This window comes from Paramacrobiotus metropolitanus, unplaced genomic scaffold (genome assembly GCF_019649055.1).
Source record: "Paramacrobiotus metropolitanus isolate TYO unplaced genomic scaffold, Prichtersi_v1.0 Parri_scaffold0000188, whole genome shotgun sequence".
Lineage (NCBI taxonomy): Eukaryota > Metazoa > Tardigrada > Eutardigrada > Parachela > Macrobiotidae > Paramacrobiotus > Paramacrobiotus metropolitanus.
The window spans coordinates 62,072-170,255 of NW_026570408.1; the positions used below are offsets into that span (position 1 = coordinate 62,072).

The 108,184-nt window shown below is 44.4% G+C and overlaps 17 protein-coding genes across 20 annotated transcripts; 9 read left to right on the plus strand and 8 right to left on the minus strand.

Annotated features, from left to right (window-relative positions):
- The first annotated feature begins 2,770 nt into the window (after positions 1 to 2,770).
- Positions 2,771 to 4,371, plus strand: LOC129600648 (uncharacterized). The gene is made up of 3 exons (XM_055499188.1): positions 2,771 to 3,065; positions 3,553 to 3,817; positions 3,884 to 4,371. Exons 1-3 carry the CDS (start codon positions 2,889 to 2,891, stop codon positions 4,258 to 4,260), a joined length of 819 nt encoding a protein of 272 aa, XP_055355163.1. The 5' UTR covers positions 2,771 to 2,888; the 3' UTR covers positions 4,261 to 4,371.
- A 740-nt stretch (positions 4,372 to 5,111) lies between these two features.
- Positions 5,112 to 6,751, minus strand: LOC129600662 (uncharacterized). The gene is made up of 3 exons (XM_055499203.1): positions 6,650 to 6,751; positions 6,431 to 6,545; positions 5,112 to 6,128 (listed from the first exon to the last, which is right to left on the minus strand). Exons 2-3 carry the CDS (start codon positions 6,489 to 6,491, stop codon positions 5,419 to 5,421), a joined length of 771 nt encoding a protein of 256 aa, XP_055355178.1. The 5' UTR covers positions 6,492 to 6,545; positions 6,650 to 6,751; the 3' UTR covers positions 5,112 to 5,418.
- A 770-nt stretch (positions 6,752 to 7,521) lies between these two features.
- On the plus strand, positions 7,522 to 9,324 carry LOC129600653 (uncharacterized). Of its 2 annotated transcripts, none has more exons than XM_055499192.1 (2): positions 7,522 to 8,804; positions 8,911 to 9,324. In XM_055499192.1, the coding sequence occupies exons 1-2, from the start codon at positions 7,566 to 7,568 to the stop codon at positions 9,076 to 9,078; spliced, it is 1,407 nt and encodes a 468-aa protein (XP_055355167.1). In that variant the 5' UTR covers positions 7,522 to 7,565; the 3' UTR covers positions 9,079 to 9,324. The 2 variants fall into 2 exon arrangements, with proteins under 2 accessions (XP_055355167.1, XP_055355169.1); XM_055499194.1 differs by having other exon boundaries at positions 7,522 to 8,790.
- Positions 9,325 to 10,180: 856 nt separating this feature from the next.
- Positions 10,181 to 12,035, plus strand: LOC129600655 (uncharacterized). Its single transcript, XM_055499196.1, has 3 exons — positions 10,181 to 10,346; positions 10,820 to 11,108; positions 11,546 to 12,035. Exons 1-3 carry the CDS (start codon positions 10,236 to 10,238, stop codon positions 11,893 to 11,895), a joined length of 750 nt encoding a protein of 249 aa, XP_055355171.1. The 5' UTR covers positions 10,181 to 10,235; the 3' UTR covers positions 11,896 to 12,035.
- Positions 12,036 to 12,549: 514 nt separating this feature from the next.
- On the plus strand, positions 12,550 to 14,774 carry LOC129600654 (uncharacterized). Its single transcript, XM_055499195.1, has 3 exons — positions 12,550 to 12,747; positions 13,585 to 13,864; positions 14,237 to 14,774. The coding sequence occupies exons 1-3, from the start codon at positions 12,625 to 12,627 to the stop codon at positions 14,575 to 14,577; spliced, it is 744 nt and encodes a 247-aa protein (XP_055355170.1). The 5' UTR covers positions 12,550 to 12,624; the 3' UTR covers positions 14,578 to 14,774.
- Positions 14,775 to 16,529: 1,755 nt separating this feature from the next.
- On the plus strand, positions 16,530 to 17,492 carry LOC129600671 (5-hydroxytryptamine receptor 1D-like). The gene has a single exon (XM_055499213.1). It carries the CDS (start codon positions 16,530 to 16,532, stop codon positions 17,490 to 17,492), a length of 963 nt encoding a protein of 320 aa, XP_055355188.1.
- Positions 17,493 to 19,826: 2,334 nt separating this feature from the next.
- Positions 19,827 to 21,036, minus strand: LOC129600672 (allatostatin-A receptor-like). The gene is made up of 2 exons (XM_055499214.1): positions 20,584 to 21,036; positions 19,827 to 20,291 (listed from the first exon to the last, which is right to left on the minus strand). The coding sequence occupies exons 1-2, from the start codon at positions 21,034 to 21,036 to the stop codon at positions 19,827 to 19,829; spliced, it is 918 nt and encodes a 305-aa protein (XP_055355189.1).
- A 1,533-nt stretch (positions 21,037 to 22,569) lies between these two features.
- LOC129600660 (uncharacterized) lies at positions 22,570 to 24,146 on the minus strand. The gene is made up of 2 exons (XM_055499202.1): positions 23,691 to 24,146; positions 22,570 to 23,183 (listed from the first exon to the last, which is right to left on the minus strand). The coding sequence occupies exons 1-2, from the start codon at positions 24,084 to 24,086 to the stop codon at positions 22,752 to 22,754; spliced, it is 828 nt and encodes a 275-aa protein (XP_055355177.1). The 5' UTR covers positions 24,087 to 24,146; the 3' UTR covers positions 22,570 to 22,751.
- A 1,199-nt stretch (positions 24,147 to 25,345) lies between these two features.
- On the minus strand, positions 25,346 to 28,314 carry LOC129600657 (uncharacterized). Of its 2 annotated transcripts, none has more exons than XM_055499200.1 (2): positions 27,467 to 28,314; positions 25,346 to 25,709 (listed from the first exon to the last, which is right to left on the minus strand). In XM_055499200.1, exons 1-2 carry the CDS (start codon positions 27,725 to 27,727, stop codon positions 25,530 to 25,532), a joined length of 441 nt encoding a protein of 146 aa, XP_055355175.1. In that variant the 5' UTR covers positions 27,728 to 28,314; the 3' UTR covers positions 25,346 to 25,529. The 2 variants fall into 2 exon arrangements, 1 of the variants encoding a protein (XP_055355175.1); XR_008692111.1 differs by lacking the exon at positions 25,346 to 25,709 and adding an exon at positions 26,136 to 27,185.
- Positions 28,315 to 33,426: 5,112 nt separating this feature from the next.
- Positions 33,427 to 35,558, plus strand: LOC129600646 (splicing factor 45-like). Its single transcript, XM_055499186.1, has 2 exons — positions 33,427 to 34,225; positions 35,006 to 35,558. The coding sequence occupies exons 1-2, from the start codon at positions 33,596 to 33,598 to the stop codon at positions 35,420 to 35,422; spliced, it is 1,047 nt and encodes a 348-aa protein (XP_055355161.1). The 5' UTR covers positions 33,427 to 33,595; the 3' UTR covers positions 35,423 to 35,558.
- Positions 35,559 to 35,989: 431 nt separating this feature from the next.
- LOC129600644 (elongation factor Ts, mitochondrial-like) lies at positions 35,990 to 38,077 on the minus strand. Its single transcript, XM_055499184.1, has 3 exons — positions 37,478 to 38,077; positions 37,206 to 37,355; positions 35,990 to 36,748 (listed from the first exon to the last, which is right to left on the minus strand). The coding sequence occupies exons 1-3, from the start codon at positions 37,904 to 37,906 to the stop codon at positions 36,200 to 36,202; spliced, it is 1,128 nt and encodes a 375-aa protein (XP_055355159.1). The 5' UTR covers positions 37,907 to 38,077; the 3' UTR covers positions 35,990 to 36,199.
- Positions 38,078 to 38,549: 472 nt separating this feature from the next.
- Positions 38,550 to 39,830, minus strand: LOC129600647 (syntaxin-6-like). Its single transcript, XM_055499187.1, has one exon. It carries the CDS (start codon positions 39,379 to 39,381, stop codon positions 38,944 to 38,946), a length of 438 nt encoding a protein of 145 aa, XP_055355162.1. The 5' UTR covers positions 39,382 to 39,830; the 3' UTR covers positions 38,550 to 38,943.
- A 1,399-nt stretch (positions 39,831 to 41,229) lies between these two features.
- On the minus strand, positions 41,230 to 42,349 carry LOC129600663 (uncharacterized). Of its 2 annotated transcripts, XM_055499206.1 has the most exons (5): positions 42,216 to 42,349; positions 41,913 to 42,138; positions 41,793 to 41,851; positions 41,461 to 41,730; positions 41,274 to 41,369 (listed from the first exon to the last, which is right to left on the minus strand). In XM_055499206.1, the coding sequence occupies exons 1-4, from the start codon at positions 42,273 to 42,275 to the stop codon at positions 41,482 to 41,484; spliced, it is 594 nt and encodes a 197-aa protein (XP_055355181.1). In that variant the 5' UTR covers positions 42,276 to 42,349; the 3' UTR covers positions 41,274 to 41,369; positions 41,461 to 41,481. The 2 variants fall into 2 exon arrangements, with proteins under 2 accessions (XP_055355180.1, XP_055355181.1); XM_055499205.1 differs by having other exon boundaries at positions 41,230 to 41,730.
- Positions 42,350 to 44,271: 1,922 nt separating this feature from the next.
- Positions 44,272 to 46,407, plus strand: LOC129600651 (uncharacterized). Its single transcript, XM_055499190.1, has 4 exons — positions 44,272 to 44,623; positions 44,758 to 44,831; positions 45,248 to 45,439; positions 46,087 to 46,407. The coding sequence occupies exons 1-4, from the start codon at positions 44,347 to 44,349 to the stop codon at positions 46,192 to 46,194; spliced, it is 651 nt and encodes a 216-aa protein (XP_055355165.1). The 5' UTR covers positions 44,272 to 44,346; the 3' UTR covers positions 46,195 to 46,407.
- A 2,245-nt stretch (positions 46,408 to 48,652) lies between these two features.
- On the plus strand, positions 48,653 to 51,159 carry LOC129600652 (uncharacterized). The gene is made up of 7 exons (XM_055499191.1): positions 48,653 to 48,714; positions 48,796 to 48,881; positions 49,485 to 49,669; positions 49,956 to 50,022; positions 50,105 to 50,181; positions 50,354 to 50,533; positions 50,848 to 51,159. The coding sequence occupies exons 3-7, from the start codon at positions 49,487 to 49,489 to the stop codon at positions 50,908 to 50,910; spliced, it is 570 nt and encodes a 189-aa protein (XP_055355166.1). The 5' UTR covers positions 48,653 to 48,714; positions 48,796 to 48,881; positions 49,485 to 49,486; the 3' UTR covers positions 50,911 to 51,159.
- Positions 51,160 to 52,714: 1,555 nt separating this feature from the next.
- On the plus strand, positions 52,715 to 58,839 carry LOC129600643 (uncharacterized). Its single transcript, XM_055499183.1, has 13 exons — positions 52,715 to 53,228; positions 53,323 to 53,393; positions 53,454 to 53,642; positions 53,886 to 53,979; positions 54,225 to 54,301; positions 54,690 to 54,881; positions 55,336 to 55,405; positions 55,488 to 55,561; positions 55,970 to 56,200; positions 57,064 to 57,130; positions 57,598 to 57,680; positions 58,019 to 58,228; positions 58,292 to 58,839. The coding sequence occupies exons 1-13, from the start codon at positions 52,868 to 52,870 to the stop codon at positions 58,385 to 58,387; spliced, it is 1,815 nt and encodes a 604-aa protein (XP_055355158.1). The 5' UTR covers positions 52,715 to 52,867; the 3' UTR covers positions 58,388 to 58,839.
- A 24,169-nt stretch (positions 58,840 to 83,008) lies between these two features.
- Positions 83,009 to 84,933, minus strand: LOC129600673 (uncharacterized). The gene is made up of 5 exons (XM_055499216.1): positions 84,579 to 84,933; positions 84,308 to 84,436; positions 83,952 to 84,146; positions 83,670 to 83,861; positions 83,009 to 83,184 (listed from the first exon to the last, which is right to left on the minus strand). Exons 1-5 carry the CDS (start codon positions 84,931 to 84,933, stop codon positions 83,009 to 83,011), a joined length of 1,047 nt encoding a protein of 348 aa, XP_055355191.1.
- Between the last annotated feature and the right edge of the window lie 23,251 nt (positions 84,934 to 108,184).

A 108,184-nucleotide genomic window follows, 5' to 3' on the forward strand; every position in this document is an offset into this window, starting at 1 on the left:
GGAGCTTCTGCAGGCAGCCTGTTGAGTGGTGACTCTTCAAGACCCTGTTGACCTCTCAAGGATTTCACACCACTGAAACACGTTCTAAGGTGACCGGCTCCAGTTTATGTGTCATCCAGTGTTTATGTGCTTACGATTTAAATAACTGGGTCTGTGACCGGCATGGTATTTTCTGGGAAGGTCGCAAAAGCATCTGAACGATCAGCAACGCTGTGCCTGAGAGCTTCTAGTCAATCAATGCGCTTAATTTGTCCTCCTGCTTTATTTTACTGAGTCCATTACGCAAACAACCGTTTTCCCACCTATTCATAAGCAATCAAGTTGCACAGGGACTTCTACAAGTGTCTGTAGTGGGGTGTAAGCCTATAACCGCAGATTAAAATTCAAAGCGTTGCACAGCAAAAAACATGGCCGCATAGAACTTGAATAAATAGTTGTTAGAACTGAGAAAACACTAATTTTGTGATTTCTTACACGGGCATGAAAACCGTTTGTGCGCGCAACATCCGGTTCGGGATTTATGGTTGTTAGAAAATTCCAAAAAGTTGGAATTCATTCAGGTGTGCCAAAAGTCTCATTATTAGCTGATCTCTTTTGTATTTTGCAAATGCACATAAGTGACATAACCACGAAAACCGTTTTTTTAGCATGTTCTTTAAATTTTAAAATGAATTTCAAAAATTTTAAAATTCATTTTAAAATTCGAAAAAATTCATGGAAGTCTGGATTCATGTAAGAACGATCTTCATGGTTATGTGAATTTACGTGCAAAATTTGAAAGGGATCGGTCCATAATGAGACTTTTGGTACACCTGAATGCATTTAAACTTTTTGGGATTTCTTTACCCTCCTAAATCCGCATCCAGATGTTACGCGCGAAAACGGAATTCACGCCTATGTATACAAATCATTTTGAAACACGGTGTCAAAAAGCAACTCTTAAAAGTGCAACTGCGCGAAAGCGAAGATTCCCGTCAATGTACACGAATTTAGTGCTATGTACCTAGCCAAAATCCCTTAGTACAGAGTACTTCTTTTTTGTATTCTGTATTAAAGAAATCAGAGCTCAAACTATTCAGCCGGAAACGTCTCAGAAGAATGCTGGGTTATGCTAAATGTCATAGTGATGTCGGTGGAGCCGCTTTATTTTTGGTACCCTGTTGCCGCTCAGATCGAAATAATGCGGATATTTGTGAGCATGCGAAACTATCACCAAAGTTCTGCTTCACCTTCCAATGTACAACTGTTCACCGTAGTAACAGCTTATTGGTGGAAAACTTTGTCGATGTTTGTACGCCCAGGTTCGCATGGGGAAATATGTGCCGATTCTCAACATGATTATCACCAGTATGTTTCTTTTTTCTGGATTTCTGGCGGAGCTGGAGGACGGCCGAAGTTATTTGCGTGCGCATAAAAGAATTTTTTTACCACTGATGATCATGGAAACGATGAATTTTATCATTGGTTGGTTCGGCCAACGGGAGGTGTAGCACCTGGAATACGTAATACTGGAAATGTGGCGTCAACAAAGGAAAAAGAATTTCGTAACACGCACTGATCCGCAATGACAGAACCAGTACGGACAGCTCAAACGGACTCTTTACTTTTGTAATTCGATGTTTTTCGCGTTCGAAGCACTTTTTCCATATAATTTTACCTATAGAACACGACTGCATTAATATCCCGTATAGTGGGCTTTTGCAGGAGGCTTAACGTTTAGTACAACCGGTGTGTGGCTTTAACATCCGACTCAGTAACGACCCCAGAATTAGTTTGGGGTCAAAGTTACCTGTCAAACCATCATCTCATACAACTCTTTGCCCAACTACGATACATCGTTAATGTGCGGTTTCAGTTTTAAAGAACAATGAAAGAGTGACTAGTGTAAGTCGAACAACTTACCGGCACCCTAGGTTACTGATCTTTATAATGTGACGATACACACACTCCGGTCACAACATTTTTGCCGGTCGCGATCAACACTCACACATAAAGGAAGCGAAAAACTAATTTGACTGAATACATTTATCACATAAATCATACAAGAACAGTGGAAGAATGGTTTTCTTTACACGAGGCTGAAAAAGAGGCACAATAAATGTACACGGTATTGGATGGGTACATGACATTGACAGTCGTAACAGTTTTTTCGAGGCTGGACTTGACCTGAAGTATTGCAATTAATTTAATTCAGAAGAATATTGGTTTGGGCTCGTTGATTTCTGTAAAAGATGAGATTCCAGTGAACGTGTTGGATTCTTTAGTATAAGCGTTTCCTTGATTATTGCGCAAGTACACCACACTCGACCTGCTGCTGTTGTAGCAGGCGAGAGAATTTACAGTGATGCAGCCTGTTTTCGACTGTCGGGGGAGGGCATCACAGTTATTATCAATTCTGTACTGGTCCAACTGGAATCCTTAGCGGAGCCTTGCAGCTGTGTATGCTTAACAAGCCATTCGCATACAGACGGTTTTCTACCGTTATGCTGTTGTGCAATTCAGCGACGTTCTTTTTCGACGCATCTCACGGTTGTCATAATAAAAGTTATTATTACAACCTTGAGCTGTTTCCGGAAAAACAAACAGCGGCTAAACAGCAAAACAGCTTACGGCTGAAAATTGTCTGTGTTTGAATGGCTTGTTTAGCGTATACAGCTGTGCGGCTCTGTTAAGGATTCCCGGTATAGATGGTGGCGAACCATTAAGGCCCCTGGATGGTTATCCGAGTCTTGCCAACCCTGAGGGTGACGAGTTTTGGAATAAAACATGTTGTCCGACCAGACTTTGCTTTATAAGTTTGCAACTACAGATACTCCCAACGTAATTTTCACAACCAGCGCTCAAACTAGCCACCATAGAGTGCGGTTCTAGTTTCGTGTTACTGACCTATGATGTTGGTACTTGCCTTCGTGTTTATTGCATCGGTTGGATTTGTTGCCGGCGGCACGCGCCACAGTAAGCCACCCGTAAAGGCGATCCAGCACGCGGTCACTGAACCGAGCGACGTCCAACTGCCCAAATGCGTCCCCGGTATCCCGACAGGTTATGCCTTTGATACTCCAGCTGTAAGTGACAAATATCTACCAGTGATTTTGGGTAACCAGCCCTTAATGTACAAGTCTTCAATTGCTTTAATTAACCAGTACGTGATAAAAGTCGCAGTGTTCGTATTTTAACGGCTATAGTACAATGTTTGATGAAAGAAAGGAAAATAATATTGCGTATAATTCTAACCTTTGATAAAGAGATAGGCTGGTTTGCCCAAAGCAAATATGTACTGCGTATATAAGAGATACACTTTGTATGGACGGAAATTGAGGCTCCAGGGTTACATAACTAATATTATTCTGCTATTATTTAATCAATCATTCCAGCAATGTATGTGAGCTTTTACAGCGGCTAATAAGTGCTGAGTCCTGTTGCAATAATTGTGCTAATGAATTATAGTGTAAGCATTAACCGCTCGGACCGTTTCTGAGCTTGTGCACTCAGGAGTTCCAAATCGTGGACGCTTAAGTAATGTAATAAATAATCAATCAATGTCTGTTACAGCAAAATGGCGTTTGGTACCAGTACATGTACGGTCCCGCCGGTCCCGAACTGCATGACTTCGTTAACTGTATGGAACTAGACCGCGGGATTGGCTGGGTGAAAGGTTCAAAAAACGGCGCCTACATGCAGGCTACAACGGCCGTTTGTCGTTTTGACGCGGCACCTCACAACTGCTGGGGCGGTTATGTTATGCAGAACACGACGAGCAGCGGATTCTGCTACGGATCAACACGGCTGAGTCCCAACCTGGGCGCCGGAGATGCAGGTACGCAGCTTAAATCACACTACCGATCTGAAAGAAAGAATTTGGGTTTTATGCTTTATTTTATAGTGCAAGAGCATTGGTTCTACAAACTATATCTGGAGCCCGAATTATTCTATCTACGCGCCGGGTGTTTTGACCCGGACAACTTCCTCGGAAGCGTCTGCAAGCAGCCGGGTATGTCGGTGTGGACCCGCAAGAAGCCTAAGGATATCACGCCGTTGGAGGATGCCATAATCCGTGACGCCATCGATGACCGGTTTCAGTTCATGTGTGTATCATCCAAAGATATGATTTACAATACCTGGCTCTATGACCTCCCGGATTGCGATTTCCCCGGAAGGTCGAAGAAGTACCTGGAGGATCAGCGCTACGCCGAAGAGAATCTCGTCCATAAATGCGTCGTTAAACAGGGCTCCTCGTGTCCTCACCCTTCAGTTCTCTGATTTTTTTCGGATTGCGATATTGTCTTCATGGCACATGTACTACGTTCCACAGGACTGGTTTACAGTAATACCACGCATACAAAATCAGTATAATAAAATGGAATTCTAGTGCCTCGGTTGAGCGTCGATTGATAAACACCGATGATTCAGTTAAACAGGCAATTAAACTACCAGGAAACCAACCAAATGTATACGAATCGAATGTAATAAGGACAATGGTATCACCAAAATCGAAAATTTAATTTCAAGTAGGGTAAGCATGACGAACCCAACATGCGGTACTCCATTCTGGATCCATGCCCTTATGCAAGGATCTCCGACAGTCACAAAATGCTATAATAGAATAACCTCAACAACTCGCAGTCAGGGGATTTGTGGTTTAGAATGTCACCTGCACCAACAGAATGGCTTGTATCATACAACGTGGAAGGCGAGCATCGTCACCGACGTGGCAAAAACCAAGAAACAAACACGCTGGGCATCCTGCGCGAAAGCAATACGTATCCTGCGCGAATGTAGTCTTACTCTCGCACTCCTAACTTCTAAGTAACGTATCGCACAATATTCTAAATGCAATCACTTTGTACAGCTTTGCTCATCACGGAGAACATTGGTATTCATACGGATCCTTGCTGTATTTATCCTTCCATTTTTTTTAAAATTTAGGCTTTCTGAAGGAATTCATGTGAAATCTGTAAACGATACAGCAGAAATAATTACGACAGTGACACTGGAACGCTGCGGTACAGAGCCACAGGATTAAACGATATATTCAGATCTATAAAGGGTAGAGATACTTTGTCAGTTACCCACATTTCTTGGTCGAGATTAAACATCGCAAGCGGAAAATGGCAGTTATACGTACTTTAATATTGCCGCAGTAGAGAAAACAAAACTACGTAGATGACTTGCGTCTTGCAGTGATCTGACATCGAACAGCAAATCAAAACTCTAAAACTAATCTGCACGCTAATTAAAAGTTGATACTTGCAAAAACTCAGGTCGTCTGTATGATTATGTACCGCTAATAACCGAGCACATCGCGAACAGAACCGCCTCTGCTCACTTGCACTTCTGACCAAATCGAGGACCATTAGCAACGCCCCGATTTTTTACAAGGTTTCTGCCGACTTTCGTGGTCGATCCAATGGGAATAGGCTAGCAGCTCTCCCGCATAATGTTGTAACACCGGGTTCCGCAAGCAGCCTCGCCCATCCCACACACGATACTGTTGGTGCATGTTTCACGAATTACGTTGTAACAATTCGTTCCACAGGCAGCCTCGCCCATTCCACACACGACCCCGTTAGTGCAGGTCTCGCGAATTCTATGATAGCAACGATCTCCACAGGCCGCTTCGCCCATTCCACACACTGTTCCGTTGGTACAGGTTTCACGAAACTTATGGTAGCATCTACTGCCACAAGGTTCCTCACTGAATCCACACTTCACAGGGGCCAGAGATTGCCGAGCCCTATAATTCTCACACGATCCGCCCATCTCACATATTCTCCCATTAGTGCAGGTTTCGCGAATGACGTTGTAACATTGTGTCCCGCAAGCGGCTTCGCCCATAGCACAAACCGTACCATTGGTACAGGTCTCACGAAGGCGATGATAACACCGCGTTTCACATGCCGCTTCGCCCATTCCGCATACTGTACCGTTGGTGCACGTTTCACGAAACTTATGGTAGCATTTACTGCCACAGCGTTCCTCACTGAATCCGCATTTGGGTGGCGGCAGAATCCTGCCATTTTCACAGGCTTCACCATCCTGTGGACGGTAGCAGTCCCTGTGGCCGCATCGCTGGGATCCGTGCTGGCATACGACGCCGTCGGTACTTGCGCGTTTGGCGTTCACATCAGCTGAAAACCGTAACACAATTATGAAGATTCAGCAGTCTTAGCCGACTGCGCCGTTACCGCCCACCAGCATAATACGGTAGCCTAGAAGCATCTTATGTAAACTAAACTTTTTTTCTCGTAATCTTTGTATTCTGCTGGCTTTGGGCCAGGAAAATAAAGAACTGCGGGAAAATACAGAAGTTTTACTCCGGTTTGCCGAAAATTCGGGAAAAGAACCAGTTTTTTTAATGTTCAATAATTTTACTTATATGCAGAGAAATACTGTAACGGCCCAGCATAATTCATGTCAGGGTACTGCTTACCAGCGAAATGCAGTGCTGTTGCTAGCACAATTAGCATCAGTGTATAGGCGGAAAAGCGCATGATAGCAGTTTGCAGCTCGATTTAAAATACAGTAGGTCAGTATTCCCTCCACGGCTAACCCAAAGTAAACTTTATTAAACTGACTTAAACGACTATCGGGTAGGTTTATATGCATAATTTGAACGAACACTTTAATACCAGCCACCGAGTTATCAAACCTGCCATCAAAAGAAAGCGCTTATGCTTTCGCGATTGCAGACACAGATTTCAGTAAGTACAGTATTTGTTATCCGTATGCATCCAGGTGAAAAACAGAAAAGTTACACTGCTGGTATATTTCTGAAATCGTTTACTAGCCGAAAGCAACTATATCGGTCAAGAATATCGGGGCATCCCTGGTGGCGATTACGGCATCTGTTAGTCACGACATTCTGACTCTGAAATCTCGTGCAACCAAATCCACATCATATGCCCACGACTTTAACCTTAATTAAAATGATTAAAAATTAAATTTACAATATAAATGTTCGTGGGCGCTTCGTATGTTCGGGGCGCACCGTATGTTCGTGGGCGCTTCGAGAATTAAAAAAATAGTGTAAAGCATAAAGTTCTGAAGATAAAATTTCTGGAAATACTTCCGTTGTCACCACAAACCCCGGTTTCTGCCGAGATAAAATTTCGTGTTCTGTAGATTTGTTGAAAATGCCGACACGAACTGCCCTTGTAAATAACTTAACAGACTATTGTACGCACGGAGGATTTTGGACTGATATAAGTACTACATACATAAGTGCGCTTTCTGAAGTACTTACTAGTAGTATTCATTGCCTACAGCTCTCGTGAAAACCCCACTTCTTTTGATTTTCCATGCTTTCGACCCGCGAAAGATGCTTTGTCTATCTGCATTAAGTAGCTATGTATTGCCTATTAACCAGTTTTCGCAGAGGAAAGGTGTTATCATTCTAAAGGTAATCTGAAGGCCTTGCAACAACCAGATTGTTTTCGTCTTTTGATAGCTTATCTAGACTTAAACCATAGTTAGCAGCGACGCAGCGTAGACTGTATTCTTACAATTCGTATAACAGTGCGCAGTATATCGCATTTCGCAAAACCGGAATCTACTAATTTTTTGCCATGTTTGCCAGAAAAGTCTACCATCGGAACTCTGTGAACGTCGAGCGTGATGGCACAGTCCAGCGTGGCTTGATTGTGGATAAAACCGATCAGGGATGGCTGATCGATTTCGACGTTTACAAGAAAGACCCAGAGCTGTTTCCGTATTCCGGCCAGAACATATTTCTCGACGACGATGCTAAGCCGCATACCATCCGCTGCGCCACCCAATGCTGGCATGAAGAATACGATCTGGCGGATAAAATGTACGTGCTATTGAAATTATCCCTGAATACACCATGGACATGGTACAAATGCATAATGTTAGGGGATAAATGTATGCAGCGTCACTACGGTATTGCCGAAGTGCTCGTCGACGGCGAGCGAAGCGCCCACATTGTGCACGAGCATCGTGTGCGTGCATTATACGGGGATCAACCATTTGGGCGTTCGTTAAAGGAGAGCGATTTATCAGCAGAAAGGTTTCCATTTCTCCCTGGCATGGTTCCTGGATCAAACATTGACAGGAATAACGCTGTTTCAGCAACCGATCTTACGCTTTACAGACTTCCGGTGGAAATCCTTACCACGATATTTTTTTCTTTAAACGGACTCCAGCAATTCGCTATCAGACTTGTCTGCGTTACATGGGACTCTATTATCCTGTCAAAAGAGTGCACACGCTCCGTCATTATCGACCTGACCTACAGCGGCCGGTTCTACATTCTAGCGTCCTGGTTCTTTCATTGCATTACGCCCAAGACGAAATACCTGATTTTTACCGCTGGTAACAAGTTACGCAGTTTTGGTACCGATCTAGACGTACTGTGGCGTATCAGCAGCGTTAAGCCGCTCAACATTGACACCTTTATTTTGTCCGGAATGAAGTTCATGCAGGGCTACGATGATGAATATTGGTCGGAACTGGTGTCATTAAAAAACCTACTGAATCATATTGCTCCGCAAAATCGCGGCCGAATAATTTTTAGGAAAGTCAGCTATCAGTACCTCTTCCTGAGCTTGTACTGCAACCGACCCAGATCCGAGGAGAAACGTGTTGATCCGTTTCAGCCATATCAGGACTTAGTGATTGAGTACGATGCTGTTGAGATCGCTGGAGACACTAATTTTCCACTGAATGTATTTGAGACATCCGCTGTAAAATTCAGCGACCCACATCATGCCGGTGTTCTGCAGGATTTGATGCAATGGATACGGTCTCCTGGTTTGGATAGAAACAGCCAAGGTGATATTGTTCATGTACGTACTGTACTGGAGAATTTTTGACCTGTACTTGCTTCGTAGGTTGTATTAGAACTTTGAAGTGTATTTTACGGTCATTCAGGATGTCCTTCGTAAATTGCAGGTACTGAACAAATGGCAAGGTTATGGGAATCCTTTTGGATCATGGAACTGGCGTGATATTATGATGGCTGTAGATACCGGACAGTTAGTACTATGCAATCGAACGTTGTGCGCTCTCGTTGGCATCTGGAGAAAGCGGTCATCTATGAGGAATAAAGTGTTATGGTGAAAAGTATTGCCGGTAAAGGATATGGTTATTCCGTTGTTTTTTGTTTCGATGTATCAGTCAAGCAGACTTTACAATACAGTAATAAGACACACCGGTTTACCGTTTATATAAGTGTCTGTCTCGTCTTTGGTGGTTATTTCATAACAGCTAACTTCGTGTTGGAAACGCTGTACTAAAGTATTAACATAATTATACATTTGTACTGTATATCACCAAATTTGTGAGATATTTTTGATGACTGTTGATTCTGGACATTTACACATGTATGTACTATGTAGTACTATGCGATTGCATTCTCGTTTAACGTAAGCGTCTGCAGATCGCGTTTAAACGCTTGCCATAATCGGCACAAAAACCACATATCCGACAGCCGACAGAAAATTTAACCGACAGAAATAATTAGCCGACAGCTAATTTAGCCGACAGAAAATTTAACAGGATAACGTAACGCATCTACAGTGTGGCGCTGCGGGCCGTGGTATGGAGCTTAAGGTTACCAACGAATCCTGTTTTTCGCTCCGCTTATTCACCGGGCTTGCATGTACAGCTTGTACAGGAAGAAAATAAATTATAGAGTATTAACCGAAGATCTTGGAAGTGAATCAAAGGAAGAATACTATCTGCAGCTGTTCGGAAAGTATGCATTAATGTTTTCTTAGCCGTTAAAAGGATATTCGGGTAGGTATTTTCCTGTCTATCGTTTTTTTTCTTTTTCTAATATTATTATTAATTTTATTATGGAGGCTGCGTCAATAGTTAAATAAAGGAGCAACCGGTATCTTATCTACAAACAGAACGCCATGCTGGCCGTACGTTATACTCGTTTAATTACAATCATAATGCGCTCTCGCCCAGGTACGAGTGTTCACATTCCACAGACACTAAACCGGTATAAATTCTACGAGTCACTGCCACAATACATGGCGCCAACATATCGTAGTCTGGACTGCGTAAAAATGACCAAACTTATGGGGAAAATGCGCTGCGTGGGCGGTTTTACGGGTTTGTTATTTCGTAGATGGCATGCGGCATCAGGGTCTGGGAGATGTCCTGTCATTCCCGCGTCAAGTGCTTCCGGTGGTATATAACGCATTCCGAGACTGTAGCAAGCATGTTTGGCCATACGCTGCTAATACACGCGACAGACTACCGCTACCATGGCCCGTATTGGATGCATGCTGTTGGGTGCCGTTCTGATTGGCACGGTGGCTGGACAGTGTCCTACTGTGCCGATTAACTTCCCGGCGAAGCCCCTGGATACCCAACGGGTACATTAGAATTTATTCAGATTGCTTTAAATTTTTTTTATGAATATTTCATAATTATGACAATACTTTAAGTTTTATCATTTTCTACATGGGAGTGTAAAGATAGCTTCATTACCCTTCACCGGCTCCCTGTGTAATGTGTTGTTATTTTTATAAAAATCTTTGATGTTGCATAATATGTTTTACGCTGATTAATTCGTTCACTTTACATTAGCCTTTTTTAATCCATTTTTTAATCCTGTGTTTTCTGAATCCAATATTTTCTGAATTCATCGTTTGCTTAGAAATGTCATTACCCGGGTGATTAGTGTATCACTGTATAAGAGCGCGAACACTGAAACTTTGAGTGACCGAAATAATTTTTAAAAAATGTGAAAGGCTTGCTTTAGGTGGAACAGAGCGAAAAGTTACAGTTATTACAAAGAAACTTCACCAGGGTGAATTAAATTTCAATTGAGGCTTGGGTGTTTTAGGCAGTTGGACTGTGGTATGAATACCATCATCAAGACAATTACCCGTATACACCTTACAATGCGGCCAACGATCCCACCGATTACAATCTGAGCCTGAATGCCACCATTATTGGAGCGTTTCCGTCGCCATCCGGGGGCCCAATTTCCTACTATTCCACCTGGCTGTATAGCAGCCTGGATGCCACGACATCGGCATGCAACGGCATGTGGCAACAGGGGAATTTCACATCCGACGGCCGACGACAGGTTATGTTCCAGTTCGCCACCACTCCTGGCATGGATGCAATCAGTAAGTTCATCTGTCTGATTTACGCGCATCGTTTCAGGCGATAATCGGTTGTCGGTCGGCCAACCGCAACAGGAGAATTTTAAAAAATGTTACGGTAAAAAAGCAAAATTTAATTACCTGTATTATTTTGTTGGTTCCAGTTATTTTATTTGATTCTCATATGTTTAAGATATTTATTTTTCTTATTTTTTCTCACTTTTTGAAGTTTTTTCTCGTATTACGACACTGCAGTTGTAGCTAACAGAATGTCAAAGCAGCGGAAATTGCAGCATCATAAATATGACAAAGTCATTTAATACTGGAACTGGGTTTTCATGAGGATTACTCGCTTCGCTCGGATTTAAATGTGCAGCAGTTAAGTCCCACAACCGCGTATAGAAAGATATAATAATACTTAATTATTAAGCACCGTTCTGTTCACGATTGTGTCCTTGCAGCCAATGTCACCTACGTGAACCTCTTCACCGACTACAACCTCGTCCAGGTTCTGTACCGGTGCAATAAGCCCAACGCCGACGGGAAGAAGTGCGACGAGCCCTACACTTGGGTACACACCCGCGTTAAACCCCCGTTGCTGACTACTTTTCAAAAGCAGTACATTGAAGCCGTCGCCAACTATTACATCACACCCATCGCCTGCGGGCAGTACAAATTCGCCGACATGATGCCGAGCAAATGGGACCTCACCAAGACCACGCCCTGCAACGCCGCACTGGACCAACCGCCCATGTCCGCAGCGTTCAAGGCGCTGTTCCCTAAGGGGCAGACGTTTTTCCCCAGCAGCTAGAGAAAAATGGGATAACAGCCAATCTGTTCGGCTTTGTTAACTGACATGCACAGATGATGAGAAACATAACTGGAAACCAAAATTGGCTAAAATAAAACATCAGGCCACAGTATCGCTTTGTGATACTACGGTACATTCTATGTTTCTGGTCTTTTTTTGCAGTGATTAATTCCACAAATTTGCGGCTCTTCTAAACGTATGAAATTGATAATTTGTGTGGGGTTCATTATTAAAAAAAAATTAATTCAAGAAAAATGAACCACATTTACTTTAATAAAGAGTAAACAATTATTTTATCAATTATGTTTACGGTTACAATTTTTACACGGTTTTTTAATACCTTAATAGCGCGTCAGTGTGTTTTTCTTTCAAATTTCATAGGATAATGTACGATAACACTTTGCTCACGTAATTCAAATACCAGGCATGCAGTAACACTACAAAAACTGCTATCTGCAAAGAAATTTTGGTTCAGCTTGACGTCAATGCAGAATTCTCGGTCCACGTGAAATCTTGTGTTTTATGTTTGTGTCACCGGAAACTTGTGCTTTGGACAGCGGTTTGTACGCAAAAATGGGGAGTGTTCTCAAGTGGCGGTGTCTGCAGCAAAGACAGGCACGCAAATTTTATTCAAAGCACCGGCAAACGGCCTGCTTATTTTTCTATATAACTACTAAAGAATTCCGTTGTGGACAACGCGGATAGAGTGAGCTCATTCTGTCGGCAAACATGGCTGTTTTGTGGACTTCCGCTGTGCTGTTTTTGGGAATTCAGACGGTTGTAGGACAATGTCCCGCTGGTACTAAAGTACCGATTGTCGTTGCTGGACAGCCATTAGTAGACTTGGAACGGGTATGTCATTTCTGTATAGATAACTACCTAGTTTCAAAAAACACCCGTTTATTTTACTGGCTTTTAGTAAATAATTTCTTCAGTTCTAACAAAATGCGCACATACCGTAATATTGTGTACGTACAACGATTTTGGTTATTCTCACTAGTATTGATTTGCTGTTTTAGTGGTTGGTAACTTAGTATAATTGACTATACTCCTGCAATTACAACTTACAAGTGCTTTTTTATGTTGCAACTTTGTAAACGTGGTGCTGCTGATAGCATTTTTGCACTGCTTTTAGGCTTTTTAGTAAGTCCGCGAGAAATTTCTCATAGATTAAAAACGTTATAAAGTAATCCCGCTGCTGCTTGTTCGGCCTTCCAAAGACCGTTAAGATGCAACGCTCTAAAATTTCGAAGCTTTAAATTTCTATGCCAACATTACCAAAGCTGATTTACTTATTTTCAGTTAACTGAATGCTTTACATATTGACAATGGCCACCGAATTAAAAACAACCGCAAAGCTGGTATCTGTACATGCATAGACGACACTGTTACTTGAGTTAATTGTAGCATAGAAGTATAGAGTAGGTAATATAGGGAGAAAAATCAGTCTAGCCGAACCATTCCCCTGTACTGCTGCCGTCAGCCGGCTGGAGTTTTACGTTGTGGCTAAACTTGGTGCTTAACTGCTTATGTACCGCGCCTGATTTAGCCGCATATGTACTGCCGTAACGTCACACTCCAGCCGGGTGACGGCAGCAGTGCCGTGAATTGGTTCGACTGACATGGTTTTTCCCCCTGTATACTTATTCATACCATCAGAGTACAGAACGAATAATATCAATTTCATAGGCCGTGGGATTATGGCATGAGTACTATCATCTGGATGGCGGGACTGCCGCGGATGCTTCCGCATACAATCTGGTAATGAATTCCACCGTTTTGGGTGCGTATCCGCAGCCCGGCCCCACGAAATCCTACTTTACATCGTGGAATTACAACGGCTACTGGCCGCAAGATTTTCCGGCCACCACCAATCTCAAGTGCAGCATCATCAGCCAGTACGGCAACCTGACGTCTGACGGCAAGCGCAAGGTCATCGCTAACTTTGGACAAGATCCCAATGAGCTGTGTAAGGTTACCTAACAGTTTCTTACTGAATTTACTTCTTCAATCAACGCAGAATAACAACCGATTTACTTGTTCATTTTTAACATTTCCGGAAATGCTAATCATTGCTTAAAACTTGGTTCTGGTTGAAGTAAAAAAGTACTATAAAATTAAGTAAAAGGTTTACTATAAGTACTACAAAAATAAATAAAAGGTTAACCATAAAACTTTGACCCTTTTTGGACCGTAGCGTTTTTTGTAATCAGAGTTTATCTCGAAGACTATCTTCGGTAATTAATGAAAGATATTATTTAGATATACGTATACTGAAAGGAAAGTTTTAATTTGTGATAAAATTTCAAAATTTTCAGGCTGGCATTTTTTTGCTTTACAGTGAGCTACACTTATACCAACCTCTTCACCGACTACAAACTTTTCCAAGTGCTCTACCGCTGCAACACCCCCAACGCCGACGGGAAGAACTGCGACGACGTCATGGCTTGGGTGCACACGAAGGTTCCGCCGCCACAACTCACCACCACACAGAAGTCCTACATCGAGAAGGCATCCGACTGGTACCTGGCGCAGATCTGCAAGAAATTCTCCGATCTAATACCCAGCCGTTGGGATATGAGTTTGCCCGTGGGACTGAATCCGGCTTGTAATATGGCCTTGGGCACCGGACCCGCCCTGCCGGCTAAACTGGCGGCAGCTATACCGATAAAAGGATTCTAAACTTTTTTTCCACCATCATTGTATCTGCCATTATAAAGAATACTTGTGCTACATAAAGAATACGTATGCTACTTGAACGGAAATTGTGATTTGAAATGCGCTTTCATTCCGAGTACTTTGCGTAAAAATTCACTGAAGAGTAGATGCACAATTTTATTACGCAACGTGTTTAATTAATAAATACTTTTTACATTTGACCGGAAGCCACATTTTTTGCATTAAAAAACAATGTATTTTTTGATCAACGCAACAGTTTTGCGGGAAAACTTTCAAATGCCGCTTGCCGTCACGTGCACGTGAAACCTCGCGGGATCTGTCTGTGCGCATATTACATATTGGTTTATATTAATTACAATTGTACAAACATGGAGGCTGTGTAACTCGTAACAAAACTGTATGACGTATTGCACATGAGCACAACGTACACGTAAAAATTAATAGAGACCATGATAAAAATATAGAATACTTACTTAAATAAACATGGTGAGACACAAAAATCCAAATAAATAAGGGCAGTATTTAATATTAACAATGCAAATAAACATTTTTATCATAAAGTGGACAACAATTCTTGCACTCGCGCAGGGACATACTTGTACGTACTATACATCAATGGATACCGGTGGACCGTAGATCGGCATCAGAATTCCAGCGATTGTGTTGTCTATAGCTTGCAGTTAGTTACTGTTACGCGTACATTATGAAAGCGGTGGCGAAAAGATAAAGCCTTTCCTGAAATATAGATACAGTAAGTAAATAATCATATTAAGCTGTTTGTTTGTTTGCCTTTTTTAATCATGTTAAACTGTTTGCGACTGGCGAGTGGCTTACAATGGTAAAGCTTTAACAAACATGTCTGTTTAGTGCAATACGACGGCTGATAAAGTCACGATAGGATCCTAAATTCTATTGTCATGCCCGCCGCTGAGCCGCTCGGTGTTGAGCCGCACATAAAAGGCATCCCGTTTTCGTATCTACACCGTCATTCAATCGTTCATTGTGACTATAATTCCACAAAGTAAACTCACGTGTCCGGTTTGTGGGATATACGAGTGCAAAACAGTGTTATTGTTCCGGCAAAAATCAATACCACTGCGGTTATTTTGGCGATGATTTACGGAACACTCTGTTCACCTGCAGTCACGCACCGTTCCGGTTGCGATCGTGCATGCTTATTGTTGTTGTCGTGGAAGAAAAGCGCGACCTTCATATACAGTACAACCCATCAAGATAATTAAGTGCGATCCGTCATCCTGTCGCAGTCAAGCGCAATAAAATCACGACGATTTGGCGGCGAGAACCGAGTGTATCTTTGCTCCTATACACCGTTCCAGCTTACGCCTTCAGCGTTAATGGACTGATACATACTTCATTCCGGCAATTAATTTATACGACCTTGTTTACCCGGGAAACCGCTACCGTATAAAAACTGAATGTTTAAATTATTGGCTGTAACATGATCTCCTCGTATTTGTCTGTTCTGTGGGATGTAAAATTAACCCTGTTAATAATGCATAGGTTGTGTTGCCATTTCGTTAATAAATGTGTTATATACGCTGCCTGTGTACCGGCATTTTTCTTCCCTAATGTTGTTTTTGTACGGCGTTGTGGAGTGTGGTTAAACGGCGTTTAAGGTAATAAGGACCCAGGTGTGCAAGATCTCTCATCATGAATGCCGAGCTGTAGCTGTTTTTCTTCCATGTGATGCACGTCCGGGAGGTAGCCTGTTAGTCGATGCTTGAAACACGATAATTGCGCCATCCGCCGACCATTAAACTAGGACACTACGCGCGCGCGCATGCAGGATGTTTATAATGCCGGCGTTTGCGCCATGACACTGCACTCTGTTCCACAACAATAATGATACTTGCGCATTTTCGCCGCACTTAATGTTTGTGTTGTATATTAGGCACGAACACAGACTTTGAAGTGCTGCCTTGAAATTCTGAATAATGTCGAACATCAGCAACACATCGGTTACAATCAGCGTAACCTGGGGTTTCACCCCCATCAGCGAGCTGGTCTTGATGCCTTTCTCCCTGCTCTTCAATGGGCTGGTTCTTCTGGCGTTTCTCCTCAATCCGCAGCTCCACATTCCCTTCAACTTCTACCTCGCCAATCTGGTGCTGACGAATTTCGTGTACACTCTCATCGAAATCCCGCTGGACATCGTCAACGGCCTGTATTCCGTGTGGTGGATGGGGCCAGCGGTGTGCGACCTTTATCAGTATCTCAACTACGTCTTCAGCGGGACGATTGTCAACACGCACATGCTCATCACCGTCAACCGCATCTGGGCGCTGACCTTTCCGCACTCCTATACGCACATGCATACGAAACGCACCGCGCTGGTTGGCTGCGCCATGGTCTGGGTGTACGTGCACGCCGCCTGCCTCCCGGGTTTGATTCTTAACACTAGAGTTCGTCTACCACTGGACAGCAGTGGTTGCCAATTGAATTATGAACACCTCTTTGCGTGGAACGTTTTTGTGGAGTTTGTGGTGTTTGTCCTCCCGCAGTGTCTGATTACGGTGGCGTATCCGCATCTGCTGTGTCAGCGTCGCCAGCAGCGTCTGGTACGCTCGGCCATGGACGGTCCGACGCTGCAGGAGATCACGACGGGGCCGATGACCAAGAACGGCGGCCGGCAGCGGGATAACAAGAAAGCGTTCGGCGTGCTGACGGTTAGTACGCTGAGTGTGACGCTGACGTGGACGCCCGGGAGTGTGTATTATGGGATGAGCTGTTTCATGGATGTCAGTTATATGCCGGTGTACTTTCTTATCTCGTCGTTTTTGTTTCTGGTACAGACGGTCATGGATCCGATTCTGTTTATGATGGTGTTGGGGGATTTGCGCGTGGCGGTCTGGCAAATTGTGAAGAAAGTACATTTTTGGTGTTTGAGAATGAGCTGAATGTTTAATGCGGTGGAATTTTTTATTATGTTGTTTCCTTGTTATGAAACCGTTTACGTGTTGTATGATGAACGTTAAGCTTAAATCCTGTTCCTTATAAATTATAGAGAAGTTTTGCTGAATGCTTAAACTGTGAGACTCTTGTTTTGTGGAGGATCGTTCGGGGTTTCAAGAAATCCTAAGGAATCAGGTTTCTGGTTAATCGTTACGAAGCATAGCTATAGACTAATCTTATTAAATTACTCCAAGATCCTGGATTACCAGAGCGACTTATTCCGCTCCTAGCCGGCAACCGCTTCTTATCCCGACGATACAGTCACGAATTAAGATATTAGTTTCAAGAACCAGAACAGGAATTAATATCGGTAACAATCCAGTTTGACGAGCAACATTAATCTGTGCTTTAGACTTTCAAGTACAGTTTAAATCCTTACTTTAGATTTATACGCGAGAGAGGTTTTACGGGAACCAGCTGGAAGCACCACGTTGATTAAAAGGCATTCAAGAGACATTAATCGAGACACTGTAAAATCAATAAAGGTGACACTTTAAATGAGCCATTAATTACACTGTAAAGCACTGATCGTACGAATATAAGAATACATCGTAATGGGAAATGTGCAATTTTTATTTCGGCGATATCGGTACACGCACAAAAGCATACACCAAAGCGAGTAGCTCTGAGTTTAATTACAGATACATATTGTATAAATGCAAAAGAGCATCCAAAATGAAAGACCAGAGATGCGATCTTTGCGAATGCATTCTTTCGACGATCTGTTATTCAAGAACTGTTTTGGTTTAGTTTTTGAGCACATTGATAACTGCCATCGAATAGTCATTCGAACATACCCGTTTATGGGTTTGCAAAGCTCTGAAAAACGTAACTACAGCCTAGAAGATGGAAAAAATTCGGTATGGGATGCGCCCGCCTAGCAGTTCCTTAACATAGCTAACAAAAACCTGCTCACGTCGGTATAGCTTGTAACCGTCAAAAAGCACGCAATCCACATCTTCGGGTGTACATGCGATTTATGAAAGGTAAAGGTCACCGCTGGCTGGCGGGTATTTGTCGTTGATGGTGCACATGGACCGGTTGTTCGCGTGCTTTCCGCCCCGTGTGCGGATAAGCAAAATTTTAGCAACCATAGTCATCGGCAGCATGGTTGATAACTGGTAATCTGGAAATACAGAGTGCAGCGGGTAATGCTTAAATTAACCTTTGTTTGGGTACAGTTGAGTTCACCTATTCTCTTATTGACTGCGTGCGCTCTGCGCTACTGTTACAGCTAATTGGTAGTAAAGCAGAACATACACAGTTCAAACGACAATCGTTGGACACCCAGGGCTTTGTTAACATTTAGCTGCGAAGTCGTAATCATTTAGAATCATGATTTAGGCACTGGAATTCCATTGTTTGAAAATTCAGCGCTGGTACCATTTTCAAATGGCCGAGTGCCAGGTTAGCATCATGCTTTGCGCACTTGCGCTGGGAACAAGGGGCTCTCAACAGTTGGTAAATGTGCTGAATTAGCAGTAGCCATAGCAAGGGTAAGACCTTGTGTGGAGTGTTGCGAATTACGAGCGTCGCTCAGAATCCACCTATGTCGGGCCTTGCATCAGTGTACCCTACAAAAAGATCGCATGCTTTTCTGTCCCGCGTTGCACGTATTCCTATGTAACATGAGAATTCAGTACCACGACCCCGCAAATCTTGCGACATAAAAATATTAATATGTCAGGCATGCACAGCCGCTGTTCTTTCCAATAAAAACCTATCGTACAGTGGCTAATTAAGATAACTACCTGATCTTTTTGGCTCTGGACAAAGTTTGTATGTAGAATTGTAGATCCTATGGGGGAGGAACTCTATCCGCTGAGGTCGGTGACAGATGACGCATCCCAGCTGGACACGGCAACCTGATGCGAAACTGCGCTCAGATTACTTGAATGTTTATGCGATGTGCCGGTTTATATTTCATATTTTGCCAGTGCTAATCGATACTAAATAAATTATTCAGATTAGAAAATTTAAAAAGCCTAAAATACTTAATTACCTAAACCTTAATCACTTATGTATGAAAAGTTTGAAAACTCCCTACTTATTTTATTAAATTATGTTTTTACAAACGTACTGTCATGTCCGTATATGCAGGCGAATGTTCCATTACGTCATTCCGCGCACCGTTCGGCTGCCTCCATCCAGTTCCGTCCTACCCAGCAGAGTCCTTTCGGCAGTCTTTGCTCATCGTTAAGAACATGATCTAACGAAACATACCGGAATTACTCCGAGTCATTGCTTTCCATACAATCGATGGTTAATGAGAAAACAAACTATGTTACCGGTGTGGATAATTGGCCGGTATGGATTAAGGTGCGAAAATACAGCGGTAGGATGGGATTCTTGTGAGCGGCCTGCCCATAAAACCACAGCGCCATGGGGTAGGTTAGGAAGGCGACGCAATGCACCACGGCCACTCCGAAGAGGATTTGCACCAGACGGATACGCCGCTGGTGCGTGTTCCGCTGCAGGCCTGTCCGCAGCGTTCCCTGGTTCAACGCGGTGGTCAGCGGAAGAGCGCGGGTGCGCATCCTGTTGCGCCACATTTTCAGAAACATCAACATGTAGGCCAACGCCGTAATGGACAGCGGAGCGTACACCCCAAAGATCTGCTCCAGCAGGAAACCGATATTATTCAGCGCCCGGCACTGCTTCAGTGGGTACGGTGCTGCGGTGGTGTTCTTGCCCGCGTAAAAGTACACATGACACGAGAATCCGATGAACCAGACCAGAGCAATCTGTTAAGTATATCACTTATGCAGTACATCAAAGGGCCACGAGGCAAAAGATGCCCTGTGTACTAATATACTACTACTCTGTATATAAGGGGCGAAAGTAAACGCGTTACACCGTTCCCCTGTACTGCTGCCGTCACCCGCCTGGAGTATGACGTTACGGCAATACATATGGTTAAATCTGGCGCGGTACGTAAACGCCATGTTCAGCCACAACGTCAGACTCCAGTCGGGTGACGGCAGCAGTACAGGGGAACGGTGGAACACGTTTACCTTTGCCCCCTATATGCTTTACCTGTTTCACTTGCACCCGCCTGGAAGACCATCTTTGATACTGTTGGGGATTCGTGGCGAAGATGGCCAAAAAGCGGTTTAGCGCCAGCATACACAGACCCCACGTGCTGGCGGTCAGCGTGGACATGAAGACAAAATTGTGATGCAAACAGAAGGTTTCCCCAAAGAAGTAAGAATGTCCATTCCCGGTCTCGGCAACATACACCCCGATGCATGCCGCCGGCAGATGGAAGCCCAGCAGCATGGATTCGGTGATGGTTTGGTTGATGATCAGCCAGCGTGAGGCGCGGAAGAGTTTGGGCTGCTGCAGGATACCGGTAAGGAAGAGGACGAAGATGGCGATGCCGATGGCGCAGATGGCCAGTGTTAAACCGAGAAAGATCTCGTAGTCCACGCGGTAAAGGGGGAAGAGAGATTGGGGGACTGCCGACAGGGAGGTGTTTGTGTCGTTCATTACTGCATTAAAAAAATACACCAATGCAAAACTAAGCGAATCTAGACGTGAAAAAGTAAATTATCAATGCAAACTAAGCGACTTCACATGAGAGCGTGATGGTGCCTGTAATTTATGGGCGCAGCACACATCTTCAGATACTCATTAAATTATTTTTCGTACATCGCTGATATTATATCGGAAAGTTCCTGGGAAGGTCGCCGCAGTCGGGAAATTTTCTTTAGTGGCTGAATGCTGTCTTGTTCCAGAAATGTATCCTGTGAGCTAGTAGATCGCAACGGTGTGTAATAATGCAAGGTTATATGAAAATACATCTGACGAATAGAATTTCCTGTGGCGATGATCAGGTTGCAGATGATTAACTGAACTGCGAAACCCGCATCCTGAAGGATCGAGCGGTGTCCTCCCACTGCCCTGAATCACAGAAATCCTTCTAAATTTGACAGTATCAGTAAATAAGAGCATCGGGCCAGTAGCTATTTGGAAGAAGGGACTTAAGTTTCGTTGTGGGAAGATGTCGGCGCCGTTGACTTAAAGGCCATGCCATGCACGTTATACATTTAACCGGAGAAATTAATTGGCCGGAAGGCCGATTAGATAATTGAAAATTAATGTCCAGATAAAGTTGAATATTTAACAAACAAAATTAACGTTATGCCAAAGAATTTCTTGAGCATTTTCTACATTGACGTACGCTTTACTTCTAATTAAACACAAATAGATACACACGTAAGAAACATAATAATTGTAACATTTGCACGCTACCGTGTCTTTCTTCGGCTCGGTAGGCAGAATGCTGTATAGTCGCTCAATGCCGCCAGTAAGACTCTCTTATTAATTAAGCGGCGTTCATATGTATATCGTTAATTTTGCCTGAACCGCTCTACAATATTTCATATGGCGGATATAAATCATATAATTAACTTCTTATTTACCTGGTTGCACCCATGGGATGCCGTGGACAGGCCGTTACAGAACATTCACAAGCGACGGATGCGGCTGGCGCAGATCTCCTTGGGGATGTGGCTGTAAAGCACAGCATCGCCTTCTTAATGCCCCAGTTATTGTTACAGTTCTATGGACAGGCCGCACACCAGAATCCCAACGTTCCGCACCTTAATCCATACTGGTCGGGTTATACATGCCGGCAATAAAGCTTCATTGACCCTCCAGTGCATGGAAAGCAACGATGCGGAGTAATTCCTACATGTTGCGCATAGATCATGGTCTTAACCATGAGTACAGGCGATCGACAAGGGACCTAAAACATTTACTTGTCTGCAGTATATACCAACACATTTATGCGTTTATGGCACTTGTGCCAAATGAACTGTCGCGCCAATTAATGCTCGGGTATAATTATGGAATTTGTATGTAGTCAATCAGTTTCGCCTAACGGGAAATTTCTAAAAGGTCAATACATGTTTGACGTGGTGCACTGGCTGGCCTAAACGTTTTTGAGCAGAAACTGACCACAGTATGGAGAATCAATGCATGATATAATATTTATTTAGGCCTTTCAGATTTCCTGTTACTTCCTTTTGTGACGTCCATAAAAAACCGGTTATTGTAAGAAAGCTATAAAATCTGATTAAATCTGCAGTAAAATGAAGCAGCATCTATCACGAAAGCAGTACAAACTTAAATTTTTAATTAGAAGAGCGGCAGTAGCTGCCTATAACTTTTGGTTGGAAGCGTTTGCACACGAAAATTGTTCAGTACGGAACAAGCTTGAGTTCTTTGCCAAAGGTCACACAAAAAAACGACTCCTCCATAATAAACACCTCCCGACACGTCTCCCCGGCATCCACCCAATCATTCCCGTTCTTCTTGAACGCGCGGCTTTTCTCATCCAGTACGACCACGTGCCGCGAATCGAACAAATCAAATCCAGTTCCATTACGTTCGTAGTTTCTCCAGGTCTGCGTTACATACTCCCAGTACCAGAGGACATTGCTACGGTCGACGTACATCCATGATCCGCCGGCTCCTACACCGACATCCCGAACATTCTTGGCGGATGGGTCCTTGATCCAATCGTACTCCACAAAATGGTACAGGTCGCCTGTGGAAGTGACCAGGAAGGCTTCCTGGTATGAGCGCGGTGCGAGGCGGACGAACGCGACGTTTTGCGGTGCATTAAGAACCTGGACATAAATTCGCGATCATTAAATACGTACATTATCTCAACACCTGTTATTGTAGTCTTCGTTCGTTAATTTACCGTTATTCACGTTTAACGTTACTGCAAAATACAAACATAACAGTTTACATAATTATTGTATTTGCATTTTAACCTAAATTGGATAAAAACTTCTAATGCTGAAATTAAATTTTGAAGAAAGCCTAATCTGAGCAATAAATTTTTTAATTTAAAGCTATCCAAGACACCTAATTCTGAATGAGATGTAAGAGAAACAAGGATACGCGTCGGTAGAATTCCACGCTAAAAGTGCTTTTGACGAAAAGATCGCTTGAATGAGAAAAAACTTTTCAAGCACAGATAAACATGAATCTTTCTTTTGGTATTAAGATAAATTCACCTTTACGTTAATAAGATTATTTCGCCTTCAGATAAGTTCATATGCACAGGTAAAACCGTTGTATCTTTATGCGTTAAACGTAAACCCATATCAAAATACAATCATATTTACCTTTTGAGCAGCCCGATGATAGTGCAACCGCCACACAGCCCCCGCCGCGTCGGTGTACCACAGGCTGTCGTCGTAACCGCTGGCTGACCAGACGACATTCTCAGCAATGCGCACCGGCGGTTTCCCGGTCTCGATACGCATGAGGACGTATTTGTCCGTTATGTAGTAGTACATATCCGGAGCGCTGCTGCTAGGCGCGCTGGCCGATGAAACATTGGAGGCGAGGCGTTCGGAGCGCATCGGGCCATTTGCGGTTAACCGACCGGACATGGGTCTGCGCAACTGATCGGCCCAACCGTCCGGATTGCCGTGGATCGCACTATGTGTCGGTTGTATTTGCAGCGATAGCGTTATGACCACGATAACCGATGCAACGGATAATATTGTCACCATCATTTTCGTCTATTGATCTGGAATATAAAATTTTTACACGATGCATCTGTCAGGTGAGTTGTGTCTTTTAAATACGTACTTGAATGTATAAAAATGAATGGATGTTTGTAAAGTCAGCAGCTGTCAACAAATACGGTATGTACTAACTGTTTCTTTACATGCGAAATGACTCCTGCGTGCCAACGCAGCAGTTTCCTTGTTGCCGCTTTTTTGTGGGATCTTGTATGCGCTCCGTATGACTGACCGGATTAACAGTGTAAAGTAAACTGTTGTTCGGTGATTTGCATTGTAATGTACCTCGTACAGTACTAACATCATACGGTAATAAGTAAAATCTGTATTGTGTGAATCTCTGTATACATTTACGGTTTAATAGTACACTACACTGACATGCAGTGAAAGCGTTTGGACAATTTTCCACGTACTGCCACTACTTCCTTTAATTCCAGTTCCTCACTTGCATCGTTGTACGGCATACGTTTCTGGCTTAGCAGTTAACGAACTGTATGACAAATTGTCTCAAAAAGACATGAAAGAGGAAATGCCATCTGCCGTTTTTTCGCTAAAAAAGATATAACAATAACAGGATTGATTCAATGGCGCGAAAGCATAGGGTAGGATATGCAAGCCATGTAGGTACAATACACAGTCACAGCCTTCCCAGTTGTTTGCGATTTATGCATGCATATACTGAATAGTTGTATCATTTTCATAATTCTTCGTTACTGTATAAAAACCATTACTGTGGCTTTGAGAAAACTGCTCGTTAGCACATTATTGTTTGAATTGGGCTGTAACCGATTACACGAGGTCACGGTGAAATAGATTTCGATGTCGAGCGAATATCGCTGCTATTGCGCAGTGTTTTCCTCATAACCGCGGTCACAATTTCGACGCTAGTACCACGAAGTCTGCGTTAACGTCAGCATCGGATCCAAATCAAATCACTGCAAATCATTCGATCTAACTGTATTTGCAGAACTGGATGAATCAACACAGCGTAATAATTGACGCTCCCGAAACATCACGCAGTGCTACCCGAGTAATGGTTGTGATATCCCAGACATTTCGTTACAAAAGTACTGCACTCTTCAGATTGAACGGAATGTCTGCATGTGGCGAAATGGTGTGCAGTTGAGTATACTTGTGTAGTACCTAAATTTTAAATAATGAAACACGCGCGAAATAATATGCATTGCTTAGTAAACCAAGTCAGATTCCTTAAATCATTCATGTCTAACCAATACGCCCATTAATAGACATCTCAAGACTCTGAAATATGGCAAACAAAAACCTTATTACAGCAGTTATGCGGACATTCGATTACAGCGCTCTGTCATGGCGCAATCACGCTCTTTTGAATACTGCACTAGATCCTTGGCAGTTTTTCAGGTCTATCGGGTGGAGAGTGGGAAAGCCGGGATCGAAAAAAGAAGACGGCGAACTTTATCCGTCAGCTAACGCCAGTTTGCCGCGCTGGCTAGCCATCTCGCGCTGCAGGGCGCACAACGTCAGCTTGCTCAAACCGGCCAGCCCGTTCTGTTGCACGATTTCCAGCGTAAACGGCTCGTTTTTACCAGGACAAGAGTCTAGATAATCAAACCATTTTTCACAGTCGTCCAGAACCTGTGAATGACACAACAATCAGAACATTAATTTTAAGGGAAGTATGACCCGGTGTATGCTAAAAAGTACGCCCTCCGTGCTCAAACACAAAACGTCCGCATAATTCGCGCAACTCAAAACTACTGTACCGATTTTTCTCAAACTTCGCATGAACACGCACTGTTACCCACATAAACAAGAATACCCATCCACTAATGTAGCATGTTTTTTTTAAATTTTAAAATGCATTTCAAGTTTTAAAACTCATTTTTAAAATTGAAAGCAAGTTAAAACTCGGATTCCGTGTAAGAGCAATCTTTCATACCCACGTGTTTTCGTGCGGAATTCGAGAAAGAACGTCCATAATATCATGGGGTGACATTAATGAGACTTAGTAGTACTGAATTTATTTGATCTTTTTTGCAGCGACAACTCCCCAACGGGATGTTGCGCTCACAAACAATATTCATGCCAATATGTGAACATCATTTGGTTACAATTGGTCACATCATGAAACAATACGAAAAGGTGTATAGGAGAGCGCGAAAGTGAAAGTTTTCCTGCATCATGCATGTACACGAATTTGGTAGCCTGTACTTTCACTTTCGCGGTAGTCACTTTGAAAACTATATGCTGTTTTGATTTGTTTATAACCGAGTCGCGAGAGTAATGGCGACCAACGGTCATATAAGCGAATGCCCATCCTTCTGATCCGCACACGATTCACAGACTTGTCGCCTCCACTGGCCGCCACACCCGCAATCCATTCGGACAACACCGCCAGGTCGTCTCCAATATCGGGCAGATTAGCTTCCACCACTTCGTACAGGTCATCGGCCCCCTCCGTCTTCATTCCAATGGCAGGCGTTCGAGTGACTCCGTACACAATGGGCTCCCGGTGGAAGTTCTCGTTGTGCAGTCCGTCCAGATGATTCTCCCCGGTATCTGGCACTCCAGACGACGGTGACACAAATCTTCTACTCTATCGACATCCAGGTGGAACTTGTGCACGATGAGTGTCAGGGTCTTCCCGGTCGTACCCGTGGCTGCCCGTGATAATCCTGGTCCAGATCCTGCACGTGTTAAACAGCGCACAGCGGGCCCAATGTCGACGGGTCTGCTCACTGTGGAACGCTCTTCTGGAGAAGCCTGACCAGGAAATCTTCGTGTCCTTTTCCCACCAGCGTTCCGTGGATCACCGTGGCATGCCGACCACCCCCAACGAGGCCGAGTGGACGCACTCCGCGGACATGGTGGCACAAAGTTTGTGGCGGTGCTTTGGTGCCAGCGCCAAACGGATCATCATCAGTCAGGCATCGCAGCAGGCGCCCTACAACGAATCCTTGGAGGACTGCCTGCGACTGATCGAGGGCCTCTACGAGGAGCGGGCGTTGGGATGGCTTCATGATGCGCCGGGGTGCATAGTGATGGGGGCGGAGTTGGTTCGGCGACAGATTGTTGCGCCAGTCGACTCTTGGCTTCGAACAGTAGTTCCTCCTGAACATTCAGTTTCAATAACACTCATTACCGCGAACTGGGATATTTTATTTACAACATGATCATTACGGTAAGTACTTCGATGCATTACAAAAAAATAGAATCTTTTAGTCTACTATAGCACTAGAAGTACTTACCGTAGACTGACGTTAACCATGTTACTACCTTTTTGAAAAAATTTTCTCCAAGAGTTTCTATTTTTAATTTGAAAACATTCTTTCATTTCAAATGAATTTCATTTCAAAAACGGCCCAAAACTGTTGGCATTTCCAGTGACGTACCAGGTCCTTCATCTGAAGCGGAGGATCGGCTCTGATCTGCAGAAAGACCACAATTCCCCCCAGGACGCACACTGGCCAGACATCGTGCTGGGACGCCTTGACGGCCTCCTTCCAGGCATCCCACAGCGGAGCGGAAACGGGCTCGCTGCCCCAGTAGCCAGCGGGCAGCTGTTGGCCGTACGTGATGAATTTGCATCGACTGACAGTGCAAAACTCCCCCTGGCAGGCTGCCAGTCGCAAGCGCAAGGGATGCGCTCGCATCAGCTGCCGCACCAGGTGGTCCCCACCCAAACGTATCTCCACAAAGAGGTAGCGCTACCAGAACAGCCGCGGGTAGACCAGTGCAGCGGGGTACCACGTCCACGGGCGGTTGGCATGTACACGGGCTAGCACTTCCACCGTCGGAAAGCCAGTGATGGCTAGCGCAGAGCGTGTGTAGTTGGCGAGTTCGCGACTATATTCGCGGATGTTATCGTGGAAATAGTAGAGATAATGGCGACAGCGTAAGGCTTCGCGGTGCTCCACCAGGTCGGTGTGTCGTCCGGGGCAGTCCCGGTCGACGAGGAAGCCGTTGCTGACGACGTTGGTCACGCGGCCGTGCTGCACCATACCATGGCTGTCGCGCACGTCCACCGCGTTCCAGGCGTTGACGTTATCGGGATAGACGGTGCACATACTGACGAACTAGGGATCAGCACTTTAGCTTCACTCTTTCTCAATGACAGAGTACTGTATTAGAACTTAACTCCGCAGCCTCCGCTTCACAGAAACGAAATCTTCATAAAAATAATTAACTACAAGCCCAGAACGGATGAATAATGTCTTAGGATTTCGAGCATGTAAAAGGGTTAAGTGCATATGTATTAAATAATGGCACGATGTTTATTATATTAAGGAGGCACGAACAAAATAAACAGGCGTGAGCAGAACCTGTTATTTTTGCTAATGCGCAGTTCGCTAATTTCAATGACAATTCGATATAATAACACATAGTAACAATCTGGGGATTCACAAACAGCCCGTGTCAAGCTAATGGCCGGCCACCATGGTAACAAGCTTTTGAGTGACCACTGGATTGTGGGTAGTGGGCATTCCAGAAAATTAATGATGCAGGAACACTCTCGACACTGAGAGGATCCTGTAGCACTTTAGAGCGTGCAGATTGGATGTGTGGAACGGGAGAACATTCGAGACAACGGCAAAGTGTCGAGGACCCTTGTTACTTAGTACTTTAAGAGTTCAACTATGGCGACTTATCGAACGTTTACCGTACGATACGGCAACAACCCATGAGTAATTACGAATGATGCATAGAAAAAACATCCAATAACGCGATAACGAAACAACCGTTGCAGCTGCGATATTTGAGCGCCCCCAACTTACGGTAAATTATACGTATCATACGGTATGGGGAGCACTGTATAAGGAACGCGAAACGAAAATTAGAAAATTTTTCTACAGTACTTAATTAATTTGTATGGCAGGTGAACAACGTTTTGCACTTTACTATGCGATATCACAGTAGCCAGAATATCCACATGACATATTCATGCAAATTAGCACTGAAATTAATCAATTTGTCTAATTAGATTGATTTCAGACTTAAGACTTAATTGTTGCCCAAATAAAGAAGTCGCTCTGCTGGTGAATTAATTAATGAAGATTCATAATAATGGCAGAGGTTATTTTAAATAATTCAGATATTCCATTAATTTCCATAGATGAAACTGTGTACGCGACCTAAAACAGCTGCAGACTGCATGGATAAGTCAACGATGCCGAATCGTAAATCTAGTCGAGAGTAGGTTTACGATACGGCAGACTTATGCAACGTTGCCTTAAAGTGGGCATGTGTTGACGGTTCCGTGCATCCAATCCATGAGTGCAGCCTTATCTCGCAATGACACATGCAGATAACTCACACATGTCGAACCGTTCGACATGACGATAAATTTGTGTTTTGAATTCTTATACTTAGTATTCACTAGTATACCCCGCGCAAACTGCGCGGAATAAATCGGCGATAAATTGTTATTTATGGAAAGCTACAAAGTACAAACCCATGACTGCAAATTTAGTTTTATTGAGCGGAGCGTATAAGAATATTAATAATAATATAGTTTGATTAGTTTCATTGGCGAGACAAACGGTATTTGCTCAATACCTGTTTGGTTATGCTTATCATAACTAATGTCGTAAATTATTCTTTATTTTGGGCCTTTGACCATAGTTGACTGACAGATTGGTAGCAGTTAGAATCTATCACAGTTTAATAATTAAATGTTTAAGGCCGTTTTGAGAAAACATTGTCGCGTTCCGCTGACTTAACCCGAAATTAGACCCGAAAAATTAGAAAATTTCCAGGAATATGTCCTTTTGTTTTTTGCAATTATAAAAAACAAAGTTTTGCTTCTCGCAAATCAATCAGCAGCATATGCCGGTCAGTTGTCAAGAACTACAAATAAAAAAAAGCTCCATAATTACTGAAATTTTTGTAGCCGTATTTCAGTACTTCTACAGAGGGTTATTCAGCCAAGTGTGGTCAGCGCATTAAAAAAATTCCTATAATTCAGCCGTTGCGCAGAGTCAGATTCTAATAATTGTTTTATTATGGCAAATTAGTTTTGATGCTTTTGCAAGTTTTTGTGACAATCGGGTTTAAACAGCCCGCAATATTGGCTACTGACCTAAAGACTCCGACTCTAAACCTTTGACCAGGCAAAATTTGGCTTTCGATGATCTGGCCTTAAAAGGATCGTCTGCTTTTCAAATCTGGATGGTTTTAATTGTGAAAACGACGATCCGAATATTTTTATAGCAAAAACGATTCCATATTCTTGCGCGTTCTTGCGGTAGGACGGCTGGAAAAACGCGAAACAGGAAGACACTGCAAGAGCCATGCTCAATGTGCGAATTGTTACTCACGGAGCTATGGCTATCCTTTTCGTTCCTCCACAAACTAAAGTTGTAACGCAGGTCTTCCTTCACAATTTACAATGTTCATTGGTCGAAAAAGACGCTCCACGGATTAAGCCTGGCAGAGAGGAAGAAGTCATCCAGAACTGAGATGTGCTCCCGGGAGCACTGCTGAGAAAACAAGGATGTTGCTTCCTGATCGAAAAAACTGGTAATTCCTTCTGAAAAGGTTTGTTCGAAACCCATGACAGGTTTCCAGTCGATTATGGCGAAAACCCAAATTTTAAATTAATTTTGAGTAAAGGGAATCCATTTCTATAGCTGAACTGGTCAACTGTTGCCAACATGGTGGGATAAACTGAATTTTTTCCTGGGCTACAGGATAACGAAATCTTGGCTCGGTTGAATTCAAAATGTGATTGAACTGTTGTGGCTATTTGATAAAATTTTTTAAAAAAAGTAAAATGAGCCTGCATACAGAAATTTTCCAAAAAGTGACCACACTTGGCTGAATAACCCTCTGTACTGGTTCAGATACCATTCGGAGCTTCGTTAAATTTTAGTTAGTGCGTCCCGACAAAACAATCCAGTGATGCGACCGTACGACCACCGATGTCAACCTTTAGACCACTTAGAATAAAAATACTTTCCAGTTTCCTCCAACTGTTTACACACAAACAATTTAAACCTGATGAAGACTTCAAAATTTCGTTGTGTTCTTTGGTGAACTTTTATTGATTAACGTCGACAACTTAAGCACAGTGTCTTGCTTGACCCCGCTGCAGATAGGCGCCGCCTATGATTCCGCTTTCTGTTACGTGCTTATAAAATTTGTTTCAAGTTTGGCAAAAATCTATGCCAAATCTATATTTGTATAGTACATCCCCAACGCATTGTCGCCTCCCAATCCCAACCAACCCATCCCAAACCCAACCCATTTAACGCCAACAACATCCCCAACCCATTAAACGCATTGTCGCTTCACGCTTACGTCCTCACAGATGGTTCATTAATGTAGCTTGTCGCACCCAGGCGGAGAGGGTATTCCCTAATTTTTTTGTTTTGACCTTTGATGGGAGCTGATCTGACGGAATGCTTTATAGCTGGCGGAAACATAGATTAGAATGGATAAGCTTCGCTTTTAAATTTTCTGTTTATTTTAAATTTTGAATGCTAAAAATGCGGTTTTTGTTTTCATAAAACCGTTTTGTCTACGTTCCTTAGCGGAAAAATATCCCTTCTGAAAAATATTTTTACCTTCTCTACCTTCCCCTGCTGAGGCTCGCGCTCCTCATTTAGGTCGCCGTGAAAGATTTGCCTTGGGCCGCTTTCTCCCCCCGGGCGGTGGTTAGACTCGAATCCTAGTGCGTACGACCCGGTGGGACTGGGACTCGCTGTTTTGCTCGAGTAGTCCACATCATTTCCAGTCGAACACCAAAATTCTCAAAATCGACTTTCAGTCTCTCACAAAATGATGTTTATTTGAGATTTGAAAAAGGGATAAAATATTCCACTTTATTGGCACGGCAGCAAAAGCCAACCGCCCTTTGGAAGCAGTTTTAAATTTTAATAATACATCTAATCAACCCGTTGCGAAAGGCAACTACTTTATCTTTGGAATTTGGGTCGCTCCCACTTTCCAGGAGATTCTGCATGTTCAGTCTTTAAGAAACATCACTTTCCGAGCCTACATATTTTAAAACTAACTCTTAATAAAAATCTTATGAACTAAAGGCAGTCCGATAACTAACGGACACCAAAGTTCCATCAAGTGTAGATGTCTTTTCCTGTGCTGTTCGTGACAGTGGTGGCTTGGGTGGGTTTTGCAGTGGTGGGTTCTGTACTTTTCCCGTAGACTTTGTATGTTAAGTTCTTTTAAGATTTTCTCTAAAACTTCACATACTTTCAAAAACTAACTGGTTTCTGCAAATCTGCAAACTCGCGGCTATTGAATGACATATAGACATCAAAGTTTGGTTCAGTGGATCGCTCAAAAAAGGGTGACAGAAATGGAATTCGCTAAGGCTTATTTTATTAATATTAGGACTGTCAAATATCAGCAGCCCGCGTGTATCAGCGGCACGACTGCTGCGCACGTATCGGTTACTCATTTTTCCGCTATGACTAAGAGAAAAAAAGTGAAACATGTTCCCACCACTGATAACGGATACACTCGTAGAAATAAACACCAAATCTGACAGCACCGTGAATTCTGCAATAAATCTGCCTTCAATGCCATTCCCTACCATGGATAACGCAACACAACAAGCGCAAACTTGTTAAGAAAAATAATCCCACATAGCTTAATGACATGTAATTAATTTTTTTTCATGTGTAATAAATTTGCTAATTAGGTGCTAAAAAAACCCAGGTGCGAAATTACTAATTCGGGGCAGATTCGCTAATTAATTAGCTGCTAATTGTGCTAATTAGGCGTGAACGACTTTAGTTAGTTCATCAAATTTTCGCTCAGTTACTAATTATAAGGTTAATTAATTAAACCTTATTATCTTAAAACTTAATGACGAACTACAGTAAGTACAGCGTAATTACATGCAGTTTAATGCAGCCTGGATCACTACGAACGTTTATTAGCAGCGCAAGATAATTTTAAAGAGTTGACAAGCGGTCATGAATGTGAGCGCGAATTATAAAACCGAGCTCAACAGCTCGGTTTTCTAATTCAGCAACTGATTCTCCATCTGACCAATGCGCGCGGCGTTATCAGTGAATCTGTCTGACTCACAAATCAGTGCGTGAGTTGTTGCGCACTCGAGAGTTTTGACCTAGATACAATTCGCATCAGAGTCCCAATACGTAGCATATTTGACAGCAACTTATATAGGATATAACAAAGTATTAGTGTGAATATGAACTTATTATGAAGGTATGAATGCTCAATCACTGTCGATGTACAAACAAACAGTACAGTGAAAGTACAAGTAGCTGCAGGGACTGGGTGTTCGCAAGCAGAACAAAAGTACATGTAATGAAGTATGGACTATGGAGTGAACAGATGCGCATAATCCGCATCTAGTGAACCGTGCTTTTTCAGATTGACAGTTTGCAGTTTTTCTATTTTCTGAATGTCGTAACTTCTGTCTTAAGCTGTCTTAAAGTGCCTTTGTTAACACTGAATTGGAAAACTTTCTTGAATTGGTGGAAATTGTGATCAACGGGATAGATTATCACTTGATTGTTGTTTTCCTCATTATGTCATCCCTCTACGATGGCCTGGAGGAATCCAGCACGGACGACTCCACCAAGACCCCCTCCAACTCCGCACAAGCCACCAGCATCAAATTCCTCCAATCGCAACTCCAGCTAAAGAAAGCCGCGCTCCAACAGACCAAACAGAACCTCAAACCCCACCTACCCCCCACCACCACCCCCAACACTCTCCTCCGCCCCGCCAAATTCACCCCGGCCGTCAAACTCGAACCGGCCAAACTCGACATCCCCCTCCTGTCCGCCACCATCCAGCGGGTGGCCAACGAGTACGACCCCCTGTATCCCAATGAGTACGACAAGGTGAAGGCCATCCAAACGGCGGAGGCCGCCGCCCTGACAGCCAGTACCAAGAACCCCTTCCAGGCCACGTTTTCCAATACCATCGGGCTGCGCAGTGCGCTGAGCGCCCCCGAGGAGGAGGAAGCGCCGACGGCGGGAGGGAAGATTTTGGGGATGCCCCCGACGAAAAGGGGCGCCGCCATCCCGCCGCCTCCGGAGAGTGGGGTAATGGAGTCGGGGTCGGCGGTGGCGGCCAAGATTATGGCCAAGTTCGGGTACAAGGAGGGTTCGGGGTTGGGACGGCAGGAACAGGGAATTGCCTCGGCGCTGCAGGTACAATATGTTTTGACAGTTACTTTACTTAGAATTGTTCACGTTTTACTTTCGACTTGTTTGTTTTCTGTATAAGAAATACGAAGTAGTCATATAGGTGCCGCTTTTTTTGCATTTGATGTGTGTCAGAATCGGATGTGTTGTAGATTTGTAACTGTAGGCTTTTACAACGTTCCAGCTGAAAAAGTTTGTTTTTTTGCCTTAAGAATTTTTATGTCGATGTGATGCTCGGATCGTAAAAGATAATTGATTTTTCTGTCGTAGTTTGCCACTTTATTTCTTTTATCGGTACGGTTTCATTCAGGCTCACGGCCACTTACCTGTTGGCGCAATTTTATAACTTACATTTGAGTGATTTTACAGTGTATTTTCTGTTTGTTGTATATTATTAGTGTATGATTTTAATACAGACTCGCTTAGTGTATCGAGCGTGAAGCTAACCATGTGGCAGTTAGAACTTATTTTGAAATCCCCAGAATAATTATACTCAGTAATTATACACTAGTACTCTATCAGACTATCAGTAATACTCGTAAGACTTTAAAATTAGATTGTGATTTTGCAGAAATTACATGTTTTCCTTCGCAGTTTTGCTGTCTATCCTGTTTTAGTAAATATTTAACTTTATTCTTGCTGCATGTTTTGTTGATTGTTTTTCGTCGATGCAGTTTGTTAAAACTGTGGTTTTATTTGGAAGTATTTTTGGATATTTTTTAGGTTTAAAAATGATAATAATTTCGAAACCGTAATTTCGAAACGTTCGATACTTGTTGTATGTAGGTGGAGAAAACCGGTCTGCGCGCTGGTAAAATCCTCCGTGAAGCCCCGCCCGAGCCGCCCTCGTCCCTCTTCGCCATGCCACCGCCCAAATTCAACACCCCGGATCTGTTCCGCAGTCAGACCAAGGTGCTCCTGCTGCGCAACATGGTGGGCCCGGGCGACGTGGACAACGACCTGGAGCCGGAAGTCAAGGAGGAATGCAGTAATTTCGGCGAAGTGGTCACCTGCCTCATCTACGAGCTGCCCGGCAAACCGGACGACGAGGCCGTCCGTATCTTCGTGGAGTTTGCCAAAGTGGAGCAGGCCGTCAAGGCCGTCGTCACCATGAACGGGCGCTTCTTCGGGGGACGGGCCGTCAAAGCGGGATTCTACGATATCGATAAGTTTAAGAAATTCCAACTGGCCGAACCTGTGTAATGCGGCAAAATGTGGAATTTTTGGCTGTATTTTCTTGGATGATTAGCATCCGCATTTAATGATCCTCATGTTACTTTTAATTTATGTAAGCATGAACGCATTCGTTCAAGGAACGAGAATTTACAAGGGAATAAAAAAATTCGTCTTTTACTTCTGTCAACAGCCTCCTGTAAGTTTTCCTATAAAATAATATAAATTCTATGCAGTTTACCTGCAGTTTTGAATAGGAAATCAGATACCATTTTTTATTCGTTAAAAAATGCAAATTTAAAAAATAATCAACGCTTCAAGAATATCAACAAGCCCAATCAAAAAATAAATAAAAATCATTGATTTTTTTAAAAATTCCAACAGTACGAACACGATAACGTATTACGTAATTATACGAGTACGTATAATTTTATCTGGAATTTTCTCGGCTGTTTTGATAATTGTTTTCATAATTTCGGTGTTTTCATAATTGATAATGTTATGCTATTTCGTATCTGAACAGGAAACGGACCTGTTCAATTTTTTTAAAAGTAAGGAAACAACAAAGATCGGGGCCGCGTCTCTCACACCAATCAGTGAATTTGTCGGTTGTTTTTTCATCTGAATTCCACGCGATTTCATGCAGAAGCCCAATTATCCATCATCTCTTGTTTTTCCGTAAAACACAGACTAATCAATAAAAACATGCAGCATACTTTCGTAAAACACTGCCCAAAAAGGAAATCGCGCCTCGTCAACGTGAAAAACCGCAAAACAACAAAAAAAAGAAAATTTGCTTGCTTCCCTTCAAGCTTCCTCCGTCCGACCGCCGCCGCATTCAAACCGCACAAAATCCAGCACCTCCACCCCGTTCTGCAGCAGCGCCTCGCCTACCGTCATGGACGTATCCCCCAGGAACTCCTGATGCACCAGCCGCGTCTCGTCCTCCTGAATGCGATCATAGGTCACGGGCTGGTCGTCCTGTTCGCCTTCGGGCACCTGGCCCTCGGTCGCAGTGGCGGACGCACCCACCACCGGAATCTGCAGCGCACCACCCTCGGGCGCCGTCGCGGCAGTCTCCGGGGCCGCAGCCGGTGGTGCCGGTGATGATTGGGGCGGTGGGGGTGGTGGTCGCTGGATGGGTTCATCCTCCAGACTGCCGATACTCTGCGGGTTCATGCCCACCACGTGCTGGCACAACTGCCGACCGAAATCGGTGAGGGAGGTCGGCGTGAGTTGCGGATCGAGGGCCTCGGGGTTGGGGGTCTGCCGGTAGACGACCAGGGCGCCGAACCGGCCCAGGAGACAGTTGTGGGGGTGGTGGGCGTTGTCGGCTGAATGTGCGTAGCCGCTGATCTGCGGTAGAATAAACGGTTTGGTTTTTCTTTAAAATACTCGTACGGATAATTTATTCCGCTTTTTTATTCATTGTCACCATACCGAGAACTTCCAGCTACAGAGTTAATAACTGTAAAAATCATCATTCTTTTCAACAAAAAAATAACTAACTAGATCTTTGGAATTATATAAGCACAAAAACTAAGGGCCCAATAAATTGAAACAACGAATTTCTGGATTTAATCAATTTAAAAAACGCTGTTTAATTTTACAACTCGCTAAAAAATCTCGGCTTAATTATTTACGGAATAAAACGAATGCATATACAATCAAATAATAATCTGAATTTTGTTTGTCCACGCAGATAACAAGATAATCCGTGTATGGAAAACTGTGTGACAAAAATATAAGAAATAAATCATTATAAATGGGAATCACTCCAATAAACTAATTCAGGGAAATTCGCGGCGCGTACCTTGCATTCCCGAGGATCCGCTTTGACAAGCACCGCTCTCCGCAGCACCATATTTTCTCCCATCTGGCCTATCGTTAACGCCGTAAGATCACCCAACGTCTTTCCTTGCGCCCATTTAAAACTGGAAATCCGATCTGGCGTTAACGACCACTAAAAAATTCCAAAACAATATAAACTCAACCCGGCCGAACACTATCAATCCCTGTAGACTACTACGCGCAGTACACATCAACCACAGAGACACACCTCTACCGCCGTATTTTTCCACGTACCTTATGATACGACGCGCCGTCGATGGCTTTCATATCCAGCTCCTTCGTGCAGGCCTCCGCAATTGTACACACCAGCTCCTGAAACTTCCCATTGCGCGCCACGAAATCCGTCTCACAGTTGACTTCCACCAGGACGCCCAGTCCGTCCTCGGGCTTTACACGGATCCCCACCAAACCCTGCGCCGCGACGCGATCCTGCAGTTTCGTGGCTTTAGCCCAGCCTTCCTTCTGCGCCTGATCGCGCAGCCAGGCCTCGGCTTTGGGCAGATCATCCCCGAACTGTTCCAGGGCTTTTTTGCAGTTGGCGAAGGTGTAGCCCGTGCGGCGGCGCAGCGTGGCCAGGGGGGATTTGGTGGCGGGTGCGCTGGCTGAGGTTTGCATCAGACGCACGAAAGACAGACTGCGGGGGAGGAACCCGTTGAGCTTCATGGTGGTGGCGGAAGCGCTGGAGATGAGATTGCAGTGATTTCAGTGTGATAATTGAAACAGAAAACTTTACTACATGCTCTTGATCGTTAGAAATTTCAAACTCGAAGTTATTGTCAATGGGAAATTTCAAACTCCAAGTTATTTGCGACTGATGCAAAACGATCCTGACGAAAACACATTTTGCACGAGCCGAGAAAACAGGAAATAGTTGCGTCCACTACGTAGTTTCCATTTCCAGTGCAAGAAATACCACTGCTTGCTTTTCTACACCGGTATCCACTACCCAATGCCATTTGCGTCGGTGGAAATGGAGCCGGAAGCTGGCAGATAGCACTCATAGCAGGACTGTTTTTGGTGATTTACAAGACGTAAATGCACATATTTTTTTGAAACGTTAGAAGTAATTTCCGACTTTTTCTGTTTAAAATTAACAACACATAACAAAGGCACAAAGTAAAAATAAAAATTAATGTGCAAAGTCTTTATAACTTATAAGGGCCTCGTGCTAACTCTTCGTTTTTGAGTTATGTCGCTTGTTCTTGTCTCGCAGTGATGTGTCTCTGCTTGATTCTTCCAAAAGCAAAAATAATCATGATTTTAAATTTTAATCCATAAATTAATTATAATCCACCGGTGACAACACATAACTACCAACTACTAGCACTCGTTGCGCAAATTTTAATATTCCGTACGGTACATGAAAATTTTAAACGGTCTGCATCGTACAACTTGATCAAGAAAACAGAGTAAAACAAGAATTTAATCAAAATAAATTAGGGAGCTCAAATGCAAATACAGTTGCAAAACGACAGAAAAAGCCTTTACACACTTCATTAGCAGTGGCTCGGATTTTTCTTTGAACAGATTTATCCTTTACACGTAAAGAACAGAATTTCTTACATAGAATTTCATCATAACGCGGCATTACCCGAGAAGAGTGCAAAACTGGCAAAATCAGGACAAAAAAGCTGCTACAGACACACAACCCACATAAACATGGCCCGATAAAATTCCCCGTGATCCGTGTCGGATTCCCATCATAATACCGCGAAGAGAATGAGAATAATCAAGAGGATCACCAGCAGCACCCCGATGGCCCACCACTGCGAGCGATCATCACTCAATCGTGATACCTTCTGCAGCTTGCGCATCACCACCGTCATCGTCCCGTCCGTCCGCTCCATCTTATCCCCCAGATCATCCATAATCACCATATGATCACTGACCTCCATCCCGATCTTCTCGCTCATATCCTTCAGCACTCCCACACTGCTGCCGATCTTGTCCAGGGTGTCGTCCTGCAGGCGGATCACCTGCTGCTGCTGGCGGAGGGTATCGCTGAGGAAGGCCTCGTGTTCTTCGTCGTCATGGGGCAGGGTGGTGTAGCCCTTGGACTGGCTGGAGGGCGGGATGCCGAAGAGACTGCGCCGCATGTCCATATCGCCGACACCCGATTTGGAGGCGCGCGTATCCATGAGAGGATTAAGGGAGCACAATCAGAAGCGAAGAGGAGATTAGCGCCCGTAAGGGGGATAAGTAGATGGATCCATGTAGGGCTATGGATCCGTGTGTGATTCACGAAAGATGATTGAACAATCCACGTCACATCATGATCGCATTCGCTGTCATGAAGGTTATGATAATAATTAATGTGATTCCTGATCTTTTATCAGAAGATCTCAAACAGATGCGTGAAGAATCACTGAAGATGAGGTTGGTTGTGAACAGCGCGTCGATTTGCTACTGCTGCCACAGTGCACCCCAAATGAGCCCGAACTTTGGCGAAATACTGAATGGACAAAACAAAAATAAGTAATCAGAATAACCAGGTGACGGAGAGCCAGTGAAGAATAAGAAGGTGTCAACAATCTGTTCCAATCTAAAAGAGTACTTGCTTTCAAATCTATCAAATGGTTGACTTGGCACTGCAGTCAGTGCAGTGGCTCAGCCAGTACTTTTTGGCTCAGCCACTTCCGTCAGTTCCGTGGTTACGTGATACTGACGGTGATGCACTGCAAGTCTGCAACACGGGCTGACAACTACGGTTAGCCATATTTACGGTACCCTGTGGCGGTTGCATCTTCGCAGTTTGAGAGATACATTCTTTAACTGCTTGTTTTAAATTTTTTTATTGCAACTACTGTATGTTTTTCATAAAATATCCGATAAAAAACTGTTCGAAATTTTTAAATATTGATGTAGTCACAACTCCCAAGTGCATGTACAATGTGTGTAGTATGTAGAATAATGTATTGTACTCGCATGCATAAAATTAGTAATTCTCGGAAAAGCCAATTCGCATAACAATATAAACTGGAACTGGGGCAGAAGTGATATGGATTATGGACTAGCTAAATTAGACCCACGTTAAATTATAGAAATATTAACCTGTTCTGCGCATTTTTTTGAGTCAAGCATATCTATATGACTACATCCATGCAGCATCCCATGCACCGTACTCTGGGAGTACTGTACTAATACTATATCTATATATCGGATTACTATAGATACAGTACACGTACATGTACATTATCTACGTATATCTTTCATCCTGCAGTAATAGTGATATAAAAGGCAGGCGGTAAATTTGTTAGAGTACATGAATTAACGAAATATTGTAAGGATATTTACAGACTACACGCATAGGCACAGCCGCACATGTAACACTCTGCACTGTAATACTTACTCTGTAGTCGAACTGTAGTCTGTAATTCGAACTTTTTAATTAGTCTTTCGGCGCAGGCTTTTTGTTACGTTTAATTGGCTATTGCCTGAATAAATCTTAAGCTCTGTAGTCTGTACTCTGTACTGCATATACGTCAAAATGCGGTGGGGTAATATTGCGGATAGAAGTGAAACAAAATACCATAGAAATCTAACTTGTTCGAACTGTGACATAAATGACACCAATGTATCTGTTAATAAATACTAAAATATTTGACATTGAAAAATTGTAAAACAAATCGAAATCGCTAGAGCTATTCATGATCTTAGGGAGCATTCCGTGTTTCCAAACGGCTGCAATTAACATTTTCTGAATCTTCCCTATAAGGGGACCTTAGATCTGCCACGAGGTAAAATTGGTTAAACAAACTCAAAATTTACGTGCCGGCACAGCGCGAACGTTGACAGAGCCCTATTGATTGAAAATTTTACTAAAACATAAACTGGGGTACTAATTAAGAACAATGCAGTACTCGTATGCTACTCTAGTACAGACGCTAGGCTGTTGTACTGATAGCGTACTGTTTTGTATCACTAAGGCATTGATATAATGATCTCGTCTGCGACACTTTCGTGACCTCTTCATGAGATCGAAAGGCTTTTCCTAATACACATTACTTCGACTTTTAGTGAAACCGGTACTGATAATTGTGTAATTACTTCTTTCGATCAGTGATCCGATCTCCAGTCCAGTTTAGAGTTTACACGCATACAATGATAGCCATCGGCAATTTCACAACTGCAATTTTACAAAATCTATGCTGTATTTGGTGAGCAGATCGACGGCAAGTAGGACACAGGAACTGCAAACTGCAATGAGCAATGCGCACCTTCACAAGTTCTAGTGACATCTACTGAGCAGCAGCTTCGCCTTCGGCGGGAGCAGCTTCAGCTGGGGCGGCTTCCTCCGGAGCCCTAGCGGCGGCCACCTGCACACGGCCGGACGCAGCAGCGCCGGTCATCTTTCGGACAACGTCATCCAGCAGCGGAATATCGGCGCCCTGGTAGAGACGGCTATTGGAGTAGTCATAGAAAGAGGCGGCCTTGCTGCAGTCCACGTCGAACCACCAGTTGCAGACCAGGGTGATCTGGTTGAACACCTGCAAACACCCCCACCAATAAGCATCAAGTTATCGACCAGTCAGAGCGCGTGTCGTCGTACACTCATGTTGGGGCACAAGTACGAGGTCTGGTTGCCGTTAATGTCGCAGCGGTGGAAGACTGCAAGAAAATAAATCTTGACCTTTGTATATACGAAAAATAGTGTCCAATGCGTGTATACCTTGGCAGCGGGAAGCCGGGGATGGATCAGCGTAGAACCCTGGTTGATGGGTGCTGCCGCAGTCGAAGGTCGTCTGCGGAATAGCGACATTATTAGGATAATCCTGACCGGCGCGCGCGGTGGCGATCAAGTTGTACTGATCGGGCACGCTCAGTTTGGTGCGTCCACGCAGCTGATCCAACGCCCCGAAAGCCAACGGATTCTGGGTCTTGACAGCGCGCTTAGCCTGGATAAAACATAAACTAGAAGGTCAAACGTCATCCCTTATATGATGTTCCGTACAACATAACGCCTTAATTGTACCTTGATGCTGGCAGCCGAAGTCGTGGCCACGACGACGAGGATAACGAAAAGGGATTTCATGATGCCGGCGCTGGTTTTAGGAGAGTCTTCGGTGGCTGGGTTAGAAGTAGACTGTGAGAGGCGAATGATGCTGTCTGAAGGAAATAACAACGCTTTATATATTCTTTGACTAAAATGATCGCTGTTGAATGTTTTACCGTTTGGGCGTTGGCACGGGCGTTCACTTCCGCTTCGTGGGCAATGAAAAGTCGCGCGATATTACCTGTTGTCATTTAGTGCATATTGATTTGCGGTTTGCTGTTCAAAATCGGCCGAATTGTGATTGAAACATTGCACAGTGAAATCTAGTCAACGTTTTCTCTGTAAAGCAGCATTTTTAGTCGGTAATGATACCGTGTAAATTGCCGATGCGGAAGCGTGTGGTGTATAATGGATTCTAATTAATTAAATTTCATTCGTTACGTTGCATAATAAGTCTTGGCTTAACCGTTTTAAGGGCATTAGCATCGAGCAGGTTCGCTAAATTAAGGGTTTAACAGACGCGCCAAATTGAAATTCATTTAATACGATTAAATTTATTGCCGTTGCGACTGCCTTTGGGCTTTAACTCGGCTAAATCAAACTTTTCAGAGCAATCTTATGTAAAGCAGCTGAGCAACGTTATCTTTTGCTGAAATCTACCAACTTCCGCAACTATCATACGAGTAAGTGTATTGCACTGTATGCATAGGATTCAGATGCAAAAATTTACATGGTTAACGTTAATGCATAAAGTGTAGAGCAGGTAATGTACATGAACCATCATTTAAAACGAATAGCAAGTTAACAATATATTATTTTTATTTTCCACCATCGAGTGGACATATCTGGTGCGGGCGAGCGCAAGGAGTGGCTTCTTGTTTCTTAGTATCTAAATAAAATGATTTCGCTACATAATATAATATGAATACTTCAGTATATACTGAGAAAGAACATAATATTATGTAAATAATGTTTTTGTTTACTGCCGATTGCAGGTACTGCGTGGATGTTATACGATGCAGTTCACTTTCTAATCTCAAGCTATTGTATACCAAAGACCGCGTATTGTACACGTATGCAGGATGTACAAGCTTGTCCGGTAATTTCTGCCGGTTCAATACAGCGAAATACACAAATTTACGTATAACGCCAAACGTAGTGTGGTGGCAATCGCCATAGCGCAAACTTCGCACTAAATATGTGCTATCTGTACCTTTACGACAGAAATTACCGGACAAGCTTGTATATCGGAAAATAAAATATTAATGGCAATATTGTTATCAGTTCCGACTCAATTTGGAATAAATTCATATAAATGTACTCACAAGCTTCTTTAATTGAAATTATGATATTATGTAAAGCATCGTGTTTGATTAATTTATAAGTTTAGTGATAGATTCAGTAAACGATTGTACATACAAGTGACACAACCACGGAACGAGTTTTCAGGTGTGTGCTTATCTACAGCATTCGAAACTGTCAGACATTTTATTACGAATCTGATAAATAAAATATTTTGTCGTTCGCTATGATAGCGTAATTCTCTCACGATGATAGTTACACGATCATATTACTGTACGAAAGTAAAAGCTATACTTTAAAGAATCCTTCACTAACCATAAGGATTTAAGTGCATATTACAACGCTGTATTGATATGCATTCCGAATATCAAGCTGCATTTTGAAATGTTAGTGATTCGCATAACTGTGCGAAGTTTTATTGTTTTAATATGGGGAACAGCTCACGCGATTCCCGTATACCGATTACAACGCATCTGATTCCTTTGCCAACTTTCCGGTGGTGCCTTAAAATCCTGTAGCTGTTTACCTGTTTATGGACTGTAAAATAGTTAAGAAGCAGGAAATTACCGAGTACAGCTTAAAGAAAGTGGCGGTGAGACTACTGATTCCATGCAGTGCATGTGGAAGATAAACCTCCAAATCGTCGACATAAAATCTGGCCTGATAACGCTGACCCATTAATGTTGGTACTATTAAAACCGTGTAAAAGATTTACTTGTTTCTTCCATGTCGGCATTCTGAAGATTTATCTGGTTCACTTCCTCTTTCCGCACGAAACACATTGTTTACATTTTAAGAAACTGGTAGAATGCATCACAGCGTGGCGCTCACTGTATTGGTTTTCTGCTTGTCAGGGTACGGACTAGTACATTGCGATGATCCCTCGGTAAATGGCAACGGAAATGCCGGTTCTTCAGGGCAGAACGACCCCTCTTCGCTGGATATATTCGGACGGTTTAGCACCTTCTCGGCTCTGTTCTCGGCTTTGTTCGCCAACAACGGAACCTCCATGACCTTTAACGTTATTCCCAAACCGAGTCCAGGAGATCAGCCGAATCCAAGCAGCCCCGGTGATTTCTGTCAAGGTAAGCGGTTTCGGAACTTAAAAAAATACCGTATATGCACACAGCATTATTTTTCAGACAAAATTAATTACTGTTGATGAAGCTGATAATTTGTACTGTACGCACTGTTTTTATAATACGTTTTTTGTTTGCAGCTACGTTGATTCCCAACGCGGGACCGTTCTACCCAAAAACCTGTACCGAAATCGTTTTCACCGTTGTCACCACAGTAAGTCAGATGTACATACTAGAGCCGTATTACTGTAGTTATAATCAAACAAAAATAAATTTTGCAGGAAATTGGTAACAACGTTGAATAAAACATAACGGAGATACCACATCGTAAAAACAAAGCCACGCTACATGTATATAGTAGAAAAAATGCGTGACGATAACCTAATTATTCGTATTGCGGTTCGGATTCACGTGGTGCGAAATTTGCGAATATAGTACAATTACAAAGGTCAGAAAAGGTTGCAGAGTTTTGTGATCTCTTTGTACTGTAGGTAATCTCAATATTCTCGTCAGTTATTTTGGTTGTAAGCATACTGTCCATGTTCTTTTCTAATGTGCACCGTATGGGCCCATGGGCAACCACTCGTTAGTTCTGTTCAGACACTTGTCAAATTATTGCATTTTTTGCAGGGTTGTCCATCGTATCGGGCATTCTACCAGATGTCGGGACTTCCATGTGCCCAGATGCTGGGTGACGGATCCGTTGCCTTCAGTCCGGAAAAGTATGGCCAGTGCATTGTGGGACCGGGTATCGTCTACAACGGCAGAGTATTTGGAATGGACACCGAAACCAAATCCACCTTCGCTGATTACCAAATCACGGTTAGTATACTTTGACATAAAGCGTGGTTAAAGTTCTAAATAATACAGCGATTGTAGCGCACTTACGGCTGATTAAAACACTGATTTGCACATGGAATGCGTTATTAACAACAATAGCATAATACTACCGCATATGACAAAATAATTTTTTATAGAATATTTTAAGCAACCACGAGATACACATTACTTAAAAAATATTAATAAAGTACGGATCTTATTCAAAGGTCCCAATTTTGCGCTGATGTGATACAACCAAGAAGTACGCATGCAGCCACACAAACTGCATTCCTTATTTTAATCGCTATTTTATTATTTCTTACCAGGGTTCGCAGGATATCGTGTAAAAATTGGCATAACAGGCTACAGCCATGCTAATACGCAGTAGTACCAGTACAGTACTCGTATTTCTGTAGCATGTTATGCAAATTAATATAAAGGTTACAAACAGGCACGGAGGTTTATGGTCTCCCTGTGGGTAACCTCAGTCTCAGTATCTCAGTTACCGCACCTGGCTCGTGATATCATCATCTGAAAGTATTTCCGTACTGGTGCTGAGCCGTTGACATGCAATGCTACACTGCACGTCCGCACACATTAACACAGTACGCACCGGTTCTCCATCCTGATGCCGTATTTCCTCTTTGCAGGTTGATACCACCAACCTGCAGAACGGGTGTGGTGGAGTTCCCCAGGAGGCTACAACGGACAGTTTCCCAGTTCCGGATCCGGTAATTTCGCCGGCACAAGACTACTAGGTTCGCCCAACGCCGTCACTTGTCAGCGATACGGGGAAACCGTATCCGTTTTGGAAAAATGCTTCGGATTTAAACTTGCAAGCGGATATATTGTGAAGATGCTCTACCATTTTCAGATATTGTGAAAACTGTCGTGTGGGAAATGCAAACTCAACGTCATCGTAATGCTAAAGCTAGCCTAGCTGTAAGAACAAAACATGAAAATACACTGAATGCATGGTTTACTTAGGCCGGTAATGGTACCGGCGCTGGCAGGTACCGTGCATGCACTGAAAATGTTCTCGAAGCATGTGCACATTATATTATGATATCTACAACATATTCTAATGGTAAGGCTCAAATTTGCCGTATTCGGAATTAAATATCCCACAGTTTCCTGTAATGCATTGTATCCGAAACTGCATGGTATACGGTAAGTACCATTTATCGGGCTATCTTTCTTAAGGTGAATTTCTACTCAAATTAGGTCATATTAAACTATACAGGAATCGATAGAGAATTTATTTTTCTACCTACTGATGTGAATTTGTGAGAAAATTGTACTCAAGCAGTTATTTTAAAAACTGTCATAGGGTAGAAATCTTTAACAAGGTTTTAATACTGCGCAGTAGAGGAGAATATCTCTGTTCCGGATGGCGGCAAGTTTGCTGACTAGTGACTACAAGCCACAAGAATCTAACAAGCGACAACCGTGTTTGTATAAGAAGCAGAATACGCGTACTGTGTCATAAATGACCAGGTAGAACAATGAGGGGTGCAAACGAGTAGTAACTCCGCTTAAACGACCTTACCATGCCTAAATATGGATGCACGTTTATGATGTAATGAGGTAATGCCATCTAGCATCATTCCCGTTTTCACCGTTTACTGATATTTTTAAGGTCAATCATTTTCATCCCGACTTGATAGACCGTAGTACTGATATGTCGTGGTAAGGTGCGTCTGCAGAGTGGTAAATAACATAACACAAATCTGTTCTCTGGATCAGTATTTCCGAATCCTGCAAAAAAAGAGTTACGCACGATTATAACGAATCCTCCATAACTTAAGTAACTGACGGGGAAATAGTGTTTAGTTGTTTAGTTTTAAGAAACCGGTTATTTACACAACCTGTCTGACACCAGAATGATTTCATTGTGAAATCATTTTACGGACATACTCACACTATACTACAGTAGAGTAGGTGTCAGACATTTTATGTCATTGCGTAAATTCTTCTGCTGTGAAACTGGATGATGTCACTGCGTAAATTTCTCCTCTGCCGCCAGCCATGAAATTCGTAACGATCACCAATCGCCTATGAGCAAATAAAGGTGTACTGCTCTCCTTACCTGTACTCGCGCAAATAAACAACTTCATAAAAAAGTAATGCATAGTGACATAGAGTTACTCTGCTCGCGATAACTAAAAAGACAAGGATTTTAGGAATGATTAATGCTTATTTCACGACGTAGTGTCACCAGTCATTTACAACATTCCACTTCAAATCACTGTAGGGATGGGCCACCAAAAACTGCATATAAAGATTGAACTACCGAGTTCGTGCCTCGGCAGCGTGATTTTCCTTAACTTTCTTGTTCAAGTTTGTGAGGTCGATAGAATTCATCCACCATGGTACTGTACAGCAGAATCCTAATTGTGACCTTTATTATTGGGTTGGTCTATACTGTAGCTGAATGTCAATTTGATCCAGAAACTGGTCCTGACAACATTCCTGGTCCACCAGGCCGTGGACCTGGAGACATATGGGGCATGATGGCGTGGATGGCGTCGCTGGTTGGGAAGAAGGGATGCAGTTCGGGTGGATGTGGCGGCGGTAGTACTAATATAGTTATCAATAACAACAACAATAACGGTTATCCATATGCATCATCCGGATACAATTTCGAAAGCACTAGCGGACCAAGCAGCACGCGCAACTTTTCACCGTCTCCGTCGTGTCAAGCTACGATCCTTACCTAGTCATCGCAAAGTAACTAATGCGAGCGGGGGTTCTATCGGACCAAGTTCCCAAGTATAAAGGTTTTGTCCCGTAGTTGTGCTGAACGGCGGGCCGTTCTATCCGGACCGCCAGGAGGTTATGTCGACGGTCTCAATTATACGCGTAAGGTTTTGAAAACGACGATTTCTTATAATGCTGCATTAAGCACTGCTGGACCGATTCCAGGGTTGTCTTCCTTATCAAGTGCCGTTCGAGCTAACTGGACTACCGTGTGGCAGACTAACGCCGCATAACGGTGACCTTATGTTCGATACTAGCCAGGGGTGTGGCGTTGGACAAGGGTTCGTCTACTCTGGAAACCTGCTGGCTAGAGACACGATGAGCGGATCCATATTACAGAGTGCCGTTGTCGTGGTAAGACCACCTGTTGACGCACTGTATTTTGGAAAGGTGTTAATGCACATTGCATGCAAATACATAATAAAGATGCAATTGACAATTATCGCCCTAGGTGGACACCATCAACATGCAACACTGCAACTATCCACCAACGACAAGTGCACCGCTGTCCTGCTCGTGTCAGTTGCTGCTGTTGTACCTGCTCTTGTAAATAATAGCCAATTGTATAGCAAATTCCGACGGTTTTCCGTTGGTTGCAGTTTCTTTTCCGAACGGCGGACTTCTCTATCCAGATCAGTGTACCGCGGTATATGTGACTCCGCTATAGGACCCGCATGTGTCACAGGTAAGTTTGTCCTGCTTCCGGAACGGGCGTGGCTTTATTTAATTTGAAAACTGAAAGCGAAGCTGAAAAATGAGTTAAGGTTTTAAACGAGTTCAGGTCTATCTGGTAATTAGAGGCAGGTTCAGGTTTCCTCCTTCTGACCCTAAAGTCGTTTCCAGGTGGAGTATACGTTATGTTCTGCATAGTTTACAGTAATCTTGCATGCTAATGTATGGCGGAGATTTCTTATATCATAGAATTACGAGTATGTAACAAAAAAAAAGCGTTTGTACAGATAATAAGCAGAGCTTCAATATTGTAATCCATATTATCGAAACATATTGAAGAGTACAAGTGCAACAGGATTAGGTATCTCACCAGTTGCTGTACGCCACAAGGCGTGAAAAGACCCGAAGCTTCGAAGACCGTTTTTATACCGCAGCCGCCGGTGAAAAATGGCCAATTATTGAAGAGCGCATCAAAGACCCGTTTATTTAAAAGCTATGAGTATTTTAAATGACATGCCCCGGTTTCGCGGGGGACTTTGTCTGTCGAATTGTTACCTGTAGAGGCGAAAAAAAGCAAAATGCACAACTTAAGATGCGTAATGACTGACGTCTTCAGGAATGCGGCGGGCGCGTGACCTTTCAGCTGAACGGATTGCCGTGCGCTTCGGTGCAGTTGACGGCACTGTGGTTTTCGATCCTTCTAGTCAAAGGTGCAGCGTAGGACCCGGGATTATTTACAGCGGTACGGTAACTGCGATCGACATGTATACAGGAATACCGTACCATACTGCGCAAATTACGGTAAGGCGTTTATTCTCCAACGATGATACTGCAATGAGTGCAATCGTAGTAAATTATCACGTTGCACAATACCAACTTACCTTTTTCAATGCAAGACCAAAATTTTATGGTGTCGTAATTTTGGCATTCGCCTGAAATAGTGTTTCATGATGATAATTACGATCGGATAGCTAAGTAATTGTTGACAATGATTGATACTGTCCAAGAAAATTCCCTAATTTCTGGACAAACCGCTAGTTGAAAATTTTCACAAGGTTATGTTGTAAATCTGTGATTTTTAATGAAGATGGACACCGAAAATCTGGGACATTGTGTAAGTTCAACGCCATTTTCCCCCGGCACTCCTTGCAACGGTACGCATAACGTAAATTAGGGGTAGCTACTGAAAAGTAATAATTTCCGGTGCATTTCAGTGTTGGCGCGTATTATTTTCAGTTACGTATCCTGATCACAATGGACCGTTCGCTCCGATGTTTTGCGACGAAACATTTTTTACCCCCAATTACGTTGCTGTAAGTTTTCCCGCTCCATGTCTACTCCTCTCATATCATATGTACAAATACATGTACTTAGTATGCGTTTAAGGGTAACGACTGTAACTGGGTACAGCATTAGTGGATACTGGGTACTGCTTCTCACAAACCATTGTACTCGTATTGACAAAGAATCCTTCACATTCCCCAGGTCGAGTGTGCAGCTTTGTACGAGCTTACCGGATTGCCATGCGCTCAAGCACACCCCGACGGATCTATATCCGTTAATGTCAACGGAGACGGGTGCGTTGTGGGAAGCGGAATTACGTACAACGGCACATTGACGGTGGGAGCTCCGTGGATATTCACAACCGGAACATGGGATGTGCAGGTGCTTAGATATGATTAGTCTTACAGGAATTATGCTAATTATGTACATTAGTAATCGGCCAGAGTGCGCGGTTGATGACTAAAATTAAGATATCCGTCCGTACACATAGAATACGAACAACGCGCGCAGCAATAAAAAAATGTGATACGATTATTAAAATCATATCTGTCAAGGTGTGTATGGTTAAGCCGTTTGTAAAAAAACGTGCTATACGTAAGTTGTGGTATTAACGTCCAAGCACTCACGCCATTGTATGTTTGTACGACTTCCGTAAAATTTTAGTGTACTGACAAACGGTTTTTGTGCTTTGCCAGATGGACACTACGAATTTGCAACACTGTCCCATTACGACATCCACTACTGCTGATGAAATTTAGAGCTGCAGGGGCGTCGAACAAAAATTTGTTAATTAAAATTTAATCGAATTGCTAGAAAATTATCTAATGATGCACTCCGTATCTGAAAATTTCGTATTTCGTGCGACAATCCGACAATCAAATATAATCGAAAACTATTCGTGAATGCATGATTATTTTTTTTTCGATTGACAATCCTGTTTTCCTGCATTTTTGAGCCTGTGAATCGACGATTTTAACGGTAACAAAACAATCTTTACCCAATAAAATGAAAACAACAAAAAAACTGACCAGTACATACAATACAAATTACTGCATGATCTTCCACTGTTGCGACTATCTTACCAAAGCCTCTGAGCAGCCGCCCGTAGCCTTATTTCAGCGGGACGCAGTAGCTGCACCCAGCTGAAGAAGATTAAAATAATTTTAATCACATGTCGCCCACGAGCAAACACACACGTGCGCTAGCTCAAATTGGTATATTCACGTTTTCACACAAATAAAAATTTCCAAATTGAGTACATAATATGTGGTTTGCGGTCGATCAGTAGCGGAAATAGTATTCAATTAGTAAAATAAATCCCTGTAGGCTCTTGGTGTAAAAAATATTTTCGCGATGCAGGAGATACCGATACGGTACTTTCACACTTAAAAAACATCCTCCGCCCATACAGACCGTTACGCCCATTACGCAATCGCCAATTTAATAAAATCTACGTGTGTAGTTTTATTTATATCGCAGATGTTCGAACTCGAAACGAGAGCTGTAACGAATATTTTTACAAACTCTACAGAACACCAGTATTGCCTTCAGGGAACATGGCTTTCTCTGGAGCAGGAGCGAAGATCTACGCGGAATGGACGACAATAGGTCGCTAGCGACAATAGGTCGCTAGCGACAATAACGTCACCTGAGAGCGGTACATTCCAGCCTTGGAAGGGGCGGCTCTTGGTGCAGTTGTAGAAGGGATTGCCTTGCTGTAGTTCACATCGAACCACATTTGCAACCTCGGCCTTAGGGTGATCTGGTCGAACACCTAAACACACCCACCATTCAGCATTCAGCAATCGACCAATCCGAGCGTCCTGAGCGTGCGTCGTCAACTCACGTCGGGGCACAAGTTCCAAGTCTGACTGCCGTTGATTTTGCAGCGGTTGAAGATGTAAGAATTCATGCTTGAGGATGCCTATGAAGTAAACAACCTTTGGCTAATTAGGCTCCTGCCTGCACGTAGTAATAACCTCCTGCACAAGCGGACCCTAAAAACTTAATTTTCAATGTGGTCGTCACAGCTTTCGCTAGTATAGAGCTGATTTAGAGTATCCATTATGTATGTATTTTGTCTTTTCGTAACTATTTTGTAACTTCAGTTTTCTTTCATGATGATTTATGAGGTAAACCGAAGTTCCCAACATTGACCCTTTAGCCAATTACCTACTACGTACTTATTGCAAACTATAATTATTGATTTTCACCGATACTCGGACAGACGCATTCCAACATACTTTTGTTGTGAAATTCTTTACTTATACGGTCATACCGCAGGCGTCAGAAATGGATGTTTAGATAATTTCATTGCGTAAATTGCTTCTTTGCCGCCAGTCATAAAAAGTGTAACGACCACATGCCGCCCACGAGCAAATAAACACGTGCGGGAGCCCGAAATGGTATGTTTACGTTTCCTCACAAATAACAACTCCATAAAGTGATCAAGATAATGATTTGCGGTCGATCAAGAAATATTATTTCATCCTGTAAAATAATTCCATTATCCATATATATAGGTTCCTCGAATCAGAAATACGTACTTTCGCGACATAGTGCCCATCAACCACATTTCACTGCAAATGACGCCGTAAAGAGCGTCGGTTAGCCGCAAAAGAACTGCATATAAACTGCGATAATTTTGCTCTCTCGTGTAGATTATAATCGTTTCCGTACATTTGCTTGCTGCTTTCACAAAATTGACACACAACCATGTTACTTCGCAGCAGAATAATATTAGTGACCTTTATCATCGGGTTGGTCTATGTTGTAGCCGAATGTCAGTATCCGCCACCCGGCTCTGGTCCCGACAACAGTCCTGGTCCGCCAGGGCCTGGACCTGGAGATGTCTGGAGCATGTGGGCGTGGATGGCGTCGCTGTTTGGGAAAAAAGGATGCAACACTTGTGGTTGCGGATCGGGTGGATGCAGCGGCGGCGGCACCATCATAAATATTAACCAGAACAATAATAATCCATCGCCCGGGGACCATTCGGGAAGTACAACCGTGGACCATTCCGGAATTACTTCCGTACCAACCACTCTGCCTTCTTCTCCGTCACCGCCGTGTCAAGGTACAATTGTTGTTCTTTTTGCTGCTGGTTTGGCTAGTTGCACTGACGTTAATTATTATAGCAAAGCAATATGACAATAATCACCGTTTTGCAGCATCTATCAACAGTGGTCCCTTTTTTCCTGGCACTTGCCAGGAAAATTTTTTTTCTGCCGTGATGCTCATTGTAAGTGCAGTGTTCTTGTGTTCATCGGAGCCGTAAAAAAAACTTAGTGTATAATTGCAGGGATCGTGCCTGCCTTATCAAGTGTCTTTCGAGCTGACAGGGCTTCCTTGTGGCAGAGTACAGAGTAATGGTGAGATTGTGTTCGATGCTAGCCTTGGATGCGCCGTAGGCGTCGGTGTTTCTTACTATGGGAATTTACGGGCTTGGGACAGCTTCAGTCAAATGACATTAGGAGCAGATATGGTCGTGGTGAGTACATCGTACCTGGTAAAAAAATGGAAAATTACCATTCTTCCTGTCACTAGGCTCTCCGAGCACTGTGACAAATGATACATAAATTCTGATTAGATTTTATAAGATTAGCACATTAAAACGTGATTTTGAAGAACGGTAAAGGTCATACGTGTGTAGCAAAAAGCACAAAACCTTAAAACACTTGTGACCTTTAACTGCCAATATTAATCTAAATTCTAACGCTTTGTGCTGAATTAGGTGGACACTTCCAGCATACAGTATTGCATAACCACCACACCAACGTCAACCCCGAGCACAGATACACCCACCACGGGTTCCTTGGTGTGCATATGTAAGCTTTTGACTTAATGACACAGTGCGTGTTTGTACATATAAGGACTGCAATGTCTGAGGTAAGCAATCCCTGTCATTTCGTCACCGGGCTGTATACAACGCGGTACAAAGGCACCATGTTTATCCACAACGTAAATCTCCAGCCGGGGCGTACAAGGGTCACGCTCATGGGGTGCTTACCGTAACCTATTGTCAGCCCCTACACAGCGGCAAGTAATTCACATTGCTTCTGGCATTTTTCAGTTTCTTATCCAAACAGTGGATACTTTTCTCCATATCAGTGCACTGCAAACATCTTTACTCCCTTGTCTCTCTCCATGGTACGCTGTTGACTGCAGCTTACAGGTCCTGTGACACAGTTATTGATATTAAAACATATATCGTTTTCAACATGGATTTTAATTTGCTGTGTTACCCTTCTAACGCTCATCGATTATTAGTTAAGAACAATTAGTACTATGCATATCGAGTTCTGAACCAAAATTTTGTGGTAATGTTAAAATTATTGTTCTGACTCCAACGAACGTCTGCATCTTTACCTGCGGCATCGTTAATTACATAAATAGTAACCAGAACCACCATCAGCAATACGTACGCTAGAGGCACGCTAGTTGCTATTTGATCATGTTTACTGCTCAATTGTTGTTCAGAAAGGCGTCACAAATTATGATTAGGATCATTACGCAGAAAAACTTATCATTGTAACAGGGATGCACGTGCTGTTCGCGAGTGACCTTTCAACTCACCGGATTACCGTGCGCATCCGTGCAAAACGATGGAACCGTGACTTTTGACCCACTCAGTCAGGGTTGCAGCGTGGGACAAGGGACCGTATACTACGGCACTGTAACGGCAGTGGACATTTTTACAGGCATGCAGTACAGCAGTGTACAAATTACGGTACGGTAATATAACTTCTTAAGGCAGTACTGTACTACAACAAAAGTAAAACGTTTCTTTGAAAAATGGAGAGCTAAGTCATGACCAATGCTAACCAAACGTATGCAACTGAAAAATGCTAACAATGCCTAACATGCACTCCTGTGGCTTCTTGGCTTTTAAAATACTGTATGCAACACTGCTGCGTGTTTAATGTCAGTGTAATCACACGTCCAATAATGATTTCCGTTGAAATAAATTGAAGGGTGATATAGTTATAACATATGTACGTGTTGTAAGACCTGGAAGCATTATTGTGACCTGTTCGTTTGATTACGCTCATTACGTTTCCACATTCCGGTAGCGTGAAGTTGCGTATTTGGCATATTTAGGTCAATTATCCGTTTATTATCTAGATGCTTAATCACCGCTTGGCTATACATATTACATAATAAGGGAATCTTGTGTTTGCCAGGTGGACACCACGAATTTACAAAACTGTTTCACCACATCTTCGACCACTACCACGGGACTGCCTTGCACCAGTAAGTATTATGTACTAAATTGCATCTTACAGTCATGTGCCGATATCCTTCGATAGATTTGCGAGGATTAATTTTCTCGTAGTGTCAGTCACACCCGCTTCCTTGTCATTTGCACCCACAAGCTGCAGCGAAGTAATTCTTATGGCGAGAACAAGTGTAAGACCTTTGTATTTTACTGCTGTTATGGAGAGACATCCTCTAAAGCACCAGATAATGCTAAAATCTTTGGCGAATACCGTATTTTATCAGTTGGTGGCCCATCGTCAACTATTTTTCGTAAGGGTTGTGGGTGTCATCTTTATTTATGAGAATAAAGTTTTAAAGGGAGAAGTAATGCAAAAACGATCCCCAGCCGGATCTTAATTCCGGGGTGGACTTGTAGATCGGGAGAGACCAATAACTGATAAAACACAGTAATGCGATCATAACGCCGTATAACTAAATAACTATTATTTAAATAAGTCTGTTTATAAAAGTCTGTTTAATAAGTCTGTTTAAGTGCAAATGTAATCAGCGATAAAACGGATTAAGCAAAATTCTAATGCATTCTGTATTTCGTTGCAGGGTTGCACAGACAGTGATTTTTATCGCATTAATTGGAAAACTCCCGGTTTGCCGTCAAATTGTTTCGCGTTTAGTACCAGTTCTGGGCTTCCCTGGATCCTTGTTTTTACCCCCATTCAACCGTACAATCAATTCTATTGTGATGTCGGCCAAGGGGTCAGTTATTCGGGAAATATAACGGCTTACGACGTGTATAACCCTGGTGTCAATCTGGCTACGTGGAGCATAACGGTATGTCTCGAGATTCAAAATCCAGTTCAAAGTGGAAAACCTTCCAACTTCTTTTGCGTTTATTTAGTTAAGCCAATAGTCGAAAAACAACGGTTGTCGTGTCAGCTTCATTTCGAGCCCTGACATAAACCCTTGGGTTGTTCGCGTTCTCAGAGAAAAAGTTTTAACTGCAGTCTGTAGGTTAAAAGGAAATTAGAACAACTGTGCAAGACTCATTAAGAACAATAATATAACGAGGAGAATTTCCAAGAGAAAATCCGATCAGTTCCGCAGACGGTAGAATCGGGTACATTCAAACCGATCATCGTGCTATGTTTTTTTAACGTGGATAGATGACAGTAGATAACCAGTTACGGCCGCCCGGGACTGCCAGCTTTAAAACTGACGAAGAAAACGCGAAAAACTGGCATTACCAGATCCCGGTTATCCGACGCTTTCTGAGCTGAACAGACAAAAGAAGCGCCAATTCGCTGTCTTCCGGCACAGCCATTACGCCCATTACATAGGATAGGTGTTTATGAGGGTACGAGGCATAAGCCCATCTCAAAACACGGCCACAGTTATATTTGGGAAATGTAACAGAGATAGGCTTTGAGCCATAGCGCCGACTACGGTGATATCTCACGCACAACTGTGACCGTATTTCGAGATGCAGGCTTGTGCCATGTTGATCATCACAAGACTCGCCGTCCGTGGTGCATTTGGACACCAAAATATTTGTTTTAACGTTACTGCTCCATTAAGATTAAACTGCGTGCACGGGACGCCGGTATACAAAGCCTGAAAAGCCAAAGCGTGGATTACTTAGTTGCAACTGCAAGGCGTATGTATCTCCGTAGACGTAACCAGTCCTATAATTTCAGGTTGACACTTCAGGGATGGAACACTGCGTCGCCAGCGGGGCGTATCCAGTAAACGCAAATTGCTGGGGTATGTATAAAACCAGTAGAACACTCTACGGCTTCGCGAGGGCAAACAGCAAAGGTAGAAATATCTGTTGCACGGTCCCTGTTCGAGACATGACTGTAGTGACCAGAAAACGCCACTGTTGCTCCGTACCGTTATACGTTAACGTACTCCGAGTCAGTTAAAACATACCAAGATAGAATTAATTTGTTTTAATTTGCTCATAGACTGTATTAACTTTCCATTCCGAGTCTTATTTGTACTCAACTTATACGGGGTCTCTTAGTACTACATTATTTCCGTGATACTGAATAAATACAGTACCTCCGCTTGATTGACAGCCTAAGCTGCATGTCGGTAATGTTTGCACACTGCAGGTGCAGTCGTGTCTCGCTCCGGAATCAAGCACGTGTAGGTCGTGTGTTTACTTATGGGATTTCCTAGAGTCATCCAGTACTAATTGATAATATACATAACTCTGCAAATTGCAGCTAGCCTTTCACCCATGCCTGGCCCCATTTTTCGTCCGACAAGTTGCGATTACAGTGTTTTAACAAATATCGTATTCGGCGAGGTACGTGCAAGTTGTATCGTTATTTTTGTATCTATACAAACGTACCATCTGAAACTTAAGTATGTAATTTGTAAATTGCAGTTAATGTTATTAACGTAGTAAGGTGTCAAATACACAGCAAGTAGTCGTATGAATAGAAGTGTACTAAATAGGTAAATGCACCGTTTCAGGCCAGCACTATATGACCGAAACAATGCCATACACATTAACACATATAATAAATATTAGACCAAATTTACTAAAGCGCCCATGCCGTAACTAAAGCCAAAATGTTTCCTTTCCGATTGTGTTGCTATAACTAGCCCAAATACACCAGTTCCAGTATTTCTTTCCACTAGGGTTGCCAGTATTACCCGGACCTCAATCCACGATATGAGCTATCCGGGTTTAATTCGTGCAGCGCGGTGCAACTTGTTAACAATTCCTTAATTTTTGATGTTTCCAATGGCACTTCATGTAACATTACATCAGCAATGTCGCATACGGGAACTCTTACGGTGTATCATTCCTACTACCAGGCGGCTTTTTGGAATTCGTGGCAGATACAGGTAAAATGACCGTCTCAGTCCCTAAATCTTCTTAATGTACGGTGCAGCGTAAGATGTTTATAGCTGTTGACTGGCGGCCTGCAACCTTGTGCCGACTACTGGGCGGGTACCGGCACATTGCCAACCACTGTCACTACCACGCCTTGGTGGACGGGATAACACAAGATGATCTACGATTAAAGGAGCATGAGTGAAACAATATAGCTCCTAATTTTGGAAGCTGCTGGTTATTGTGTTAACGTGTTGCTATGTATGGCGACCGACGACCGTTATAAATCCGCTTTTTACCGCCGGAACCCAGAAACCCCCGAGTCAGCATATTTACTTGCACTGGCTATTAAGTTTACTGCTTCGCCTTGCTTAGTACGCGCTACGCAGTACAACTGAAATGGCACGTTTGAAGAAAGGATTGTATAGACTCTGCACACTCCAAAGTACTGTACGGTATACGTTGTCACATACTGGATTCTGGAGTGGAGTTTGTGTTTAGTTAGTCTAGCGGCCCAACCGAAATACAATTAGTACTTACCGAGATCATCAGAAATCATGAACAATTACAACTACCACGTGGTACATGGGTAAACGGCCTTTTCTAATACGGGAAAGTACAGCACATGTTTTCAGGCCATAACGGCTCGCTCGGAATGAAATCTCTGAAAAAATTCTACAACCTATTTCACAACGCGAAACTAAGAAAGAAACAAATTTATATCCTAGTCACACTGCTAGTATGAACGAGTATATTGTACATACTGAAATATTGCTTAAGCAGTACGCTCGGCTGGAGGTGTTTACTTACGGACGTATAAGATAACAGTCGAATTACATCGTAAAAGGGTTCGCTAATTTGTTGCCACTTGCCAGTATTAATTTTTTTTAAATAATACGCAAAATTATTAATAAATCAGTTCCTTACGAATATCTATTTTTAAACTGTCATCGCATGCACAGAGCGCTTGCATATTTTATGAAAATGCAGTGATCGTTTGACTATTCGCAAATTTACCGCTCGATTGGGAAACCAAATTACTTAAGCAGCAGCCACACGCTTCACACACTCACAACAAAGCACATTGTGCTTTATTTATGTGATGATTCATTTTTTTTATTTCACAATGAATTCATCTGCCACGCCACGGCGTTTACGGCACCTCAAGGAACATACAACATCAGAGACCAATTCAGCCCAATACACAACGCAACAAATGCAGTCACAGGTAAACACCCAACACGTACAATTATCGTTATCCAAAGTAGCCGTAGTTATAGCCGTAATTGTACAAGCAGATACCCATGGAATTCCCCTTGCCATCGGGAATACAGGCTGTACCACAGCAGAACACCATCAGGTAGCAGGGACAGCGTTTATTGCGGGCGGACGACACCCCGCTCATCTGGCGTTCCATGAGGGCGTGGGCGCTGGCGACCGGATCCATGGCCATGGCCGGGATGGGCGCGAGACCTCCGTATGCGTATCCGTATCCTTGGCTGTGCACGCTCAGGCTGGCGAGAAGGACCACGAGGGCGGAAAATACTACAAGGTTGGCCATTGTGCGTAACCGACGAGTGGGAATATTGCAGGTATTATTAGCGAAAAAAAGTTATTAAGCCTAAAATTAAAAGCTGCTAACTACAACGGATGGTGACTGACTGAAAACTGACTTTTGTTGTCAAGGTTTTTACCGATATGTAATGTTGCCAAGCGGAAAACGGTATGTGAATTTAAGATCATACGTTATTACAAATCTCGTGGAAATACTTTCTGGCTGTATGAAGTGGTACTGTAGCAGCGTTATATTATTATTTTCGTATCTGGCAGTACATATTATTATTAAAAACTGTGGCTTATATGCGTATTGTACAAACTTATTGTTTTCACTTAATACCAGCATTTTCATACAGCATGCATTTCATAGTGCCTTCCATACAGCAATACCAGCCGTACGGTCTAATGTACCCTCTACTTGACCCGAGTTTCGGCCATAAACGGTACCCCCACAATGTACTGATGTATTAGTATTTGTATGAGTACCAGCAATTACTTGCGACCGTATAAAGTGATTTGAGTAAGTAAAATACAGTACAGTAATTATATTTTTTGCTGAAATGTTTATGGTAATGAGCGTTCTCAGTTGTCGTACTTAGCAGTTTCTCCCATTATTGTGTGCACTATGACTAATATAATTTTGACGGACACGATTGATTTTTCTCCTTGTACAACATAAATAATTCTTGCACAACCGAGTTGTAATAAGAAAAAAGCAAACACACCCTTTCAATTATTATAATGTCGTTTTAAAGTAAAACATGACCTCTTACAGAATGCTGAATAGTGAATACTCTTCACCGTTTAGTGATTTTGTGAGATAATCGGCGTTATTTCATATTCTTTTAAGAGTTCTCTAAATTTTAATTTTTTTTAATTTCGACATGGTACGAAAAATTTGTAATTTATATCTGTGCGTAAATTATGCAGTAATAATATTCCGGTTTTACAGGAGATTGCGCAAGCGTCTTACATATATAATATTAAATTTCAACGAAGTGATATTAAAGTCTGTTTTACGATCTTTTCTTTACTCAGTTGCTTCCACAACTAATATAAAATTATGTACCCATATCATCGTTGTGAATCCGATCCCGCCATTATAATGTCATTATAGCTGTAAGCTTTTGGAGGCTCATCGGTTCGTGGTGGTTCATAAATGCCTCATAAATGCCATTTGCTGCGCCACTGATAATAATTATTCTGTCGGTGGTGTTCGCATCGCCTGAAAATTTCGAAGACTGAAAAAATTGAAAAAAGTCACCACACTGCGTTATTACAGAAATCCAGCATTAGCATACAAGGTTTTTATACTTCCGTAAGTTACATCAATGGCAGACCTACAGTAGTTAAATTACTTACCTTTTTACAGAATTACAGTTACAATAAGTAGCGCCATTGTGGCACATAATAAGCTTCCGAGATACTGTAGAAGGGGATTCCCTGGAATCTATATGTAACTGGATTCCTTGGGATCTGTACGAGTACGGCTGCCTAGTTTGCGATTTGAACAGAGAACTGGGAAAAGTGCCTGTGTGCGCGGGGTTTCAGTTTGTATAGCGGTAACTCACTTTCGGCTTGCATGGTAGGTCTGAAATTACTAAATCTCAGTTTTTGATTGTAGTATAAACTTTTCCCTTGTAAATCGTCCTCCACGGAACCGTGGTATAGTATATAAGTTTTCAAGGTTACTTTGAGCGCCTAACTCTACCGGTATCGGCATCTGTGGGACGATCTTGGAGCAGATGCATGGGAAGCAGAATTGCGTGGGAAATCCCTTTCAACTACCTCAAATGCCGGTTTTTTAGATGGCCGTGTCTACCTACACCATGTCGGTTTTCTAGATTTGTTATGTGGGTTTTCTGTACAACTTCCACGGGAATGCGGATCAATGATCATATTACTGATCTACTTGTATTTTCTTGATATTGATAGTGTACCTTAGATACAGATCGCTATCCATATACCGTATCTATCTTGGAATGAAATCGTATAAATGAGTAATGCCAATAGTTGCGAGCTTTGCTTAGAAAATTAGTCTCACATATTTACAGTATATCACCCCGCCAAAAAATCATATCCGAAAAAATTTTGACATTTTTTGCAAAACTGTGTAAACTGCTGCTTATATCCAACAATTTTGCATCATGTACTGCGTCAAGGATTCTATGGGCGTGCTTTTAGTACCGACTGTAGCAATACTGCTGGGCAGTTCTCTGCTGCTGTTGCGTGTCAGCTGTACAGGTTCAGGTGGGTGTATCTGCTAAAACGCAAATCTTCCCGTGCGGGAGGGTGGCAGAGGCTTACCTAAATAATCTCTGTATTTGCTGCCGTCACCCTGCTGGTGCTTCACGTTGTGGCTGAACACGGTGCTTATGTGCCGTCCTGTATTTTAAGTTACGTACATACTCTATACTGAGTATGTACTCGATCTGGAACACTGGCCGGTACATAAGTATCATGTTCATCCCCAACGTATTTGTGCGGTTCCTACAAAACCATTTTTGCCACTACTTGGTCTTCGATATATGCATGTGACCTTTGCAAAAGTCTTGGATATTCGAATTAATCCAGAATTAGATGTTGAACTTCGGAAAGCACAACGAAAATGGTTATACAGCTGCGTTTTTTAACCAAAGAAAAATAAATGTCTGCAATTTGCTGACACAGATATGTTTCTGCAAAACGAATGACTCGTTAATTCACCTAACTGTTCTTCCAGAGGAATCCGAGTTAGCGGAACAGCTGCCGGTTGCTTCAGAGGATCACGGGTTGACAGAGCAGCAGCTCAAATTTTTTCTGAGGCAAAAAATAGCTTTCGCAGAATGTAATAAAACGACATTAAATCAACCCTACCCGAATGACGGTAAGTATAATTTGTGTTGTGCTGAGTCTGCTGACCAGTAAAATGTACTTATAAATAGAGAAACTACATGTATTATAGCCAATTATGGACTGTGTTATATATAAATTGCTAAATCAAAAATCATATTGTTACATCATAATGCTGTTACTGTAGTTGTTTTTATAAGACAAAGTACCACATCTCGAGACATGTGGGAAGTACTTCTCCTCTTCAGCTTCGTAGTATTACAGGTCAGGTTATTTGTTCAACAGTTATCCTTAGTTCTGGAAAAAAATCCTCAAGCCTATTCACATTTCCATAACAATTAATCGATAAAAAGAAGGAAAAGGAGATGAGTTATAATTTTAAAGAACTTAAGACCATTTAAGAGAGTTTTGTAGAAATCAAACCTGAAGCATGTAAATAATTAAATAATTTAAGAACTAACCTCACAGGGGTCAAATATGTACGGACAATTTGGTTTTGAAATAGGTGGTTGATAAGACCGTAATACCAGTGAAGTACCGGTTGTATTTCGCCTTCTGTAGACTGTACATTGGTGAATTTATGATTAGCGAACGGGGATGACTAATGAGCCTGTTAAACAGGTAGGCCCTACTGTCCCGCATTATTCGACACTTGGGGATGCTGGAATTATACACTGACTGGGACGCGAGCTTACATTGCGTGTCCGGAGTGGGTGCATGAAGGTTTCGATGCCAAGTGTAAGGTCGCAATGAAACAGTACTGTTGCGAATCATATTTGAAAAATACATACCGTCTCGACTCATTGTACAATAATTACTTCCCTGATAGTGAACGCATTCAAAGACTGCACCGTCAACGGAACCTGGTGGCTACACCCGTTGACCGAAAAACATTGGTCAAATTACACTGCCTGTTATAAATACGAGACATTACAGTATCCCGGTGCGTATAAAAACAAATTTGGAGAATGGGTGACCACGCCATTTCGTCAACCGTCACAAAGTCGAACTCGAACACGATATCGAAACGCCACAAAGTCCTTTGACGTTTTGCTAAACCGTCCCAGCTTTCTTAAATTTTCTTAAATTTCTTAGCCGTGGCCCTTGTGAAGGTCGACTTCGTGCGTTCGGCATATCGTGACGGCTGACGACGTGTTTGTCGACACAGTGCCGGGAAGCCGTATTTCTTCTGGATGAGGCATTTAATAATGTATATTTAATTTGACTTAATATGGCGCATTCAGGATTGTTCATTTACTAATTTTTCTATATTTTAGAGCATCCGCCTACTAATATTAGTATGGAATCCACATCCGGAGCACAGGAACAGCAGCGCTATGGTTTAGCTACGCCACTTAACATTACTATTCCAGTTTCCACATTCCGTCAAAAGTATTTTTATTAACTTTACCGTAAATCTCAATATAAACTTTCAGTGAGAATTTCTGAGAATTTCCAATCTAAGTAATGTTAAAATATTGGGTTCGTACTTAGTTTGCTGGCAGTCTGGGGCATGATTTTGATTACTCTGCAGTCGATACTCGCTAGAGTAGAAGAAGTACAAAGCGCATGCGTAAACTGCGCATTAAAGTCAAATTGACAAAGGTCGCTGAAAAAATGATTTCTATTTTCTAAAGTTGTTTGCGACTGGAAAAACAAGCACAAAAACTCAAACAGATGCGCACAGTCAAATGTTCCATTATGATAAAATCGCTAATTACGTGTATAAGTAATTATAATTAACTATGAAAATGTCAAACCGGTCACGTCTGGTACGATCGCCACAGTAAACGGGATACAGAAACCTCTACAGAAAACAATAAATATCCTTTACAGAAAACATCCTTTACAGAAAACAATAAATAGAGAACACAGACTCTTGCAATAATCAACTAAAACAACTTCTGTATACCGGCGGCAAACATGGTTAAAAATTGTGCTGGGCTCCACAAAATCTGTTATCTTTTTTATTTTACCACTAGTCACAGCCTGGTCATTTTCAGGCTCGTCCTTGTACATGTAACTGCCCTCTGCTATCTTGTTCATTCATCTTGATAACATTCGTGACGCCTGTAATTCTGAAGTTTAAGAAATAATTAAAAAATCGATGCGTTTTAATTTAATGTGTGGGGTTATCTTACATCTTACGTGAAAAACAAGGTCTGCCGGATTTACTGTCAGCCGCGCATCCGGTCTGTAATCTTAGAATAGAAACGTGCTTTAGGGAATATACTGAATTTTTTACCACGCCAGGTAAACAGTTCAGTTAGTAAATCCGTGAAATTCGAACTGGGCAAGACAGTGTATGTTCTCCTCCGACACATCCGCGGGCATCTTTCAAATAGAAACGATAACTAAAAACTCAATTATACGAAATACAATATATATATAATATAGTGAATTAGCATTTCGACGGTTTATGTTTATAATCCCATGACCCATGTATTTAAGCGGCCATGCAAGGCGCCCAAGCGCCGGCTGCAAGAATCAGCCAGTAACACAAGTTTGTCCACATTATATAGAGCTGAAGTTCAATGGATCATCCCTTCCCCTTATGATTACACCACTTGCATCGTTAATAAATCGTGCAAGTGGTACAAGCACAAGAAAAAGGGACGACCACACTTGTCCAGTTCGTTATAACAATGCAGATTCATTTTAAATCCCACATTAGCAATGCCTCCAGAACAGTCCAGCGCAAAGCTACCGTTACACCGCAAATACGAGTAGATGGTCACCATCTATGTGCGCAGCAACGGAAGCTTTGCGTTGTTTAGGGTGGTTGGAAACTCAAAGCCAATCCAGTCTGTCCAGTCATAGCCAGAATCAGTGGGTACGGTGGTGCATGACGGCTGACCTGTCCTAATATATGCAAAATCTGGGGACACAGAACCAACTATATCCTGATTTCATACGTTTTAAATCATTAAACTAAAAATTAGGAAATGTTAAGCAGCGTATGTGCTTCATGCAATAAAGTGCCAGCAACACGGACTCAATTAAAATTAGGCAGTAGACATAAAAGTTTATCTGATTTACACTGGGGTATATGAAATCGTATTGCACATTTTAAACAGTAGGTACTTACCGGTTCGCGTAACACCCAAAGAAACCGAGCAGAACGCCCAGAATGATGAATTCTATTTTAAGCAGTGCTTTTCTGGGCAAAGAGCCCACATCGACTTTTAATGTTGACAATATCTGTTGACTGTTATCAGCATTAAGAGGATGATGTTGGGTTCCTTTACTAACCTGCACGTGGCCGGTCACGTATGAAAAATCAACCAAGTAACGCTGATTCCGCCGGTGCACCGGTGCACCGAAAACTTCCACTGTCCGAGTAAGAATACCGTGCGGTTTTCATACTCTGACAGTGAAAGTTTTCGAATGTCAGCTTCGGATATTCAAAGCAGCCCGCTTTCACTGTAACGGTAAAGGATTTTCTCGCTTTTATCACGCTTAATTATTATAATGTAACGGTTGTTACAACAGATAAAATTAAGTTTGCACTTTGCAGTATGTTCATAAATTCGACGTTAATGTTGATTTTTGCACGTTTTTCAGCACTTTAATTTGTTATTATTTTGTATTCAAAACAAACATACTGTTTTCTCAAACCACGCACAGACACGATTGAATAGTTACTCGTATGTTGTTTTTCGTTTATACGGTAGTTATTTATATTATTTTGTCTTCAACTACGACTCTGTATGTACGGTGATTTTGCTACTTTGGTTACTCTAGGCACTTACTGGCTAAATAAGTAAGAAAGAAAATACTACCCGAGTAGTACTGTCGAACACGGGATACCGTACGTCGGCACTGCAGCTTCTCGGTTGGACAAACACGTGCTACTGGATAGAGAGAAAGTTTCTCCTCCATCCAGTAATACGAGTTTGTCGCGTTTAATAAAAACCGGGAGTTAGTTCAGTGTCACAGAACCTTTGAAATCTCGGCTCGGTCAATTCCTAGTACGAATGAATTTTGTAGCTGTCTGAAAAAACGTTTGTAAAAAAAATAGTATGTCCTTGCGGCGACCATACCAAAGTGTGGATATTTCTAGAAACTGGACGTAGTAGGCTGAATTACCCACTGCATGTGGGTTTTATAAAAAATGAAACAGAGAATAAACGTAGGAGAGAATAATAGGAGAATAAACGTTCAATTCTCAGCTGTTTTCTGCTAAGAAAATTTTCTTATACGCGCTAAAAACTATGAGCAATCATCGAACATAGCTAACGCTGAGTGAATGTAAACTAAACGACCAATCTTTCCGCACCTCAACATACCGGAAGTGATAAGAGTGAAGACTCCAACCGAACGGTGGTAGGCTTATGGTGCATCGAAACACAAGCCCGTCCGAAAACAAGAGTTTAAAAGGGAAAACGGAGAAAATATTATTGTACAAGGCGCACGTATTATACGTACAGGCACATACAATAAGTAGCCGAGACATGCATGTGCCTGCGCATGGTCCTTGTATATCTGTACACTTTTGCCTCTTGTTTCCCAACGGGCTGTACAACGGTGCAACATCAGGCAGTACGATGCTACGTGCTGCAGTACAATTCTGTGATAAAGCACTTTAACCATCAGGCCATCCATTTAGCGTGCTGATCCGCTAATCGTTACCAATTCGAAGCATCTAATTCGAAGACCTGCGCTGTGTATACACTGATGCAGTACCAGTTCTTGTGCATGTTGTGCTGCGCATTGGCGCCCTGGTTTTCCCACGCCGAACACAGATGGGAACGAACCAAACAAAGCAACCGGCGTGATGCAGTGGCAAGCTAGGGAAACAGCCAGCCATGAATCGATCAGATATTTATCATACATTACATTACCGCTATTACCGCACCAACAAGTGACGCGGGTCATATTTATATTATTTTTGTGTTGTTGTTGAATGTCGAAGTCCTTACTTCGAGAAGGGTTCTTATGAGTTGCACCGCTGCACAAATTTGATGGACGGGCAATTCGCAAATTTGATATGTTTCAAACGATGTTTCGGGTGTTAAGAAAAACAACTTATGCCTTAATCTCGTATTATTATTTTCCGTAAAGTGATCGACTAATAATAAACAGACATAATAATTTTCCAAATTTGCTGCTAGAAGTTTCAAGCAGATTCCGTTCTGGGGTTCACAGCGAAAGCTGGTTAGGCTACGGGCTTAGCGGGTTTCCGACTACGGGCTTTCAAAATATAAAATTGGTTCTGGTCGGTCTTTTCTGATTTGGCGGCTCTGGTGTATCCCATACGGGGCAATACGTGTATAGATCTGAATCTGGATATATAAGCTGTAAGAAATTGTTGCACGTGTTCAATTTTCAGCATACTTCAAGTACGTATACAAAACCACCTCTCTGTTATATTTTGTATTTTTGTGGATTGCGATGGTAAATATGCCATGCATGTGCCGTTTAATCAACTTTATAACAACAATAGTTAACGTTTCACGATCTTCAGACCAGAATAGTTTTCCGGAAATGGGGTTAGTCAGTAGAGGTGGTTAAGCGCAGACCGATGTCCATACTTGGCAACCGAAAGGCCAAACTGATTATCTACCGTGTGTGTATCCGTCCGTGAAAAGGCGACTGACATCAGCTTCTGGATGGCGGAGAACCCACGGCCAACTATGTATTTATACTTGGAAAATTCTGCGATCGCACGGTAACGACCGTTACTGCTGAACAATGTGGCGAGGAACGGCAGGGGAAAATATAATACGCGGCAAACTTTACTACAGCATGACTGATCTTCGGTCTCACTACTTCAATACAGAGATGGTGGACCGTATATACAGTCCAGAAGAAGGGGCGGATGCAGGAAAACATAAGAGGACAATCAAGATTATACTCATACAGAACTAATACAAGAGAAGGAAATCCCCCGTAACAGCGATAACCGTCGTTATTGGAAGAAAACCGTTTTTGATTGATACTTTATATTTTTCATGAGTTTAAACTGCATACAACTGATACAAGTATATTTATTGTATGTACAATTGTGCAGATACGATACATGCAGCACTTTGCACATCTCCGTCAGTACAAGTACGTATAATATTCGCAGCTAACCACTCGTTGCACTTACTGGTCAATATGTCAGTCCATGTCCATGTCCATGGATGTTCATGCATGCCTTGTGTACCACGGGAAACGGCACTTACGACATCAACATGAGCATGACCTTATGTTCATGTTACTGTCGTGCGTACCACTTCCGGTGGCAGTTGGCATTCGTAACGGGAGCAGTCACAACGTGTACAACAGCAAGTCGATGCATGTAATGCCGCAACCTGTACGTAAAAGTGATTATAAAGCACAATTACCTGCATAATTGACTGACATTGTCTCACAAGTCACAAGTGCAATAACTATTGGTAGCGCCAGGAAACCGCTTTAAAGTCTCCCGATGGAACGAGTACTTCCGGAAACAGAAAGAGTGACTGGCGATGCAAAAATGAATTGGTAGCAGATCCGGATAGAATCAGAGGAAGTGAGGCTCCATCGGATGGGATCTTACATGCCCTGTTCAAATGCTGGACCCATCTCGCTTACTTTCCAGATCTGTTGAACTATAACCAGAAACGGCAGACATAAAATGGCATTCAAAATAGTACAATATGGAGCATAATGCATACGAATTGGTCCACGTTGATTTGTGACTTGTGTGAAGCATAGGCGGATCTGTTCACAGTCAAAGGCATTGCAAATTATGACAAGGGGGATGAAATACCGATGGGCATTACTACTGCACAATTTTGAAATTTTCGCATGTCTTTACCATTAGATAGATTTAACATTCGTGCTCACGTGCTCAAAATGGAATAAAAAAACTGGCGCCGTCGGTTAGAAGCAGCACAGTAGTATTTTTTGGAGTAATTCTGAGTCATAATTGCTCGTTGCTTTCGGCGAACGTCTTATCCAGGACAACATGGTGCGTTGCTATAAAAATAACTGCGTACGTACAAGATGAAATGGTGCCACAGTAGCCGCATTAAACATAGTTGAATCTGCCTCATCATGACTGATGGGTGTTTCCGGTCTGCTGACGCTGATATAATGTGATAAATAACCAAGTTCTGGTGCATGAGGGTGTATTAATATGGAGAATGGCTAACATGGAGTATTACCCTTGTCGCTTTCTTGTTTTTTGCCTTGTAGTACGAAAAGCATTCAAAAACCGTGAATCGTTTACACAAAAAATCTCTGTCGAACTATGTATGTTCTTATTAGCACTGAGCAGTACACCAAAAAACGTTATCCGTTTTTTTGTTATTGCACGATGTATCTTCGTTCTCCAGTTTCGCTCTGTAAAGGTACGGGAAAAATTTAGCCGGTTTATTTACATTCGTCCATCGATTGTTATAGCGATTGTAATAGATTAATCCATGTGTGTGCTGAAGTACTTTGCAAACTCTAGAGTCTTTTAAACCGAGTCACCGATCGGCATCGTGGACGTGGTACAGCAAAACATCGGTACCACTGCACTTACCTCGTACTTTTTACAGTAGTATTGTAATGGAAAGTAGTGCTACTCACCATGGTTAGTTTTTTGTTGACTGGTAAGTGATGTACACTTATTGATTATGAGTCATGCATTTAAGACTTACCGCCGGCACCGCGACATTTCGCCGCGGACATTTCGCCGTGGGACAATCGCCGTGGACATTTCGTTTCACGGACAACTCGACGTCAGACATTACGTTTTGGGACTTTTGGTTTGACGGACAATAGGTCGCAAGGACATTTCGTTTTGGGAAATATGGCCGTTGGGACATTTCGACGCACGGACAATACGTTTTGGGAAAATTCGTTGTGTGACAACTAGCCGCGGTACCTCTCGTCGCAGTTTATTCAAGAAGTACGTAAATCAAAATAAGTTCGCATTCTAAATAAGCTGAAATTATCATAAATCAGTTAGACGTTTTTTACAGAGATCTGCAACAGATTAAGCGCACAATAATCGTAATTCGTACGCAGTTAATATACAATTATTAGGGAATTTCTGGTTTATGCAATTAACAGCGAAATAACACGAAGCGAAAAACTACAAGGTGCTAGCGTTATGCTGTTCAAACTAACCTTCCTTCGAAATATCCTTTCGATTTAAAGAATCAATTTACGCTAGCACTATTAAAACTGTTGCACATACAAACAAAACACTACAAATCTACACAAAATTAATCATCATGCCAGGCTGAAACAACTAACCAATATGACGCTCAAATTTCAAAAGTAACGCACTACAAATTAATACGCGCTGCGCTAACTTGCAGCCAGATTGCAGCTCGTAAAATTACGTCCGGGTTGTGTTCGCTTGACCTTTTTAGTTTTTACGGATAGAATGTATGTATCCTATTGTTGGCGGGCTAGCACTAACACGTGTAATCTGTGTAGTATTCGATAATGTGACAGGTCATCCGCCTCAGTAGAAAGTAATTACGTAAGCCTTCTGCTGGCATTCATGCTTTTCAGGCAACTTGACCATTTTAGCAGTGGAGATTAGCTGCAATTTTTTGCAAAAATAGAAAAATAACTCAACAAAATAACTATAGGTTAGTGATGGTTATCTTGAATGTTACAGCGGTTGTAGATAGAAGCCGTACCCTGATTCTAAATATGGTAAAGCACATAATTTTTGATCTTATTGCAGGGATGTTGTAAATTTGTTCGCAATATTGATTTAAATGAGTAAATAAAATTGAACTAAGACGGTGGTTGGGTTATTGTAATTATTAGCATTATAAGTGTTGTACACCCCGTTCACGCCAAGTCCGACCTCTCCGCACAAAAAATTCCCACCGGCCACTCATCAATAAATTTAACGTTAATTGATTTTTACTTTATCACCCATTCTATCCAACACCTTTTACACTCATGGTATCCTGGATTCAAACGTATTTCGAATTACAGAAGCATCAAAACCAGAACAGACCGCTTCAGCAATGCACTGCAGTCGTGGTGCCGTGGTTGTCTTCGCCTTACTTAAAATTCATTTAAAATTCCCAATTATGCCATAGTCCAACGGAACTAAATTCGTTCAATTAGTTATACAATGGCCCTTCGTTATACACTTCACATCGGCGATTTCAACCCACTCCAGGGTCAGGGGTGCGATATAACTCTGGGCGTGGTCAAAATCCTGAGCCACATCCTTCGGGAGGTCACCGTACAACCACGGGAAGTTCCCGTTGATTATGCCCGACAAAATACAATCAACAAAGCTCTGAGCTTCAACATTTGTACCGGTGTTTACTATCCAAGCGCGCGACATCCAAACAAACGCGGCCACCCAGTGGCCACCATCACTTTTTTCGATCAGCGCTTGGTTTGGGACGATCCAAGGTTTTGTTCGTGAATGCGCTTTGCAGGTTTGGTGTAGCTTTTGACTACCACGATGTTTTTCATGAAACACCCTTTGCATTTGCCACAAACTGACCCCATTTTCAAGCGCCTGAAGTATTTCGTTAATTTCTGGATAAATAAAAACTTTTGGGATCACTGTCACGCTCAACTGGATCGGTGCTTTAGCTTCGGCCGTCGTTTTTCGGGGCATCGTTGCAGAAAACATAAAAGCTTTATGCTCATAAGATGCACAAGAAAAAGTTCTACCAGAAACAAGAAAAAGATTCGGGATAAGTAGTGTACACATTGAGAAAAAAAATCAAAACGCTGCAATCCAGACTTGGCGTGAACGGGGTGTATTTGCGCTTGTAATAAACATATTAACAGCGATATTATCGTTGTGAGAGTTTTGCGCCTGATTGTCCCAAAACCAAATGTCCGAAAACGAAATTTCCTCGCGACGAAATGTCCTAAAACAACATTTCCCAAAACGAGATGTCCGCGCGACGAAAAGTCCGAGCGCGAAATGTCCTCGCGTCTGGATGTCCTGCGACGAATTGTCCCACGGCGTAAAGTCGCACTACCACTTGTCCGTGTGCGTTGATTATGTGTCATGCATGCAGTTTTGTTACGACTGCGCTGGAAAATATGTACATAATTTATTTTTACGAATACCGGGTAATCAAAGGAGTCGTGAGAAGTCATAAACGCACGCGACCTTTTAATTAAGACGACGATATGGTAAAATCCTCCGGCTCATAATCCAATAAGAAACCTGAACTATTTGATTACTAATATACTAGTAGACCCCGCGCAAACTGCGCGGAATAAATCGGCGATAAATTGTTATTTATGGAAAGCTACAAAGTACAAACCCATGACTGCAAATTTAGTTTTATTGAGCGGAGCGTATAAGAATATTAATAATAATATAGTTTGATTAGTTTCATTGGCAGAGACAAACGGTATTTGCTCAATACCTGTTTGGTTATGCTTATCATAACTAATGTCGTAAATTATTCTTTATTTTGGGCCTTTGACCATAGTTGACTGACAGATTGGTAGCAGTTAGAATGTATCACAGTTTAATAATTAAATGTTTAAGGCCGTTTTGAGAAAACATTGTCGCGTTCCGCTGACTTAACCCGAAATTAGACCCGAAAAATTAGAAAATTTCCAGGAATATGTCCTTTTTGTTTGCAATTATAAAACAAAGTTTTTAAGCTTCTCGCAAATCAATCAGCAGCATATGCCAGTCAGTTGTCAAGAACTACAAATAAAAAAAGCTCCATAATTACTGAAATTTTTGTAGCCGTATTTCAGTACTTCTACTGGTTCAGATACCATTCGGAGCTTCGTTAAATTTTAGTTAGTGCGTCCCGACAAAACAATCCAGTGATGCGACCGTACGACCACCGATGTCAACCTTTAGACCACTTAGAATAAAAATACTTTCCAGTTTCCTCCAACTGTTTACACACAAACAATTTAAACCTGATGAAGACTTCAAAATTTCGTTGTGTTCTTTGGTGAATTTTTTATTGATTAACGTCGACAACTTAAGCACAGTGTCTTGCTTGCGACCCCCGCTGCAGAAAGGCGCCGCCTATGATTCCGCTTTCTGTTACGTGCTTATAAAATTTGTTTCAAGTTTGGCAAAAATCTATGCATTTGTATAGTACATCCCCAACGCATTGTCGCCTCCCCAATCCCAACCCCAACCCATCCCAAACCCAACCCATTTAACGCCAACAACATCCCCAACCTATTAAACGCATTGTCGCTTCACACTTACGTCCTCAAAGATGGTTCATTAATGTAGCTTGTCGCACCCGGGGAGGGTATTCCCCTAATTTTTTTGTTTTGACCTTTGATGGGAGCTGATCTGACGGATTGCTTTATAGCTGGCGGAAAGATAGATTAGAATGCGGATAAGCTTCGCTTTTTAAATCTTCTGTTTATTTTAAATTTTTTAATGCTAAAAATGCGGTTTTGTTTTCATAAAACCGTTTTTGTCTACGTTCCTTAGCGGAAAAATATCCTTTCTGAAAAATATTTAACCTTCCCTCCCTCCCCCTGCGGGAGGCTCGCGCGCTCCTCATTCGTGAGAAGTTTTGCCTTGGGCCGCTTTCTCCCCCCGGGCGGCGGTTAGACTCGAATCCTAGTGCGTACGCCCGAAGGGACTGGGACTCGCTGTTTTGCTCGGGTAGTCCACATCATTTCCAGTCTAACACCAAAATTCTCAAAATCGACTTTCAGTCTCTCAAAAAATGATGTTTATTTGCGATTTGAAAAAAGGGTAAAGTATTCCACTTTATTGGCACGTCAGCAGCACGATATTACAAAAGCCAACCGCCCTTTGGAAGCAGTTTCAATAATACATCTAATCAACCCGTTGCGAAAGGCAACTACTTGATCTTTAAAATTTCGGTCGCTCCCACTTTCCAGGAGATTCTGCATGTTCAGTCTTTAAGAAACATCACTTTCAGAGCCTACATATTTTATAAACTAACTCTTAATAAAATCTTACTAGTAGACCCCGCGCAAACTGCGCGGAATAAATCGGCGATAAATTGTTATTTATGGAAAGCTACAAAGTACAAACCCATGACTGCAAATTTAGTTTTATTGAGCGGAGCGTATAAGAATATTAATAATAATACTAGTAGACCCCGCGCAAACTGCGCGGAATAAATCGGCGATAAATTGTTATTTATGGAAAGCTACAAAGCACAAACCCATGACTGCAAATTTAGTTTTATTGAGCGGAGCGTATAAGAATATTTTAGTTAGTGCGTCCCGACAAAACAATCCAGTGATGCGACCGTACGACCACCGATGTCAACCTTTAGACCACTTAGAATAAAAATACTTTCCAGTTTCCTCCAACTGTTTACACACAGACAATTTAAACCTGATGAAGACTTCAAAATTTCGTTGCGTTCTTTGGTGAATTTTTTATTGATTAACGTCGACAACTTAAGCACAGTGTCTTGCTTGCGACCCCCGCTGCAGATAGGCGCCGCCTATGATTCCGCTTTCTGTTACGTGCTTATAAAATTTGTTTCAAGTTTGGCAAAAATCTATGCATTTGTATAGTACATCCCCAACGCATTGTCGCCTCCCCAATCCCAACCCCAACCCATCCCAAACCCAACCCATTTAACGCCAACAACATCCCCAACCCATTAAACGCATTGTCGCTTCACGCTTACGTCCTCACAGATGGTTCATTAATGTAGCTTGTCGCACCCAGGCGCACCGGAGAGGGTATTCCCCTAATTTTTTTGTTTTGACCTTTGATGGGAGCTGATCTGACGGAATGCTTTATAGCTGGCGGAAACATAGATTAGAATGCGGATAAGCTTCGCTTTTTAAATTTTCTGTTTATTTTAAATTTTTGAATGCTAAAAATGCGGTTTTTGTTTTTATAAAACCGTTTTTGTCTACGTTCCTTAGCGGAAAAATATCCCTTCTGAAAAATATTTTTACCTTCTCTACCTTCCCCTGCTGGAGGCTCGCGCGCTCCTCATTTAGGTCGCCGTGAAAAGATTTGCCTTGGGCCGCTTTCTCCCCCCGGGCGGCGGTTAGACTCGAATCCTAGTGCGTACGCCCGGTGGGACTGGGACTCGCTGTTTTGCTCGAGTAGTCCACATCATTTCCAGTCGAACACCAAAATTCTCAAAATCGACTTTCAGTCTCTCACAAAATGATGTTTATTTGAGATTTGAAAAAAAGGATAAAATATTCCACTTTATTGGCACGGCAGCAAAAGCCAACCGCCCTTTGGAAGCAGTTTTAAATTTTAATAATACATCTAATCAACCCGTTGCGAAAGGCAACTACTTTATCTTTGGAATTTGGGTCGCTCCCACTTTCCAGGAGATTCTGCATGTTCAGTCTTTAAGAAACATCACTTTCTGAGCCTACATATTTTAAAAAACTAACTCTTAATAAAAATCTTATGAACTAAAGGCAGTCCGATAACTAACGGACACCAAAGTTCCATCAAGTGTAGATGTCTTTTCCTGTGCTGTTCGTGACAGTGGTGGCTTGGGTGGGTTTGCAGTGGTGGGTTCTGCACTTTTCCCGTAGACTTTGTATGTTAAGTTCTTTTAAGATTTTCTCTAAAACTTCACATACTTTCAAAAAACTAACTGGTTTCTGCAAATCTGCAAACTCGCGGCTATTGAATGACATATAGACATCAAAGTTTGGTTCAGTGGATCGCTCAAAAAAGGGTGACAGAAATGGAATTCGCTAAGGCTTATTTTATTAATATATAGGATGAACTAAAGGCAGTCCTATAACTAATGGACACCAAAGTTCCATCAAGTGTACTGTAGATGTCTTTTCCTGTGCTGTTCGTGACAGTGGTGGCTGGGGTGGGTTTGCAGTGGTGGGTTCTGCACTTTTCCCGTAGACTTTGTATGTTAAGTTCTTTTATGATTTTCTCTGAAACTTCACATACTTTCAAAAAACTGACTGGTTTCTGCAAATCTGCAAACTCGCGGCTATTGAATGACATACAGACATCAAAGTTTGGTTCAGTGGCTCGCTCAAAAAAGGGTGACAGAAATGGAATTCGCTAAGGCTTATTTTATTAATATATAGGATTATTGCAGTACTATACGCAGGTAGCAGCATTTCTTTTGATCTATTTTTCTCTAATCACCAACTAAGCAAATGCTCGAGCGAGCGATATATGGAGCAGTGCTATAATGTTAAGAGCAACACATGCAGCGTTTGGTAATTTTGCATGCTGCAGTAAAAAGAACAAGATGACGGTGTAACTTATTACTGTCTTTTTCACGGTTTTGGTAGACATTCGGCGTTCATTTCCATTTCTTCCAGGGTTTTCCAAGATAATTCTTTCAGGTTCCCCCAAGATGCACGGTACCGGCGGGACCGTCGGTACATGACTACAGTGCTCATGATTCCGCCAATGGCGACTAGACAAGCTTATCTAGTCGCCATTGGTGAAATCATAAGCGGCGGTCAATCCGACTAGCAGTCCTGCAAATTAAATTATTATTGTTTATAATTTTCACATTTGGTACTCGCTAGCCGATCTACAGAGTGCACACTCAGTGCACATTAGGTCCACCTGGACATAGGTTAAATGTTCTCTAATGGCACGAATGTTGTCGCGACGGAAATACAAGTTGTCTCATAAAATAACATTACTTCAAAGCAGTCGCAGCAGATGCGCACAGTCATACGTTCCATTTATGGTAGTATTCCTAAGTAATTAAAATTAACTATAAAAATGTCAAACCGGCTGCATCTGGATCGGTGAATATCAAATACGGCATACAAATTTGTTGTTGATAAAAAACAGTAAACTAAAAACAACGCACGCTTGCAGCAATCAAGCTAAGGATAACGGTTACGGACAGCATTCAGCGTAAAACTGCGCTGTGCTCCACAATTGACAGTCCTTACCAATAATCACATTGTGGCAGGGTTTTTCATCTTTCCTGTTCATGTAATATCACACCATCCCGAACGATCCCGCAGATTACAATTAATTATTAATTGTAATCTGCGGTGTCGTTCGAGATGGTGGCATTGGTAGCATATAATTTGACAGTTACCGAAATATCTGAAATGTTTGAAGTATGCATAAAAATTTCTGAGATCGTCTTACGGGTACAAGTGCTCATCCGGTCCACGAACTCAGGATGGAAGATATGCTCCAGGGAGAAAACAGGATTGTTGACCATGCATTTTACTGGGAGTACGTATATCCATGCAATTCTGAACCGTGCAAGACAAAATATGCCTTGCTTCCACGCAGCCGCGTGCGTCTTCCAGTTCTAAAATGGATGATAACAAAACAAGAGTTATACATTATACAATATTTATGATAATTATATTTATAGATATAATTATCATGATTATTATCGATCAAGCATTCGAGACGGATGTCGGATTACGCTTATGATTCCGCATATTTTGCGCTGCACTAGCAGAGTGCCAGGCACGTGAGTGCAGGAAATATTGGGAACTTGCAGGCTGCATACAATGCCGCCGCTGCCCGTTGAGGAATTGTTTTTGGAAAATTGTTATTATTTCTAAATCTTTTACACCACAATACTGTGAAATAATGATGTTATATTGTGATTGCTACCAGAAATTCATTAATTTTTAAGGAGAAAGTTTTGTTTAGACCGGTGCAGAAAAATTATTAGTTTACTTTTTTAAAAAAAATGGTTATAAAGGCAGAATGCCACTATGTGGAAACACCACGCTAGCGTAATTGTAGGATGCTTTCACGAACCTATAAAGGTAAAGGGGCTGTCGTGCGGATACCACTTTAGACAAGTCCCAGGGATGGTATTGATGCTTTCACAGTAGAAGCTTACGTTATCCGACGTTATCCGACAGTGGAAGCAAACTCCCGATTCGAAGTTTATAAACTTCGAATAGGGAGTTTGCTTCCACTGTAATGGTTCTGATGACAGAGAAGAACAAATTTGTATTCTTTAGTAAAGAAGAAGGTAATTATATCTACGAGTATCGCTAATTCTGCGCGCGGTGCCATTTTGAAGCAGTACAGTCGACTTCATAAAGATGTCACACCCACAGCCAATAGCGTTTCGGCGGTTACGCATATGAGTGGATATTTTGTTACACCATTTTGAAGTCTAGTGTATTTTGGGACAAGAGTTCGCCAATATGACGACCTTTGAAGTTCAGCTTCGACACCTACCGGCAAACAGGAATGATTCCATTACTTGGACTTCTAGTATCGTATTGAAACGACTCTATTAAAGCATCTTAAATGGAATTGCTTACACAGCGCTTCAAGGAATCAAACGATTGTTCATGCTAAGACAGGATGCGAATTATAACAATATCACTATACGTTTATTGCAATTAATCAGCTATGGTATGCGATTACCGTATCGCGCATTTAACGATAATTATCATCTGTAAAAGGTACAGAGTCAGTACATACCATTTATGTAAAAGCCGAGCAAAATTGGATCAATTACGACGAATAGGACGAAGCTTATACTTTCCTAAAAAACAATAAGAAAATACGACAATTAAATCTTTTAAGGCAAATTTAATTACAACGTGGCATCGCTGCAAACCAATCTTACAGCCATATGGCGATTGGCGAATATAACAGTATATTCGTATTTTCATCCATTATCAGCGTAAGTTTGCGGCCTTTCCCGTATCGTACCTTGAATGCAAGGATATGGCGAGTGAAAAGGAGAATTAAACCGGAATGGACAAGTCTTCAGCGAAAACTCCGCTACAAAATTATGGATTGTGGTAAGGACTAGCTCGTCAACTGTAACAGTGTAATACAGTAACTCAGTTTCATTCCTTTAAAGGCGGAAAAATTTTCTTTGCAGCGTTGTTGTTTTGAATGCTTTTGTGCAAATGTACGTACATTCAAAACTATACAATCGCCGTGGCGCAGTGTCGTACTCAGACGTTTTGTAAAATTGCTGAAACGGTGTATTAGTCACCACCCAGTAACATGTGGCATGAAATGCCATCCAGCGTATGGTAAGGGTACCGAAATGTCCATTGTCGTGCGCAACTGTGGATGACTGCCTTGTACACGATGACCAATGTGACGCGATCCTGCTTAAAAAGTCGATGCGGCTTAGATAACGGACCGTCCATGAGTGCTGATCTGTGTTCTATACGTACTCGAGCTGAACACAAGATTTCCTGTTGAATTCTGTTAAAACCATGAGCAATCATGGAACAACGTCGCATAATCTTTTATTGATAGCACTTGTTGGGTGAAGTGCACATAACTAATCGTTAAATCTTTCCGCACCTCGACAGAGCGGAAGCGAAAGAATGAACACTCTAAACGCACGATGGCACATTTACGGTGCACCGAAATATAACGTTATGAAGTGATATGTGCAACTGTAACAACACAATCCAAACTGCAGTCCAAACTCGGCAATAAATTCCTGCACTGATAAATTCTGTGACAAACACTGTGATAAAAAATGTCATCCATTAATTTGGCATGCTGGTCTGCTGGTGGTTATTTATCGGTACTCAGCGGTGTGTTTATTTTATAACATCTGAGCTTAAGCATGTTGTGCTGTGGATCGGTCCTCCTACGGCTGACATAGATGGGAACGAACCGAACGGTCATACAGGAAATCATTGCAATGCAATGGCATGCAGAAAGGGGAGTGCCTTTATTTCTCGGAGGGTTGTATTAACGGAGCCACTGCTCCAGTCTGATGGACCAGCGTATTACATACGCTTTCGACAATCTTACTGATGCTTGAAGAAAGATAGCATTTTTTTTCGATTTTAAAATGAATTTCAAAATTTTTAAAATGCATTTTAAAATTATGGGAAAGTGCTATGAACCTGAAATTGGTTCACTTTCGACTCTATGGCCATGTGAGCGTTGTAAGGGTAAGCCCCCAGATTGCTTCGGGCACAGCAACAGTAAAATCCGACCACAAACATCCGCGCATCCTCCATCCATCTCCAGAGCTTGGGAGATCCACGTCCGTTCCACGATATCCCAATGACAAAAGCAACAGAGTGATTAATTGCAGGGAATACAAACGAATTATTCTCAACACATATAACTAGGAGTCTAGCACTTCATGCAGCGGCGTTCTATTCGGAATCATGCCGATGGTTTTGGGCGTTCAAGCGAAGTAGTACTCGTTTGACATTGTATCTTAGAGTAGCATAAAAAAGCGCTGGCCATTACGCAAATTATTTTTCCTCTATTACTGCATAGCAATACAAAATAAGTTTATCGCTCATGCAAGCGGTGTATGTGTGACCCATGATGTACGCAGGCCATCCGGTAACAACTCGATCCATTGAACTTTCGCTCGGCCATACACCTTCACATTGTAACAAGTTTCAGCTATCAAGTTAGAGTAGAAGTACAGATATCCATGTTACGGGATCGTGCTGCTATTCGAATCACGATGCGTGTGACTGCGGCATAAATTTGTGAAAATTCACTCCGATCTCGTTGGCGAATAAATTCTCGTATTATTATACGAGCATTATTAGCATCTCGTATCTCATTTTCGTATTATTAGCATCTGTAAGGTGACCACTATTTTCCACTGTGCGCTGCGGTCGTGGATAAATCCATTTACCCGGTGGTGCAGCGCCATCTTCTACAGTGAGAACGCGCTACCGCTCTAACTCTGCAGACTCGCGTGTGTTCATGTAAACGTCGTTTAAGGAATTTCCGTCCAGTGTTAATTGGGACACAATGGAAAGAAACACCTTTTACGATGTTACATGTACAGGGGATATAAATCGGCGGCTCATCCCAGTAAATAATTCGAATTTTTAATCAATAGGAATAATGCTGTTGCTTGAAAAGTTGATATCAATGCGCCTGCCTAAAACCAAATCAAAATTACTGTATGTAACCGCTGAAATAGAGCAGTGCACAATTTACTGGTGTGATGCTACACAATTAAGTCGATGAGGTCTGATCGCAGACCGACCGGTCAGCTTAGAATAACATGCATAACTGCATACGGTACTTAGTCAGTCTGCTTAGAATCTAGTAACTGCATACGGTACTAGAATAACACGGTACAGCATTGGGCTGCCACTAGTAATACATGCATGTATGCCTGCGTGTGTTCCTTGTATCTGTACAGTCTTTGGCTTTTGTTTCCGGGCGGGCTGTACAACGGCGCATCGTTAGGGAGTAGTACTCATACGTGCTGCAGTACAATCCAAATTGCAGTCCCAACTCTTCAGTAAATTCCTGCATAAATAATTCGGTGACAAAGCACTTTGACGGTATGACCAACAGGCCGTGCTGCGCTGGTCCGCTAATCGTTATTTGTTGTCTAACTCAGTAACCACTAACCAGCGCTGTGTTTTTTCAGTATCAGCTCTTGTTCATGTTGTGCTGCGCGCTGGTTTTCCCACGCCGAACACAGCTGGGAACGAACCAAGCAGTCATGCACGCAACCGGCGAAATGCACTGGAAATTAAAGGAACAGCCAGCCATGAATCGATCAGCCATTACCGCACCGACTAGTGACCCGAGGCCACTGTTTTTATGTACTTGCTGGATGACGTCCTTATTTCGACTGCTACGCAAATTTGATGGACGAGTATTTCCCAAATTCGCAAACGTTTCATACAACGTTTCGGGTGTTAAGGAAAACAACTTATGCCTCGATCTCGTATTATTATTTTCCGTAAAGTGATAGCAACACGACACACAATACTGGACATAGCTTAAGTTACTATTGTTACTGCTCCATAAGGTGGTAAACACGTAATAATAAATGTAAATTTTAACAAACTTACGTATTGTAATGGTGCATTTTTGCTTTGACCACTTTTTACTATCCGTGCGTCTATATTTTGGTACAAGTCATACCAAATGTAGAACTTCATAAGTTATGGCATACAGTCTGTACAACTGAACATGGGGTCATTATTTTGAGATTGGCTTTAATTCCGTGCAGACTAAATAATTAATTTTACAATTATAAGAAATAATTGCAACACATTACACTAAGTAATTTCTGTTCCACAGACATGCCAAGCAAGGCGCTGACCACTGGCCACTGGGCAGATTTTATTGGCAAAATACGCATGAGGTGTTCGTGCCAAAATTGGTAGGGAGGCAAAATACGCATGAGGTGTTCGTGCCAAAATTGATAGGGACTTTCACATAACTCTTCTTAACGCCTAAATTTCTTTGCATTCGCAATTGAACAGTTTTGTTTGAAGGTAAAGAGGTAAAGTGACGCCTTTATAGCGTACTGGTATAGGTTTTTGCGAGGTTTGCGGCGTACTGCACATGTACAGTAATATTCCAACTTTTTTTTCCAAGTTAATGTCTATACGGTGCCATAAACATGTAGAGTACGAGTAGAGACCTTGCATCAAGTACCTACTGCAAGATTCGGGTTTAGTACAGAGCAGAACGATGCGGCAAATGTGTACTCGTACAAGCAGTTCAAAATAAAACGACCATTCCGGTATTTAATTAACTATCTTAAAGTCTACCCATACTTAACAAACGATAAATCTGCACTCAGTACTTATGTAACTGCGCGCGTAACATTGCAGCTCAATTTATGCAAAACGACGTAATTTAAGTCAGCGTCACGAATATCCAATAAATCCACTGACGCGGTACGCCTGTGAATGTAAAAGGCGGCACCTGCGACAATGCCAATGAGGGCTAGACAACCAACGCTCAACCCGACAGCCAGACCTAAAGAAAATTATTTTTTTGTTCACACAGGTAAGACGTATTTACTGTTGATCGATACTTGCTACTTGCTAGTACAAGTCCGACTAATCTCATGCGCAGTGGCTCAGTTTAGACAAAAACGTTTTGGCGACATAAATGCATGTTCTGCGCGACCGTTTTTATTTTGAAACCACAACAATGACGAAAGCTAATTGCAAATATTCATGCACTGAAGAATTACAAATAATAATTCAATTAATAAGCAATCATTAATTACCATATAAAGCAAGAAAGTAATCAAACAAATGAGAAACAGTGAGCAGCTAGTGCGATCGAAGACGCGTTTACACAAAACGATACAGCACTAATTAACAGGAATATACAGATAAACACAATCAGAGAAACACGCACTGATTTGATGCGATAAGCTAACAACAAAAATCAATGCACGTAGACAGCCATCAACGTAAAAAATCCGCTAAAAGCGAGAATATCGGCTACCTTACCGATATCCACTTCGGCATGGTCCGAGGGTCTGGCGGCCGCACTGGTAGCCATTGCAACATTGGGATGGTCGGTGTTTGTGCCACTAGATGCTTTGAAGTCCATTGTCAGTGGTTTATTGTACCCATGCTGGTTAATGCTGTTGTTACGAGTGCGGTTTTCGATGGCAATCGTGTCGGTGTCATTTACAGCGTCTACAATTAACATTGGCAATTGCAAAAACATGTCACATGCTACAGTGCCTAAAGGTACGAGTAATAACCATACAGTAATTAATTACTTACTTAAACACTTGGCCGGCCACGTCTTGCAGGTGCAGTTAGCAGCGACATCGAAAGTCTCTTGGTGAAACGTGTAATTAAGAGATTCTAAGGATGTGTTAGCAACACACGTGACCGGGAGGAGCTCCATAGCAGTTTTAGTGGAACACGTAAGGTTATATCCAGATTGGACACAACCGTGTTTACCGGCCTGCAGTTCTATTGAACGATAACCAGAAACATGAAACATACTATGACGTACAACGTAGCATATTATGGTGAATTTGCATACAAAGCTGCGTGCGTAAACTTTTAATAATGGCTCTACATACGTACTAGTAGTATTAATTTTAAAGCTAACGCTGGACTCTTTTACTGACCTGAAAACGGACGGTCTCGTATGAACCACGTAGTACACGCTCCAGGGATGGTGGTAAAAATTGGGCAGTGGAAACTGATTGTTCTTGGTGTTAACTTTGTGTAGGGTTCCTCTTGCCAGTATAGTGGTTCTGATAACAAAAAACAAATATAGAGATTGTGGTTGATTTTTGTAAGTGCAGGTTTGTTTGTTTTGTATTTTTTATTTCTATATGATTTGACACTGGACGTCTGCAATCAGGCTGACCTTTTAAATTTATCGTTACTGCTTACCGATGACATAAAAATCGAATGATGTCCTCTTCAGTCGCTCATTATAATCAAAGTACTGGCACTGCAGATTAGCCGTTGTTTCGGTAGCAAACAACTGCACTTTAAGGTAGCATGAATTGCTTATATTGGACACTGGCAGTGCAGAGAAGTTTTGCTTTTCCGTTTCATTGTGCTGGTACCATTGGCAGGACGGTTCAGCAAACGTCATTCGGTGTCCCACATTGTTGACGCTTCCCTTACATGCTAACTGCAGCTGAAGGCTGACATTCGGTTTCACGTAAATCGAGTATCCTTGGTCTTCAGTGAGCGGCAACTTATAAGCTATCCAGTTACTGCCAGATGTATATGGCGTCATGCTGCATGGCCGCAGAGAACCTACTGAGTAATATGGCACAAAAATAAGGGTAAGAAACCACATCATGCAGATACGAAAACTGATTCTACACGAATTCGTGATGAATCGAAAAATAATAAAATGATTATTATACAGTTAATAGTAATACTATATGTTCGCCCGACTTCGTGCCTAACCGGCGAACCTACCGGCTCTTGACCTTAAGTGCCCATAACAGTACTAGTAGTACAGAGTTCTTGGAGTGGCCGCACAAACAGCTCATGAGTCATGAGTGCAAAAAAATTCTGTATTTATTTTTTTAAAACTAACTTGTACAAATTTAAAACGTAGAAAGAATAAAAAAAGTTTCTTACGATCAGCTAATTCAGAAACCAAAATAGTCGTTTTCGTTCTCTCCTTGCAATACACCACACCGTGGACAGACGACAAGAAACTGATTTGTAGGCGTAGAAACCGAGTCGGGATAATTTTATACAAATATTTGTTTGTTGATTATACTCGTTTTAAGCAACGTTCAGATTTTTGAATGCAAAATTTTGTAAAACAACACCTTGGAATTTATTTAAAAATTAAAAGTATCACATGGTGGGATGCGGAGTCAAAGGTGGTGAAAAGATGATTCTAGGAGCCAACGGTGGTACAAAGGTAGTGTGCGGAGCATTCACCAAAACTTAATAGAGAAGTGCTGACATTAAACCATGATTTTGTATTTATGGACTGGTCTACCGCAGAAACCACTCAAATATTACACAGCTAAAATTTTTTAAAAAAAGTACTTGTGTAATTAAAAATTCATAATCGTAAACCCAGAATTATAAATCGCTAGCTCAGAAGCACTGCAACCGTTTTCGTGATCCCTTACTATTTACTATATTCAAAAAATTTAGGTTATGTCATGCTAAATGTCACTTATTACTAAATACTAGATTAATCATCAATTTACATATTATACAATGGCACCAAGCTCTTGAATCATCTGATGCAGTGGTGCATGATGGCGGCAATATACGTATTATACGCAAAATTCTTTGCACAAGAACGAGATACATGCAAATTTTATACATTTAATTACTTGGTCATAAAAAGGTTAAATAATAAATATCCTGTGTTTTCTCTTGATCTAATGACCTTAAGCATCCGATTTGCAATTAAAGGATGGAAGAGGTCTTGTGACAGGCAAGCACAGAGAGCTCACAGGTGACTTTATTGTACAAATAAAGTGGAGCAAATGCCGCGTGAATGCGGGGAAAAACACAACAAAGGCCAGTGTCTGGCAGAAATCAGCAAGTCAAGTTGCTGCGAGCTAGTTCTAGAGCGTAATGAAATGTAGAGAAAGAAATGTGCTGGCGGCAACGGCGTCACGCTGTCCAGACACATGGAATGTGAGTGCGCAGACTGGACTCGTATCCAACGCGAGCGTATATGCGCTGAGTCATACAGCGAGAGAGAGGAGCGAGAGAGCAAGTATGCTCAGTGAGTGCGCCCGCGGTGTGATCCGCTAGGCGGAGAGTGCAGTGCAGCCACTCACGTACGTACAAGAGAGGGCGAATCAGCATGTGTGCAGTGATACGCATACGCAAAGTGGCGTATCTATCACGCAGGCTGTCGTGCCTCTAACATGCCTCTGGGCGGGAATCCGAGCTCCTGCGAGGATGCTCAGACTCAGTACCGCGCCAGCGTCGCACCTCTCCGGTCGACCCATTTGGGGTCGCCGGTACGCGTCCTCTTCCGATGGGAGTCCGGTGTCTGTTGACCGTCCCATCCTTCACCTCCAGATCCATGAGAGGCAAGCAACTCACGGCCGCAAATCTGGAAGCCGCTCGGGGTTCGTTGTTGGACCGGTATTGCTTCTGTTGGCCTGGCATCTTGCTTCTGTTGGCTCGCGGAGAAAGTAAAAGAGAAATGTAATGACGGTTAACAGCGCGAAATAAAAATGTAATAAAGTTTAATCACAATTCCAGTGAGCAAAAAGTAAATGCAAAACAGATCTGGTTAGAGATTCTAAGTAAAATACAATTCCGTTTGTTAGAAAATGTACAAAATACTAAAAAAAGATCTGTCCGGGGGGCTTATTCCGACTAGGATGACGTCCACGGGTCTTGAGTTTCCACGGGGTCTCCTGTCTAAATGCAGTCCGGTGTGTCAGGTCCGGGGCGTCGGTTCCCGGGTTACCCAACGTAACCGGTAAGTTCTTCCGAGGTCGGGTAAGCACGGCTGACACTTACGTCCGACTCGTATTCATCCGTTCCGGAGGGAGAGGCACTGTCGCTGTTGCGAATGCCGAAGCATCCTCTCTAATTAGGGGGAATAGACCAAGGTCATCGGACCAAGGTCGGCCTACCGGCAAGTTAACCGGCGGCAAGGGAATTCGGCTAAGTCCCGAATTCCAGAAGTCAAGTCGGACAAAACCGTACTTGTGTCGTGCAACTTCCGTGGTCGCCAAGTGGTAATGCCGATGGAATGTGGTCGGTTTAAAACCGTTAAATCTGCTACCACGAGCCTGGGTATGGCTTCCGATACGAACTGGCTCGAAGGTCCGGTCGGAATTTCTTGTTCCTCCATCCAACGGTGGTTTATCCGACCTTCTGTCGGTTGAGGATGGATATCCGACCTGAGGTCGGTTGTAATGTTATCCGACCTGAGGTCGGTGATAACGCACCTCCATGGTCGACCTCGGTAACTCGTGTTATTTAGGCCCATGTGGGGCCAAACAAGTCCCGTTAGGTCGAATTCGTCCATTCCGAGGTCGTTTCCAGTTCCAATCTTCAGTTTAGTCGTCCTTCACCGACCTGTTATCGGTGACTCCTGATGTCCGACCTGAGGTCAGGTATGATGTTATCCAACCCGTGGTCGGTGGTAATGTTATACGACCCGAGGTCGGTTACCACGTGACTAGTCCGTTCGAAGGTCGTATCCCGGCTAATCCGCTGATGTTCCGGGCGGAACCGAGCGATCCGGCGTTCCTAACCGACTTCTGTGGTCGGTTGGACCGGTTCTCCGACCTGAGGTCGGTGATAATGTTATCCGACTGGAGGTCGGTTACTCCAAGTCCCAGGTCGATTAAGGTCGATTCCTTCTGTCCGGAAATCGTTTTCCGTGAACATCCTGGATGGCGTCTCCATCCACCGACCTGTTGTCGGTTACTTCTCATGTCCGACCCGAGGTCGGTTAGAACGTTATCCGACCTGAGGTCGGTGATTCCGTAATTCCGTGTTCAACCGAAATGAGTTACGGTATGCAGGCTCAAAGTGGAGCCATACAAGTCCGTTTCGGTGGAATCATCCTCATAACCGACCTGTTGTCGGTTATTCCACTTCATCCGACCTGAGGTTGGACGTAATGTTATCCAACCCGAAGTCGGTGATTCTTCATCCAGGTCGGTTTCGTCCGTCAGGAGGTCGGTTTTGAACCTCTGGGCACTCATCTGATCTCTGCGAGGTTTGTTTGAAGCGATGGTCTCTTTCATGCCTCTAACATGCCCTGGTTCGGGTCGATAGTTTTGCCTCTGGACGGGTCCGAGTTCCGTCAAATGCGGCAGTTCCATGGCGTCTGTTGGCCATTCAGCATGTAATCCAGGTCACTTGTGGTATCAAGGGACTTCTGTGGTCCCACTCCACAAGACAGACTCTTTGGTTTCAAACTGGCGTACGATTCTCGCGCCTTGGCAGTGTTGTGCCTCGGGCCCCGACTTATGTCAGACTGCCCGTTCCCATCCCCATGCAACATGCACTTCTGAGGTAAAATCAGATCACTTCACTTCCCTGGTTTGGAGTTTCTTCGTTCGGTTCCGCGAACCTGTGACGCCTTGCCACTTCTGTTGGGAAAGACGTCATACGTCCGTAGGGATCTGTATGGGGGTGCAAGCCGTGTGTTCTAACACGGTTTGCCTAGGATGTTCCATTAAGGCATGGGGAAGCAGGTCGCGGCGGAGTCGTTGGTACGTCAGTAGCCAAATCACCGTCGCTGTTCCTCTTCAGGTAATGGCAGCACGGTCAAGCCGCGCGTAGTCGTGGTCACCGGTGAATCGGTTGGTTTATCCGATATCCGCCGGGGGAGACTGCGGTTGGACTCCAGGTACAGGTTCCTGGTTGAGAGCCTGTAGATCCGGGTTCAAACGGAGAATCCGTCCAGACTAAAACCGTAGTCAGGTGTCGCGGTTTGCGGTCACCTTTACCGACTTCTGTGGTCAGTGAAGACTGCGATAAAGCCATCCCGTTTATAGTTTCCGTGTGCTTCCGTCGGGTCGACGTCGGTTGGTCAATGTTTCGAAGGTCGGCTACCGTTGGCAAATCGACTCCTGTGGTCGGTCCGAGTGATTCCATCGGCCGTCCGTTTTCGGAGTTAACCGTGGGTGTCTTGGCAAGCATGGTCCTGAACACACCGCAGTGCTGTGTTCCGGGCCATGCTAGCGGAATCCTCGCTGGTTTCTACTCCGGAGTCCGGTTGCCGGAGTGTCTTGATTCCGATCATCTACCTCCGGGATGGTTGACTTCCGTGGTCAACTGAGGTAGTAGATCGTGATTAACCAACACGGTCTGTATTGGATATATCCTTCTGTATGGCTTATCCTTCGGATGTAAAGTTGAAACTTCACCGACTTCTGTGGTCGGCTAAGTTATCCGAATCGTGATTAAGGAAGGTCCAAGTTCTACCTTAAAATTGGCTAACTTCCGTGGTCAACGAAGGTAGTGGATCGTGGTTCTGTGACACGGTCTGCGTCACTTCCTTTAATTACCTCGGGAATGGTCAACTTCTGTGGTTGACTGAGGTAACGGGGCACGGTTGAGGTCGCGGTTTGCGAAGTTATGTCTCTGGGCGGGAGTCCGGTTCTTCGTTCCTGCCTTCGGTTAATCCAATGCGTCATGTCATAACAGGTCGGTTTTGACTTCTGTGGTCAATTCCGAACCATGTGACGTTGCGGGCCGATGAGGATACCACTGTCTGCGGTGATGAAAGTTACTGGTCGGTTACCCGGTCCCAAGGTCGGCCACGGGTGCCAGGCGAACATGGTGTCGAGAACGTGACAACGTTTTCGACACCATGTTAGCGTAATCCTCTCGGTCTGTTCTCCAGAGTCGGTTAGCCGGAGTAATCTTCTTCGGTAGCAGAACGTGGTTCACGATATGCTATGTTAGCAAGCCGGGGCGTCTGTTGGCTCCGGTGTAGCAGATATGGTTCTGATCTCGTTCGCGATCTGCTAATGCCATACTGGGGAACTGAGGTCAGTTGCCCAGTTCTTTCCAGGGGATTCCTTGGGGGACGTAACGGTACGGTGAAAGAACCGAACTACCCAGGTCTGACCACACGTTTCCGGGTCCGACCAAAGAATCCGGCCAACTTATGTGGTTGGCGCTTCTGGCCTATTCGTGGTTCACGTCTGCTTTGGGATCCGTAAAAGAAAAGTATCCGTTCCATGTTTTCCATGTCGTTTCTCGACGTGGCTGTTTCTCAGCCGGGCAGGTTCTCCGCCAGGTCGGTTCTCGACTTCGCTGTTTCTCAGCTCGATGTCCCTTCCTTACTGTTGAAGTGGGACCACAGGTTCCTTATGTGGGAACCTGTTATCCCAGGGGACTGAGATCGGCGGGTCTCCGCCGAAGTAATCCTCCTCGTCATCGTCAGATTTAGGTGGTGGTCGACCAAGGCGCCGGAAGACGTCAGGCTTACATGTTGCTGGTGGTTGCCCATCTTGTTGTGGGGTGTCTTCCTGGCCAGGTTGTTCCGCCCGCGCCTTCTTGGCTTTCTGGACCTTCCTACGGAGCTTATGCGCGTTAGGTACTGCGCCGGGTGCCAAGTCGTCCGACATCCCTTCTCCGTATGGTCTAGAGGTGAATCCGCTAGGTAACGCTTTTTCTTCGCGGTACCACTTCACGAATTCGGCCGCGTCGTCGTCTGGATCTTTGAAGTCCTTGCGGAAGGCGTACTTGGATGCGTGCCGTTCCTGTATGTAAAGGAGGTCGCGTAACCAAACTGCCAAAATGATGCTTCGCATGGGTGAGCCAAGTTGTGCGACGATCGTATCCAGTTCTGGTGGGATATGTGCGGTCCGACGTGCTCCCCACAGCGTATAGTGGCAAAAGTAGTTGCCTAGCCTTGCTGCGAAGACGTACCGCAAAATGGTTGCATTTCGATCTTCTGGTCCTGGTTCTTCTTCCGGCAGGTACTGCAGTAAGTCTAGGGCCGCTCGAGCCGCTGCGATGATGAAGGCCGGGTGGGCATCGGTGATGACAAACTGAGCCACGCTCTCCAGTTGATCGCGGGAATACTCCTGAGGTCCGAGTTGGCTTAAGCTCGTCCTCTCCGGTGTGGACAGGGGTACGTCCAACAGTGCCGGGTCATGCACCGAAGGCAAAGCGTTTGCTCGATTGATCGGGTGATCGACGTTAGGGTGGTCGTTCATGTTGAACTCGCCCATCCAGTTGTTCAGTTGGAATCTGGTTTGAAATCCGGATCGGATGAGGAACTGACGTAGGTTTTCTACCATCCGCCAAATGTGTGGTCGGTGTCGTTCCTCATATCCCAAGGTATTCATGATGTAGTTCGTCCGTTCGGTCGGATGTGGCATAACGACCTCAACTCCCTGTCGTCGGGCGTTGTCGTAACGAGGGTCGTCTTGGCTCGGAACTTGCACTGTTGGCATCGAAGCCATCTGATTTGCCACATCCACCTCCATTTCTTCGGGTTTGTCTGCCGGTTCCGCCATGTGGGCTTCCGGTTCTGGTTGGTGTTCAGGTGGGACGAAGTTCCGTTTCGACTTACTAGTTGAGTCGACGACCAGTCCCATGCTCGTCTTCTCCGGACTTGACCGCTTACCAGGTGAAGGTCGGGTTGCTTCACTATTGCCGTGTCCGGCAGAGGCTCGTCGTTCTTCGATTCTATGTCGTGCATCATGTCCGAGCCTATGTCGGAGGTCATGTCCGGCCAATGGTTTGGCGGGTCGGCGCTGCTGTTGAGTCGACGACGCGGCAACTGGTTGTGCCGAGGATCCCAGTTGAGGAATCTGCTGGGGAACGGATGGCTGGGTTTGTGTAACCACTGGAACGACCTTCTGTGGGATCGTTGCCATCTGCTCCACCGTTGCGGGGTAAAGAGTGACCATTTTCATGGTTCCGTCGTCCTGTCGCATCATCATTTGGATTGATGCGGACTGAAGAGGTCGGTGAATGTCTCCGACTATCACTTCTCGAACGTCGTGAATCACCTGTTCCGAGTCGGTGCGGCCTTCTGTGGGCTGCTGTAACCGAACAGTGATTTCTGGTTCATGCCTCGTTGGTGGTGGATGGACCTTCATTGTGGCAATTCTTTCGTTGACTGCCTTTAGTTTTGCACGGTCCTCCTCCTGGCGTCGCAGGTCCTGTTGTTGACGATATTCCAGAAGTCGATGCGTCAAGGTCGGTGGTACTGTGTTAGTCCATCCGGGGTCGGAAGCGCGGTTGCGTTGGATTTCCGACAAATGGTCCTGTTCGTAGGCTCGTAACTGGTTAATCAGGCGTTCGCTGCGAGCTAAACGTCGGTATGCGCTGATGTTCCCTGCGACGACGTTTATGTACAACGCCGCTGCTTGCGTCGCGTCACGACGTCCGACTTGTGGGGTATGTTCATCCGAGAAGGAAATGATGCAGTCCGCGCATGGGAGTCTGTTGCCCTGCGGAGTTGAGTTCTCTCTGCAATGTCGGCAGTCTGCCGTGTACGCCTCCGTTCGCGGCTATCAAAAGAAAAGTTAAACGATCCGTTTCTCGGATTCGTTAGCCTATAAATGTTACACCCTATAATTACAACGGTCGGGCCAGGTCATTATGTGTGGTTCTCCATGAAGGGAGGTCGATTCTACGACTCCTCCGACGTGCTCCACGTCTCCTCATCCGTTAGTCGATTCCACACGGTTCACCTGGAGAGAATCAGTTGACTCATTCTGTTGCTCCGAGGTCGGTGGATGCTTCGGTAAGTGTCCGTGTCGGTGTGTTGATGGCTTAAGGGCTTCGTATCGTTCTCCTTCCCGAGTCTGGTTGATGCCAAATCTCTTTTGGAAGAATCCCTTGCTCAGGACAAAGTCCAAGTCGTCACCCAACATGTACTTCTCACCTCCTTTCGTTCTGTTGACGGGCTTGTACTTCGGGTCGACTAGCTGGGGTTTTCTGGCTTCCCATTCAAACTCGAACCTAGCTACCAGCTGATGTAGAACTTCGCCGCGGGTCAGTCCTTCCGGGTGCCACGACATTTCCATACACGCTTCGATGGCATGTACCCAACCTTCGTAAGTGGTCGGCGCCGGATCTCGTTTCTCCGGTGGGAACTCGTAATACATCCGCTTGCTGCTGGTGTATGTCCGTATGATTTTGCTTTCGTTGTACCCAAGGTTACAGTACCGGTATACGTTGCTCTGGCTTAGTTGCCTCCAACCTCCACCGATGTCACCGATCTTATGGTGCCTGAGGAGCTGGAATGCGATCTTCGGTGTCGCAAACTTCGGTCCACAGGTCGCCAGGGCCTTCAAGGCCGCGAAGGTGTACATCCATCGGGTCGTATTCCGAGACGCGTGGGGGTAGAGTGTGAGCACGTTTAATGGCCACCGTCGGGTATTTGACGTTTACCTTCGGCAGGCTAGGAATCTGTAACGGTAGGACTTCCTGGGTATCCTCGTTCCATTCCGTGAGGAGTTGGTTCGGGTCGGAATCTGGTGTTAACCGTACTTGTTGACGGTAGTTCTGAGGAACGTAGACGTCACCACTATCTTCCTCCATCGGCTCGTCAGCTTCGTTGCCGTTGTTGGCCGGTGGTTCGTTCTGATTGTCAGAAATCTCCGGTTCACCCTGCTGTTGTGGTGCCGAAGCTGGTGGAGGTTGGTCGTCATCGTCATTATCGTCATCCTCCGACCCTTCTGGTGTTTGATAGGTGTCGTCATCTTCCTCGTCTTCTTCTTCTTCGTCTTCGTCCTCTTCCTCGGAGGGCGTTTTCTCCTTGGTCTTCGCCGACTTCTTCGTTGACTTCGCCGGTTTAGGTTGACTCTTCCGTGGAGTCTTACCCTCCGGGGCCGGTGAAGTTTCCATGGGTGAGGTCGGTGGAAGAGATTGCGTGTCTTTCGCCGCAAAACGTCCGGTTGTGGTCCGACCTGGCTTAGTTGCACTTGCTCTTGCTGGTGCTGAGGCGGTGTTGACATATGTTACCGGTTCGAACGGTGCCCGAGGTCGGTTAGTTGGTAGTCGTTTCTGTGACGACATACCTGACGCCCGTGCAATGTTCAACATGTCCGCCGCCTCGCCGGATGGTTGTTCATCCGACTCACTGTACTCCTCGACGATCATTTCGGTACCTTCGGGAGAGGACTGCAAGTTAACGAATGACATCCGGAGTTTGAAGTCGCGTCGTTGCTGCTCCGGTATGAACCGAGGTACTGTGTACCGAAGTGGTAAATCGCGTTCCGCGTTGGTCGTTTGGAAGGAAAACTCTGCCACCATCGTTGCGATGACAGGTCTTAGAAGATCCATTATGACGTCAATATTGCCCTGGCTGTTCTCATACATAACGTTGTATATACGGGCAATATGTAGTAAGGAGGATCCGCGAGGGTTTCTTGCGTATCCGATGCACCTGACGATTCTCGTCGGCGGGTCGTCTAGTGCTCTGGCGGCGGCACTTTTGAGCTTTTGGATGATGTCCGGTGCTATTAACTCGGCGATCCGTCCCCATTGTCGGTGGACCGCTACGGCTAATCCGAAGTCCAAGGCCCATGCCACTATAGCCATCATAAGTTTTTGTGTGAGCCAGGGTGAGGTCCGACCTACGATCCTTAAGTTGGTCGAGAGGTCGCGCACCAATGACTGGTACACATCTCTGCCTTCGTTTCGGGCGTTCCTAACGCTTCGGACTATTTCGACATGAAGTCGAACTGTATGGAATCCGACTGGTCGGTCGCCAGGTTGAGCGTCGGGTAGCCGCTGACGTACGTCATCAGGGGCTGGCCATTCAGAAGCGTCAGTGTCTTCTTCATGACTCCATTCTTCATTACGATCGCCTTTGAATCCTTCGTACGGATCGCCTTCTCCATGGTCGGAGATTTCATCATCGGGTTCCGACGGTTTTTCCGATTCATCGTCCGAGTCTTTCTTAGACGTGGAAGGTTTCGATTGTTTGGCAGGTGGCTTAGGCGTCGGCTTAGACCTTTCGTGTGGTCGTTCGGCCTGCGTTTTGGTCGCTATCGTACCTGCTCTAGCGATCAGTTCCTGCATCCGCTTCTCGGCTGCTTCGTAATCGTATGCCTCTTTAGGTCGTTCCTTCTGGTCCGGCTTTTGTGGGCCAGCATCAGAGGTGTCGAGGTCGTCGGAAGACTTATGTCGTTTGGCCGGGTTAGATTTCGGCGTTTTGACTGAAGGGTCCGACTTCGGTTTAGTCGGTTCCTTTGGAGGTTGTTTGGTCGCCTCCTTTTCAGCTTCCTTTCTGGCTTCCTTCTTAGCCTTTTTCTTCTCCCTCCGTGACAACTCAGCCGAGTTAGCCGAGTTGATCACTTATGAATCCAGTAATTCGTCCTGGATCTGCACGGAAGGTTCCCTTACTGATTGAGGGTTCTTCATCTTGACCACCAGTTGACGTGTTGTCGTGGAGGTCGACTTCGGGTCCGGTGCAAAGAGTTTCGATCGAGTCGTAGCGGCCTGTTGTTGTGCCGCAGGTCGGGCCTTCTCCGCACGGAATCGTTCTCCCATACGTTTCATGACCTCAGCCATCCTTTGCGTAAGTCGTTCGTGTTCCTTACGGACCGCGTCGGTGTTTCCAACGAGGCTAGCACGGCGTGACTTCAGTGAGTTCCAGAGTTCTTTGTCCTCTGGGAACGCAGTGTCCACACTCGCATCCTGTTCCGACCTGGTCAGGTCCTGAACGTGTTTTAAGGCTGGGTCATCGTGGTATTCACGCGAGAAGTCGTCAGCCGGTTGCTGCTTCTTTTTACTTCTCTTACCCGGAGCTGTTGCCGGTTCATCTGTCCGAGATTCGTCAATGACCAACTTGGCTGGTTCCGAGGTCGATTCGTTCTGTGGTTCAGGTCCGACCTCCTTTGGAGATGTCGTGTCCATCTCCTCCGGAGTCTGTTTTGGTTTAGTCGGAGTATTCCGGGGCGTGAACCTACGTGGCTGTTCCTTCGGAGGTTGACTCGGCATCGTTGCCGGTTGAGACGCTGCCCGGTTCGGTGAGATCTGTTTCACCGGAGATCTACTCCTTCTCGGCGTTGATTCTGCCGGTCGAGATCCATATGACGACCTGGAGCTTGTTTGTGCATCCATCAGCAGAGTCTCTTGCCACGTGAGGTCGTCATCATAGGTCGGGTCATCTTCGATCTGAGCACCCTTTCTGTAGTTGTGGTCAGATTCGTCGCTACTGTCGGACATGATGCATCGAATCTTCTCGGTAACCTGTTGGCCGGGTTGAGGGGGCATCTCCAACGTGTAGGCTGCAGGGTTGATGCGAGGGTGTCGGAGTAGTTGGGCTGGCTTAATAATGGCCGCATCCAACGGAAGCTGTCGTAGTGCCTGTCTTCCGCACCTCACAAACATCAGTCGGCGTAGAGCCTTATCCCTGTCTTGGATTAACGCGTATATCCGCTGGCCAAGTGCTTGTTGCTCGTCAGTGGATAGCTTTCCTAGCCTCAATCCCTCTGTTAGGTGGGCTTCGTTGAGAATCCGTTCCAGGTCATAGTTCTTGGCCTGTCGGACTAACTTCTTATGGACTCCGGAGGTAAACACTGACTTCGTTGCCGAGGTCGGTTTCTGTGACTGACCCGGCTGAGCTGCACCCGTTGGAGTCTTCTTCAAAATTTCCAACAGTTGTTCCTTTGTTCGGACTGGTGGAGGTGAGAATAGACGTCTTCTCGGACCTTTATCATCTGCTATGGGCTCTTTATGTGAGAGTCCCGGCAGGGTTGTTGGTCGAGTGAGTCGGGCAGCTGGCTTCGGTTGGCCGTCCTGCGGTGTTGTTGGTGTTTCAGAAGTATCCATATCCACCTGTTCGAATGCACCGACCTCGAGTTCGTTCCCGAGTGGCGGTACTTCATCCATTGGTTCATCTTGTTGAACCTCTAATGGTTTGACAGGTTGGACCGGTGGCTTAAGTGTCGCCTTAATCTTCTTCGCGGGAGTTTTCAGCTTGCGTTCTGCTTCCTGTTGTTTGCGTTTGTAGAAGTCTTCCGCGAAGCTGTCTATTTTGACTTTAAGAATCCGTAGCCGATCCTGATTCTTGACGGTCCGTTGCGTTTCAGGTCGGAGAATGAACCGGACCTCCTTGGTATTGTTCTCCAAGTGGCCCAGGTTAATGTCGATCTGGCAGTACTGCGGAGTCTGCGGGTCGGTTGAGTCCCGTAGCTGGTAGAGTTCACCAATCAGTCTGTCCGCCGTCTGCAGAGTTAACTGAATTTCGTCGTCCGGTATGGATTGTGGAACCGCGAAAGGGTCCGTCGGGTTACGTGTCGACTGGATTTGTGTGATCCGAGCTCGACGATCCGTTGCTGCAGTTCGCAGCGATGCTTCAGAGGTTTCCTTTCGTTGTTGGTCACGGTCCCGTTCTTCAATGTAATCTCGGACTCGCGTCTCCAACCAGGAAGAGGTCCTTATTATATGGCCTCTTATGCCGGGAGTCTTCGGCGCGTCTGGATGGTGGAGTTGGCGGAGGAACTTTACGTTAGTGCCCCAGGCCAAGATGTCACGGTCCAAGTCTTGTGCTAACCGGCTGTTGGAATCACAAAAGATTCGACGGGCTCTCATTTCTGTGATGAGTTCCATCGTCTGATTCACCAGGTTAACTAAGTGAGGTGGTGCGCTTGTTGGCATCGTTCCTGGGTCCGGTATTGCTGACATTATTCTAGCTTCAGTAACCGGGGACATGGGTCGGTCGCTAATGTCCGCTGGCTTAGGCTGAACCGTTCCTACTGTTGAGGTCGGTGGGGCCGGTCCTGCTGTAGAGGTCGGCTGAGTCGAGCTAGTCGAGGTCGGTGCTGACTGCTGACTTTGAAACGCGGCGATTTCCGCCGTTAGTTCGCGGACTCGTTGTTGCGAGGACGTCAGTCGGTCTTCAGCGGCCTTCTTGTCGGCTGCTTGAGCTGGATCTTTGTCATCCATGCCGGCGAGTCGCACTGTCATGTTGACAACGATTTCTTCCGCGTAACTTAGGGCGCTTCTTAACGTAGCCAAGTCCTGTACTGGTGGCTTCGGCTGAGCCGGTCCTCCTGTTGAGGTCGGCTGCTGCTTTGCTGCTATCCGAGTCATCATTCTACGGTGACCGTCGATTTTGTTTTGGAGGTCAGTGACGCGTATCTGCGAGAATCTAAGTTGATCCTGCAGTGCTCTCTTCACGTTAGCCATTGTTGGGTCGTGGCCTTCCATCTTGTTGATCTGGGCCTGGAGGTTGGCAGCTATTTGTTCTGCCCGGGCGAAGTCCGTCTTCAACCTCTTCATTTCCTCCCGGTCAAGTTCGCCTTGTGTTTTGAAGCGTGGATTCGCCTCCAAGATCTTCCATAAGTCATCAACTCGTCTGGAGCAGATGGTATGCTGTTGTTCCAGCGCTACCTTCAGGCGTTCTTCCGACTTATCTGCTGAGTTGAGGTCGCGAAGCTGTTTGGCTAGATTCTCCAGCGTATCTACAGCTTCTCGGTACTGATTTTCGATTTCATCCAGGTCGACCTCCTGTTGGTCTCTGGTGTCTTCAGCGAATTCATGTCCATCAGCAGGTGTCGGTGATATGGCTGGAGAGGGTTCCGCTTCAGGTGGCGTTGCCTCTCTGGCTGGTGCTTGTGTTGGCACCGGCTGATACCGTTTAACATGGTCGATTATCGACCGAAGAGCTTCCTCCAACCGTTCTCTGGGTTGGCCACATGTTGGGACGCCCCATTCGCTAAGTGTTTCAGCGAAGTCCAGCTCGATCCGCAGGTGTCGATCCGTTCGTTCGAGGTCGGTCACTTTTGTTGGTGACATCGGTCGATTCAGGTGGTAATTGTAAATTTCGGCCAAGTCCCGTCCGGCATGGTTGATTGTTTCAACGTGCTTTAGGACGTCGGGTATCGGTGTCGTCCGTACCAACGTCATTACTGCTGTTGTGGTCGGTGCTGGCCGTTGAGGAGGTAATGGTGTGGCAATCCGAGTGCACGACGATTCTGAATCAAGGATTTCTACGATCCTTTCGATTACCGACCGAAGTTGTCGGCTTTCAGTGTCGTTCGGATCGACCTTATCGAAGAGATCCTGGGCTTGCTTTAAGTAAGCAGCCAAGGTGTCGATCTTCTGACGTGCCGTTCTAATGGCATCTGGGTCCGTAGGTGTCAGGTGTACATATGCCCGTTGAAGGTCGTCGAGCCGGTCCCATCCATCCGAAATGTGGGTGGATATCCGGGTTTGGCGGTCTTCCTGTACTTTGTTGTGCAGGGCCGTCCTCGGCGACGTCGCTGGACTTGCTGACTGTGTGGAGAAGTCCGGGGATACCACATAATTCCGGTTCGGTAGGGGTATCTGCGATGGAGGGTTCTTTTCGAGGAGATTTTGTCTCTCAATCCACTCGACCGCCATCCGAAGCTGGTGTTTTTCCTGCACCGTTGCGGTTGACGGGTCTTTCTTAACCAGGCCCTCTGCGAGCTTTATGTAAGCTCGGAGGTCGGCAATTTTGGTTAAGGCCCTTGGTTCGGTGCCCAGCAAGACGCGTTCGTAGATTGTCCGAAGCGTTTCTTTACCTTCGAGAATGGCTCTCCAAGCTGCTTCTGTCTGCTTGGACTGCTCCGTTTGGAGTGCCATTGCTTGATACTTCCTATCGCGGTTTTGGGGAACTTGTTGTTCCGCCATTAAAGGTTCGTTCTGGATCAGAGTTTTTAATCGCTCCAGGATGTTAATGAGCCGTTGAGCTTCGTCGTCCGTTGTTGGTCGACCTCGGCTGCTAAGGCGTTCTGCCGAGTAGATGGCTCTATCCAGGTCGGCAAGTCGTTGTGCGTTGCCGATTACCTCGCCTAAGTCCATTATGTGTTCGTCCATGGTCCATACCTGGCGAAGTCGTCTGGCCTCGTTCAGCGTGGAAGCGATGGCCACAGGGTCGGGTATCCGTAGTTGTTCGGATCGCCCTTCTGACGCTTCTAAGTTTTGGGAGTACTGGGGGTACTGGTCCATTAACTGCCGAAGGTGAGCTATCTTTTGGTGAAAGGTCGCTAAGGGCAGTTGTTCCTTGGGGATGCCGTTCTTGATCGCGTGTTGGATCTGGGCATTGGTTTTCTTAATATCTTGGGAGTCCCTTCCCAGTCGGGTTGACTCGTGCAGTTCGAGTCTCCGATCTTGTCCGACCGCCTCCATTCGGGTCATCATTATGTCTGATACCCGCTGGAGGTACTGTAGTTCCTGTATAATCGGATCTACTACTGCCTCCTGTTGGGCCGGTGGGTTCGGTGCTGGTTGAGGTTGCATGTTCGGCATATTGGGCACCGTAGCTGGCGAGGTCGGACTCGGCTGAACCAGTTGTATCTGCTGAGTCGGAGGGACAATGGCGAGTTCCGGAGGCGGTGTTCACTCTTTCTCGATTTGTTCATCCATATCCCTCATGTAATGGTCCCAACCAATTAGTTGGTCCATGACCTCTTTCCATGCGGCATGGTTGTCAGGTTGTTCAGTAGACAGCTTATGTAGCGTCTGTCTGAGTTCAACCGTTTCGTTCCACGCGTCTTCTCGTTGTTGTCGGAGTTCGTCCAACTTCGATCGTTTCAGCTCAGCATCCCGCCGCTTTCTGCGTTCCATGGCCTCCGCGAAGGATGTCCGACTACCAGGCTGTGTGGTAGACGAGGTCGGTTCCTGTGGTGGAGGCATCGACGTAACGACTTGCGTGGTCGTTGTCGATGACGGTTGAGCTGTGGAGGCGGACGTCGGTTGGGCCGCTCGTTGGTTCCGAATCGCGAATATATTCGTGTTGTCGTTAATGAAGGTCTGGAGTCCGGAAATTCGATCCAGGATTTCCACCCTTCTGTCTAGGTAACCAGGAGTTGTCGGTGTAATTGTCGACAACTGGTGCGTCAAGTCACGCGCCTGGTCACGAGCGATTTGGTCGAGTTTCCGTAACTCTCCCGTTGGTATCGCCCTACTTTGCGTAGAGGTCGGTATGGGAAGTTCAGTCGGTGGTGGCGGAGGAGGTCGCGGCGGTACGACTTGTGTGGTCGTTGCCAGTACAGTCCCATGTGGGGCCTGTCCTCCGTACTGATTCAAGTGCTGGTTAAGCGACTGAATCAAGTACTGTGCCAGATGTGGATCCCCCCACGGAATCGGTTGTCCCGGGAGTCCAATACGAGTTGGTGAGACTGGTCCCGTCATTGGTAGAGGTGGAACCACTCCCGCGATACTGAATGTTCCAAGTCGAGGAGGTGATAGGGTATTGTTTGGCCCTATCGCGCTGAACGTCCCGAATCGCGTTGGTGACGTCGGAGTTATCGTTCCCATTCCTCCCGACACTGGCACGTATCGAGTTACAGGTCCAGCCCATGTCGGCTGGCTCGACGCCAAAGTAGGCGTTGTGAAAATCGGCGGTGGTACGTTCACCATTCCCGGCACTAACGTCGGCACTGGGAAGGTCGGACCAACCATTGTTGTTGGTACCGTCCAACGGTAAGGTTGCGCTTGACCGAGTGGGTCGCCCGCAGTTACCGTGGCAGATTGGTTCCCGTTCGCGCCATAGTTGACGAGAAGTCCGCCAGTCGTAAATCCGGTGTTCGGTGGCAGATGCTGCGGTGGTACTGGTCGATATTGTGGGCTTCGTTCTGGCCCGACCGTTAAACCTGCTAAGACATTAGCTGTATCGTTAGCATGCGGGTTATGTACCTGCGGCAGCGGTGTGTTCGTTGCCGACCGCGAATTATCCGATCGCGAGGTCGAGCGATGGTGAGACGGGTATGGTTGCGAGTAAGGGTGCGACCGATTCGAGCCGCTACCACTGCGTCCGCTGTTGGATCCGCTAGAAGGTGGGTCGTTGCGTTGTCGGCCCGACATTGTTGTCTGCTGTTAAGGAGAGGAATACGGCGCGTTAGAATTCTACCAACTCCCGTAAATTCAACTGAAGATGTTCCGGTCAACTGAAGAGGTTCCATTTCGACACCAAAGGTCGGCCTATACCTAGCTACTGTTAAGCTACCTATGACTATAACTTATTCTAAGTTACGCCTATGGCCCTATGACTGAGTCTGTTCTGTTGTGACTGCTTGTTTAGGTGTCTTTGATTTTGCTGTTTTGACTGGTTTCTCCGAGTCCGCTCGTCCTTCCGAAATTCTATCGAGGATCTCCTTGTGAGCTTCGTCTTCAGCGACTTCAGTTTCCTCCAGCACTTGTTGTGCTGTTAATTTCGGTTTCTTAACCGTTCCGATCTTCCGTTTCGGTTTGGGCAGTCCGACCTCCTGGTCGGTCACTTCGACTTCCGTGGTCGGTGCCGCCGGGTCGGTTGATTTAACCGTCCTTTTCTTGTTAGTCCGTTTTGGCTTCGTCGGTGCGACTGCCGGGTCGGCCACTTCGACTTCTGTGGTCGGTGCCGCCTGGTCGGTCGTCTTATCCGACTTCTTCTTTCTTGCCGGTTTAGTCACCGACCTCTTGGATTCTTCCGTGGGTTGATTGGATGGCTGAACCGGTTCTTTGGACTTGTTGTCCGACTCCTTAGGCTTCTCCGAGGTCGGTTCAGCTGGTTCATCCGGTATCACATTTTGCTTCTGCAATTCCTGCAGGGCTGGTGTCTCGAAGTCCATCGGCGGTTTCTTCCGAGGTCGACCTCGACCTCTTTTCTTAACCGTTACTTCGGGTTGGTCGGTTAAGTTCGATTTCTCCGATTGCTCGATGGTTACTTCAGGCTTTTTGGTCGACTTACTGGTCGCCTTCCCTTCTGTGGGGTCGGTTCCCAGGTCATTATCCGGCTTCTTTTGACCAGATGACCGAGTTACTGGTCGACGTGCGTCGGCTGGGAAGTGTTTCACTCGGTCGACGGCTACGGTGTCTTCACGTCCGTCCTCACTTCGGAGTAGCAGGTTGTTTGGGCCAACGTAACTGATGACCGTCCACTCTCCGTCGTATCGTTCCATCCTGGCGGGGTCCTTAGTTGGGAATTCCACCGTTACCTTGTCTCGTGGTTTGAAGGTCGGTGATGACTTCTTCTTATTATAAACTTCGGCGCTCCGTTCAAAGGCTTCATCGATGTTGATGCGCGCAATTTCGTGAGCCATCTGAAGTCGTTCTTTTATCCGCCTGATGTAGTGTTCCTTATCCGTATACTGTTCAGGTGCGTTCGTCCCGGCCACTAAGTCCTGTGGCATGGTCATTTCCCGACCATACAGCATATGGTAAGGTGAAAATTTGGTCGAGGCATGGACTGCTCTGTTCATCCCGCAGACGACATATGGTAAGGCTCTGTGCCAACGGTGTCCGTCCTTTATATTGCAGAACTTTCGTATTCCGTCCCATATCGTCTGCATTTGCCGTTCGACTTGTCCTTGACCTTCCGGATGATAGGCTGTTCCAAGCGTATGTTGGATGCCGAAAATCCTCGCAACTTTAGCGAATGTTTTCGCCGTGAAGTGCGTCCCTCGGTCCGAGTGGATGAAGGTCGGCATTCCGTACTTCAGCAGGACATCTTCCACGAAAAACTTTTCAAATTCCTTCGCAGTGTTTGTTTTAGTTGCCCGGGCGATGGTGAACTTCGTCAGCTGGTCGGTTACAACTGCGATGTATTGGTATCCTTTCGTCTGCGTTCGAGGTAAAGGTCCCTTGAAGTCCGCGTAGATGCGATACCAAGCTTCACCAACCTCCATCTTCTGGAGTTTACCCGGTGGGGGACGTCGGACCTTGTTGGCCAAAATGCACTGTCGGCATTTCCGAATGTATTCAAACACGTCGGTTGACATCCGTTCCCAGTAGTAGCGCAACTTCAATGCTTCTACGGTTTTATCGCGTCCGAAGTGGTTTCCGGTTTTCCCATCATGTAGCGAGCGTATGATGTTCGTTCGCATGAAGAGAGGTACGACGAAGCATCGTTCCAGCTTGTCGTTAATTGTCTTCAATCGATATAGGAGTCCCTGAGCCATTTGGTAATGCTCGGTGTACTTCGACTTGTAGTCGAGTTTATCCAGGTTCTCCAGTTCATCGATGATTTTCCGTAAGTGCGGGTCTCGCAGCTGTGCTTTGCGCAATTCCGCGTTTGTTGACACGGGCGGTACGAGTGTCTCGCCATGTGGGCTCAACTCGTCCGTCTCTTCCGCCGTATTTGCGGTCCGGATGGTCGGTCCTGTATGTTGAGGTCCGACGTCTTCGGAGCTGGTACGTTGACGACCCGTACTTCTGTGGTACTTAGGTCATCCCAGTCCGAAATGACGTTACATCCGGGAAGAGGTGGTGGAAGTGGAATTTCCGGTGGTTCCTTCTCATCCCTCTTCTTTTTCTTGTATGCGTTGTCCTTAGACGTCGTAAGGTCCGTATGGTGCAGACTTTAATTTCGTCCTTAAAGTCTTCAAAGTTAGGCACCTGATCCAACTCTTCGTGTGGATCTTTGTCATCACTCCGTTCGAGTGGCCACCTCGACAAGGCGTCCGCATTGTCGCAGAAAACTCCTGGCTTATACTTGATGGTTATGTCCCGCCCTTGTAAAGCCAGTGCCCATCGTGTTAGCCGAGGGTTGATGCCAGGTCGGTTTGACTCGCATCTAAGCAGGTTCTGCAATGCCCGATGATCCGTTTGTACGGTGAAAGGTCCATGGTCGATGTAGTGCTTAAATTTTTGCACTGCCCATACCACGGCCAAACATTCCCATTCTGTGACTCCATAGTTGAGTTCAGGTCCGTGTAAGACTCTGCTGGCGTAGGCGATCGGATGTCCGTCCTGGGATAACACCGCGCCAAGTCCGGCTCCGCTTGCATCACATTCAATGACGGTCTCTTTTGTCGGGTCGAACTTCGCCAGTACGGGCGCTTCTGTTAACGCCTTTTTGATTTCGTTGAACTCGGCCGTGTGGGCCTCCGTCCAATCCTTTTTGATGTTTTGGTCCTTCCGTAGGAGCTCGTACATCTTCGATGTCTTCTGGGCGTATCCTCGGATGAACTTACGGTAGTAGTTGGCCAATCCCAGGAACGACCTCAGTTGGCGTTCTGTCCTCGGGTAATCATGTTGAGCTATGGCTGCTACTTTTTCATCGTCGGTTTGGACTCCGTCTTTGCTGAGGACGTGTCCGAGGAACAGCATTTTATCCGTTCCGACCTCGCATTTGGAGGGCTTAATGGTGAATCCGGCATCTCTGAGGCATTCGAGAGTCGCTCGGAAAGCCTCGACAAAATCTTCGAAAGTTTTACCGAAGAAGATGATGTCGTCAATGTATGCGAACACGCCTTTCTTCCGGGCTGATGCCGTTATCTTATCCATATGCATCTGGAAGGTCGCTGGTCCGTTGCAGACTCCAAATGGCATACGGTTGAATCTCCACATTCCCTCCGGTGTTACGAAGGTTGTGTAGTCCTTGGAGTTTTCATCCATGGGAATTTGCCAGAATCCGGACTGACAGTCTACTTTACCGTAGTACTCCATTCCGGCGCACTGGTCCAGTAACTCGTCCGGGTTCGGTAACGGGTAATTATTCTTCTTTGTTACTGCATTCAACTTTAAGTAGTTGATGCAGAAACGAGTTCCAACCGTGCCGTCTCCGTTCCGTTTCGCGGCTAAGACGACGGGGAAGCTCCATGCAGCCGATGAAGGTTCGATGACTCCTTGGTCGAGCATCTCCTGCACATGTTTTTGGATGAATTCACGTCCTTTCCAGCTTGTTCTGGTGGGGTTCATCTTGATCGGCTGTGCACCTTGGACGTCGATGGTGTGTGTTACACCTTTGACATCTCCGTATGGTTTCTTCGAGGTCGGGAAGACGGTCCGGTACTCCCATGCAACTGCCTTGAGTTGGGCAAGTTGCTCGTCGGTTAAGTTCTTACCGAAGTTCATGGAGTCGATGATTTTTCGTCGCTCCTCCTGGGATTCCGCGTCTTCTTCCTCCACTTGAGCTGAGCGTATTCTCGCTTCTTCAACTCTCTGGTCGTCCGTCATCATTTGGAACGGTTCGACTCGACCCATGGGGGCACCTTTCCGTAAGGTGACTTCACGGTGAGTGTGGTTGGCTACCATGATGGTAAATCGTCTCCCATCATGTTTAGTTACGCCATCCATCATTTCGACTCCGTCTCGTTGGGGTCGGATCCACCAAGGTACATGAGTTTCTGTCCGGTGGCTACTGCAACATCCATTACAACGTGTACTTGGGTTATCGCCCGAGGTAGGAGTTTCACTTTCCGTTGAGCTCTAACTCCTGTCGACTCGAAGATTTCGAATTTTGGCGATGGCTTTGGTTCCGGCTTGGGTGGCCAGGTCTTGGCAATTCCAAGTGGAAGCTCCCATTCGACGTACTGGTTGTCGATGTCCGGTTCGAACATGTCGCTATATTGCATATGGCCGAGTTTTATGCCTTTCTTCAATATTCGCGGTAGGTGAGTCATGTTCTGGATGTTTATCCAGGCCGTGTCTATCTGAGGTCGGATCTCAATTTTTGCTTCTATCGGTCGGATAGGTCGGTGCTTCCGCCGTAAAGTGTAGAAGTAGATGGGTCTCATCGGGTCCATTGGTTTGGCTGTCCGTACCTTGATAGAACACGTTGAGTAAGGTGGGAGAGAGACTCGCTCGCTGTTAAAGACCACCTGTCGGTCTAGCGGCTTCGAGTCGATGAACGGGTCCAGTGCTAGATGATGAACTTGTGGGTGCTTGTTGCCCAAGTTCAACTCCGTAATCGAGTTAACTTTGCAATCCGGACCTTCTGTAGCGCGGCTGCTCCGACTTTGCTGGTCAGTTGCTAACCGAGGTCGGTTGTTCGGTTGACAGCTGTTGGACTACTATGGTTGGAGGTCGGAGGTCGTGTTCCTCCGGTTGGCCTCCTGTTGTTCAAGTTCCGCTTGCTGTTCGACATCGACTGGCTTTTCCTGTCCGGTTTGTTCCGGGGGAAGGTCGACTATGAATTCAGTGTGGATGACGGACCGCAAGGCTTTTGTCAGCCGGACGTCGTAGGTCGGTTCTTCATCCTCCTCGGATGAGTCACCCGAGTCATCCTTCCGCGGTTTATCCGACCTGCAGTTTCGTACTGACGGGTCGAATTCCTCGTCATCATCCTCTTCCTCGGATTCTTCCGAAGGTTGGTTATCGGAGTCTGTGTCCGGTGAATCGCCTGAATTTTGTACGTCCGAGGCGTCCGAGATATATTCTCGGATTCTTGTTCGTCTTCGGGTTAACGTCAGGTGTGTTACCATGTCCGACTTCTGTGGTCGGTGGCGCACTACCTTCTCCGACTTCCGTGGTCGGTGCACCCTGGTCGGCCGCTCTTCGGTTGGGTCGGTCGACTCTTCGTCCTGTTTCTCCAGGTCGGATGGCTGTGAGCTTATGCTCAGCCATTGGTTAACTACCGACTTGGTCTTCCGGCTTGAGTTTACCTTCCGTTCTGGTTGCGGAGGGGCTGGTGACGACGGTCTGCCGTCAATCCAAGTCAAGTCATGGTGCGTCTTCAGCGTCCGGACGACTCCATCAATATTATCGTTGCAAATTATGCAGCGATCAGGTCGGTCAGTTTCGCCAATTTGCGTGTGCTCAGTTGGCTTCTTCAGGTCGTTGACGAATTTGACTTCCTTCGGAAAGTGTTCCGTGATTGGCGGTAACGGGTCGGGGATCGTCCTTGTTATTGAGGTGTCCTCGCCGTACCGTTTCCAAAACGCAGTTGTAGTCGATTCTCCGCACAACTGTACTTGTCGCATGTAACTGAAGAGTGCTCCGCCTAGTTCTTGGCAGGGTATCTCCAGAGGGCGTGGTACTGGAAGTCCGTATTCCATGTACTGCCGATGATTGGGACTCGTTCGTCTTCCCATTCCCAAGCTTCATCGTCGATGTCTTCGGCGAGGCCAATACAGGTTCGCATGTCCGTTGTGCTTCCTGTATCTGGTCCGTGGTCACCGCTCCGTTCTGTTGAGTGGCCATCATCTCCAACGTCCGTCGGTCGAGAAAGTGTTGTATTCCCGCAAACCAAGTCCGGTACTTTTGTTGATCTCTAAGATGGCATCCGCTTCCGTTGCGGATGCCTCTGGTATCGGGATAGACTTTACTACCGTCTTCAGTATGCGTTTCTTCGGACGTAGTTTTCCAGTCTGTATCCTTTCTTCGTACGCTTCAATGGCGTTGTGCAGTTGCATTTCCTCGATCAGAGTCCGGTTATC

What these genes read in the sequence shown, in the direction of transcription:
- LOC129600648 (XM_055499188.1), top strand. Translation starts at nt 2,889, where the DNA reads ATGATGTTGGTACTTGCCTTCGTGTTTATTGCATCGGTTGGATTTGTT. An exon ending in ATGCCTTTGATACTCCAGCT is followed by an intron (nt 3,066 to 3,552) that starts GTAAGTGACAAA and finishes TGTCTGTTACAG; the next exon opens with CAAAATGGCGTTTGGTACCA. An exon ending in CCTGGGCGCCGGAGATGCAG is followed by an intron (nt 3,818 to 3,883) that starts GTACGCAGCTTA and finishes TTTATTTTATAG; the next exon opens with TGCAAGAGCATTGGTTCTAC.
- LOC129600662 (XM_055499203.1), bottom strand. Translation starts at nt 6,491, where the DNA reads ATGCGCTTTTCCGCCTATACACTGATGCTAATTGTGCTAGCAACAGCA. An exon ending in AACAGCACTGCATTTCGCTG is followed by an intron (nt 6,129 to 6,430) that starts GTAAGCAGTACC and finishes TACGGTTTTCAG; the next exon opens with CTGATGTGAACGCCAAACGC.
- LOC129600653 (XM_055499192.1), top strand. Translation starts at nt 7,566, where the DNA reads ATGTTTGCCAGAAAAGTCTACCATCGGAACTCTGTGAACGTCGAGCGT. An exon ending in GCCAAGGTGATATTGTTCAT is followed by an intron (nt 8,805 to 8,910) that starts GTACGTACTGTA and finishes CGTAAATTGCAG; the next exon opens with GTACTGAACAAATGGCAAGG.
- LOC129600655 (XM_055499196.1), top strand. Translation starts at nt 10,236, where the DNA reads ATGGCCCGTATTGGATGCATGCTGTTGGGTGCCGTTCTGATTGGCACG. An exon ending in AGCCCCTGGATACCCAACGG is followed by an intron (nt 10,347 to 10,819) that starts GTACATTAGAAT and finishes TGGGTGTTTTAG; the next exon opens with GCAGTTGGACTGTGGTATGA. An exon ending in TCCTGGCATGGATGCAATCA is followed by an intron (nt 11,109 to 11,545) that starts GTAAGTTCATCT and finishes GTGTCCTTGCAG; the next exon opens with CCAATGTCACCTACGTGAAC.
- LOC129600654 (XM_055499195.1), top strand. Translation starts at nt 12,625, where the DNA reads ATGGCTGTTTTGTGGACTTCCGCTGTGCTGTTTTTGGGAATTCAGACG. An exon ending in CATTAGTAGACTTGGAACGG is followed by an intron (nt 12,748 to 13,584) that starts GTATGTCATTTC and finishes TCAATTTCATAG; the next exon opens with GCCGTGGGATTATGGCATGA. An exon ending in ACAAGATCCCAATGAGCTGT is followed by an intron (nt 13,865 to 14,236) that starts GTAAGGTTACCT and finishes TTTGCTTTACAG; the next exon opens with TGAGCTACACTTATACCAAC.
- LOC129600671 (XM_055499213.1), top strand. Translation starts at nt 16,530, where the DNA reads ATGTCGAACATCAGCAACACATCGGTTACAATCAGCGTAACCTGGGGT.
- LOC129600672 (XM_055499214.1), bottom strand. Translation starts at nt 21,036, where the DNA reads ATGAACGACACAAACACCTCCCTGTCGGCAGTCCCCCAATCTCTCTTC. An exon ending in GGCGGGTGCAAGTGAAACAG is followed by an intron (nt 20,292 to 20,583) that starts GTAAAGCATATA and finishes TATACTTAACAG; the next exon opens with ATTGCTCTGGTCTGGTTCAT.
- LOC129600660 (XM_055499202.1), bottom strand. Translation starts at nt 24,086, where the DNA reads ATGATGGTGACAATATTATCCGTTGCATCGGTTATCGTGGTCATAACG. An exon ending in ATCATCGGGCTGCTCAAAAG is followed by an intron (nt 23,184 to 23,690) that starts GTAAATATGATT and finishes ATTTATGTCCAG; the next exon opens with GTTCTTAATGCACCGCAAAA.
- LOC129600657 (XM_055499200.1), bottom strand. Translation starts at nt 27,727, where the DNA reads ATGCGAGCGCATCCCTTGCGCTTGCGACTGGCAGCCTGCCAGGGGGAG. An exon ending in CGCTTCAGATGAAGGACCTG is followed by an intron (nt 25,710 to 27,466) that starts GTACGTCACTGG and finishes TGTCATTCACAG; the next exon opens with GTTCTGGACGACTGTGAAAA.
- LOC129600646 (XM_055499186.1), top strand. Translation starts at nt 33,596, where the DNA reads ATGTCATCCCTCTACGATGGCCTGGAGGAATCCAGCACGGACGACTCC. An exon ending in GAATTGCCTCGGCGCTGCAG is followed by an intron (nt 34,226 to 35,005) that starts GTACAATATGTT and finishes TGTTGTATGTAG; the next exon opens with GTGGAGAAAACCGGTCTGCG.
- LOC129600644 (XM_055499184.1), bottom strand. Translation starts at nt 37,906, where the DNA reads ATGAAGCTCAACGGGTTCCTCCCCCGCAGTCTGTCTTTCGTGCGTCTG. An exon ending in ACGGCGCGTCGTATCATAAG is followed by an intron (nt 37,356 to 37,477) that starts GTACGTGGAAAA and finishes GGAATTTTTTAG; the next exon opens with TGGTCGTTAACGCCAGATCG. An exon ending in CGGATCCTCGGGAATGCAAG is followed by an intron (nt 36,749 to 37,205) that starts GTACGCGCCGCG and finishes ATTCTACCGCAG; the next exon opens with ATCAGCGGCTACGCACATTC.
- LOC129600647 (XM_055499187.1), bottom strand. Translation starts at nt 39,381, where the DNA reads ATGGATACGCGCGCCTCCAAATCGGGTGTCGGCGATATGGACATGCGG.
- LOC129600663 (XM_055499205.1), bottom strand. Translation starts at nt 42,275, where the DNA reads ATGAAATCCCTTTTCGTTATCCTCGTCGTCGTGGCCACGACTTCGGCT. An exon ending in CTTCGGCTGCCAGCATCAAG is followed by an intron (nt 42,139 to 42,215) that starts GTACAATTAAGG and finishes TGTTTTATCCAG; the next exon opens with GCTAAGCGCGCTGTCAAGAC. An exon ending in CCCGGCTTCCCGCTGCCAAG is followed by an intron (nt 41,852 to 41,912) that starts GTATACACGCAT and finishes ATTTTCTTGCAG; the next exon opens with TCTTCCACCGCTGCGACATT.
- LOC129600651 (XM_055499190.1), top strand. Translation starts at nt 44,347, where the DNA reads ATGCATCACAGCGTGGCGCTCACTGTATTGGTTTTCTGCTTGTCAGGG. An exon ending in TTTTCACCGTTGTCACCACA is followed by an intron (nt 44,832 to 45,247) that starts GTAAGTCAGATG and finishes CATTTTTTGCAG; the next exon opens with GGTTGTCCATCGTATCGGGC. An exon ending in TCGCTGATTACCAAATCACG is followed by an intron (nt 45,440 to 46,086) that starts GTTAGTATACTT and finishes TCCTCTTTGCAG; the next exon opens with GTTGATACCACCAACCTGCA.
- LOC129600652 (XM_055499191.1), top strand. Translation starts at nt 49,487, where the DNA reads ATGCGGCGGGCGCGTGACCTTTCAGCTGAACGGATTGCCGTGCGCTTC. An exon ending in TTACCCCCAATTACGTTGCT is followed by an intron (nt 50,182 to 50,353) that starts GTAAGTTTTCCC and finishes CACATTCCCCAG; the next exon opens with GTCGAGTGTGCAGCTTTGTA. An exon ending in CCGGAACATGGGATGTGCAG is followed by an intron (nt 50,534 to 50,847) that starts GTGCTTAGATAT and finishes GTGCTTTGCCAG; the next exon opens with ATGGACACTACGAATTTGCA.
- LOC129600643 (XM_055499183.1), top strand. Translation starts at nt 52,868, where the DNA reads ATGTTACTTCGCAGCAGAATAATATTAGTGACCTTTATCATCGGGTTG. An exon ending in AGTAAACGCAAATTGCTGGG is followed by an intron (nt 57,131 to 57,597) that starts GTATGTATAAAA and finishes TGCAAATTGCAG; the next exon opens with CTAGCCTTTCACCCATGCCT. An exon ending in GGAATTCGTGGCAGATACAG is followed by an intron (nt 58,229 to 58,291) that starts GTAAAATGACCG and finishes AGATGTTTATAG; the next exon opens with CTGTTGACTGGCGGCCTGCA.
- LOC129600673 (XM_055499216.1), bottom strand. Translation starts at nt 84,933, where the DNA reads ATGACGCCATATACATCTGGCAGTAACTGGATAGCTTATAAGTTGCCG. An exon ending in ACGAGACCGTCCGTTTTCAG is followed by an intron (nt 84,147 to 84,307) that starts GTCAGTAAAAGA and finishes ATCGTTCAATAG; the next exon opens with AACTGCAGGCCGGTAAACAC. An exon ending in CCATGCCGAAGTGGATATCG is followed by an intron (nt 83,185 to 83,669) that starts GTAAGGTAGCCG and finishes AATTTTCTTTAG; the next exon opens with GTCTGGCTGTCGGGTTGAGC.